The sequence below is a fragment of the Carcharodon carcharias genome, chromosome 5 (genome assembly GCF_017639515.1).
Source record: "Carcharodon carcharias isolate sCarCar2 chromosome 5, sCarCar2.pri, whole genome shotgun sequence".
Classification (NCBI taxonomy): Eukaryota; Metazoa; Chordata; class Chondrichthyes; order Lamniformes; family Lamnidae; genus Carcharodon; species Carcharodon carcharias.
Window position 1 is genome coordinate 30,729,464 of NC_054471.1, and position 144,179 is coordinate 30,873,642.

The 144,179-nt window shown below is 44.1% G+C and overlaps 1 protein-coding gene across 1 annotated transcript; it reads right to left on the minus strand.

Moving 5' to 3' along the window:
* Nucleotides 1–30,901: 30,901 nt before the first annotated feature.
* gnmt (glycine N-methyltransferase) lies at nt 30,902–109,952 on the minus strand. Its single transcript, XM_041187262.1, has 6 exons — nt 109,640–109,952; nt 58,275–58,402; nt 47,347–47,460; nt 46,597–46,739; nt 45,003–45,124; nt 30,902–33,266 (listed from the first exon to the last, which is right to left on the minus strand). The coding sequence occupies exons 1-6, from the start codon at nt 109,843–109,845 to the stop codon at nt 33,095–33,097; spliced, it is 885 nt and encodes a 294-aa protein (XP_041043196.1). The 5' UTR covers nt 109,846–109,952; the 3' UTR covers nt 30,902–33,094.
* Between the last annotated feature and the right edge of the window lie 34,227 nt (nt 109,953–144,179).

A 144,179-nucleotide genomic window follows, 5' to 3' on the forward strand; every position in this document is an offset into this window, starting at 1 on the left:
GACTAATTGGATTAAAGGCAGCTGTTCTGAAGGCTTTGATGCAAACATGGTAAACATGGGGGAAGTTTAGAATGTAAGGCATAAAAGGACATTTGCATTTTCAAATAAGCCAGACTGGATTGTTTTCAAAGGAGGGGTGAAATGTGTCACCTAGCCAGGTGAAGTTTAGAAACAATGTGTTTATTTTTCCCAAAGATTACTAGTAAAACTTAGTGCTATGAGATATTTTTATTATCATAAAGATAAAGTCCAAAGACATAGTGAAACAATGGGAATTTGCATTCAAAGGGGAAAATATGTATAGAGAAGCGAAGGCTGTGTGTAAGGGTAGGTAGGCATTTTAAGATCTAACAAGTATGAAAAGCCTTCGGCATCTATGCCTCAGGCTGCTGTTTTCAAAGAGTTGAAGTTAAAAAAATTCACTCTGAATTCAATAGGTTCAGGGTATTGTGTGTCACTTTGCCTGGGTCTTTCAAAATCTATGTGTCAAACTGTTACCTTAACAAAAGTATAACTGGGAGTTCATTTAAGTAGGGGATTTAGGAGTTATCATAGTAGTAATTTGTAGACCTACGTATGTATTTAAAATCATTTCCCTTATTAATAAATGTTTAATCTAGTTTTGTAAAAACCCTTATGACTTGGTGGTCTTATTACTACTGAATCCAAGGTACGCATCTTGAGATTTATACAAATTGCAAAACAACTATGGCAGTTGTTTCAAGTTTCCCTTTGGGGTTTGACCATCTCAGCATTTACCATCGGCTGTGCCATAACATAGCTGGGGGCTCTTTGCGAAATATATTTGAAATTCTTTGATTGGGTTGGAGTTGGTGACTCTTAAGGTTACAAGTACGAGAAGCACTTTGAATTCAAGAGTTGGTGTGAGTTTTTTTTTAAGTGGTGAGACTGCAATATGGCTTTGTCATTGCTCAGACTTGTCTGGGAGTTGAAGTTATAACTTTAGCTGGTTTATAAAAGGTAACTAAAGTTAAATTAATGGAACTGACAGATAAATTACAGTTGGGGTTACCTGCAGGGGCAAAGAAAGCAGATATAATTGAAGGTATAGCACAGCATTTAAAGTTGGAAGTGATACCTGAGACTAGTGAGTCACAGCTGGAGGTAATGAGACTTCAATAACAAATGAAGGAGCTTAAATTTGAACAAGCAAAGGAAATGCAAAAGTTTGAGTTAGAGGCAGCAGAAAAGGAAAGAGCAGAAAAAGAAAGGACATTTCAAAGGGAGCAAGCGGAAAGGCAGGAGAAAGAAAGGAAGCTGGAACTGCAATTCCAGGCACAAGAGAAGGATAAAGAAAGAGAGGAAAGGGAAAGATAGAAGGGAAGAGAAAGGGCATACCCAGCTTAAAAGGCTGGAAAAAAGAGACACCAATAGATAAGCAAGGGTTTATTTCCAGATCAGAACCTAATGGGGAGATGTTTAAATCTGTACAAGCTCTTCCAAAGTTTGACAAAAGAGGCGTGGAAGCATTCTTTATTTCATTTGAGAAGATAACAAAACAAATGAAATGGCCACAGCAAAACTGCACTTTGTTGTTACAAATCAGGTTGGTAGGAAGAGCGCAAGAGGTTTATGCTTCAAAAGAAATGTCGATGATAAAAGAGACTATCTTGAATGCATATGAATTGGTTCCTGGGGCATATAAGCAGAAATTTATGAATACAAGAAAACAGCCTGGGCAAACTTATAATGAGTTTGAACAAGTAAAACAAAGTAATTTTGACTGATGGATATGGGCATTAAAGATCGAGATATGCAGCTCTTAGAGAAGTAATCCTTTTGGAAGAAGTTAAAAATTCAATTCCTTTATTAGTGAGAACTCATGTGGAGGAACAGAGGGTTCAAACAGTAAGACAAGCAACAGAGCTAGCTAATGATTATGGGCAGAAATTTGCCCTTGTTGGGCAGGCTCAGCGGGGTGGTCAGGAAGCTGCTCAGCGTTGCCTGTGCGGGCGGGTTGGGGGAGGAGGGCAAGTCGGGTGAGGCCTTTTCACCTGCCCGCCAACCATAAGGTTGGACGGGCAGCGATAAATTTAAGTTAATGGCCTTAACAGGCTTTTTAACTGTCAGCAGGCCATGCTGCCAACTCCGGCGCCAACTGAACAACTGCGCGTTGACATCGGGATGCTCGCCTGATTTCAACGCATGCATTTTATGCTTGAGTAGGTCGGATGTGTGCCTGCTCAACGAGTTAAATCTTTGTCTGATAAGTTTGTTCACGGAGCTAAGCCTTGTTTTCATCATCCTTTTAAATCAGAAAAGGATAGAAAGTGGGAAGATGAAAGGAAGGTGGGTAGCCCAGGAAGAGAAGGAGTAAGTGGAAATTCGCAGGTAACTTTTTCTCAGAATAAAAAGGAAGGTGCTGAGGTTAGATGTGACATTGAAGTGTTTTCATTGTAACATGTGAACGTGTGAAAATTGAGGTGTTTTTATTGTAATAAAGTTGGACATACAAAATCTGTGCGCTGGAAATTGCAGGAAAAATCTGTTGGAATTATAGGGGTGCAGAAAAGTTCAGGAAATAAAAGTACTGTGGTTTCTGAGGTTCAAGCACAGGAAAAACCAATGGTGCATGTACAGATAAAACAGGAAGAATCAGTGATGGGTAAAGAAGTGGGAATATTTTCAAAATTTACCCAAGAGAATTCAGAGGAGCAGGTTGCAGAAATGTTTAAAGATGCTGTATGTGAAGGAAAAGTATTTCCACGTATACAGGGTGTAGTAAGTAAAGATATTAAAAATTTTAAGAGACACAGGGACCAGTCAATCCTTAATGTTGTTGGATAGTGACATTTGTTGTTCAGAGGCAGTATTGCAGGACCAGGTGGTAATAAGTGGGGTTCATGGAGGTGCTAAACTTATTCCATTGTGGAAGGTAAATTTAAAGAGTAAGTGGAAAACAGGTTAGATGATTGTTGGAGTAGTGGAAAAATTGCCCATTGCTTGGGTTCAATTTGTTCTGGGTAATGATATAGCTGGATCACAAATGTGGGTGATGCCTATGGTAGCTGAGCAGCCTGTAGAAGTGTTTTCAACAGAAGGGTTGCAGAGAGAGCATCCTGGATTGTTTCCAGATTGTGTGATTACGATGTCACAGGCTCATAGCTTGGAAGAAGAAGTACAGAGAATTCAAAGACAGGGAGAAGGTGTAGAAATCTAATTAGCTGACACTGCATTTGATAAGGTTGTTCAGTTAGAAAGACCTGGAAGGCAATTCAGTTGAAATGTTTAACTCAAGGAAGTTAGTGGAGATATAGAATAAATATTTGCAAATAAAACATTTATATCAGGCAGCTTACTCAGAAACAGGGGCAAAGTGTATTCCAGGACGTTTCTACCTTAAGGATAATGTTTTACTGAGAAAATGGAGGCCTATCATGCTTCAGCAAATGAAAGATGGAGGGAGGTGCATCAAATTGTAATACCATTTGGATATAGAAATGAGATTCTGAGGATGGCTCATGAAATTCCAATGGGGGGACAGTTAGGAATTAGAAAGAAACAGGTGATGATACAAAAACATTTTTTTGGGCCTGGATTGAATAGGGATATAGTCAAATTCTGCAGGACATGTCACATGTGTCAGGTGATAGAGAAACCACAAGCAGTGATTAAGCCGGCATCTTCAACTCCCATTCCAGTATTTGAAGAACTTTTTACTAGGGTCATGATTGATTGTGTAGGACCCCTCTCTGAGACTAAAAGTGGAAATCGGTACTTACAATAATGTGGCTACTAGGTTTCCTGAAGCAGTACCTTTGAGAAATATTGCAACAGAGAAATGCGGGGGAGTTAACAAATTTTTTTACAAGGTATGGTTTACCTAAGGGAATACAATCAGATCAATGTTCAAGTTTCATGTCACATCTGTTTAAGGAAGCAATGAACAGTTTGGGGATAAAACAGTTGAAGTCAGCAGTTTACCATCCTGAGTCACAAGGGGCTTTGGAAAGATGGCATCAAATTATAAAAACTATGATGAGAGCAGATAGTCATGATTATCTACAGGGCTTGGGTAGGGGAATTACATTCTTGTTGTTTGTTATTAGGGATGCTCCTAATGCATCGACTGGTTTCAATCCTTTTGAACTAGTTCATGGTCATGAGGTAAGGGGACGACTGAAATTAATTCACGAGAAATTGGTGGGGTAATATTCAGAAACTACTCTCCTGGATTATATGTCAAATTTCAGAGAGAGATTGGCCAGCACATGTGAGTTAACTAGGGAACATTTAAAGATATCACAGCAAGTGACAAAAGTGAAAGCAGACAGGTAAGTTACATCTCGGAATTTTGTTGTTGGGAAGAAAGTGCTAGTTCTGTTACCAGTACTAGGTGACTCTTTAAAGGCAAGGTTTAGTGGGCTTTACAGGATTGAAAGGAAACTGAGTGAAGTAAATTATTTGATAAATACTCCAGATAGAAGAAAGAAGCAGAGGGTGTGTCATGTAAATTAAGAAGTACTTTGACAAGGAAGAGGACCAAAAGGAGGTGTTAGTGGTGGTAGATAATGAAAAAGAAGTAGAAGTACAGGATTCTGAAATTGATTTTCCTCTAATCAAATTGGATAATTAGGGGGTATTTGAAAATTTAAAAGTAATATTGAGTTACCTTCTAGGCAAGTGTCAAAGTCATTTGGAAAAGTTATTGCCGTCACACAAAGATATTTGTGAAAATAAGCAGGGAAGGACAAATAACGTGCCTGTAGAAGCTTCATCTTTGCTAAGGCAACACCCTTATTGATTAAATCTAGCAAAGTTACCACAAGCACAGAAAAAAATCAAATTCATGCTTCAAAATAATATCATTGAGTCTAGATGCAGTAACTGGAGTTTGCCTGTTGTACTGATACCGAAACCAGATAGAACACAAAGACTACTTGTGGACTATCAAAAGGTGAATATGGTGACAAAAGCGGATCCATATCCTATACCGCAGCTGTAAGATTGTATTGAGAAAGTGGGACAATCAAAATTTATCACAAAGATTGACTTGCTAAAAGGATATTGGCTAGTATCGTTATCGGAGAAAGCAAAGGCTTTAGCTTTTGCAATGCCAGGTGGACTATATCAGTTTACAGTCATGCCATTTGGTATGAAAATGCAACATTTCAAACACTGACAAAGTGATTTCAGCACTGAGCAATTGTGCCACTTATATTGACGACTTGATAGTTTTCAATCAGACATGGGAGGAGCATTTACAAAATCTGGAAGAATTATTTACTCGATTATAAGAGGCTAATTTGGTGATGGGCTTGGCTTAAAGTGAATCCGTAAAAGCACAAGTTACATATCTAGGCCATACCATTGGACCTGGTAAGGTGGCCCCAAGAGATGTGAAAGTCAAGGCATTCATGGATTTCTCTGTGCCCACAACAAAAGGAGAAGCTTTGAAATTTTTGGGCTTGAGTGGGTTTTTTCAGAAACTTGTAGCAGATTTTAGCAGTGTGGTTCTCCACTGACTGAATTATTAAAAAAGAACCAGATGTTTCAATGGACACAAAAGTGTCAGAAGTAACTTGACGGTTTGAAAACTGTATTAACTACAACACCAATTTTGGCAGTACCCAATTACAAAAAGCAATTCAAGTTGGCCATTGACATAAGTGATATTGGCATTGGGTCTGTACTGTTATAAGAAGATTACACTGGAATTGAAAAACTGATAGGCTACTTTTCACGGAAGTTGAATGTCCAACAAAGATACTCAATGATTGAAAAGGAGACTTTGGGTTTCATGTTAGCATTGCAGCTTTTGAGATTTATGTTGCAAATAATTCGACAGGAACAATTGTTTATACAGACCACAATCATTTAAAGTTTCTGGACAAATTCCAGGAAAGAAATGCAAGGTTATTTGGATGGAGCTTATTACTACAACCATTTAACCTACAGCTTATACATGTAACGGGACAAGAAAATCTGATTGCAGACGCATTATCAAGAGTTTGAAGCTTAAAGGGAAAACTAGACATTTAAAACTCTGGACACTGGACTAGAATGATCCTGTTGATACCAAGGATTAGAGCAAGGATTAATGCATTTGGCAATGTAATTGTGTAAGTGTATAGATAAGTATAAGAGATAGTATAAGATGGGTTAATAAGAATGAAGACATCTTTTTAAATTATGATGATTTTTTTTTTAATAAGAAGGAAGGTGTCAGGCAAATATAATAATGATACTGGAATTTATTGTAAAATAGTGGTATCTGTGTCTACATATCTCTGTGTGTACGTGTGAGGCTTAATTGGATGAAAGGCAGCTGGTCTGAAGGCTTTGATGTAAGCATGGTAAACATGGGAGAAGTTTAGAATGTAAGGTGTAAAAGGACATTTGCATTTTTCAATAAACAAGACTAGATTATTTTCAAAGAAGGGGTGAAATGTGTCATCCAGCCAGGCAAAATTTAGAAACAGAGTGTTTATTTTTCCCAAAGACTACTAGTGCAAGTTGTGGCAGTTGTTTCAGAGCTCATAGAGGCTCATAGGCATTTACAGCACAGAAGGAGGCCATTCAGCCTATCGTGTCCATGCTGGTCAACAAAGACCTGACTACACTAATTCTATTTCAAGTTTCCCTTTGGGAGTTGAACAACTCAGCATTTACCATCGGCTGTGCCATAACACAAGCAACAGCCTGACATAGTCATACTCACAGAATCATACTTCACTGATAATGTTCCAGACACCATCATCACCATCCCTGGGTATGTCGTGGCCCATTGGCAGGACAGACCCAGCAGAGGTGGTGGCACAGTGGTATACAGTCAGGAGGGAGTTGCCTCAACAGTGATTCCAGACCACATGAAGTCTCTAGGCATCAGGTTGCACATGGGCAAGGAAACATCTTGCTGATTACATTGTACTGCCACCCCTCAGCTGATGTACTCAGTAGTCCTACATACGAACATATGAACTAGGAGCAGGAGTAGGCCACTCAGCCCTTCAAGCCCGCTCCACCATTCAATAAGATCATGGCTGATCTGATTGTAACCTCCTGCCTACCCCCAACAACCTTTCACCCCCTGGTTAATCAAGACTCTATCTAGCTCTGCCTTAAAAATGTTCAAAGACCCTGCTTCCACTGCCTTTTGAGGAAGGAAGCTCCAAAGACTCATGACTCTTTGAGAGAAAAAATTTCTCATCTGTCTACCACCACTTTCTCAAGGGCAACTGGGGATAGACAATAAATGCTGGCCCAGCCAGCGAGGCCCACATCCCTTGAACAAATAAATAAAAAATGAGCACCCCTTATTTTTAAACAGTGACCCCTAGTTCTAGATTCTCCCACAAGAGGAAACATCCTCTCCACATCCATCCTGGCAAGATACTTCAGGATCTTAAGAATTTCGATCAAGTCACTTCGTCACTTCTTGTGCATTTAAACTCCAGTGGATACAAGCCTCACCTGTCCAGCCTTTCCTCATAAGAAAACTGACCCGTTCTTGATGTTAGCCTAGAAAACCTTCTCTGAACAGCTTCTAACATATTTACACCTTTCCTTAAATAAGGAGACCAATATTGTACATGGTACAACAGGTGTGGTCTCACCAGTACCCTGTATAAATGAAGAATAAAATTCTTACTTTTGTATTCAATTATAACAATTATATATAAATTATAACATTCTATTAGCTTTCCTAATTATCTGCTGTATCTGCATACTAGCCTTTTGTGACTCATGCACTAGGATGCCCAGGTCCCTCTGCATCTCAGAGCTCTGCAAACTCTCACCATTTAGATAAAATGCTTCTTTTTTTATTCTTCCTGCTAAAATGGAAAAATTTCACACTTGCCCAAATTATACTCCATTTTCCAGGTCTATGTCCATTAACTTAACCTATCTCTGTCACTTTGTAGCCTCCTTACATCCTCTTCACAAATAACTTTCCTACCAATCTTTGTGTCACCAGAAAATTTAGCAACCATACCACCTGTCCCGTCGTCCAAGTCCTTTATATTATAAGTGAAAAGCTGAGGCCCCACTGACCCCTGTGGCACACCACTTGTCATATCCTGCCAACCAGAAAAAGGCCCATTTATGCCAACTCTCTGCTTCCTATCAGCTAGCCAATCTTCTATCCATGCCAATATGTTAACTCTATACCATGAGCTTTCATGTTTCGCAATAACCTTTGATATGGCACCTTATCAAATGCCTTCTGGAAATCTAAGTATAGTACATCCACCGGTTCCCCTTTATCTACAGCCAATGTGACTCCTGCAAAGAGCTATAATAAATTGCTTAAACATGAGCTCCCTTTCGCGAAACCATATTGGCTCTGCCTGATTGCCTTGATTTTTTCTAAGTGTCCTGCTATAATATCTTTAATAATCACTTCTTATGTCCCTATGATAGATATTAAACTAACTGGCTGTAGTTTCCTGCTCTCTCTCACCCTCCCTTTTTGAATAAAGGAGTTACATTTACTATTTTCCAATCTAATGGAACCTTCCCTGAATCTAGAGAGTTTTGAAAAATTAAAACCAGTGCATCAACTATCTCACTAGCCACTCCTTTCAGAACCCTAAGGTGAAGTCCATCAGGACTTGGGGATTTGTCAGCCCGCAGCCCCAACAATTTACTCATTACCACTTCCCTGGTGATTGTAATTTTCCTGAGTTCTTCCCTCCCTTCCATTTCCTGATTTATAGCTATTTCCAGGATGTTACTCACAGCCTCTATAGTGAAAACCAAAGCAAAACACCTGTACAATTCATCTACTGTCTCCCTACTTTCCATTATTAATTTCCCAGACTCACTCTCTTGGACCAATGCTCACTTTGTTAACTCTTTTCTTATTTAAATGGCTATAGAAACTCTTCATATTTCCAGCTAACTTTCTGTCGTACTGTATTTTTCCCACCTTAGTAAACTTTTTGTCATTCTTTTCTGTTCTTTATATTCTTTCCAATCATCTGACCTGCTGCCTGTCTTTTTGCAACTGTATGCTTTTTTTGAGTTTGAAACTGTCTTTAACTTTTTTAGTTAACCATGGATGGCGAGTCCTCCCCCTGAAAGTTTTCTTTCAAATTGGAATGTATGAACATCGCTTGGATGAAGCACTGAGGGTGGCAAGGGCACAGAATGTATTCCGGGTAGGGGACTTCAATGTGCATCACCGAGAGTAACTCGATAGCACAACTACAGGCCGAGCTGGCAGAGTCCTAAAGGACATAGCTGCCAGATTGGCCTGCAGCAGGTGGTGAGGGAACCAACAAGAGGGAAAAACATATTTGACATCATTCTAAACAACCTGCCTGCCGCAGATGCCCCTGTCCCTGACATTATCGGCATTATTGTACTCAACCGCAATCTGCAACCTCATGGCCCAGCAAATCCCCCACTCTATCATTACTACCAAGCCAGGGGATCAACCCTGGTTCAGTGAAGAGTGCAGGAGGACATGCCAGGAGCAGCACCAGGCATATCAAAAGAAAAATGAGGTGTCGACCTGGTGAAGCTACAACGTAGGACAACTTGCAACCAAACAGCATAAGCGGCATGTATCTCAGCTCAAAGTCTTGAGCAAGTGGCTGTGATTGCGGCATATCTGCACTTCGTTAGATTTCAAAGTGAAAAAGCAATGGGTCGTTTACAGCAAGAGAGCGCTTGAGAAAATCAGTGGGGCCATTTACAGAGAGAGAGCTTGAGAAAAGCAGTGAGGACATTTAAGGCAAGAGAGTGTGTGAGGAGCAGCGGGGCTTTTAACAGTGAGGGAGTGAGAGGAGTGAGAGACCATTAAAGAATGCGAGATGGCAAAGTGAGCGGAGAGTAGGATTGGTGAGCATTTCTAGTTCTTAAAGTAAAACTAAGGTCTTTAGATTGTGCTTAGGTCTCGAGTACTTTTCTTTCTTTTTCTTACAGATAGCTTGTTAAGTATAAAATCGATACTGGTGTGTATAAAAAATAATTACAATAAAAAGTAAAGAGCAGGGATACTAGAGTAATTAATTAATAATTTGAATAAAACATGATATTGGTGGCAGGACGCGTGATGTGTTGCTGCTGCAGCATGTGGGAGCTGCTGGACACCAATGTGATCCAGAATAAGCACATCTGCACCAAGTGTTTGCAGCTCGAGGAACTTCAGATCCGAGTTGAGGAGCTTGAGTCCAAGCTGCAGATATTATGCCGCATCAGGGAGAGGGAAAGTTACCTGGACACTTTGCTCCAGGAGGTGGTCAAACCCCACAGATTAGTAATTCAAATTTGGTCTGTGATCAGACACAGGAGGGTGTGACTGCAGGTAAAGCAGGTTTGGGGGCCCAGGGGGTAGTGTTCGAGGAGCCTCGGTCCTTGCAACTGTCCAACAGTTACGAGGTTCTTGCCAGCTGTGTGGGCAAGAGGGGGATCTGCAGGGGGGATGAGCGAACTGACCACGGCACCATGGTACAGTGAGCCATGCAAGTGGGGGGAGGATATAGGAATGTAGTAGTGGTAGACAACAGTATAATTAGGGGGATAGACACTGTTCTCTGCAGCCATGAGAGTGACTCCCGAAGGCTGTGTTGCCTGCCCAGTGCCAGGGTTAAGGACATCTCCTCAGGGCTGGAGAGGAACTTGGAATGGGAAGGGAGGGATCCAGTTGTTGTCGTCCATGTTGGCACCAATGAGGTTGATAGGATTAGAAAGGAGGTTCTGCTGAAAGAATTTGAACAGTTAGGAGCTAAATTAAAAAGCAGAACCTCCAAGGTAATAATCTCGGGATTACTGACTGAGCCACGGGCAAACTGGCATAGGGTAAATAATGTCAATGAGTTAAATGCGTGGTGTGGGAGGAATAGGTTTCAGTTCATGGGGCACTTACATCAGTACTAGGATAAGGGAGTTGTTCCAGTGGGATGGGCTTCACTTGAACCGTACTGGGATCAGTGTCCTGGTGAATCGAATAACTAGGGCTGTAGAGGAGGCTTTAAACTTAACAGTTTTGGACTCCTTACCTAAGGAAAGATATACTGGCATTGGAGGCAGTCCAGAGAAGGTTCACTAGGTTGATTCCGGGTTAGGAGGAATTTTCTTATGAGGAAAGGTTGAGTAGGTTGGGCCTGTACTCATTTGAGTTTAGAAGAAGGAGAGGCGACCTTATTGAAACATACAAGATTCTTAGGGGGTTGGACAGGGCAAATGCTGAGAGGTTGTTTCCCCTTGTGGGAGAGTCTAGGACCAGAGAACATACTCTGAGAGTAAGGGAACGCCCATTTAAAACAGAGAGGAGGAGGAATTTCTTCTCTCAGAGGGTAATTAATCTGTGGATTTCTTTACTACAAAGAGCTGTGGGAGCTGGGTCTTAAGTATATTTAAGGCAGAGATAGATGGATTTTTCATCAGTCAGGGAATCAAGGGTTAGGGGGAGAAAGTGTAGTTGAGGATTATCAGATCAGCCATGATCTCATTGAATGGTGGAACAGACTTTAGGGACTGAATGGCCTACTTCTACACCTACGTCTTATGGTCTTATGGTCAAGAGATGAACAGAGCTAAGAGATTCCATTAGCAATAGATCAGATCCAAGCTTTGCAGTCCTGCTACATTCAGTCGTGAATGATTGTGAGCAATCACTGGAGGAGGAGGCTCCACAAATATCCCTATCGTCAATGATAGGTGTTAGGAAATAGAGATAGTTTAAGTAAGTCATGTGTATTTGGGTGTGGTAAGAATAAGGTGTATCTAAAGTTTAAGGTTAATTTTTATTTCTGTATTTGTGGGTTGAGAAATGAAGTTGAGTTTTAGTTTCACTTTAAAAGATGCCTACATTTTAATGAAGGTTTTACAACTCTTAAAACAAATACGTGTTTAAAAAAACTGTCCTCTCGCCTAGCAATAGGACACCCCATAGAGACAGAAAAGTAGTTTCAGTTCGGTTCAAAGCAGTTGCCAGCAGAAGCAGTAAGAGGGACAGGTAGGGACAGTTTAAAACTGAAGCTCAGTTAAAACCAGGATTCCAGAGATGCAGGACAGGAGAGGAAACTGCAGGAGCTAAAGAAGCAAGCCCCCAAATCCAGGGGAGTGGAACGGGAAAGATTCCAAGAGGACAGTCTAGTCAAAGGATAAGGACAGGAACCTGGTAAAGGTCCTGTTAAAAGAAGTTAAGAGTGAGGAGCAGAGAGGAAGGCTCCAAGCTTCAAGCTTAAAGAGAGGCAAGCTGCAGGAAGCAGACTTGAAGCAAAAACGGCTTGTGAGAAGCCAGGAGGTTCAAGGAGGCAGCTGAACGTCTGTAACTCTTTACTATAGGCATGTGAAGCAGTGGCGTTCTGTTGGCACGACTGAGCATTTGAGACTGAGTGTGTGCTAGAATGGTTGAATGCACGTGGCAATCCAGGAAAGAGAAATATCGGGAGGGGAGTTCAAAACCCTGGAGGTGGACCCTTGTGGAAGGCATCTGAGAGAAAGCGTCATTTGGGAGAAGATTCCAGTGCGAGTTCTTACAGAGTGATGATTGGAAACCCTCGTGTGAAGGACAGAGTTCAGTGAGGCCAGTTGGTTCATGGTGTGACAAGCATCTAGGGGGAGTTGAGGAGAGATCCATAGCATCTGTTTGGGTGGCATCTATCACTAGGTTTCAAAGTGTGGTGTGCCTGACCACAGCTCACCTATTGATTTACATGGTCTGTGTACTTACTGTGAACGTGAGAGTATAAGATAGTTTTTGTAACTTGTGTTATCCTTACAAATCTGTATATATCTGTAAAGGTACAGTTGTGGGTGAAGGTGTATTGTAATATGGTTAATCTTTTCTTGTTTAATAAATGTTTTATTCTTTTGTTAACAACTCATCAGCTGTCTCCTGTGACTGTTCAGTAGGCACTTTCCACGTACCTAGACAAAAAATAAAAATTAGGAGGCATTAAGCTGGGTTCCACCCTGAGATCTGGCTTGTCCAGTGGTAACATCAGCTGGGATCATAACTTGGGGGAGCCCAGCACATCAGTGCAAAAGATAAGGCTGAAGCATTTGCTACAATCTGCAGCCAGAAGTGCCCAGTGGATGATCTATCTCGGCCTTCTCTGGATTCCTCAGCATCACAGATGCCAGTCTTTAGCCAATTTGATTCACTCCACATGATATCAAGAAAAGGCTGAAGGCACTGGAAACTGCAAAAGCTATGGGCCCTGGCAATATTCCAGCAATAGACTTGTGCTCCAGAGCTTGCCATGCCCCTAGCCAGGCTGTTCGAATACAGCTACAATACTGGCATCTACCGGCAATGTGAAAAATTGCCCAGGTATGTCTTGTACACAAAAAGCAGGACAAGTTCAACCCAGCCAATTATCGCTCCATCAGTCTACTCTCCATCATCAGTAAAGTCGTGGAAGTGATCATCAACATTGCTGTCAAGCAACACTTGCTTAGCATTAACTTGCTCACTGGTGCTCAGCTTGGGTTCCGCCAGGGCCACTCAGCTCCTGACCTCATTACAGTTTTGGTTCAATATGGACAAAAGAGCTGAACTCCCGAGGTGATGGGAGAGTGACTGCCCTTGACATCAAGGCAGCATTTGACCGAGTGTGGCATCAAGGACCCCTAGCAAAACTGGATGTGCCTTGATGATTGCACAATGTTCAGCACCATTCGTGACTCCTCAGATACTGAAGCAGTCCTTGTCCAAGTGCAGCAAGACTTGGACAATATCCAGGCTTGGGCTGTAAAGTGGCAAGTAACATTCACATCACATAACTGCCAGGAAATGACAATCTCCAACAAGACAAATATAACCATCACCCCTTGATGTTCAACGGCATTATCATCACTGAATCCCTCACCCGTCAACATCCTGAGGGCTACGATTGACCAGAAACTGAACTGGACTAGCCATGTAAATACTGTGACTGCAGGAGCAGGTCAAAGCCTAGGAATCCTGCAACAAGTAACTCACCTCTGATTTCCCAAAGCCTGTCCACCTTCTACAGGGAAAAAGTCAGGAATAATGTGAAATACTCTTCACTTGCCTGGATGGGTGCAGCTTCTGCAACACTCAAGAAACTTGACACTATCCAGGACAAAGCAGCCCGCTTGACTGGCACCCCATTTACAAGCATTCACTTCCTCCACTATCAATGCACAATAGCAGCAGTGTGTACCATCTACAAAATGCACTGCAGGAATTCACCAAGCCTCCTCAGGCAGCACCTTCCAAACTCACAACCACTACCATCTAGAAGAATAAGGTCAGCAGACACATGGGAACACCACCAACTGGAAGTTCCCCTCCAGGCTACTCACCATCCTGACTTGGAAATATATCACCGTTCCTTCACTGTCACTGGGTCAAAATCCTTGAATCCCTCCCTAACAGCACTGTGGGTGTACCCACACCACGTGGATTGCAGCAGCTTAAGAAGACAGCTCACCACCACCTTCTCAAGGTCAATTAGGGATGGGCAATAGATGCCGGCCCAGCCAGCAAGGCCCACATCCTGTAAGTAAGAAAAATTATTATATTTCTGGGTTGCCCAGCAGTTGCTATTTTGCCATCCAACTGGCAAGTCATAAAGGAGCCGGCTCTGTCCAGACAGGACATTTGGCCCATCTAACGTGACTCCGCTGGAAGATTTTGTACTCTTGCCTATAGAACCGGCTCAATTTCTGTCTGCCTACTTCATCTTGAGATATCAACACCACCTGAAAAGCGAATCTTACAACACCAGTCTCCAATCAGCTGAACTCAAAATGTCTACATGAAAGAATTTCTCATTGGATGCTGATTTTGGGACTCTGGAGCTCAGGTGAACCAATATTCAGTTTTCCTATGGTCCTTTATTGTAAACCTCCTTTTCTCCCTCCCTCCGTTTACTGTGTGAATATGGAGTGGGACGTTGTGGACACTCCTCATTCACGGATTTTGAATGTGTGAAATAAACTAACCTTGTGAGTTAATCCCAATTTGAGTTTGCAGTGGATTATTAGTAAAATTGGATCACACACAAATCAATGGGTTGGGAAAAAATACATCACTGCTTATTCTTTAAAACAAACTAATTTGAAACACCTTCTGTTTACAGACAAGTGGTAAGAGGAAAATCAATGCAGTTTGAACTGACCCCGACTCTCTGTAACAATGTGTAATGATAATCATTATGCTGATAGACATCCCAGACCGAAGTCGTTGAGGCCAAAACACTGTATGTTTTCAAGAAGAAGTTAGATATAGCTCTTGGGGCGAAAAGGGATCAAAGGGTATGGGAAGAAACAGGAGCAGTTGGATGATCAGCCATGTTCATAATGAATGGCATAGCAGGCTTGAAGGTCTGAATTGCCTACTCCTGCTCCTATTTTCTGTGTTTCTATGTTGCACTGCTGGATCCTCACTTGGTAGAGCACTGTCAACCTCACCATCAGCACAGGAACGGTCCAGATCGTGGCCAGCCAGCTTGATGGCTCTGTTTTCAAAGTTTGCAAGGTCCTTGAATTTAGATATTCCACCACTGGTCTGTGACCTCTCCCTCTCTCTTGTTGTGTGCCAGCTTGTCCTGCCATGGATAGAGATGGAGAGAGTGTAAGATAGGACACCTGCCAGGCCAGATGACATATATGCCTGACCTGTGTAGGTGGTGATTGGTCCCAGGGGCAGGATGAGGACAATGCCAGTGGGTGTGAGAGAGTGAATGGTGATGTCCCTTGAACCAGCAGTGAGTATGGGCCCTGTGATGGGTTTGTGAGTGTGTGAGTTGAGTGATGAAATGGTGGAATGGAAGAGATCATTCATCCTCATGCAGCGCTGGGTGTTTGTCCTCTTTTGCAGGGTGTTGGCACTGCCTCCCAAGCCGGGTTAGTGCGGTCACTGCCCATCCTGTGGCCACAGCGGAGGTGGAGGACATCCCGGCTTGTCTGCACGGCATCCAAAAGTCGCTTGAGAGATGCGTCACTGAAACTGGGGGCTGCAATCTTCTTCAGTTTCAGGGCCATGTCTTCCGTGCAGCAGTGGTGAGCAGGAAGCACTGAGATGTGTGCTTGCAGCTGGACTTTAAACATGGTGCTCGGCATGACATTGTGGCGGACTGATGGTGGGTGGGTGAAGGAGATCCTCCCTGCCATGGAACTGGTGTGTTTCCTGGGAGTGCATAAATAACGTGGCAGGGTTGGGACGATACGGTGTGAAAACCTGCCATTGTGGGTAGGGGGGTAAAAAGCTGTTTTACCTGCCTGCTACCACACTTAAAGCAAATTTGGGAAAGTTCCATCCTGTATGTGATAAATGGTTTGTGATTGTTAGAATGATGACTGCAGAAGGAGAACACCAAGTGAACAAGAAGTGTCAGATAGACACTGCTGTGTGATGCAACATCATGACCATCATAGACCTGTGTGAATGATGATCCAAAAATGGAGCCCTTGAAAGTACGTTTGTGGCTATGTGATGGCACGATACACATAGCAAGAGGACAAATTAGTCTGAGAGCCCAATGTAATGGCAAGGATGAAGCATAGACCAGAGCATAGACAGTAAGCAAAAGCCACTCATCTCAAAATTGAAAGGAAAGGAGAGCCCAGGAGCGGCTATTAAAGTCTCCAGAACATAAAATAGGACAGAGTGGTTTGGAAGGGGCTAGGAATCTAACTTCAAGCACATCAGATAAAGGGAGGACAATGAGAAGGGGGACAGGAAATACAGGACTGAAGATGTTGTATCTGAATGCACGCTGTATACGAAATAAGGTAAATGAGCTTGTGGCGCAGATTGAAATTGGCAGGTATGATGTGGTGGGCATCACGGAGACATGGCTGCAAGGGGATCAGGACTGGGAGCTAAATATCCAAGGATATACATCCTATCGAAAAAATAGGCAGATTGGCAGAGGAGGTGGGGTTGCTTTGTTAGTAAGAAATGAAATTAAATCGACAGCAAGAAACGATGAAGGATCAGATGATGTAGAATCTGTGTGGGTAGAGTTGAGGAACCGCAAAGGTAAAAAAACCATAATGGGAGTTATATACAGGACTCTGAACAGTCGTCAGGATGTGGGGCACAAGATACACCAGGAGATAGAAAAGGCGTGTAAGAAAGGCAAGGTTACAGTGATCATGGGGTATTTAAATATGCAGGTAGACTGGGAAAATCAGGTTTGTAGTGGATCCCAAGAAAAGGAATTTGTGGAATGTCTACGAGATGGCTTTTTGGAGAAGCTTGTGGTGGAGCCCACTAGGGAACAGGCAATTCTAGATTTAGTGATGTGTAATGAGGCAGATTTGATAAGGGAGCTTAAGGTGAAGGAACCCTTAGGAGGAAGTGACCATAATATGATAGAATTTACCCTGCAATTTGAGAGGAAAAAGCTGGAATCAGATGTAACAGTATTACAGTTGAATAAAGGCAACTACAGAGGCATGAGGAAGCAGCTGGCCAGAATTGACTGGGAGATGAGCCTAGCAGGAAAGACAGTGGAACAGCAATGGCAGGAGTTTCTGGGAGTAATTTGGGAGACACAGCAAAAATTCATCCCTAGGAAGAAGAAGCACACTAAAGGGAGGACGCGGCAACCATGGCTGACAAGAGAAGTCAGGGATAGCATAAAAGCTAAAGAGAAAGCATACAATGCAGCGAGGAGCAGTGGGAAACCAGGGGATTAGGAAGACTACAAAGACCAACAGAGGACAACTAAAAAAGAAATAAGGAGGGAGAAGATTAAATATGAAGGTAAATTAGCCAGTAATATAAAAGAAGATTTCAAGAGATTTTTTGGATATATTAAGTGTAAGAGAGAGGCAAAAATGGACATTGGGCTGGTGGAAAATGACACTGGAGAAGTAGTAGTGGGAAACAAAGAAATGGTGGAGGAACTGAATAGGTACTTAGCGTCAGTCTTCACGGTGGAAGACACGAGTAACATCCCCAAAGTTCAAGAGAGTCGGGGGTCAGAGGCAGAGGAAAATCGCTAATGTAACCCTCCTGTTTAAGAAGGGAGTGAGGCAAAAGATGGGAAATAACAGGCTGACTAGCCTGACCTTGGTCGTTGGTAAGATTTGAGTCCATTATTAAGGATGAGATTTCAGAATACTTGGAAGTGCATGGTAAAATAGGGCAAAGTCAGCATGGTTTCATCAACGGGAGGTCATGCCTGATAATTCTGTTAGAATTCTTTGAGGAGGTAACGAGTAGGTTAGACAAAGGAGAGCCAATGGATGTTATCTACTTGGACTTCCAGAAGGCCTTTGACAAGGTGTCACACAGGAGGCTGCTCAGTGAGATAAGAGCCCATGGTGTTAGAGGTAAGGTACTAGCATGGATAGAAGATTGGCTGTCTGGTAGGAGGCAGAGAGTGGGGAAAAGGGGGTCCTTCTCAGGATGGCGGCCGATGACTAGTGGATTTCCGTAGGGGTCAGTGTTGGGACCACAACTTTTTACTTTATACATTAATGATCTAGATGAAGGAACTGAGGGCCTTCTGGTTAAGTTTGCAGATGATACAAAGATAGGTGGAGGGACAGGTAGTATTGAGGAGGTGGGGAGTCTGCAGAAGGATTTGGACAGGTTAGGAGAATGTGCAAAGAAGTGTCAGATGGAATACAACATGGGGAAATGTGAGGTCATGCACTTTGGTAGGAAGAATAGAGGCATAGAATATTTTCTAAATGGGGAGAGAATTCAGAAATCTGGAGTGCAAAGGGACTTGGGAGTCCTAGTCCAGGATTCTCTTAAGGTTAATTTGCAGGTTGAGTCGGTAGTTAGGAAGGCAAATGCAATGTTGGCATTTATTTCAAGAGGACCAGAATATAAAAGCAGGCATGTGCTGCTGAGGCTTTATAAGGCTCTGGTCAGCCCACAATTAGAATATTGTGAGCAATTTTGGGCCCTGTATCGCAGGAAGGATGTTCTGGCCCTGCAGAGGGTCCAGAGGAGGTTCACGAGAATGAATCCAGGAATGAAAGGCTTAACATATGAGGAACATTTGAGGACTCTGGGTCTATACTCGATGGAGTTTAGAAGGATGAGGTGGGATCTGATTGAAACTTACATAATACTGAAAGGCCTGGATAGAGTGGATGTGGGGAAGATGTTTCCATTAGTAGGAGAGACTAGAACCCGAGGACACAGCCTCAGAGTAAAGGGAAGACCTTTTAGAACAGGGATGAGGAGAAACTTCTTTAACCAGAGAGTGGTGAATCTATGGAATTCATTGCCACAGAAGGCTGTGGAGGCCAGGTCATTGAGTGCATTTGAGACCGAGATAGATAGGTTCTTGATTGGTAAGGGGATCAAAGGTTACGGGGAGAAGGCGGGAGAATGGGGTTGAGAAATTTATCAGCCATGATTGAATGGTGGAGCAGACTCGTGGGCCGAATACCCTAATTTCTGCTCCTATGTCTTATGGTCTTATAGTCTCAGGTGGAGCAAGTCTAAAGCTTCGACTGGTAACCCTAACGTGCCAAAACAGATTTATTAACATGTCACAGCACGCTAATCCATTGACTGCTAAACAGATCCTAGAGGAGTACAAAGATGTGTTTACAGGGTTTAGATGTCCTGGTGAATATCATCTAGAAGTAGCTGAGTGTGTAAGACCAACACAGCATATGCTGAGAAGAGTTGCAGCTGCCCTGAAGTCCAGCATAAAAGACAAGATAGATCTAGAAAAGAACAGAGTAATCAAGAAAGTGACAATCCCTACAGACTGGATAAACAGCATGGTAGCAATGAAAAAACTGGGAAAGCTGCAGTATGCCTAGACCCAAAGGACCTAAATAAAACGCTGAAGAGATCTTACTAGCCCATGCCAACCATCAAAGGAATTTTACCACAACTTGCAAAGGCAAAGATCTTTACTACCCTCGATGTGAAGGATGGATACTGGTAAGTGAAGCTGGATGAAAGCAGCAGCTTTCTAACAACACTCTGGATGTTGTTCGGGAGGTACGGATGGTTGCACATGTCGTTTGGCATTTCCACAGCTCTGGAAGAGTATCAACTCAAACAGCATGATAGTCAGTGATCTTCTCGAGTGGAAGCCACAGTGGATGATCTGCTAGTGTATGGATATGGAGACACAATGGAAGGAGCCATAGCTGACCATGATCAGAATTTAAGGTGACTGCTAAAGAGAGCTTGCTAGATGGACCTAAAGCTGAACAAGAAAAAATTGCAATTGAGGATGCCTGAAGTCAAGTACATAGGTCATGGACTAACAGTGAGATGTCTTTGCCCAGATCCTGACAAGGTTAGGGTTGTAGCAGCTATGCAACAACCAACAGGTATGAATGCAGTGCAACAATTTGTTGGATTCATGAACTATTTAGTGAAATTTTTGCTTAATTTGTATTTGGAGTGTGAATAATGACACCAACTTACCGCCAAGGATGTGCAGTGGCATTGGGGAACAAGAAGCATCGTTCACTAAAATCAAACAACTAGTGATGACAACAGCAGTGCTGAAGTACTATGACATCAATGAGGAAGTCATGTTGCAGTGTGACGTCAGTGAGACCGGTCTTGGAGCAACCCTCATGCAGCAGGGACAACCAATTGCATTTGCACCCAGGGCATTAACATAAACTGAACAACACTATGTTCAGATCGAGAAAGAGTGCCTGCCTATTTTCTTTGCTTGTGAGCATTTTCATCAATACCTGCTTGGGAGAGACAAAGTGACAATAGAGTCCGATCACAAACCACCTCAAAGCATTTTCCTCAAACTGCTACTATCTGCTCCAAAGCATCTACAGAGAATTTTTCTTCACTTACAGAGATATCATTTGGATGTGACATACAAGCAAGGGAAACAGATGTACATTACTGACATGCTGTCAAAAGCAGCACTCCCTATGAAGAACGTTGAAGATGCTGAAACAGAATGTGAAATCTCCCAGATTCAATGTGAAGCAGCTGTTCGACATGTTCTGGAACTCATTAACCCTGCAGAGACATTAAATCTGACAGACAATCATCTTGCTCAAATTAAGCAAACTACCCAACAGGTTGCACCTCTCCAACTGCTGCAAGAAGTCGTGATGAAAGGATGGTCTGAGAGCATCAAGGACACACCTGTGTTCACAAGACCATATTGAGTATACAGAGATGAATTGACAGCCCAAGTTGGAATCTTCTACAAAGGAAATAGAGTCAACATCCCTAAGGAGATGAAAGAAGAGAAGCTGAAGCGCATCTATACAAAGCATCAAGGAGTTGAGTCGAGCCTTAGGAAGACAGGAGGAGTGCTCTACTGGTCAAACATGAGCAACGAAATTAAGGACCACATCAGCCAGTGCAGTGTTTGTAACAATTACCAAACTAAGCAAGCTGGAGAATTATTGATGATGCATGACATCCCAGACACTCCATGGATGAAGCTGGGAGTAGAACTCTTCATGCTAGCAGGAATTGATTATCTTAGACTACTGGGAGGTAGACCAGCTGACTTCAATGACTACCGGTGAGATTGTAGAATGCCTGAACACGCATTTCAACCAGGACAGCATTCCAGACATTGTGATGAGCAACAATGGCCCTCAGCTCATGGGTGAAGAATTCAGTCACTTCACAAAGGATTGGGAAATTCAACACTGCACATCATCTTCACACTATCCCCAGTCGAACGACTGCTCCATTTCAAAAAAGATGTTGTAATTATTATGAGGTTGCAATTCACTGGCAGGCCTCTGGTAGAGTTGATATCTCGAACTGCTTATTCCAAAAGAGAAAGAAGGAGAGAACCCTTAGATTGTTTCCTCAGATGAAGGCTTTCTTGACACTGACTGTGTCACCTGCAATCTCTCTCTAGTGGCTGGGTAGCCTTGCCTTGAAATACTTCACCCATTTTGTATTTCCAAGAGATTTTGGGTGGGTCTGTTATGACAGTCATTGTTTCAATATCCAGCATTTTGCATTTTTAATGACTCTTTCTTAGATAGTGATGAGTTTTGATGGGTGTCTAGATTATAGGAAATGTCTCTCTCTTCACACAACTTTGATTTGTTTGTTTCTCACTTCCACCTTGGAACGTGACCTTACATTTTTAAGCAGTCTACTCTGTCAGTTCAAACTGCAAAAGTTCCAGTCAGTTGAAAGTTGAAAATTATACTTTCAGAAATAAAGGAGCATAGCCTCACAACACTGCAGAGCTCGAGAAGAACAGGATGGAACCTATAAAATTGAAAAGGCGAAGGGAAAACTCAGAGTTAAAAGAGGCCAGGTTAGTGGCTCCTGACCCGAAGGTGGCTAGGACAGAGCTTAAAATGGGAAAGGTAAAGGTTAAAGAAAATCGGCCTAAACTGGGACTTGAAGAACATTGCTTTATTTTTGCTCAGCAATTGTTTCTATTCTTAATGCCTCATCTATTTTCTGAAACATGGTTTAAAGTTGTGCCAAGCCTTATCTTTCTGAAATTTGCTTCTCGGCATTTGAATGAAAAAAATTGGAAATATGCCCTCCAACCCCCCCAACCCCCCCGGCCTCCCCACAAAATCAAAAAATTGGACAAGCCTGCGCAAAATAAATGCACAAGGATGGATCATTCATTATTTTTGTATTATTAATGTACTGCTGGATAACGTTGTTGTGTGAAGGTTATTGCTGTTGCCCTTTATTGAATGATGTGGGTTAAATGGACTTAATGTTGTGCATCTTAAAATTTTGTCCTGTTAGGGGATGGCGGGTCCATGCTAGAGATGGGGGAATTCCTTTTAACTGAAGCGAGGTCTCACTCGGCAGTTTCTCTTGCTCCATCCAGTTGCATGTGATCTCCTTCCACCTCCTGAGTGGCTTCCAGATTCCAGGGTATAGTGACTGGGCCTATATAATTGCAAGGTTGTGGAGGCTGCAGCATGCCACCACAGACATGAGACCCTCTCTGGTGTGTGCTGCAGCTTCCCATGCTCTGAGCAATCGAGGCAGCGAAATTCTGCCTTAGCAGACCAATGGCCTGCTCCACAGTGTTACAGGTGGCCCCATGGCTCTCATTGAAGGCGTCTGGCACTGAATGTTGGGATGATTAATCATGTGTGGCGGGCTTATCCCTTATTTCCACCATCATGCTGTTGTCTGTCTTGGAGGCCCAAAGATAGCAGACATTTACCAAGGTGAATTTCCTGGCGTGTGACATGCCAACTCTATGTTAAGTGAAAGGTAGCCCTTGTGGTTACAGCATCACTTCAATCAACACAGGAGGCCTGCAAAGCTGTGTGCATGCATGGTTAATGTCACTAGCTCCTGCTGGAAGAAATCAGCTGCAAAGAAGGAGAGAGATCCTTCTCCTCCCTCCTCATTGAGCTTCCCTTCTCTTGGCCTGTCCTGCTCATGTGGAAGAGCAAATGGCACTACATCTACTGCCATCATATTATGGAATGCAATGTTATTTTCTGCCTTCCTGTGGTCAGCAGAAACCTTCAAACTCCTCCAGCAACTCAGCACTGTGCTTCCACCAACTTTTCTAAGCCAGAAGCACCTCAAGATGTAATATGTTGAGTGGCCCATTAGATAGCCCCAGAGTGGAGTCCATTTTGTTTACTAATGCTTGTTCTTTCAGGAGTGAGTAAGGAAGGCGTTCCCTATAGACTTCCCTGCATATTATTTTCAGTAACCATTAAAAAAATTAAACTAGTTATCAAATGAGCTAATAAACAAGTCAACAGCCCCTTAAAGGGACACTGTAACAAAAAGACAAAGCTTTGAAGAAAACTTTTCAAATTAAATTGATGTGTAATTCTCGAGCCTGATGATGCACTCCAGCCGCTGCAGTACCCACTGGTCGTGGAATTGGCCAATTTTATATTTGTGCACGGCATCAGCCCATCATGCTCTCAACCTCTTCAGAAACATGTAAGGGCACAAATGCACGCACCATTCGTCATCTTACACCATGCAGGCCATGAGGGAGGCAGCCAGCAGTGGACCTTGGAGGCATGTCTGCGTATTACTACTAGAAGTGGTGGTACATTATTGAATTTCATGCCTACATTTTATTTTTAAAATACTGATAGAAACACAAGTTGTGTGAGTTCTCCCTCCCAGCACCATTGCAGTTCCAAAGGCCATTGCCAGCCTCCATTTGGTGCCCTACCTCCTTCCCGATTGCTCCCCCCACCTCCGCTCTTTCGCGCTCAGTCCCCTCCCTGTTAATTGTTTTCCCCTTTTCCACCCGAGCATATCCAACCCCTCTCCCAGCCAGCCCCTTCCTCACAATCAAAACAGACGGCCATGAGTTGAATTCCTCCTCCAATAGTGTGTGGTCACAATGTGGAATTCTCTATCACTGCAATTTTAATGCAAATTTCATTATTCTATTAAAACAGTATTAGTTGCTAGGGAAAATAGCAGGAGTGTAGGATAAAACTAGGGATGTGATTTTCACCCAAAGCATCAGTACAGAGGAACAGGAGTAGGCCACTTAGCCTCACAAGCCTATTCGGTCATTCAAGATCATGGCTGATCTGCGAACTAACTCTATATACCCACATTTGCCTTTTATTCCGATGTTCTGATGAAGAGTCATACGGACTCGAAACGTTAACTGTGTTCCTCTCCGCAGTTGCTGTCAGACATGCTGAGTTTTTCCAGCTATTTTTGTTTCAGATTTCCAGCATCCGCAGTATTTTGCTTTTGCCTTTTATTCCTTTGGTTAACAAAGCTCTATCGATCTCAGATTTAAAATTAACAGTCGATCAAGCATCAATTGTTATATGCAAAGAGTGTTCCAAACTTCCATCACCCTTTCCTTCCTCAAATATCTGTCTCTAACATTGATTCTAAATCCCTTGCCTTAAGCCTCCCAAGCAACAGAAAGTTTCTCATTCGCTGTTCTCCTCAATACTTTCAAAGCGTCAATCAATTCACCACTTACCCTTATAAATTCCAGGGAATGCAGCCCTAGTTTGGGTAATCTCTCCTCATAATTTAATCTTTAGAGTCCAGATATCATTCTATGGTAAATCTATGCTGCACTCCCTTCAAGACCAATATATCCTTCCTAAGGTGTAATGCCCAGAACATCTCACAGTATACCAGCTGTGGTCCATCCAGGGATTTCTATAGATGAAGAATGATCTCTACCCCACTATATTCTAGTCCTCTAGCCATAAAGGCCAGGGTTCCATTAGCCTCTTTGATTATTTCTGCACCTGTATATGACTTTTTAATGACCTGTGTCTCGTAGCACAGTGCTACCATCCCTACCGCTGGGTTCAAATCCCAATTCAGGATTGGATGGCCATAGAAGGTGTACATAGCATGCCCAAGCAAATCCTTCCAACGTGCCTGATGGTAGGCAGTGAAAGCATGAAATGCCTGGTTAGTCATACTGCAGAAGGCCAAGGCAGTACTTTTCCCAACCTCATCAAGGACCAAACAAATGGATGGGCATGGTCACCAATTCTCTCTTAGGGCTTGGTACCCTGAAGGAGGAGGAACGACCTATGTGCCTGGACCCCCAAATCTTTTTGAAGCTACACTTCTATCATTTAGGAAGTACTCGTTTCTATCATTTTCAGGTACAAAGTGGATGACCTCATATTTGCTTATATTGAAATCCATTTGCAACAGTTTTGCCCAATCATTTAACCTATCAGTAGCTCATTGTAAGCTTACACTTTCATCTACATTGCTTGCAATGCTGCCTATTTGTGTCATTGACTAATTGCATATGTGGCTTATATCCCATCATCTAAGTCGTGAATAAATATAGGGAATTGTTGATATCCCAATACAGATTCTTGCAAGACACTACTAATCACATCCTGTCAATGAGAGTGCTAGTTCATTATCCGTGCTCTGTTTCCTGCTCCTCAGCCTATTTCCCAACAAGGTCAATAATTTGCCCCCAATTCCATGGACTTCAACATTAGCTAACAGTCCCTTATTGTGGACTTTATCAAATAAGGCGGGGGGGGGGGGGGGGCGGGGGGGGGGAGAGGGGGGGTTGCAGTTGGGGTAGTGATATTGTTGCTGTACTGGTAATCCACAGACCCAGGGTAATGCTCTGGGGAACGAAGCTTGAATCCCACCACAGCAGATGGTTGTAGTTTGAATTGAATAAAAATCTGGAATTAAAAGTCTAATGATGACTATGAAACCATTGTTAATTGTTGTAAAAACCCATCTGGTTCATGAATGAAGTCATTGCATCAGGCCAAACATGGGCAAGGAAGCTTCCTGCTGAATACCATTTACTGCCCTTCATCAGCTGATGAATCAGTGCTCCTTCATGTTGAACACTACTTGGTGAGGGTGGTAAGGGTGCAGAATGTATAGCATAAGACATGGGAGCAGAAATTAGGTTATTTGGCCCATTGAGTCTGTTCTGCCACTCAATCATGACTGATAAGGTTCTCATCCCCATTCTCCTGCCTTCTCCCCGTAACCTTTGATCCCCTTACCAAACAAGAACCTATCTATCTCGGTCTTAAGTACACTCAATGACCTGGCCTCCACAGCCTTCTGTGGTAATGAATTCCATAGATTCACCACTCTCTGGCTAAAGAAATTTCTACTCATCTCTATTCTAAAAGGTCTTCCCTTTACTCTGAGGCTGTGCCCTTGGGTCCTAGTCTCTCCTACTAATGGAAACATCTTCCCCACGTCCACTCTATCCAGGCTTTTCAGTATTCTGTAAGTTTCAATCAGATCCCCCCTCATCCTTCTGAACTCCATCCAGTATAGACCCAACGTCTTCAAACATTCCTCATATGTTAAGCCTTTCATTCTTAGGATCATTCTTGTGAACCTCCTCTAGACCCCCTCCAGGGCCAGAACATCCTTCCTGAGATATGGGGCCCAAAATTGCTCACAATATTCTAAATGCGGTCTGACCAGAGGTTTTTAAAGCCTCAGCAGCACATCCCTACATTTATATTCTAGTCCTCTTGAAATAAATGCCAACATTGTATTTGCCTTCCTAACTACCAATTCAACCTGCAAGTTAACCTTAAGAGAATCCTGGACTAGGACTCCCAAGTGCCTTTGCACTCCAGATTTCTGAATTCTCTCCCCATTTAGAAAATATTCTATGTCTCTATTCTCCCGACCAAAGTGCACGACCTCACACTTCCCCACGTGTATTCCATCTGCCACTTCTTTGCCCATTCTCCTAACCTGTCTAAATCCTTCTGCAGCCTCTGTAATGTACTCTGGTTGGGAGATGTCCGCCACCAGAGTGGCTCAGTGGGACCACTACTGACTGAGTTAGGCAACATACTTCACCTCATCCTCACCAACCTGTATACTATTGATCATCAGTAATGGTCGGAGTCATCAACAGTGCTATCAAGCGGCACTTGTTTAGCAATAACCTGCTTACTGACATGGGTTCTGCCAGAGCCACTCAGCTCCTGACCTCATTATAGGGGGAGGCGGTGGCAGTGGTATTGTCACTGGACTAGTATTCCAGAGACCTAGGGTAATTCTCTGGAGAACTGGGTTCAAATCCCAACATGGCAGATGGTGAAATTTGGATCCAATAAAAGTCTGATGATGACCACAAAACCATTGCCAATGGTTGTAAGAACCCAACCGGTTCACTAATGTCTTTTAGGGAAGGAAATCCGTCGTCCTTACCTGGTCTGGCCGACATGTGACTCCAGACCACAGCAATGTGGTTGACTCTTAAAAAGAATGCCCTCTGAACAAGGGATGGGCAATAAAATGCTGGCCAAGTGAGGGTGCCCACATCCCATGAACGAATAAAAAAAATAACAGCCTTGGTTCAAACATGCAATAAAGAGCTTAACTCCTGAGGTGAGGTGAGAGTGACTATCCTTGACATCAAGGCTGCATTTGACTGAGTATGGCGCCAAAGAGACTTAGCAAACCTGAGGTCAACGGGAATCAGAGGGAAACCTCTCCACTGGCTGGAGTCATACCTAGCACAAAGGAAGATAGTTGTGGTTATTGGAGGTCAGTCATCTCAGTTCCAGGACATCACTGATGGAGTTCCTCAGAGTAGTGTCCTTGGCCCAATCATCTTCAGCTGCTTCATCAATGACCTTCCTTCCATCATAAGTTCACTGTGACTACTGTCTCGAAGGACAAGGACAGCACATATATGGGAATACCACCACCTGGAAGTTCCCCTCCAAGTCACTCACCATCCTGACTTGGAAATATATCGCTGTTCCTCCACTGTCACTGGGTCAAAATCCTGGAATTCCCTTCCTAACAGCACTGTGGGTGTAATTACTCCACATGTACTGCAGCGCTTCAAGAAGGCAGCTCACCAAACCTTCTCAACGCCAACTAGGGAAGGGAAATAAATGCTGACCCAGCCAGCAAAGCCCACATCCCATGAATGAATAAAAACAAATTTCCATCTGCTTCATCAATGACCTTCCCTCCACCATAAGGTCAGAAGTGGGGATGTTCGCTGATGATTGCACAATGTTCAGTACCATTTGTGACTCCTCAGATACTGCAGCAGTCCATGCCCAAATGTAGCAAGGCCTGGATTGGGCTGACAAGTGGCAAGTAACATTCTTGCCACACAAGTGCCAGGTAATGACCATCTCCAACAAGAGAAAATCTAACTGTCGCCCTCTGACATTCAATGTCATTATGATCGCTGAATCCAAGTGGCTTGGAGGGGAACTCCAGGTGGTCATGTTCCAATATGGTTGCCGCCCTTCTCCTTCTAGATGATAATGGTCATGTGTTGTGCTGTCTAAGGAGCCTTGGTGAATTCCTGCAGTGCATCTTGTAGATGGTACACACTGCTGCTACTGTGTATTGATGATGGAGGGAGTGAATGTTTGTGGATGTGGTGCCAATCAAGTGGGCTGCTTTGTCCTGGATGGTGTCAAACTTCTTGAGTGTTGTTGGAGCTGCATTCATCCAGGCAAGTGAGGAGTATTCCATCACACTCCTGATTTGTGCCTTGTAGATGGTGGACAGGCTTTGGGGAGTCAGGAGGTGATATACTCACCACAGAATTCCTAGCCTCTGACCTGCTCATATAGCCACAGTATTGATATGGCTAGTCCAGTTCAGTTTCTGGCCAATGGTAACCCCAGGATGCCAATAGTGGGAAATTCAGCAATGGTAATGCCATTGAATGTCAAGTGGTGATGGTTAGAAACTCTCTTGTTGGAGATGGACATTGCCTGAAACCTGAGTGGCGCGAACATTACTTAGCACTTGTCAACCCAAGCTTGGATATTGTCCAGGTCTTTCTGCATTTGGACATTGACTGCGAATGGTGCTGAATATTATGCAATAAACAGCAAACATCCCCACTTTATGATGGAAGGAAAGTCATTGATGAGCAGCTGAAGATGGTTGGGTCTAGGACACTATCCTGAGGAACTCCTGAAATGCAAAATATGTAAACATGGTTGAAATCTTAGAATGTAAAATGAGGAGAATTTCCATTTTTAGATAAATCAGGGCAGTTTGAATCTCAAAGAGATGGTAGGATGTTTACACCGAGCAAGAGAAGCTAGGCCAAGCAGTGTGTTTATTTTTTTTTCCCAAAGGTTACTGACAATTTAAGCACCATGAAATGATTTATATTATGAGAAGGATAAAATTGCAAAGACATATAGGAACAATGGAATTTACATTAAAAGGGAGAAACATGTATAAAGGAGAATGAGGCTGTGTGTCAGGGAAGGCATTGTAAGATCTAACAGAAGTGTGAGAGGCCTCCAGTATTTGTGCATTAAGCTTACTGTCTACTGAAACCGAAACTTGGAAAAGCCATTTTGGATTCTACAGCCCAAGGTATTGTTTGGATCTGTTTAAAATCTTTTTTTTTTACTGTTGCATTAACGGGGGTGTAACTGGAAGCCAAATTAATTAGAGGTTTTAGGAGTTACTATAGGACTAATTTGTAGACCTATGTTTATGCTTGAAATCTTGATCAAAATATTTAATTTAGTTTTCTAAAACATCTCTGCAGTCTTGATGGGCTTATTACTTCTGAATTCAGGGCACGCATCCCAAAATAAATACAAATTACAAAACTGTTATGATAGCGTGATCAAGTTTCCCTCGTGGATTTGACCTGCATAGCACACATCGTCAGATATGTCATAACAAGGGCATACCTGGATAATTTTCCACATTGCCAGGTAGATGCCTATGTTGTAGCTGTACTGGAACAATTTGGCTAGGGGCATAAAAGTTCTGGAGCACAGGTCTTCGATTCTATTACCAGAATGCTGTCAGGGCCCATAGTCTTTGCAGTATCCATTGCCTTCAGCCATTTCTTGATATCATAAGGAGTGAATTGAATTGGCTGAAGATGGGCACCTGTGATGCTGGGGAACTCTGGAGGAGGCAGAGATGGATCACCCACTTGGCACTTCTGGCTGAAGATTGTTGCAAATGATCTTTTGCACTGATGTGCTGAGCTCCTCCATCATTGAGGATGGGGATATTTTTAGATCCTCCTCCTCCAGAGAGTTATTTAATTGTCCACCACCATATACAATTGGATATGGCTGGACTGCAGAGTTGGTAGTGCAATCATTTAGCTCTGCCTATCACTTGCTGCTTATGCTGTTTGGCATGCAAGTAGCCCTGTGTTGTAGCTTCACCGGTTGACACCTCATTTTTAAGTATGCCTGATTTTGCACTCCTCATTGAACCAGGGTTGATCCCCTGGCTTGATGGTAATGGTAGAGTGGGGGATATGCCGGGCCATGTGGTTACAGATTATGTTTGAGTACAATTCTGCTGCTGCTGATGGCCCACAGCACCTCATGGTTTCCCATTCTTGAGTTGCTAGATCTGTTTGAAGTCTATTTCAATTAGCATGGCGGTAGTGCCACACAACAATGGAGGGTATCCTCGATGTGAAGACAGGACTTTGCCTCCACAAGGACTGTAGTGGTCACTCCTACCAGTACTGTCATGGACAAGTGCATCTGCGGTAGGCGGGTTGGTGAGGATGAGGTCAAGTATGTTTTTCCCTCTACGTCAAGCTGTTGCCTGACTAGTCTATGAGACAGCTCTCCCAATTTTGGCACAAGTGTCACTGATGTTAGTAAGGAGGACTTTGCAGGGTCGACAGAGCTGAGTTTGCTGTTGTCATTTCCGGTGTCTAGGTCCTTGCCAGATGGTCCATCCGGTTTCATTCCTTGACTTGTTCCTTCCTTGACATTCCTTCATTGACTTGTTTACACAGTGGTATGCTGTTAGCTAAATCTGGCTGCACACTCTTTACTAAATCTAATATGGCATGCCACCTTCTTGGCTCAAAATGAGAACGAAGTTAGCAGTGCATCCCCTCAGTAGACTGTGCAGTTTTGGGTTCGAGTCTCATTACAACAGAGTCAGCAAGCTTTGTGCTCAATATGTGATAACAGGTAGCTCATAGACCTGGAACAACCAAAACCCAGAGGCTCCAGCCAAGCAAGAGGTCAGTGATGAAATGAAAGGATGAGGGAGAAAATAGCCCAGGCCCTGGATTTTATATTTCAGGCTCTACTGAGTATGGATGAGTGCCGGGGACTCAAGATTGGACAATAAAGGCTCTACCTTTAAATAACCAAACATGAACCACAGTTTGTATCAACCATAGTCAGAAACAGGAATCTCTGATGTACAGCAAGTATATTCATTTCTTCACAATGCATCAGGTTAGAGTTCATGCCTGAGAAGTTTCATGGTGCTTTTCAATAGCAACACTAATAATAATAATTGTTATAGGCTTAAAAAGTGCGTGTTGTCATTTGGGCCTGCAAGCCTCAGTGATTTTACATTCTCAAACATGACAGGTTTGATGCTAAACATTGCTGTCAACTGGTCGGCTCACTCCTATAGCATGGTGAACTATTTAGCCAAAATACAATAAATTGGAGGATGTCACACTGCAACTTTTCTGTACTGTAACCACACCATACCTTAACATTATTTTTGTCACAAAGGCAACAAGGGAGCTTCTTAATCCCAGGATACACTATGTAAGGCTGGTCCCTGGGGACATGAGCTGAATTATGAGACAGGATGGCTTCCTTGCTGGAAAAGGAAGCACTTAGAAATATTGAAGATAGTGACTAGTAAAGAAAACATATGTCTGGAAAACTAAAGCAGGGCACGACAAGTTGGGGGCATGGGGTCACTGGGTTAAAGAGGCAAAGGGAAAATTAGCATTGAAGTCACGAAATTAGTCACACAAAGAGTGATCAACATTTGGGAAAGGACTTACAAGTGGGGTAGTTGGGGATAAAAATAGTAGTAATTATTTAATAAGCAGTTGGATGCTGTGATGGGTGGTCTGTAGGATTGGTTTCTGGATGGATGTGCTAAGATGGGTCATTGGTCTTTTTTCATTGTAGCTCTCTTGCGATACAAGTTGGTAGTTTCTGGCACTGTGTTTTTCTTGTTCATACAATGGCCAATCAAACAGTCTGACAGCAACTTCAAAATCAGTTTGCACACTCATGCCCTTGAGGAACAAACACAATCTTGTGAAAGAGCTCACTTCATCTTTGCTGAGGTGGATTGTTGGACAAGCTGAGGTTTTCTGGTGGATATGGTGCAACTTCTGTGGCTCAACTCATCTTCCTTGACTCACAAGACAATTGAAGCAGCATCACAGAACCGCAGAAGTGTTCCCATCACGTGCTAAAGTAAACATTTAAATATTGGAAAATCTTGGGTTAAATTAGCAGTTCTCACTGGGCAACAATGGATGAATGTGTGTACATTTGCTTTCTTGCCTCACAGATTAAGACTCCTGGGCACAGCGCGAGGGGCTTGTGGTTCACACTGATCTGTTGCCTGCCTGGCATCACCACTTTCAGGAGATGGGAGTTGGTCGGTGGGGGGAGGGGAGGAGGGTGAGTGGAGTGCAGTCCTTCTTTCTGATTATGAATATCACTCCAACATTTGGCCGATATTGGCAGCTTTGGGTCTGGGTCTGGTACAGGGACAACAGCCAACACAGTCAGTTATGCTTTTACTAATTACAATATAATTATAGTGGTTATCCTTTCCATGATTTACACCAATTGCTAATTAAAAGACATGAACATACAACCTGCTACAATAATGTTTTATCCCCCCCCCCCCCCCCCAGTTCTGTTTTTGGTCTTACTCTTTCCCTCCATGCATTTTTTCTTTTTGTTGCTGTTGTTCTGTAACTGCACATTTTCTACCCCTGGGGTTTCCAGGGTCAAAGTCTCAATCTTGCTGGAGAGACGGTGCTCAAGCAGTCTTCTTCATGACATGGATAAAATAGCATGGAGCACAATCTTGGCCGAGCTTGTGGGGTTTAAAGTCACCGTACAAGTTGTGCTGACATTTTCCTTGGAAAGCATTCTTCAGTAGCTCGGTGAAAGCTTCCACGCGGTGAGGATAGTAGGACAGGCGGAAGGTGCTGAGGGAGAGACAAAGGGATAAAAGATTTCATTGGGTTGCATTGCGATGAATCAATCATTAAAAAAGAATGCCAGCCTTTGTTGCTTATTAATGTAAATGGTGAAAGACTATGTTACGGGGTCCAAACCCAAAACACATAGCCTTGGGGATTAACACAAGTGATTTAGAAGTGCAAACACAACCAGAAGGATACTGGGGTGCAGTGCTGCAGTGTCATCACTGAGGCTTGGCTACAAGCTGAGCATGGCCAGCAGATAAATATTCCAGATTATAAGGTCTTTCAAAAGTACATGTAGATAAGAGAAGGACGAGCACCAATATGGATAAAGGGCACTTTTTCAGCATTATAAAGAGAGCATATCAACATATGTGAGCAGGCAGTACGAAATGTGAAAGTTAGGATTGATGAATTAATGCAAATCTTTGTGGATTTTGTTTACAGCAGTGATAAAGTTGCAGCTGCAGGATACATTAGCACAGAAATCAGAGAACCTTACTGCAAAAGCAGAGTAGTAAGAAAGACTTGCATTTATCTAGTGGTTCTCATGACCAAAGGCTGTCCGAGAGCACTTTACAGTCAATGATGTACTTTTCAAGTAGTCACTGTTGTAATGCAGGAAATACAACAACCAATTTGCACACAACAAACTCTCCCAACAGTACTGTGAAAATGACCAGGTAATTTAGATTTTTTGGTGATGTTGAAATGAGAGAGAAATATTGGCCAGGACATGGAGGTACCTCCTCTGTTCTTTTACAAAATAATGCCTTAGAATCAACCCAAAAAGGCAACCAGGGCCTTGGTTTAACACCTGATCTGGAAGATGGCACCCCTGACAGTACAGCACTCCCTCAATACTGCATTAGAGAGTCAGTCTTGATTTTTGTGCTCAAATCTTGGAGTGGGGTTTCAACACACAGAGCACGATTTTCACCAAGTTGGGTGACTCAGGGGCCCTTGAGAGTGTCAGCTGGGGCGCGATTCCAGAATGCCCAGCCCATTCATAGGGTTTCCAATTTTCAGGTGTGCCTTTTAAGGGTGCAGGCTGGTTCGGGTTAAAAGCTGACACTCCTGGCCTGGCCAGCTCCATAGTGAGGATAGACGTGTCCCAGTCCTCTGCAATTTTCATGGAGGCGGGCCAGGTTTTCAGTGAGTGGAGGTGCACAGCACTTCTGATGTGTTTCGAACCATAGTCTGCATGAGAGGATCTTTAAAAAGGTAAGTTCAAAAGGTCCACATCATGCCCCCCATGCCCCCATGCCAAGGTAAGATCCCTTCTAATCCCTACAGTCCCTCATGCCTCCATGCCAAAGTATGCCTCCCACCCATCTCCTATGGCCCCTCATTCCCCAATTCGAAGCTGTGCCCTTCCACCCACCCGCTATGGCCCCGATAGCCAATTGCCAAGGCATGTACCCCATCCACCCCACACAGTTCATGCCCCCTGTGCCAAACTGCGGGACATCCGTGTCCATTGACCCAGTATACACTGTATAGAAACAATGACCCCTGTAGTGATAATAGAATGTGTGAACAAAAACTTTAAAATAAAAGTCATTTATTCATAGCTTTACACTATGTTAAAAAAAGTCATTTTACTATAGTGCAATAAAAGTGGCAGTCATCCAGGCCCTTTAAAGTTTCAATAGCTGAAACTGCAAGCACTTGAAACCTCTTAACCTTGTGTGAATAAACATTGTGAAACTAACAGCAGAAATCAGAGAGCCAAAGCTGTCGATCAAGCCATGTTTTAATCTGGGGCTCAGGTGTTTTAGTATTCTAATGGATGTCTGAGCTCACAACCAAGAATATATAACAAGGCTTGGCTGAGAGCCCAGGAATTAATTAGTCTGTTGAAATTGAAGTTTGACATTTTTATTGCCCTGTTGTGAACAGACTTTATTTTAACAGAGTGGAAAGCTAGGAGTGAAAGACTTTTTAAAAGCTTTTTGTTATACATCCTATTGTCACTATAGGGTGCATTGGTTCTATAAAGTATATAGTGAGTCACTAGACAAGGAAGTGCCAGTTTGACATAGGGGGCATGGGGAGGCCATGTGTGGTGGGTGGAGGAGCATAGCTTGGCATGGGGGAATGAGCGGCCATAGTGGGTGGGGGGCTTGAGGTAGCATGAATGGGGCATGGGGTGCAAGTGGAAGTGGGGGGATTTGAGGGGTGAGGGCTGGAGGGTCTTTCAGTTTTTACTTTAACTGGGAAGAAGTTCCACAGAACCAAGGTGGGCCTTTTATACACCCTAACCTGCTACCAACTAACTTAAATTTCAGGGGTAGTTCAAGTCCCAAAGGCTCCAAATTTCATGAGCGTATGGGACACATTCCTGGAACAATAATTTCATAAAGTAATAAGCCAAAAAGTCATATTAGATTTTGTGATATGCAATGAGCTTCAACTGGACAGTGATCTAATGGTAAGTTAACAATTAACCAACAGTGACCATAATATATTAGAATTTCATCTTAGATTTGAGAAGGATAAGGGCGAGTCATGAACAAACGATTTAAACTTAGGCAAGGCTGGCTTTGGAGGGATAGTGGGAAACTGGCCACAGTAGCCTGGGCAGAACTACTAACTGACAAAACTGTGACTAAATATTTCCAAGAAATATTTGGTGGGTTACAAGACCTGTGCATACCCACAAAGGGCAAGAGCTATATTTGTGTAATTAAGCAACCTTGGTCAACAAACAAAGTGGAACATTGTATGAAAGTATAAGGGCTTATGCAAAAGCACTGGGAGAGATACGACATACAGCAAAGCGAGATGAAAGTAATTAGAACCACAAGAAGGGAGCATAAGATCATGAGAAATGGGAGTGGGAGTAGGTCTTTGGGCCTGCTCTGCAATTCAGTATAATCAGCCAAATGCATCCAAAAGTCTAATGATCTCTATCTTGAATACATTCAACAACTGAGTAGCCACAGTTCAAAATTCCAAAGATTCACAACTATTTGAACGAAGAAATCTCTCCTCATTTCAGTGTTAAATGGCTGACCCCTCTTATTCTGAGACTGTAACCTCTAGTTCCAGACTCCACAATGAGGGGAAACACCTACACAACATTTATCCTATCAAACTCCTTATGAATTTTATATGTTTCAATGACTCTCCTCTTATTCTTCTAGATCCTAGGGAATATAGATTCAGTATAATCCAAATAATCTTCTCATAGAATAATCTTCTCACCCCAAGTATCATTTTCTTGATTACTAATCCCCTGTGTGAGCCCTTATTGAAAGTTTTATGAAAATCCAAATGCCGGGATGGGGGACAGAGTGGCTGCCAGGGGGGCAGGGGACGGACTGGCTGCCGGGGAGGGAAGGGGACGCAGTGGCTGCCGGGGGTTGGGGGGAGACATACATATGAACATACGAATTCGGAGCATGAACAGGCTACCCGGCCCCTTGAGCCTGCTTCGCCATTCAATACGATCATGGCTGATCTGATTTTAACTTCATATTCCTACCTACCCCGGATAACATTTCACTCCCTTACTTATGAGGAATCTGTCTCCCTCTGCCTTAAAGTTATTCAAGGGCTCTGCCTCAACCACCATTTCAGCAAGAGAATTCCAAAGTCTCACAACCCTCGGAGAAAAAAAAAATGTCCTCATCCATGTCCTAAATGGATGACCCCTTATTTGGAAGCTGACCCCATTCTAGATCCTCCTACAAGAGGAACTATTAGAATCATCGAGGTCTCCAGCACAGAAAAAGCCCCTTCGGCCCATTGAGTCTGCAATGGTCAAGCAATTACCTAACTATTCTAATCCCATTTTCCAGCACTAGGCCCATAGCCTTGTATGCCCTGGCATTGCAAGTGCACATCCAAATACTTCTTAAATGTTATGAGGGTTTCTGCCTCTACCACCCTTTCAGGCAGTGAGTTCCAGATTCCCACCATTCTCTGAGTGAAAAATTTCTCCCTCACATCCCCTCTAAACCTCCTGCCCCTTACCTTAAATCTATGCCCCCTGGTTATTGATCACTCCATCAAGGGGAAAAGTTCATTCCTGTCTACCCTATCAATGCCCCTCATAATTTTATACACCTCAATCACGTCGCCCCTCAATCTCCTCTGCTCCAGGGAAAATAACCCCAGTCGATCAAATCTCTGCTCATAACTAAAACTCTCCAGCCCAGGCAACATCCTGGTAAATCTCCTCTGCACTCCCGTGCAATCACATCCTTCCTATAATGCCAATAGCAGAATCGTACGCAATACTCTAGCTGTGGCCTAACCAGCGTTTTATACAGTTCCAGCATAACCTCCCTCCTCTTATATTCTATGCCTCAGCTAATAAAGGCAATTATCCCATGTGCGTTCTTAACCACCTTATCTATCTGTCCTGCTACCTTAAGGGACCAGAGGACATGCGCACCAAGGTCCCTCCTTGGTACTTCCCAGGGTCGTAACACTCATCGTGTATTCCCGTGCCTTGTTTGTCCTGCCAAAGTGCATCACTTCACACTTATCCGTATTGAATTCCATTTGCCACTGATCAGCCAATCTAACCAGCCCATCTATATCCTCCTCACTATTTACCACCTCACCAATTTTGGTGTCATCTGCAAACTTACTGATCAACCCTCCTACATTCAAGTCTAAATCATTTAAACATACCACAAACAGCAAGGGACCCAACACTGATCCCTTTGGAACCCCACTGGACACAGGCATCCGGTCACAAAAACACCTCTCGACCATCACCCTCTGCATCCTGCAGCTCAGCCAATTCTGGATCCAATTTGCCAAGTTGCCTTGGATCCCATGGGCTCTTACCTTCATTATCAGTCTCCCATTCGGGACCTTACCAACAGCCTTGCTGAAATCCAAGTAGACTTCGTCAAATGCATTGCCCTCATCTACACACCTGGTCACCTCTTCGAAAAATTCAATCAAATTGGTCAGACATGACCTCCCCTTAACAAAACCATGCTGACTGTCCTTGATTAATCTCTGCCTCTCCAAGTGTAATTAATTCTGTCCCTCAGAATTGCTTCCAGTAGTTTCCCCACCGCTGAGATTAGACTGACTGGCCTGAAGTTCCCTGGTTTATCCCTTCCTCCTTTCTTGAATAACAGTACCACATTGGCTGTCCTCCAGTCCGCTGGCAACTCTCCTATGGCCAGAGAGGTATTGAAAATTATTGCCAGCACCTCTGCTATCTCCTCCCTTGCCTCACTCAACAGTCTGGGATACATTTCATCTGAGCCTGGAGGTTTATCTACTTTTAAGCCTGCCAGACCACTTAGAACCTCCTCCCTTTCTATGCTAATTTCTTTAATTATATCACAGTCCTTCTGCCTGATTTCCAGACCCACGTTGTCCCTCTCACTTATGAATACCGACACAAAGTATTCATTTAGAACCTTACCTACATCTTCCGGCTCCACACACAAATTACTACTAAGGTCCTCAATGGGCCATACTCTTTCCCTAGTTATCCTCTTACTCTTAATGTACTTGTAAAATAACTTTGGATTTTCCTTTATTTTACCAGCCAATGTTTTTTCATGCCCCCTTTTTGCTTTCCTAATTTCGTTTTTAAGCTCCCCCCTACACATTCTATACTCATCTAGGGCTTCTGCTGTTTTGAGCTCTCGGTATCTGCCATAAGCCTCCCTTTTTCTCTTTATCCAATCCTGTATATCCCTCGGGTTCCCTGGGTTTGTTGGTCCCACCCTTTGTCTTTACTGGAATATGTTGGCCCTGTACTCTCCCTTTTTCCTTCTTGAATGAGTCTCACTGTTCTGACACAGATTTACCTAAAAGTAGATGCTCCCAGTCCACGCGAGCTAAATCATATCTAATCTTATTAAAATTGGCCTTCCCCCAACTTAGAACTCTGATTTCTGGCCCATCCTTGTCCTTTTCCATAACAACCTTGAATTTAACAGAGTTATGATCACTATCTGCAAAATGCTCCCCCGCTGATACCTCCACCACTTGCCCAGCTTCATTCCCTAAAATTAAGTCTCTTATAGGACCTTCCACACACTGGCTTAAAAAGCTCTCCTGGATGCATTTCAAGAATTCTGCTCCCTCTAAACATATCACACTATGACTAACCCAGTTAATGTTGGGGAAGTTGAAATCCCCCACTATTACTACCCTATTATTTTTACACTTGTCTGAAATTTGCCTGTATATCTGCTCTTCTATTTCTTTCTGATTGTTTAGGGGCCTATAGTACACTCCCAGCAATGTGTTTGCTCCTTTTTTGGTTTTCAGTTCTACCCATATGGCTTTATTTGAGGAGCCTTCTAAGATACCATCCCTCCTTACTGCTGTAATTAATTCCTTGATCAATATTGCGATACCCCCACCTCTTTTATCTCCTTCCCTGTCTCGCCTGAAGACCCTATATCCTGGAATATTCAGTTGCCAATCCTGCCCCTCTCTCAACCATGTCTCTGTGACAGCAATGACATCATACTTCCATGTGTTAATTTGCACCCTCAACTCATCTGCCTTATTTGTCAGACTCTTTGCATTACAATAAATACCATCAAACTCCCTTGTGCCTTAACTGGCCTATAATTTCTATGCCTTCCAGACTCACTTGCTCTCACTTCTAATTTTGGCTGTGCATCTCCCCCTGCTGAACCTCCTTTCAGGATCCCATCCCCTTGCCATGTTAGTTTAAACCCTCCCCAACAGCACTAGCAAACCTTCCTGCAAGGATGTAGGTTCCATTCCAGTTCAGGTGCAACTCAGGCGCCTTGTACAGACAGGTCTCACCAACCCCAGAAACTGTCCGAATGTCCCAGAAATCTAAAGCCCTCCTTCCTGCACCATCTCTCCAGCTACACACTTATCTGGACTAACCTATTTCTATACTCACTAGCACAAGGCACCGGAGATTACTACCTTTGAGGTTCTATTTTTTAATCTGCATTCTAGCTCCCTAAATTCTGCTTGCAGGACTTCATCCCTCTTTCTACTTATGTCGTTGGTACCAATATATACCATGATCTATGTCTGTTTGCCCTCCCCCTTTAGAATGCCCTGCAGCCGTTCAGTGACATCCTTGACCCTCGCACCAGGGAAGCAACCTATCATCCTGGAGTCACGTCTACAACCGCAGAAATGCCTGTCTGTTCCCCTTACTATCGAAGCTCCTACCACTATTGCCCTTCCCCTCTTATTCCTCTCCTCCTGTACAGCTGAGCTACTCACAGCGCCATGAGTGTGGCTGCACTCACCAGAGGAACCGTCACTCTCACCGTTTTCCAACACAGAAAAACAGTTCTCGAGTGAGATGCACCCTGGGGTTTCCTGATTAACTGCCGGACACCTTCCTTCTGACCAAAGGGCACCCATTCCCTCTCTGAATGCACTTGTGTAAGCTGTGGGGTGATCACATCTAAAAATGTGCTATCCATGAAACTCTCAGCCTCATGGGTGCACCTCAGTGCCTCCAGCTGCTGCTCAAGCTCCGAAACCCAGAGCTCAAGTAGCTGCAGCTGGCGGCACATCCTGCACATGTGGTCAGTCAGAGCGCAAGGAGTGTCTAGGGCCTCCCACATGTTGCAGGCGGTGCATAACATGGGACTGAGCTGCCCTGCCATGCCTCTAGTTGAAAAAAGAAACTATTACTTTAAGTTAAATACAGTAAAAAAAACATCTTTTCACATTCACCCTGTCAAGTCTCCTCAGGATCTTATGGGTAAAGTTTTTAGCTCAGCAGGTGGGCACACGCCCGACCCAACCAAGTGTCGCGCAATGACGTTGGGCATGCATCCCGATGTCATCGCGCAGTTGCGCAATATTTCAGTCGCTGAATTCAGCAGCGTGCCCGCTGACAATTAAAAGGCCTATTAAGGCCATTAAAAAGTTAATTAATAGAAACTTTTTGCTGCCCATCCAACCTTATGGTTGATGGGCAGGCAAAAAGGTCAAGCAGCCTTTGCACCTTTTTGGAAGTCTAATCCATGGGCGAGGTGAGGTTTCCAATAGCAAATAAAAATCAAATAAAAGCTTTATTTTTTCATCAATAGCATGTTTCATTATATTTTTATGTTTTTAACCGTATTTTTTCACATATCTTCATCTCCCTGAGGCAGCGCTCTGCCTCAGGGAGATAATGAAGTGCACATGAGCGAAGTTCGCTCTCGGCTCGCTCGCCCTCTCCACTGCCTCCCCCTCCTTGCACAGGCAGCGCTCGGCGCTGCTGCTCACGTTTCACTCTGGGCGGACCTTAATTGGCCCACCCGCGTGAAACTGCCTTCCGGGCCCGATCGTGGGCGGTGGTCGGCTTCCCAAGCCCGCACATCAAGGGCAAAGTTTTGCCCTACATGTTTGTGGCTGCTGGTGGAGGGAGCAGAAACTGGCTGCTGGTGGGGGTGAATGAGTGAGTGCGTGCATGAGCCTGTGCATGCTGTGTGAGAAATGTGTGAGAAAGAGGCAGTGCACGTGTGTGTGAGCGAGTCTGACTCAGTCCTAATCTCAGGGTTCGCACTCACCTTGTCTCCACACACCAACACACTCACGCCAACGAACACGGTGGGTATGGGTGTGGGTGTGGGTGAAGGTGAGTGAATGAGTATCCTGAGACTGAGAGCGGGCCGGAAAAACACAGTTTGACCCTCTCACACTCTAATGGTCGTCTTTATTCATTACTCATTAGTTTAAATGGTCATTTTATTGCTTTGACATTGCTTTCTTTTTGCTCAGCAAGTTGTTTCTTTTCTTCACACCTCAACATTTTATTGAAATTCAGGTTTAGTATTGCGCCAAAACTTATCTTTTCCAATTTTGCTCATCAGAGCCCCATGAGTGAGAAAAAAATCAAATTGTGGCCCCTTGCATGAAAAGGTTGGACAATACTGCCCCCGACCATTCAGCTCCCAGCTTTGGTCACTCTGCAGCCACATTTCCATAGCGGCAATGACATCGTACCTGTTTACTTCCATTTGTGCCGTCAATTCATCTAACTTGTTGCGAATGCTGCATGCATTCAGATGGAGCACCTTTAATTCTGTCTTTATTATTATATTTGCAACCTCTAGCCTTATCTGCTGGTGCATTCTTTAGTTTGTATGCTCTGTCCCTTCCTGCCACACCCAGTTTATCAATTCTCTTATTGCTACCTTGCTCTCTTGCCTTGTTCTCTCTCTTTAATTTATTCATTCTTCCCTCACTTGATACCTCACCCCAACTATTCAGTTTGAGGTCCTCTCTACTGCGCTGGTTATACAACTCACCACAGCACCGTGCCCAGCACGGTTCAGGTGAAGACTGTCCTAATGGTACAGCTCCCATTTCCCCCAATGGTGCCAGCGCCCCATGAATCAAAACCCATTTCTCCCACACCAGTCTTTGAGGCACACATTCAACTCTCTAATCTTATTTACGCTATTCCAATTTGTTCATGGCTCAGGTAATAATCCAGAAATTATTACCTTATACTTGAGGGCACAAGTGGTCACTATATGTTTTAATGATTTGGATGAGGAATAGAGAGTTGTGTAGATATAAGTTTTCACACTACACTGTTATGAATTAGTGCAGATGGAAGCAGTGAGTTGCAAAGGGATAAGGATAGATTAAGTGAGTGGACAAAATCCAGGCAAAATCCATTCTCGGGCTCAGAAGTGCCAGGCAATGACCATTTCCAACAACACAGAATCCAACCACCTCCACTTGACATTCAATAGCTTAATCACTGCCCACTCCCCGCCTCTCCCCACAATATTAACATCCTGTATGGAGTGGTCACCTACGACCAGAAACTTAACTGGACCGGTCAACTTATTATTATGGCTGTAAGAGCAGGTCAGCAGCTGTGATTCTTCAGCAAGTAACCCAACTCTTGACTCCCCAAAGCCTGTCCACCATCTACAAGGCACAAATCAGGAGTGTGATGGAATACTGCCCACTTGCCTGGATGAGTGCAACTCCTACAACAGTCAAGTAAGCAAAACCATTCACAACAAACAGACCACTTTATTGGCACTTCATCCACCACCTTAACCTCCCTTCATCACCAACACAGGTGGCAACCATCCGCAAGGTGTACTGCAGAAACTCACTAAGGCTCCATCACCAGCACCTTCCAGTCTTGCAACCTCTACCACCTAGAAGAACAAGGGCAGCAGGCACATGAGGACAAAGCTACCAGCAAGTTCCCTTCCAAGTCACAAACCATCCTGATTTGGAACTATCTTGCTATTCTTTCACTGTCATTGGGTCAAAATCCTGGAACCCCCCTCCCATAGGGACTGAAGCGGTTCAAGAAGGCAGCTCTCCACCATCTTCTCGAGGTAAATTGGGGATGGATAATAAATCCTGGCTTTGTTAGTTACTTCCACATCTCATGTATGGATTAAAAAGTTTTAGCAGACGGAGTTCAGATGGGAGCAGATGGGAAAGGGTGAAGTCATCCAGCTTGGACCTAAGAACGACAGATCAGAGAATTTTCTAAATATTGAGAAGCTTGGAGAAAGAGAGATTTATGGGTCTGAGAGCAGAAATCACTTTAGGCAGTGACAAAAAATAATTTAAAGGCGCTCAGAATGTTGGGCTTTATCTCAAGGGGGTTGTAATTTAAAGAGGTCAAAGGGAAGAAATGTTGCCTTGCTTAGTGACATCTACATCTCATGAATGAATAAAACAAAAAGAGTTATGCTACAACTGTGCACAGCTATAGTTAGACCCCATCTGGTTCAGCTCTGCACACATACTGGGGTTGAAATGGTCAAATTATGACAAGTGGTTGCATAGACTTGGTCTGTAACCGTTTGAATTCAGATGAGTAAGGGTTAATCTAACTGAAGTGTTTAAGATGATTAACTGTTTTGCAAGTGTCGAGAGAGGACAAGAACTGTTGGCAGAGTTCAAAACAAGGACAAATAACATTAAAATCAGAGTGTTCAGCAGTTATGTCAGAAAGTACTTATTTCCACAGAGGGTAATGGAAACCTCAAACACTCTCCCTCAAAGAGCTGTTGAGGGTTTGGGCAAAACTGGGATTGCTAGACTTCTGTTGGGCAATGGTATTAACGGTTGGGGAACCAAGATATGTAGATGGAGTTAAGATCTAGATCAGCCATGATCGAATTGAATGACAGAACAGGCTCCAATGTGAGACAGGGAATCCAAACTGAGCAAACATTGTTCAAAAATGGTCACAAGCATGCTACTCTTCCTCATTCAAACCCTGAGCTATGAACATCAATCCCGAACAAAGAACAATAAAGTTGCCTATGGGTGGGGAGGTGAAGGTGTTTGGAGGGAACTTCACAACCTGAAGAGCCCAGCTCTAGAAACGGAGGAAGGAGCAGGCTATCGAGCAGGGGCAATAGTCACACGAATGGAAGTACATACAAATCAGAAATGAACAGGTGGGTGGGTGTCTGGGTGAGTGGCATTTACCCATGGGTGGGCCTGAAAAAATGACAGAGAGCGGCAATAAGTATAATGGGAAATGGAAAATAGCCAATGACTCCAAAGGTGTTTGTTATGTACTTGGTAATTATATATGAATATGTTTTTGAGACATGTGTTTGACTCTGTTGTTTGTCCTTTAGTGAACACCTGCCAAGGCAGAACTTTTAATTATAGAAACATTTCACAGAAAAGAACTACTGTAAAACTGCTGATGCTGTTCCATTAAGCTTATTTAAAATTTTTCCTTTTTTTCAAAATTAAATTTTGATTTTTCCTCCTCATGTTTCTATTGTCTACTCCTGTCCTTGGGCACAAGCCTACCTCACATCTGGATGTCCATCGTTGTCCTGGTTTGGGAGCTGAACAGTGTAATCCAATGTCACCATGTGAGGTTTGTTGTTGACATACAGCACAGAGGTGTTTATGTCTTTGGTAAGATCACTCTGGAAGACACAAGCCGCTGAACGTTTGTTCTGCTCAACTGATTTAGCTACTTGTGACTGTTCTTTGAATATGTAATAAAAACAGGACTAATTCTCCACCAAACATCTTGAAGTACATCTTCTCACTTGTAACGCTTAACAGAATACAAAAGGGAATAGCAAACATATTGAGACCTTTCCCCACTTGCAGCTTGGTCTGAACTAAGCCCAGGTCAGTGAGGTGAGAATCTTCTAAATTGTCATTCTCTGTCATAGAATTCACAAGGTTCATGCTGGTGAAGTGGGCACTATTGTTGTAGAACAGAGGGAGCTTTACTTTGTGACTGACTTTTCTATATCTGACTTGGAAATGTGTGGCTTTAACAATGGACACTTCCAATGACAGTGACAATTAAACTAAAGTATGACAATGTGCTGTGACCTGATGAGATATCATAAAATCATATGGTACAGGAGTCCATTTGGCCCATTGTGCTTGTGCCATCTCTTTGAAATTAGTCCTAATCCCTGCTCTCACCTCATAGCCCTGAAGATATTCCTTGTTGAGTATATCCTCAATTGCTGTCTGAGCGTTATTTTTGAATCTGCTTCCATCACCCTTTTAGGAAACGCATTACAGATCAAAGCAACTTGAAGTGTAAAAAAGTGTCTCCTTATCATTCCTTTGGTTCTCTGGCCAACTATATTTCAGAGTCCTATTGAGCGAGATTGTGTATTGGAGGACTGGTGAAGTCCCAGTGCTTTACTCACTGTGAAAAAGGGTGACAGTGAACTCAGGCCTGTTCATCTATTGCCTGTGTTAAGGCATCATTAACTAAAGATAAAATTACTATCTAGGTGAAGAAAAAATAATTAATCACAGTCTAATGCAACACAGATTTCAGAAAGAAAAATGGCACATAGTGATGGTTCTTTGAGGAGATGACAGATATGGTGAATGGGGAAAATGTTGTGTACATCGATGTTCAGAAAGCTTTTGATAAGGTACTTACAGGAAAACCACTGCAGGAGATTAGTGGGTATGGTTTTCGGGGGAAGAGTAGTAAATTGGATCAAAGGTTGGTTAGAAGGGGGTCATAAAGAATTAGGAGTTAAGGAATATTTCTTCAAACTTGAGATGAAATGGCTATCCTACATGAAGGATGCTGATGCAATAGAAAGGATACAGCTCAGATTCACGAGGTTGCTGCCTGGGAAGTGGAGATAAAAACACAAAGAAAGGCTTGAAAATTGGGAATGCTTTTACTAATACTGAGGAGATTGAGGGGTGATCTGAGTGGGGTGTTTAAAATTAGGAAGGGATGGCTCAGTTAAATAGAAACAAGGTTTCCAGGGATTGGAGAGGATACAGAACAGGGGGTATGTAGTTATATTAAATATATTTAGCATTATTTGGACGTCCTTATATACAAAACACTTAAAGCAAATGCAGAGCACCCTCAGACGGCTCCAGTTCTATTGAGGTGAATTACCTTGTAGTAAATATTTTTGCCTCTCGGCGCTTGGCCAGTTTCCAAGATAGCATCATAGTTCCGGTGGTCAATGATTAAAATCCCGCCTGGTTTCACCATGCTGGCAATGTTCCTCAGTGCCAGCTTCTGGTCACTCTGGTCGCCTGAAGTGGGGCAAAACTCAAGACAATTCCAACTGGCCATTCATGGTTTACAAAGGGGATAATTTTAACCCCAGATGGGAAGTCAATGCATTAAAAATCTAAAACGAGAACCCAACCCACTCTGAAACCCATTCATTTCCGGTTTTATCGCAGGTGAGAACCAATCTGATCCCAAGAGGCAGGATGAAACCTTTCAAAGCAGCAGCAGTCTCCATTTTAACAGTGTTTCTATTTTCACTCACAGTCGCCAGAAATTCCCAGGCCTTGACAAGTAAAAGGAGTGGAGAAGGAGCAGGTCCTAAGTGCTTTTGCAGCACAGCTTGTGTGGCAGGAGGAGCATGTTTCCCCAGGCTTAACAAGCTGATCTCGAAACTGTACCTCCTCCCCTCCACGATCTCTCTTGACATCCCCCTGACCACTGACACATCCTCCCTGGTTCTACCTGACTCTCCATCGATCTCTCTGATCTCTCCCCAGAAGCCCCCTTGCAACCAGCCCCCAGCCCTCCAATTCCACAAGCTTTAAATTTCCTTGCTGGCCTCACATGAGGATCTTTGTCACCGTTTTCTTTGCTCACAAAAGAATAAGAGGTTGGATAAAACTTTACCTCTGAGGTCTGGTAAATGTGCAAACGAATTTCCTAAACAAAGGACAGCATCAAATCCATCACCCGGCTTCTGAATGTCACGAGGCAACGTCAACCAGTTAGCTTCTTCGATCACTACAAAGCAAAGTGAGGTCGTTTACGGCTACAATGACAGAATCAACGAATGATAGTTATTTGAGCTAAATCACACCAGCGCACACTTGAAAAGGGCGCTTTGTGTTAGGCTTGCCAATTCATTCAAGCATTTAAAGAGTCATGGAGTCATAAAGCCACAGAAAGAGACTATTCGGTCCATTAAGTCTGAGCCAGCTTTCTGTAAAGGAATCCAATCATTCCCATTCCCATGCTCTAACCCCTGAGAGTTTTTTTCCCTTGAGTATCCATCCAATTTCTTTTTGAAATCATTCATTGTCTGCACTTCTACTGCCCTTGTGGACAGCGAGTTTCCGGTCATTATCACACACTGCATAAATAAGTTCTTCCTCATGTTCCCCTCAACACCACATATCTCTTGCCCAAAACCTTAAATCTGGGTCACTATCAGCTAAAGGGAACAGCTTGTCTTTGTCTATCTCACTTAAGCCTGACATATTCTTGGACACTTCTTTCAAATCTCCCATCAATCTCTAAGATAAAAGCAAAATACTGCGGATGCTGGAAATGTGAAGCAAAAACAAAAAACGCTGGAGAAACTCAGCAGGTCTGACAGCATGTGTGAAGAGAAAGACAGAGTTAACGCTTCGAGTCCATATGACTCTTCTTCAGAGGCCCATTAAGCCTGTGCCAGCTCGCTCTGAAGGAATCCGGTCATTCCCATTCCCATGCTCTAACCCCACAGCCCTGAGAGTTTATTTCCCTCAAGTATCCATCCAATTTCCTTTTGAAATCATTCATTATCTGCACGTTTACCACCCTCGTGGACAGCGAGTCTGAAGAAGAGTCATGCGGACTCGAAACATTAACTCTGTCTGTCCCGCCACTGGTGCTGTCAGACCTGCTGAGTTTTCCCAGCATTTTTTTTTTGTTTTTGCTCCCCTCAATCTCTTTTGCTCCATCTTTTCCAACCTAATCAGTGAATGGGACCTGCTGAGTGTAAGAGCATGGGGAGCGGTGTTTTACATGATCTCAAATACATGGAGGGTAGAATGCAGAAGGCCAGCCAGGGGTGCGCTGGAATACTCTAATCCGGAGCAAACAAGGACAGGGCTTCAGCAACAGATGAGCTGAGGCCAGGCAAAGTCAGCTGATGCTACGGAGGTGGAAAAAAGTGGTCTTAGTGATGAAGTGGATACATAGTCAGGCTCTATTATCGGACTCAAATATGACACCAAGGTTACGATGCGTCTGGTTCAGCCTCAAACCTTTGCCACAGAGAGGATGGAGTCGGTAGCTAGGGAAAAGAGTTTGTAATGGGGACCGAAGACAATGGTTTCAGTCGTCCTGGTGATTAATTGGAGGGAGGTTCTGCTCATCCTGTACTGGATAGCAGATAAGCTGTCTGATAGTTTAGAAACAGTGGAAGAGTTGAGCAAGGTGGTGATGAGGTAGAGCTGTGTGTCGTCAGCGGACATGTCAAAGCTAACATTTTGTTTTTGGATGCTGTCAGCAAGGGCAGAATGTAGGTGAGAAATAGAGGGGGGAGCCAAGGATAGGTCCTTGGGGAGCACCAGAGGTAATGGTGGGGGAGCAGGAAGAGATGCTATTTAAGTGATACTCTGACTATGATTAGATGGATAAAATGGAACCAGGCAAGTGCAGTCCCACCCAACCAGATGATAGTGAAGGGGTGTTGGAGGAAAATTGTGTCGTCAACTGTATCCAAGGCTGCAGATAGGTCGAGCAGGATGAGGAGGGATAACTTATCTTTGTCACAGTCACAGAGGATATAATTTTGTACCATGACAGGAGCGAAAACTTGATTGGAGGGATTCAATCATTGAGTTCCAACAAAGATGGGCACGGATTTGGGGGGCATGAGGGCACTAAGGCTTCATCCTGTATATTTTTATAAACATACATAGATATCCTCATTGCTATTTCGTAAGTTTTAAAACTGAATAAGATCCTTAAAATGGCTGAACTTATTTCTATCCATGACCTCTGAATAAAACTCACACCTCCTTATCTCTGAGGGGCCACTAAAGACCACCTGTGCATCGCACAACCCAACTTCAAAGTGAGCTATACAAAGGCCATCTACATTTAATAACCCAGACTGACAGAAAGGCACTGATGGTCTGCTAAGTCAGAAGATCCCACAACATTTCTTTCAATTTGTAATGGCTGAGGCATTTAGTCATCTTCGAAACCCAGCCGTGTTCCAAACGATGAATACACATCATTTTTGGAGGACAGGTGGAGAGGTGAAGGCCATGTGGCATGGGCCTCTGGTTTGTTGAACAAGTTAATATTGCCTTGCTGAGTTGAACAGTTCAGTCTGCTCTTTATCATCTGACTAGCAATCTCACAGACAAGGAGCTCTGCGCAGGTGGAACACCTGGCCCCATCTACACTGCCTCTACTGAAAATTCTGTACCATCACCTACAAGACTGATTCATCTCTGCATGTTTACCTCATTTTGTGAAATCAGCACCACCAGAAAAGTGAATTACACAGCACTGGTTTTCAACCCACTGACCTCTGTGAAGGAACACCACATTGGACTATAGAACCCACACGAAACAATATTTATTTTCTCTGTGGTCTTTGTGCTGTAAATAATTCTTCTCCCTATCCTTCTTTTAATGTATGAGTGCAAGGGGGTGACGTTGCAAACCTCCTTCCTGCATTTGGAGTGTGTGCAAATAAACAAACCCTTTGAGTTCATCCTACCTCAAGTATGCTGCGGGATTATTAATAGAAAATTGGATCACATCAAAAGTGAGGGGTTGGGAAATACACCATCACTTATAAAGAGGGAAACAAATGAGAAACACCTTTTGGTTTATGGGCAGGTGGTGATAGGAGAATTTAGTGCCGCTTAAATTAATCCCCCGCCCATGTCCGTAACAGAGGCAACAACACATTCAAGATCTAAGTAAAGGAAATGCAGGTTGGAAATGAGATGGTCTATTGCAAGGTCAGTGGGGTCAACAGGTTTTTTTTTTGAGGGGCGATGATGGTAGATTTAAAGGAGGGAGCGACACTACCTTCGGTGAGAACCGTTAACAATATAAACTCATATGGGGACCAGAAAGAGAAGATGGGTGGCCAGCAGTGGCTAAACCATGCGCAACGTACAAGGAAAAACTGTTCCCAGTGCCTGGAGTGTCAATAACCATTAGGCACAGATTTAAGCTGATTGGCAAAAGAGCCCAAGGTGACAATGAGAAAAACCTTTTTTTAACCAACAACTGCTTGATGGAATAGTAGGAACAGATTCAATAGTTGTTTTCAAAAGGGAAAGGATAAATACTTGAAATAGAAAAAAATTCAGGAACATGGGGAAAGACTATGAGAGGGGGACTAACCGAATTGCCTTTCGAAAAGCTGGAGCAGACTGAGTGGGCTGAATGGCCTCCTTCTCTGCAGAATGATCCCAGCCACAAGGTTGAGTCTGTGCTGAGGTCACTAATTTCCGTGAGGACACCAGGGTTAAATGCTGAAATCAGCATTGTTAGTATCTGAAAGAATTCACATTCCTGACTGCTAGTTAGTGACTTCTGATATACATCTGCATGGATGTGCGTGGCCATCAGAGTCTGAAAAATCAAACTGGATTGCGATTATTCCTACTGGGGGAATAATAGATCAGAGAAAATTACAAACCAAGAGAGGCCATTTAGGATGAATACATGTTGGCTGCCAGCATCAATGGCTAAAGTCAGGGCATTTCCTCGATTCCTGTCTGTGATCACTCCCATGTATCCATCACTCTACATATAAACCATCTGAACCCCACGAAGGTAAAACAATGAGATTTCAGAGTGGGACTGGTTAATACAGCGAGAGTTCAGGATGGGTCCAGTTAAACCAGACAGAGTTCAGATCGAGACCAAATAAAACAGAGAGACTTCAGATCGGGACCGGTTAAAAGAGAGAGTTCAGATCAGGGCCAGTTAAAACAGAGAGTTCAGATCGGGACTGGTTAAAATAGAGAGAGTTCAGATCAGGACCAGTTAAAACAGCAAAGGTTCAGATCAGGACCGGTTAAAACAGAGAGTTCAGATCGGGACCGGTTAAAACAGAGAGAGTTCAGATCGGGTCTGGTTAAAACAGAGAGAGTTCAGATCGGGACCAGTTAAAACAGCGAAGGTTCAGATCAGGACCAGTTAAAACAGAGAGAGTTCAGATCGGGTCCGTTTAAAACAGAGAGAGTTCAGATCGGGACCAGTTAAAACAGCGAAGGTTCAGATCGGGTCCAGTTAAAACAGAGAGAGCTCAGATCGGATCTGGTTAAAACAGAGAGAGTTCAGATCAGGACTGGTTAAAACAGAGAGAGTTCAGATCGGGACCAGTTAAAACAGAGAGACCTCAGATCGGGACCGGTTAAAACAGCGAGAGTTCAGATCGGGACCGGTTAAAACAGAGAGAGTTCAGATCGGGACCAGTTAAAACAGAGAGACTTCAGATCGGGACCGGTTAAAACAGCGAGAGTTCAGACTGGGACCGGTTAAAACAGCGAGAGTTCAGATCGGGACCGGTTAAAACAGAGAGAGTTCAGATCGGGTCTGGTTAAAACAGCGAGAGTTCAGATCGGGACCAGTTAAAACAGCGAAGGTTCAGATCGGGACGGTTTAAAAGAGAGAGTTCAGATCAGGACCAAATAAAACAGCGAGAGTTCAGATCGGGTCCGGTTAAAACAGAGAGAGTTCAGATCAGGACCAAATAAAACTGAGAGAGTTCAGATCGGGACCAGTTAAAACAGCGAAGGTTCAGATTGGGACCAGTTAAAACAGAGAGTTCAGATCGGGACCAGTTAAAACAGCGAGAGTTCAGATCGGGACCAAATAAAACAGAGAGAGTTCAGATCAGGACCAGTTAAAACAGGGAGAGTTCAGATTGGGACCGTTGAAACCAGAGAGAGTTCAGAACAGGACCGGTTAAAACAGAGAGAGTTCAGATCGGGACCGGTTAAAACAGAGAGAGTTCAGATTGGGTCTGGTTAAAACAGAGAGAGTTCAGATCAGGCCCAAATAAAACAGAGAGAGTTCAGATCAAGACCAGTTAAAACAGCGAGAGTTCAGATCGGGACCAAATAAAACAGAGAGAGTTCAGATCGGGACCAGTTAAAACAGGGAGAGTTCAGATTGGGACCGTTTAAACCAGAGAGAGTTCAGAACAGGACCGGTTAAAACAGAGAGAGTTCAGATCGGGACCAAATAAAACAGGGAGACTTCAGATCGGGACCAGTTAAAACAGCGAGAGTTCAGATTGGGACCAAATAAAACAGAGAGAGTTCAGATTGGGACCAGTTAAAACAGAGAGAGTTCAGATCGGGTCCGGTTAAAACAGAAAGAGTGCAGATCGGGACCAGTTAAAACAGGGAGAGTTCAGATTGGGACTGTTTAAACCAGAGAGAATTCAGAACAGGACCGGTTAAAACTGCAAGAGTTCGGATCGGGACCGATTAAAACAGAGAGTTCAGATCAGGACCGGTTAAAACAGCAAGAGTTCAGATCGGGACCAGCTAAAACAGAGAGAGCTCAGATCGGGACCGGTTAAACCAGAGATAGTTCAGATTGGGACCAGTTAAAACAGAGAGAGTTCAGATCGGGACCAGTTAAAACAGAGAGAGTTTAGATCAGGACCGGTTAAAACAGAGAGAGTTCAGATCGGGACCGGTTAAAACTGTGAGAGTTCAAATCGGGACCGCTTAGAACAGAGAGAGTTCAGATCGGGACCAGTTGAAACAGTGAGAGTTCAGATTGGGACCGGTTAAAACAGCAAGGGCTCAGATCGACACCTGTTAAAGGTCTCAGCGTGACTTTGAACAGAGTGCTGAGAGTTGGGTGTGTGAGCGAGTTATGTGAAGAGGGGAAGGATGTGCTCCATTGCTTTTTCTAACTTTTTCACTTACTCTATTACAGGGGAAAAAGCTTGCTGCTTGGTGAGTATGTGTTAAGTGGTTAGTGTCTATTCTATTCCTAAGGCTTAAAATAGTACAGGAGATGGTGGTATGATTATTAAAATACATAGAAAGGGAAAATAAATTATTGAATTAAATAAGCAGTTAATTAAAACACATTAAGGATGGGAGGTTAGGCGATGTATCATGCCTGCAGCATGTGGGAGCTCCTGGATACCAGTGATATCCAGGACAAGCATACCTGCAGTAAGTGTTTGCGGCTCAAGACGCTTTGGCTCAGAGTCATTGAGCTGGAGGCCGAGCTGCAAGCACTGCAACACATCAGGGAGGGGGAAAGTTACCTGGACACTTTGAACTAGGAAGTGGTCACATACCTTAGAATAGAGGCTTCTGGTTGTGTTAGTGGTCAGGGCTGGGGGGGTGTGACTGCAAGTGAGGCAGGGAAGGGGACCCAATCGGCCTGAACCTCCCTCAGCTTGTTTGAATGAGACCGGGGGCTGCAGGATGAATGAGTTGACTGATCATGGTACCATACTAAAGGTAGCCATCCAAGTAGGGGGATAAAAAAGGAATGTAGTGCAGTAGGGGGACAGTATAGTCAGGGGAATTGACACTTTTTTTTATTCATTCACAGAATGTGGACTTCACTGGCTACACCAACATTTATTGCCCATCCCTAGTTCCCCTTGAGAAGGTGGTGGTGAGCTGCCTTCTCGACCTGCTACAGTCCATGTGGTGTAGGTACACCCATAGTGCTGTTAGAGAGGGAGTTGCAGGATTTTGATCCAGCAACTGTGAAGGAACAGCGATACATTTCCAAATCAGGATGGTGAGTGACTTGGAGGGGAGTTTCCAGGTGGTGGTGTTCCCATCTAACTGCTGTTCTTGTCCATCTAGATGGTAGCGGTGGTGGGTTTGGAAGGTGCTGCTGAAGGATCCTTAGTGTGTTTCTGCAGTGCATCTTGTAGATGGTACACACTACTGCCTCTGTGCGTTGGTGGTGGAGGGAGTAAATGTTTGTGGAAGTGGTGTCAACATGCGGGCTGCTTTGTCCTGGATGGTGTCTTCTTGAGTGTTGTTGGAGCTGTACTCATCCAGACAAGTGGGGAGTATTCCATCTCACTCCTGGCATGTATCTTGTAGATGGTGGACAGGCTTTGGGGAGTCAGGAGGTGAGTTACTCATTACATAATCCCTAGCCTCTGAACTGCTCTTGTAGCCACAGTATTTATATGACTTGTCCAATTCAGTTTCTAGTCAATGATAACCACCAGGGTGTTGCTAGTAGGGAATTCAGTGATGGTAATGCTATTGAATGTCAAGGGCAATGGTAAGAATCTCTCTTGCTGGAGATGGCTATTGCCTAGCACTTGCATAGTGTGAATATTGCTTGCCACTTGTCAGCCCAAGCCTGGATATTGTCCAGGTCTTGCTGCATTTGGACATGTACTGCTTCAGTATCTGAGGAGTCACGGATGGTGCTGAACATCGTACAATCATCAGCAAACATCCCTTCCTTTGACCTTATAATGGAAGGAGGGTCATTGATAAAGCAGCTGAAGATAGTTGGGCCAAGGTCTTACCCTGAGGAACTCCTGCAGTGTTATTCTGGCGCTGAGATAACTGACCTCCAACAGCCACAACCATCTTTCTTTGTGTTAGGTATGGCTCCAATCAGTGGGGAATTTCCCCCCATGATTCCCATTGACTCCAGTTTTGCTAGGGCTCCTTGATGCCACAATCTGTCAAATGAGGACTTGATGTCAAGGGCAGTCGCTCTCACCCCACCTTGGGAGTTCAGCTTTTTTGTGCATGTTTGAACCAAGGCTGTAATGAGGTCAGGAGCTGAGTGGCCCTGGTGGAACCCAAACTGAGCATCAGTGAACAGGTTATTGCTAAGCAAGTATTGCTTGATAGAACTATTGATGACCCCTTCCATTACTTTACTGATGATTGAGGGTAGACTGATGGGATGATAATTGGCTGGGTTTTCCACACTTTTCCACATAGTCAGGTAGATGTCAGTTTTGTAGCTGTACTGGAACAGCTTGCTAGGGACGTGGCAAATTCTGGAGCACAAGTCTTCAGTGCTATTGCTGGAATATTGTCAGGGCCCACAGCCTTTGCAGTATCCAGTGCCTTCAGCAGTTTCTTGATACGATGTGGAGTGGATTGAATTAGCTGAAGACTGGCATCTGTGATGCTCGGGGCCTCTGGAGGAGGCAGAGATGTATCATTCACTTAGCACTTCTGGCTGAAGATTGTAGCAAATGCTTCAGCCTTATATTTTGCATTGATGTGCTAGGCTCCCACATCATTGAGGATGGGGATATTTGTGGAACCTCCTCCCACAGTGAGTTGTTTAATTGTCCATCACCATTCACGAATGGATGTAGCAGGATTGCAGAGCTTAGATCTGTTGGTTGTGGGATTGCTTAGTTCTGTCTATCACTTGCTGCTTATGCTGTTTATCACGGATGTAGTCCTGTGTTATAGCTTCACCAGGGTGACACCTCATTTTTAGGTATGCCTGGTGCTGCTCCTGGCATGCCCTCCTGCACTCTTCATTGAACCAGAGTTGATCCTTGGCTTGGTGGTAATGGTGGAGTGGGGAATATGCCAGGCGATGAGATTACAGATTGTGTTCGAGTACAGTTCTGCTGCTGCTGATGGCCCACAATGCCTCATGGATGCCCAGTCTTAAGCTGCTAGATCTGTTCAAAATCTAACCCATTTAGCATGGTAGTAGTGCCACACAACACGATGGAGGGTATCCTCAATGTGAAGGCAGGACTCCGTCTCCACGACTGTGCGATGGTCACTCCTACCGATACTGCCATGGACAGATGCATCTGTGGCAGGCAGGTTGGCGAGGATGAGGTCAAGTATTTTTTTCCATCTTGTTGGTTCCCTCAACATCTGCCGCAGACCTAGTCCAGCAGCTATGTCATTTCGGGCTCGGCCAACTTGGTCAGTATTGGTGCTACCGAGCCACTCTTGGTGATGGACATTGAAGTCCCCCACCCAGAGTTCATTCTACGCCCTTCATGACTGGATGTGGCAGGACTGCAGAGCTTAGATCTGATCTGTTGGTTGTGAGATTGCTTAGCCCTGTCTATCACTTGCTGCTTATGCTGTTTGGCACGCAACTAGCCTGTGTTATAGCTTCACCAAGTTGGCACCTCAGTGCTTCAGAGACTCTCCATCATGTTGTGTGGCACTACCACTGTGCTAAAATGGGAAAGATTTTGAACAGAAAAAGCAATTCAAGGCTGGAAATCCATGAGGCGCTATGGACGTAGCAGCAGAACTATACTCGAACAGAGGCCTCATGGCCCAGCCTACAACCCTGGTTCAATGGAGGGTGCAGGAGGGTATGCGAGCAGCAGACCCAGGCATTCGTAAAAATGAGGTGTCAACTTGGTGAAGCTATAACACAGACTAGTTGCATGCCAAACAGCATAAGCAGCAAGTGATAGACAGGGCTAAGCAATCTCACAACGGATCAGATCTAAGCTCTGCAGTCCTGCCACATCCAGTCGTGAATGGTGGCAGACAACTAAACAGCTCACTGGAGGAGGAGGCTCCACAAATATCCTCATCCTCAATGAGGGAGGAGCCCAGCACATCAGTGGAAAAGGCCGAAGCATTTGCTACAATCTTCAGCCAGAAGTGCCAAGTGGGTGATCCATTTCTGCCTCCTCCAGAGGTCCCCAGCATCAAAGATGCCAGTCTTCAGCCAATTTGATTCACTCCACATGATATCAAGAAACGGCTGAAGGCATTGGATACTGCAAAGGCTATGGGCCCTGACAATATTCCGGCATTAGTACTCAAGACGTGTGCTCCAGAACTTACCGTGCGCCCTAGCCAAGCTGTTCCAGTATAGCTACAACACTGACATCTACCCAGCTATGTGGAAAATTGCCCGGGTATGTCCTGTACACAAAAAGCAGGACAAATCCAACCCAAGCAATTACCGCCCCATCAGTTTACTCTCGATCATCAGTAAAGTAATGGAAGAGATTATCAACTGTGCTATCAAGTGGCATTTGCTTAGCAATAACCTGCTCACTGATGCCAGTTTGGTTTTCGCTCAGCTCCTGACCTCATTACAGCCTTGGTTCAAACATGGACAAATGAGCTGAACTCCAGAAATAAGGTGAAAGCGACTGCCCTTGACATCAAGGCAGCATTTGACTGAGTGTGGCATCAAGGAACCCTAGCAAAATGGAGTCAATGGGAATCGGAGGAAAACTCTCCGCTGGTTGGAGTCATACCCAGCACAAAGCAAGGTGGTTGTGATTATTGGATGTCAGTCATCTCAGCTCCAGGACATCACTGCAGGGGTTCCTCAGGGTAGTCTCCTCGGCCCAACCATCTTCAGCTGCTTCATCAATGACCTTCCTTCCATCATAAGGTCAGAAGTGGGGATATTCGCTGATGATTGCTCAATGTTCAGCAGCATTCGCGAACCTTCAGATACTGATGCAGTCCATGTCCAAATGCAACAAGACCTGGACAATATCCAGGCTTGGGCTGACAAGTGGCAAGTAACATTCCCGCCACACGAGTGTCAGGCAATGACCATCTACAACGAGAGAGAATCCAACCATCGCCCCTTGGTGTTCAATGGCATTGCCATCACTGAATCCCCCACTATCAACATCCTGGAGGTTACCATTGACCAGAAACTGAACTGGGCTAGCCATTTAAATATTGTGGCTAAAAGAGCAGGTCAGAGGCTAGGAATCGTGTGATCAATAACTCACCTCCCGACTCCCCAAAGCCTGTCCACCATCTACAAGGCACAAGTCAGGAGTGTGATGGAATATTCCCCACTTGCCTGGATGAGTACAGCTCCAACAATACTGTTTTCTCTTGTGACCTGATATTTACCCCATTTATCAAATGCTTCTTCTTTCCGTCGGTTCCATCTTTCTTTCAACGCATATTTCAGCATTTTGTCACTGGCATCTGCACTCACCACGGTGAAGCCTTCTTCCACCAACATTATGGAATCCACTCTGTCGAGGAAAGCAGACAGTGCTATTAGAGCAGGGCTGGCCAGCTGCAACAAAAGAGCTTCGAACGGAACAACATCACCCCTGACAAGGACCGACACGGTATTTGCAGGGTGGCTGTGGATGAGAAAGGCCCTTTTGCACCCAAGCTCATTTATCCACACAGAAGAAGCCTGCAGTCACCTCATCACAGCAAATAGGAAGAATGTGCATTTATATAGCAGCATAAACAACCTCAGGATGCCCTGGAGTAGCTTACAAGCGTAGTCATGCGTTGTAACTTAGGGAAAGGTGGCATAAAGCAAGATTCTAAAATCAACAGTGAAATAATGATTACATTTCTCTTCATGAAATTAACTGGACATCATCAGCTAATTGCAATTTCGGGACTAGTAAATTGTATGTAAGAATGCAATGGCTTATATGAGGAGGTTAGATGTGAGGGCAGATAAGTGACAGGTGCATTACAATACAAAAATATATAAGAACATAAGAAATAGGAGCTGGAATAGGCCATTCGGCCCCTCAAGCCTGCCCTGCCATTCAATAAGATCATGGTTGATCTGCCCCAGGCCTCAACTCCTCTTTCGTGCCAGCTCCTCAAAGCCCTCAACTCCCCAATATTTCAAAAATCTATCTACCTCCTCTTTAAATACTTTCAGTGATCTAGCCTTCACAGCTCTCTGGGGTCGAGAATTCCAGACATTCACTACCCTCTGAAAGAAGAAATGCTTTTGCATCTCAGTTTTAAATGAATGTCCCCTTATTCTGTAACAACGTCCCCTAGTTCGAGATTCTCCCACTAGCGCATCTTCTCAACATCTACCCTGTTGAGCCCCCTCAGAATCTTGTACGTTTCAAGAAGATCCCTCAATCCCTCATTCTTCTAAACTCTAATGAATAAAGGCCTAACCTGTTTAGCCATTCTTGATAAGTCAGCCCCTTCATCCCAGGAATTAGCCTAGTGAACCTATTTTGAATTGCCTCCAATGCCACTATATCCTTTCTTAATTACGGGGATCTGCTCACAGTACTCCAGGTGCAGCCTCACCAACACCCTGTACAGTTGTAACAAGACTTCCCTATTTTGAAACTCCAACCCCTTAGCAATACAGGCCAAAATTCCATTTGCCTTCTTAATCACTTGCTGCACCTGCATACTAACTTTTTGTGTTTCATGCACAAGAACACCCAGGTCCCCAGTGCTGTACTTTTTTGGAGTCTCCATTTAAATAATAGTCTACCTTTTGGTTTTTCCTACCAAAGTGCATGACCTCACACTTTCCTATATTAAACTCGATCTGCCAAGTTTTTGCCCATTCACTCAACCAGCAGGATTTTCTGCACCTGCCCACCATATCCCTTTGCAGATTCCTTATGTCCTCATCACAACATGCCCTCTCATCTATTTTTGTATCATCAGCAAATTGGGGACATTACACTCTGCCCCCTTCTCCAAGTCATTAATATAGATAGTAAATAATTGAGGACTGATCCTTGTGGCACTCCACTAGTTACGTTTTTCCAACCTGAAAAAGACCTATTAATCCTGACTCTCTTGTCTTCTGTGTGTTAACTAATTTTCAATCCATCCTAATACATTACCCCCAATACCATGAGCTCCTATCTTGCGCAATAACCTTTTATGTGGCACCTTATCGAACGCCTTCTGGAAATCCAAATACACTGTATCTACCGGTTCCCCTTTATCAACTCAGCTTGTTATATCCTCAAAGAACTCTAGCAAATTTGTCAAACATGATTTCCCTTTCACAAAAACATGTTGACTCTGTTTGATTGGGTTAAGCTTTTCTAAATGTCCTGCTATTTCTTCCTTAACAATGGACTCTAGCATTTTCCCAACGATAGATGTTAGGCTGACTGACCTATAGTTTCCTGCTTTTCATCTCCCTCCCTTCTTGAACAGGGGCCTCAGATTAGCAGTTTTCCAATCCACTGGGGCCCTCCCAGAATCCAGTGAGTTCTGGAATATTTCGACTAATGCCTCCACTATCTCTGCAGCCACTTCCTTTAAAACCCTTGGAAGCAGGCCATCCGGTCCTGGTGACTTGTCTGCCTTTAGTCCCATTAGTTTGTCAAATACTTTGTCACTCATGGTAGAGACTGTTATAAGATCTTTCCTCCCATTAGCTCCTTGCTTATCTGATATCTTTGGAATGTTTATAGTGTCATCCAATGTGAAGACCGATGCAAAATATTGGTTTAAATTATGTGCCATTTCCCTGTTCCTTGTTCTCCAGTTGCATCCTCCACGGGTCCCATGCTCACTTTAGCTACTCTCTTTTTTATATACCTATAGCTCTTGCTGATTGTTTTTATATTTCTTACCAATTTACTTTCATAATCAATATTTTCCCTCTTTATTAGCTTTTTAGTCATCCGTTGCTGGTTCCTAAAAAATTCCCAATCTTCTGGCCTATCACTAGTTTTTGCCACTTTGTATGCCTTAGTTTTTGATTGGATATTCTCCTTGACCACCTTTGTTAACCATGAATGGTTCATCCTTCTCATTGAGTCCTTCTTTTTGACTGGGATAATTTTTTGCTGAGCGTAATGAAATTTCTGCTTATATGTCTGCCTCTGCTCATCCACTGACCTTCCCTTTAGTCTATTTTCCCACCCTGCTTTCGACAACTCTTTCTTCATACCTCTGTAATTGCCCTTATTTAATTTGAGGACACTGGTTTGAGACCCGAGTTGCTTGCCGTCAAACTGAATTGGAAATTCTACAATGTTGTGATGGCTACCCCCTACAGGATCCTTAACTACAAGATCTCTTATTAATCCTACCTCATTACACACATGACTAGATCTAAAATAGCCTGTTCCTGGGTAGGTTCTGCAACGTATTGCTCAAAGAAACAATCCCTGATGCATCTACAAATTCATCTTCCATGTTACCTCTGCCAATCTGATATGTCCATTTTATAGGCAGATTAAAATCACCCATGACAATTATAGTGCCCTTCTTATACTTTGTCCTACAGCGAGGCAACTCTTCAGGAGCCTATAGATGACTCCTACCCGTGACTTCTTTCCCTTGCTATTCCTTATTTCTGCCCAAACTGATTCCACATCACGATCTATGGCATTTATACCACTACTCATCACCGGACCTTCCTTTATTAACAAAACTACCCCACTCTCTATTCCTTTTTGCCTATTTTTCCAGAACATCAAATACCCTTGAATATTGAGTTCCCAGTCTTATTCACCCAGCAACCACATCTCTACAATAGCTATCAAGTCATATCCATTTATTTCTATTTGTGCCGTTAACTCATCTATCTTGTTACAAATGCGGTGTGCATTCAGATAAAGAGCCTTAAGCTCTGACTTGTTATCATTATTATCCTTTCTGGTTCTAATTTCTGCTGCACCCTTCTGTTTATATTTTCTGTCCCTTCCTGTCACACTTTGATTATTGGTCGTCTTTTCACTACCCAGGGCCTCTGCTCTCTCATTTCTTTTTGATTTTTTAATCTTCCCTTCAATTGAACCCTCGCCACCAACACCCCCCCCACCCCGCCCCACCCCACCGCCCCCAACCCCACTAATTAGTTTAAAATCCTATCTACAACCCTGGTTATACAATTCGCCAGGACACTGGTCCCAGCATGGTTCAAATGAAGCCCGTCCCAACGGAAGAGCTCTCTCCTTCCCAGCGGAACAGCTCTCTCCTTCCCCAGTACTGGTGCTAGTGCCCCATGAATCAGAACCCATTTTTCCCACACCAATCTTTCAGCCATGCATTTACCTCTCTAATCTTAATTACCCTACAACAATTTGCACATAGCTTAGATAGTAATCCGGAGATTATTACCTTTGTGGTTCTGCTTTTTAATTTAGCCCCGAGCCGCTCATAGTCCCTCAGCAGAACCTCCTTCCTAGTGCTACCTATGTCGTTGGTACCCACATGGACCACGACAACTGGATCCTTCCCCTCCCATTCCAAGGTCCTCTCCAGCCCAGTAGAGATGTCCTTAACCTTGGCAGGTAGGCAACACAGCCTTCGGGACTCTGTCCTTGCTGCAGAGATCAGTATCTATTCCTCTAACTATGCTATCCCCTATTACTACTTCATTTCTCTTTTCTCCCCCAACTTGAATAGCACTCTGTACCATGGTGCTGTGGTCAGTTCGCTCATCCTCCTTGCAGTCTGTGCCCTCGTCCACACTGGGAGCAAGAACCTCATACCTATTGGACAAGGGCAGCAGCTGAGGCTCCTCCAAAGCTAAAATCTGAATCCCCATACCTGCCTCACTCACAGTCACATCCTCCTGTTCCTAACCATGAAGCAAATTTGATGTAATTAAGCTAAGGGGTGTGACTGTCTCCTGAAACAGTGTCCAGGTAACTCTCCCCCTCCCTGATGTGTTGCAGTGTCTGCAGCCCGGACTCCAGCTCATCAACTCTGAGCCAAAGTACCTCGAGCAGCCAATGCTTGCTGCAGATGTGGTCACCATGGATCACACCGGCGTCCACCAGCTCCCACATATAACAGCTGCAACACATCGCCTGCCCAGCCATCTCTATTCTATTTACAAAGAACAAAGAGAACGAAGAAAAGTACAGCATAGGAACAGGCCACTCAGCCCTCCAAGCCTGAGCCGATCATATTGCCTGTCGAACTAAAACGTTTTGCACTGCCATGGTCTGTATCCCTCTATTCCCATCCTATTCATGTATTTGTCAAGCTGCCTCTTAAACATCAATATCGTACCTGCTTCCACCACCACCTCTGGCAGCGAATTCCAGACACTCACCACCCTCTGTGTACAAAACGTGCCCCACACATCTCCTCTAATTTTTTCTCCTCTCACCTTAAATCTATGTCCCCTAGTAATTGACTCTTCCACCGTGGGAAAAAGCTTCTGGCTATCTAATCTGTCCATGCCACTCATAATTTTGTAAACTTCTATCAGGTCGCCCCTCAATCTCCATCGCTCTAGTAAGAACAATCCAAGTTTCTCCAGCCTCTCCTCATAGCTAATAACCTCTAGACCAGGCAGCATCCTGGTAAACCTCCTCTGCACCCTCTCCAATGCCTCCCTATCCTTCTTCTAATGTGGCGACCAGAATTGCACGTAATATTCCAATTGTGGCAGAACGAATGTTCTATACAGCTGCAGCATGACTTCCCAGCTTTTATACTCAATACCCCTGCCAATGAAGGCAAGCATGCCATATGCCTTCCTGACTACCTTATCCACCTGCGTTGCCACTTTCAGTGACCTGTGGACCTGTACACCCAGATCCCTCTGCCCATTGATGGACTTAAGGGTTCTGCCATTTACGGTATAATTCCTGCCTGTATTAGACCTTACAAAATTCATTACCTCGCATTTGTCCGGATTAAACTCCATCTGCCATTTCTCCACCCAAATCTCCAACCGATCTATATCCCGTTGTATCCTTTGACAATCCTCTTCACTATCTGCAACTCCTCCAACCTTAGTGTCATCTGCAAACTTACTAATTAGCCCAGTTACATTTTCCTCCAAATCATTTATGTATACTACAAACAGCAAAGGTACCAGCACTGATCCCTGCGAAACTCCACTAGTCACAGCTCTCCATTCAGAAAAGCACCCTTCCACTGCTACCCTCTGTCTTCTATGACCAAGCCAATTCTGTATCCATCTTGCCAGCTCACCTCTGATCCCATGCGACTTTACCTTATGTACCAGTCTGCCATGAGGGACCTTGTCAAAGGCCTTACTGAAATCCATGTAGATAACATCCACTACCCTTCCATCGTTGATCATCTTTGTCACTTCCTCGAAAAACTCGATCAAGTTAGTGAGACACGACCTCCCCTTCACAAAACCATGTTGCCTCTCACTAATACGCCCATTTGCTTCCAAATGGTAGTAAATCCTGTCATGAAGAATCTTCTCCAATAATTTCCCTACAACTGATCTGCTACTCTTCTTAAACAGTGGAACAACATTGGCCATTCTCCAGTCCTCTGGGACCTCACCCGTAGCCAGTGAGGATACAAAGATTTCTGTCAAGGCCCCAGCAATCTCCTCCCTTGCCTCCCTCAGTACTCTGGGGTAGATCCCATCTGGCCCGGGGGACTTATCTGCCTTAATATTCTTCAAGACGCCTAACACCTCTTTTTTGATCTCAACATGATCCAGGCTATCTACACATTCTTCTCTAGACAAATCAACCATTAAGTCCTTCTCTTTGGTGAATACTGATGAGAAGTACTTAATTTATTAATTTGGATGTTAAATATTTTAAAAGTTTGCAGTACATTTAGTATGAAAACCCATTGAAAGCTCTCCACAAATGGTTCCATCTGCAACAGTTCCTCATAGCTGATCAATGTCCCTCGCACTCTTCCCCTACAGCTGATCAATGTCCCTCTCACTCTTCCCCTACAGCTGATGAAGGCTTCACACTCTCTGTTCACCTGGTTGCATCTCTGCATTAGTTGGGCAGCATTTGCTGATTGTATTAGCACACCTAGATTGCTTTTCAACCTCATTCTTAGCTCATTCAATGCCTTCACGGAATTTACATGTCATGATTGTTTTCTTGCAGCACTTTAAATCCTTGTCTGCATTACAGTTCATTGTCTATTGTTCAGGCCACTTGCAAATCTTGGCCAACTCATTTTGCAATTTCTGAGCTGCCTGCTCTAATGTCAGTACTAATTTCATATTATTTGCAAATTTGGCCACTTCGCATTGAGCATCCAGGTTACTGATGTAAATTAGAAACATGCTGAGTCCTGAGGTAGCCAACCCATTACCTAGTCGCCCACGCTGACATAACTCCTCCAATGAGTACACCTTGTTTTGTACCTTCAGTTTCTTATCCATACTCAGGGTTTAAAATCACTGAGCCATATCATCATAAAGCACAGGAAGCCACCTTTGTGCCTCCATTCGCTTTCTGAAAGAGCTATTTAATTAATCCCATTCCTCTATTCCTTCTCTAAGCCTTGTATGTTTTTTTCCCTTTTCAAGTACATATCCAATTTCCTTTTGAAAGTTACTGTGGAATCTGCTTCCACCACCCTTTCTGGCAGCACACTCCAGACAATATGGAGAGATGATGGTGGTGTCATAGTAATGTCACTAGACGAGTAATCTGGCAGAATAGGTTAATGCTCTGGGGGCAAGGGTTCAAATCCCAGCTGGTGAAATTTAAACTCAATGAATAAAGCTGGTCTCAATCACAACATATTGTTGTAAAGACCCATCTGGTTAGTAATTTGCTTTAGGGAACGAAATCCTTAACTGCTCTGGCCCACGTGACTCCAGACCCACAGCAGTCATGTGGTTCACTCTTAACTTCCCTCTAAAATGGCCTAGCATATGGTCCAAGGGCAATTAGGGATGGGTGACAAATGATGGCCTTGCCAGCAATAACCACATCCTAGAAAGGGGAAAAAAAAAAGTTGCTGCTGAAAAAATATTTCTTCTCATCTCGCCTCTTTTGACAAATAGCTTAAATCTGAGTCCACTGATTAATTTTCAAATCTTCCCTTAACTTTCTCTGTGGTCAGGAAGAAAGATTCGCAGCTTCTCTCAGGCATCTGGATTCTAGGTAACCTCCTCTGTAGTCTCTCCAGGATCTTGACAACCTTTCTAAAGTGTGAACAGCACACCAGCACAGGCCTCACTCCTGATTCCTAATGGATTAACTACAACTTGCTTAAGATAAAAGCAAAAGCAAAAGCAAAACTATAACTTACTTGCTTGGCTGTTGAAACTTATTGGTATTGAAGGGTTTTAAGGAGGGGCAAGAGGGATTGATCTTTTTAGAGGTTTCCTGGAGGCAGTGAATACAGGGAAATTCTTTTGGAGGAAGTTCCAATAAGTGGGGGTGGGTGGAGGGGAGGGGCCGGTAGGTGTGCTCCTTGAGAGATGGCCTGCCAATGGAGTGGAGTGAGAGAGAAAGTGCCACAGTGATCTGAGATCAAGCTGACGGGGTGGGAGAGGCAGCTAGAGAAGATCCCCTGGGTTAAGTTACAGTGAGACCTGTGGCGTGGAACATTAGCACCCTAAGACATGGACAGAACAGGAACCAGAAAATGTAGGAGGAGGAATCTTCTCTCCACTTGCATTTACCTGAAGCAAAACCTGTGAATAACTTCAAAAGGATGCTTGCCAAGTCAGCAGCAAAATTATACCAGTTTCAGTTATGTTGAAGTTGGTGATAAGTGATGGAATGCGATGCATCTAGTGCCGGCAATATATATATATTACTCCCAAGCACAGATATCCTGCTGTATCAAATTACTTTAGGGACATAAATAATAAGTTGTTTATCTCCCTGGCTGAAATCAATCTTGAATTCTGTTGCGTTTGGTGGGTGGGGAGGAATGGCAAGTATCTGTTTAATTTAAAGTACAAGATCATTAGCAAGGCTTTTCTGCACTTCCAGCAATTCTGCAGTCATGCAGTGTGACTCCACAGCACCAGGATCTAACTTCAGGCGAGGTGATTCCTGAATATCTGAAGAGCGGATGGAACAATCGATCGCGACACCTGGAAGTTCCGCTCCAAGTCACTCACCATCCTGACTTGGAAATATATCGCCGTTCCTTCACTGTCACTGGGTCAAAGTCCTGGAACTCCCTCCCTAACAGCACTGTGGGTGTATCTACACCACATGGACTGCAGCGGTTAAGAAAGCAGCTCACCACCACCTTCTCAAGGGCAATTAGGGATGTGCAATAAATGCTGGCCCAGCCATCCCGTGAATGAATGAAAAAAAACTTGCTGATCGTGCACATTTATAAAATCTTGTTTACCTGCATTCTTGTCCATTTATTCTCTAGGTGGTTGAGTTGCTGATAAGACTGACATCACTTGCCCATCCAGAGCACAACTGAGTGGCTGTCTAGGCTGCTTTAGAGAGCAGTTTTAAGTCAGCCCCGTTGCTGTGGGACTGGAGTCACATGTCGGCCAGACTGGGTAAGGACGGGACGAGTTTCAATTGGGATTTTATGACAATTCAACAGCTTTATGGTCACTTTTATTGATACCAGCATTTTGTTCAGTTTTTTCTTTAAACTGATTTCAAGTTCTCAAATTGCCTTTGCACGATTTGAACTCTCCAGAGCTCTCTCGTTCTCCAGATTCTCATTCTTGCTTTCAAATATCTCTCTGCCACACCCTTCCCTATCTCTGTGAGCTGCTCCAGCCCCACAACCCACTCAGATGCCTGCACTCTAATTCTGGCCTCAAGAATGTCTCTGTTTTTAATCACTCTTAATGTGGCTCAGTGTCATATTTTGATTAAATACCTCTGTGAAGCACCTTGGGATGATTCGTGACATCAAGTCATTGTTGTCATTAATCCAGGCCTCTAGGATATTAGTCACAGTAACATAACTTACATACAAACATATGTACGTACAAACATATGAATTAAGAGGAGTAGGCCACTCGAGCCCGCTCAGCCATTCAACAAGATCTGAATGCATCCTCAATCCCACCTTCCTGCCTACCCTGACAACCTTTCAGCCCCTTGGGCAGAATTTTGCACTCGTCAGGCAGGCTCGGCGAGGGCAAATGGGGGCGGTTGTGAATGCGACCACTGCCCGTAATCGGGGCCCGACCAGGATTTCACACCAGAGCGCCAATTAAGGTCGGGAAGGACCAAGCAGGGGGCCTGGGGCCTGTCAGCTGCCAGATCCAGTGGCCTGTTTAAAAATGGCCCCAGCAGCCCCAGAAAGGCTGCCCGGGAAGGTCATCTGTCTGCCTCTGCAAGGCTGGATTCGAGGACGTCAACAAATGCCAGGCGGGAGGGCAGGTTAGGTGGGCAGTCAGACCCCCGTTTTTCCGACGAGTGCCTCGCTGCCTTCTTGGAGGAGGTGGCTGCCAGATGGGGCGCCCTTGTCCCCAGAGATGGGAGGAGGAGGCCACCGCACCTCACAAAGAGGGGCCTGGGGTGAGGTGGCAGCCCGGGTAAGTGGCCATGAGGTGGTGTAGCGCACCTGTGTTCAGTGCCAGAAGCACATCAATGGCCTGCTGTGCTCAAGAAGGGTGAGTGCCACGTTGGCATGGGTCAGTGTGTTCAATCGTTTTGGGCTGGCTGGCCCCCTTGGAGCTCAGGAGTGTTAGAGTCTGAGTGCCGGGGCCCGCCAAGTGGGTGAGCCCTGGCTGCTTGGGCTGAGTGCCTTGTGGCTCGAGGGCCATGACTCGGATGTGCCCTGCCAGCAGTTCCTCAGCTAGGGTTGGCCAGGCTACAATGGCGCTGTAGGTAGAGAGTGGGCTAATCAATGCTCGTCTGTCCTTTCAGGAGAAGGCATCCCATAACAATATTGAGCGGTCGTGCACTGGTGGAGGACTCCCATACCTCCTCATCCTCTCCTGGTATGAGCAGGAGGCCTTGGAGCTCGAGAAGGATCATGCACCTCAGTCAAGCAGCTGGGTTAAGCTGGGTGGCAGGCAAAGGTAAGAGTGCAGTGCACTGAGGTAAGAATTTCAGCTTGTGCAACCATATTAGTGTAGTCTCTTCATTGATGTGAGCCTCGAACCTGGGGATCCCATTGATAATCGAAAGGCGATTGCACCACGATGCATTTCTCCGTTGTCTCACCAGGTTGCTTGGCATGCACAGTGACAATGCAATGACTTTAACTAATGACGTGTCCTTCTTCTCCCATTTAGGTTCGCAGCAGATGTTTACAATCAGAGAACTACTGGGGACCAGATAATGCTCAGTCGATGGCTGATGATGGGCATCTGGAGTCCTCCATTGGGCAGCAGATGCTGGATGTCCAGCGGGGTATGTGGGAGGATCTGCGAAGATCCAAGAAGATATGTGTGCCATGTTCTTCATTGTGGAGGAGTCCCAACAGAGCGTGAGCACTGCGTTGACCCTCACGGCTGAGCACACAGCCTCTTTCATTGAGAGAGTGGCAACTCTCATCGAAAGGCTGCTCCAGGGACAGAATGAGGGTTTCCTGGGGTTGTGCTCGGACATGCAAGACCTCACACAGGCACTGACCTCAGCTGGTCAGGGCCCGTGTGTGAGATGGATTGGGCACCCAGTGTCCCAGCTAGGTGTCCGTCCATCAATGGTCAGCAGGGAGGTCCACAGCGACCTCACATTGGCGCACGAGCTGCTTGTCATTTTTATGGGCTCCTCTCACGGTGCTCTGTGTGACGGCAGCAGCTCCTCCGCCCCTCTGCCAATGCCTGTTGCATCTGATGAGGCTGCGATGACTGGGGAGATGCCAGCTGTGGGACTGGCCGCTCCCTCCCAGGTGGGGTCAGCACAGGCTCCACTGGCCAGAGGATGACTGCCAAGATCATGAAGGCCAACAGGACAGCAGGGTCAGCAGGATGTCTCCAATGCCGCCGCCAGCGAGGGGGAAGCAGTTAGATGTAGCACTTGTAAACGTAAGTTTAAAGCACCTTACGCACAAGAGGGATTGGTTAGGGGTGATCTTTTGTTCCCTCATTTTGTTTTTCTTTTTTTAATGGTGTGACTATCAACACCGTTTTTTTTCCGTTCAAGACTATGTGAGTTGGAATATAAAATTACATTTGCTTTTGTGTTATTGGCCTGAGTAAGCTCCATTTATTTTGTAGGTGCATGGTAGGCTAGTATATAATGCTGGACGTGGGTGCCTCAAAACATTATTGCACAGGCACTGAGTGTGTCTTGGGGGCCAAGGAAAGGGTCACTTGTGTGATCCAGGATGGAGGCAGCAGCCCTGGCATGAGGTGGTAGTTCTTATTTGGCAATCTAGCTGAAGGAGCATTGGATCAAGGTGCCCTTGGTGTCCCTGCCTCCCTGGAGGTTACCGAGGTCTGCCTCCACATCCTCAGCATTCTCCTCACCGTGCTCCTCTTCTGTCTCACTACTGGATTCATGCTCTGTGGCCTGTGGAGCTGCCTCAAGACCCTCTTCCTCCAGTGGGTCCCCCCTTGCCAGTGGCAGATTGGGGAGAGTGCAGCATGCAACCACTATCAGTACTCTGGGGGTATTGCAGTTCGCCCCTGAATAGTCCAGCCATCAGAAGCGCATCCTGAGAAGGCCTATGGTCCTCTCTATCACTGCCCTTGTGGAGGCATGACTCTTGTTGTACCACTGCTTTGCTTCTGTTCTTGGGTGGCGGAGAGGCATCAGGAGCCACCTCTTCCACGGATAGCCCTTGTCACTCAGCAGCCATCCATCCAGTGCACCCGGCTCACCCACTGGTGCCTTTATGGCCACATGTGTGCAGTCGATGGGGCCCTGGACATGGCGGAATCCAACAATCACTGCAAAGCCTCTGGCTTGCTCAGCCTGGCTGACCTCGTCCATACGGAAATGAAGGAAAGTCAATACCCACCTGAATAGAGCTCCTGTCACCAGCTTGATGCAACTATGGATAGCTGACTGGGGCACTCCACACAGATCCCCCACTGAGCCCTGGAAAGAGCCAGAGGCAGAGAAGTTGAGGGGCACTGTGACTTTCAGAGCCTCTGGCATGGGGTGTCCACCCACACAGTCAGAGCTGATCTCAAGGCTGATCATCTGGCAAATGGAGGTCACTGTCTCCCTTGAGAGATGGAGCCTCCTTCGACGTTGCACCTCAAGTATATTGAGGTGGCTGCATCGCCACCTGTAAACCCTGGCAGCAGGATAGTAGTGTCTTCTGCAACCCCTTCCACCTTGGGCTTTCTGCTGGCCCTGCACCCCTTGCGCCTGCGCCTCTCCTCCCACAGGTCCCTCCCCTGGAAGCTGCATTAGGATATGTGGCCTCATCTCCCTTCTGCCCCCCTCTTCCTCCTCAGAGGAGCTGCCTCCAGCGGAGGCCACAATCTCCATTACCAGGGTAAGGGAAGGCTGCCCAATACCTGGAGGGGTCCACACAGACCAAGTCCTGAGGGGGCCTGGAAGACACCAATGAGTCCAGAAATGCAGCCTGGAAATGTTGAGAATGAAGCCCCGATCACAGATGAAGCTGACAAGTACCAATAAGCCACCAGCAGCAAGTTATTTCCAAAACCCCTCACTACTCACATTGACAATGCTGCTGACCCTTCTTATCCTGCCCGTGGATGAGGTTTTGCCAAATTGGGGGCTGCCCCTCTGCCCGTTTTGAACGTGCGGTGAGCAAAAAAATTACATGGGCAACGTAGAATTGTCAATTGAGTTGTCAAGGGCCTTAACTGGAATCTTAATTAATGGCGGGCGCGGCTCTGGCTCCCATGCATGCCCGGCAAGCGAAATATCGCGCAAGTGCGCAATGATGTCGGGACCCTCACCCGACGTCATCGTGCGTCATTTTACGCTTAAGCGGGTCGCTCAGGTAAAAATTCTGCACCTTGCTAATCAAGAATCTATCTAGCTCTGCCTTAAAAACATTCAAAGGCTCTGTTTCCACCAACTTTCGAGGAAGAGAGTTCCAGACTTACAACCCTCAGAGAAAAAAATTCTCCTCTTCTCTGTCTTAAATGAGCAACCCCTTATTTTTAAACAGTGACCCCTGGTTTTAGATTCTCCAAGAGGAAACATACTCTACACATCCACCCTGTCACCTCAGGATCTTAAAGGTTTCAATTAAGTTGCCTCTTAATCTTATAATTTTTTTTTTATTCATTCGTGGGATGTGGGCTTCGTTGGCTGGGCCAACATTTATTGCCCATCCCTAGTTGCTCTTGAGAAGGTGGTGGTGAGCTGCCTTCTTGAAACCACTGCAGTCCATGTGGTGTAGGTACACCGACAGTGCTGTTACGGAGGGAGTTCCAGGATTTTGACCCAGCAACAGTGAAGGGATGGTCATATATTTCCAAGTCAAGATGGTGAGTGACTTGGAGGGGAACTCTCAGGTGATAGTGTTCCCATCTATCTGCTGCTCTTGTCCTTCTAGATGGTGGTGGTCATGGGTTTGGAAGCTGCTGTCTAAGGAGCCTTGGTGAATTCCTGCAGTGCATCTTGTAGATGGTACACACTGCTGCTACTGTGTGTCAGTGCTGGAGGGAGTGAATGTTTGTGGATGGTGTGCCAATTAACCTGGCTGCTTTCCCCTGGATACAAGTCTGACCGGTCCAGCCTTTCCTCATAAGACGACCCACATACTCCTGGTGTTAGTCCAGTAGTCTACTTCAGCACAGTAGCCATAGCCTGCACTGTATTTGCACCATGCCAGGCAAACTGTTTCGTGATTTCACCAGCGTGTGCCCCCACCGCTCACCGGGCATTGGGTCACTTGATATGATGTCTGACACAAAGGCAGTTGCCTCTGGGCCGTGACCTTTTATAGTGCCTTTGGAGCTGACCTCGAATCTCACTCTGCTTTCTGCAAGCGTTCATTTTAACACTTGACAGACATGTTTACACACAGCTCAGCAGCTGGGCTGGGTTCCAGTAATTCCCTGAATAGCACTGTTTGCCCAGACAGATTTGTAGCAACAAAACTAGACAAGCCTCAAGACATACCCAGATATAAAGAATCTCATCCTGTTTGAGGCCATTGTCAATCCCACAAACCAAGCAACATAATTAAAACTGATATCCCTTTAAATTCCCAAACTGGGCAAAATTACTCACAATTGTACGTTACCATGTTCATAAGAAAAAAAAGTCTTGCATTTTATGTAACACGTTTCATGACCTCACATGCTCCAAAGTGCTTTACAGCCTTTGAAGTGCAGTCACTGCTGTAATGTAGGAAAGAAATCAGTGTATTCAACTGGACATCAGGATTGAGAGATTAGAAGTGAAGCAAATGCGAGGAAACGCCTTGTGTGCATTAACACAATGTTACAGAGACTTGGCCGTGGTATGCAGGGGCTGCATGAATTTTAAATAAGTGGTGTTGGGAGGTGTGATACACTAGCATAGAAAAGCCCACATCGGGAAAGTGAAAACTGAGATCTTCAAAGAAGGACCAGGGCTCAGTCTAGCAGCTCATCTGAAAGATGCGGCAACTCGGAAGGTGCAGCTCTGGACTGTCAGCCCAGATTGTGTGTTCAAGTCTCTGTCATGGCACTTCAACCCGCAAGCTTGTTATGCAATTTAAGCCTGCTTCCATTGACGGTGCTGACAGAGAAATTCCTTGGGCAGAATTTTGCCTCAGCGGGCAGGGGGACGGGGCCCAACATCAGGGGGGCGAGGCCCGCGGAACTCCCAAAATCATCCCGGCGCATTTAAATTTTCAGGAAGACAGGCCACAGCAAAATCAGCAGTGGGCTTGCCAACCTGTCAATGGCCAATTGAGGCCATTGACAGGATTGATTATACAATTAAAGGACCTGCCCGTCCAACCTTAAGGTTGGCGGGTAGGCCAGGAGCCCCAGTGGGCAATAGAAAAAATATGAAATCTCATCCACCGGGGGGGGGGATTCATGTAGGGTTTTAAGAAGTTTAATAAACTTATTATGTAAATTATGAACATGTCCCATCTCATTGTCACATGAGGGGGCCATGTTAGGGAATTTTTTTTTCTCTATTTTTAATATTTTTCAAAGTGTAAGCAATCGCCCTGTGGCAGCACTTAGCCTCAGGGAGATGTCCGCATGCACGAAAGAGCGCACTCTCGCTTTTGGGGACTCCTCCCCTGCCCACACAGGAAGCGCATAGCGTTTCCCGCCGGACGTCACGCTGGGTGGGCCTTAATTGGCCCGTCCACGTAAAATGGCGGTGGGGCCCGCTTCTCCGGTGGGGATCGACTCCCCGCCCGCCGGAGATTGGGTCGGGCCCGCCCACCCGACAGGCAGAAAATTCTGCCCCATGAGTTCACTAAAAACACCACAAAGCAAATTCTTCCCTGATTATTTACAATGTCGCAAAATGCAGACAGGGAGATTGGAAGAGAAATGTTATCAGAGTTGTGGCTATATAGGGAAGGCTTTGAAAGATTGGCATAGAAGGAAGGGCGTGGTTAAAGATTCACTGTGGGGAGCTCCACTCTAAACCATACTGTAATACTTGTACATACTTGTACCTGGGCAAGGCAGTAACTAATGCTGAAAATTTTGAAGATTTAGCACTGACATCCCTCACCATGATGAGTATTGAAGTAAATATTTATAAAAAAAACAAACATTTTGAACCTCAATAATAAATATAGCCAATGCCCAAGTAGTACTGCCCTTTGAAGTACCATTCATCAAGTGGTGGGGGGGACGAAGAACGGCAGAAGTACATTTATCCTCAATCTATCTTCCATTTCATTAGAACTTGCTACAAGATGATTATAAGGCACCAGAGCATCAAATGCTTTGCTTCATTCACAGCTCTAGAAGGTTGCATGGACACCAACTGAGTCTTTGGCTATCCCCAGCCGAACCTGCCTGACAACTCACAAACCGCACATACAGCTCCATTCTCCTCCCTGAAATGTGCCATTACTAAGTGCAACCGAGTCTTAGAACATTAAACTAATTACAGGCAAATCAAGGGAGGGAGGTCTAATCATTTAATTGTCAGTTGACACCTGCTCGATTAGCAAATTCTACAATGTGGATTAGGTGACCCAAGGGCCAGGTAACTTAGAGTGAATTGGGCAATTTATGTAATTAGGCAGAACAGTGCAGATAAGATTTAAGCAATAATATTGAATGTGGGCAGGCTCAGGGTTCATTTGGGAGGTTAAGAGTTCACTGTTGGCTGCTTCACTGTAAACCAAACAGCCTTGGTTTAAATATGGACAAAAGAGCTGAGGTGAGGTGCGAGTGACTGCCCTTGACATCAAGACAGCATTTGACTGAGTGTGTCTTCCGGAGCCCTAGCAAAACTGGAGTCAACGGGAATCATGGGGAAAACTAGCACAACGGAAGATGGATGGGGTTGTTGGAGGTCAATAATCTTTGTTCGTCAGGGTGGTGTCCTGGGCCCAACCATCTTCAGCTGCTCCATCAGTGATCTTCCTTCCATCATAAAGTCAGAAGTGGGGGATATTCGCTGATGATTGCACAATATTCAGCACCATTCATGACTCCTCAGAGAGTGAAACAGTCCATGTCCAAATGCAGCCATACCTGGACAAGATCCAGGTTTAGTGGCATATGAACAAGGAGTAGTAGACCATTCAGCCCCTCAAGCCTGCTTTGCCATTTAATAAGATCATGGCTGATCTGACAGTAACCTGAAATCTGCATCCCACCTACAGCCAATAACCTATCACCCTCTTGATTACTAAGAATCTATTCACCTCTGCCTTAAAAATATTTAAAGAATCTGTCTCCACCACCTTTTCATGAAGAGAATTCCAGGGAGTCATGACCTTCTAAGTGAAAAACATTTCATTTCAACTCTGTTTTAAATTATTTTTAAACAGTGACCCTTAGTTCCAGATTCTCCCACAAGGGGGAACACCCTCTCCATATCCACCCTCTTAAGACCCATCAGGTCTTATGTTTCAATCAAGTTGCCTCTTAATCTTCTAAACTCCAGCGGATACAAGCCTAGTCTGTCCGACTTTTCCTCATAAGACAACCTGCCCATCCCAGGTATTAGTCTAGTACCATTCTTGTAACAAGTGGCAAGTAACATTCACACCACAACAGTGCCAGGCAATGACCATCTTCAACAAGAGAGGGTCTAACCATCTCCCCTTAACTTTCAATGACATTACCATCATTGAATTCTCCACTATCAACGTCCTGGGGGGTTACCATTGACCAGAAACTAAAATGGACTAGCCACATAAATACTGTGGCTACAAGAGTAGGTCAGAGGCTAGGAATCCTGCAGTGGGTAACTCACCTCCTGACTCCCCAAAATCTGTCCACCATCTACAAGGCATAGGGCCGGAGTATGATGGAAGACTCTCCACTTGCCTGGATGAGTGCAGCTCCAACAACACTCAAGAAGCTCAACACCATCCAGGACAAAGCTGCCTGCTTGATTGGCACACCATCCACAAACATTCACTCCCTCCACCACTGAAGCACAGTAGCAGCAGTGTGTACCATCTACAAGATGCACTGCAGGAATTCTCCAAGGCTCCTTAGGCAGCACCTTTCAAACCCACAACCACTACCATCTAGAAGGACAAGGACAGCAGACACATGGAAGCACCACCACCTGGAAGTTCCCTTCCAAGCCACTCACCATCCTGACTTGGAAATATATCGCCGTTTCTTCACTGTAGCTGGGTCAAAATCCTGGAACCCCCTCCCTAACAGCACTGTGCACTGCAGCAGTTCAAGAAGACAGCTCACCACCACCTACTCAAGGACAATTAGGGATGGAGTTTTCAAGGGCATTTTAGAAATCCTTTGCCCCTCAAAGTCCATTTCCATGGCAACATGAACCACATTAACCTTGTATCCAGGTAGAAATGCTGATTAAATAAAAACATTTTCTGTTTTTATCCCAGATTTCCAGCATCCGCAGAATTTTGCTTTTATTTTCGAGACGCATATTACCTATCCTAGAGAGCCCAACTTTCTTTCATGTTGGAACTCAATGGACAGTTTAAAGCACAACTATTTACAACCTGACATTCTGAACACTCTTCCAGGATTTTACAGAATCACAGTCTATCCACTGCTAGCACAAAGGCTGCTGCCATTGTCTCTAAGTGTAAACCTTCATCCCAGTAAAACAATGTAGGCCTTTTAATTTTAACAACCCATCACCACCAGCACCAACCCCTCCCCAGGGCACCCCACCCCCACCATCCTGTTGTCAGGCAGATTTCAGCACAGGTCACATGACCCCCTTCATTTTTACCCTAAATTTAAAGACACAGTTCCAATACATAATAATCTTATAAACCTTGTAATTGTAACACCTCCACCCTAAGAAATGAAAAGTGATAACCTTATAACACTCTATACATTTTAACTACTAATGTACTGCATACAGTAAAAGTAACTCTCTCTTCACGCTGTCCCAATTCCCCTTAAATTGGCCATCTTGGTAGCATTACGATATTAAACCTATATTAACCCAAATTCATGTAGCGTTAGGGTTTAAAGTCCTCTTCGTGGCAATTCTTAAATTTCTTCCTCTCATATGATTGAGAACTGGTTTCAAGCTTCATCTTCAAAGATGCACTGTAGCAAATCTCCTTTCTCATGGCAATTAAAGTTTACATTGTTTCCATGTTCTCGGTTGAAGGATGGCACAATTGATTCAGTCTAGGAAACTTTGTCAAGACTGTTACTTGCAGACATTCCTTGTGATTCTCGAATTCTATTAGGTGTAAGTGGTACACAGAGACAAAAATCCTCTATCACAACTCCTCGTATTATGTAATTTTAATATGTCCTTTTGTTTTTCATTAGATTCTTTAGAAACAGTCAATGAACCACAAGTTCCAACATTTGATCTCTATCTTCTTTCATTGCTACAAGTCTTTTAATGTCCAAATCATCAAAAAATGTCCCAGCTAGCAACCATCCAAGTGGTCTTTTTCCTGTTTAAACACAGGGTTATTGGTCTGCTTCACTGCTTTAGGATTTCATTGAGGTTATGCTGATGTTCCAATTAAAATTCCTCATTTGCATTCTTTTATATGTGTTCTATTCTTCATTGTCCCACTTAACATGAGCTTTGTCCAATTCCATAGAGCAAGAGCCATAGCTTCTTCATTTTGAGGCTGTATTTTATGCTCCAACACTTTAACCTAGCTTCATAATTCCACAATAGCAGCATCTGTTTGAGCTAAGTCATTTTGGTTTAAGGCACTGTCTCTCTTTATTTATCTAAAGGCCTGGTATTCTGCTGCTGCATTCTGCTTTGACACCTGTGACTTAGGATCTTCAGGCAAGTTTAACTGAGACAGGTCCAATTGGTTTGCAGGTCTTTTTTTGTCTGTCCATGGTCTCGAGGCTTTTTCACTCCTAGAAGTCTGAGCTTTTCATTCTTTGGACATATCTTCAGTCAAAGCAGTACTTTATACAGCAGCATTGCAAATAGCCCCTGATTTCTTTGGTATATTGTCAGTTTCAATGGACTTATTTACCAGACCTGAAGATGAGAGCACGTTATCTCCTGCCAGGTCATTTTCTAGTATAAAATCAACCAAAGTAATCAGCAATTTTGTCATGACTCCAACAATAACAGACCCATTGATAAAAGCACTGTTCAAATTCACTCTACACAAGGAAAGAGGTAAACAATTTAGATCGATGCCCTGTATCAATATGCTTTTAGTTAGCAAGTTCTTTGGAGAAAAATTAGTGTCTTTGCAAACATCAAACTTTGAGCCAACCCTGTATCACCAAGAACAATAATCTTTTTGGTCCCTTTATCAGACAAAAATGGAGTTACTTCACAGTCAAATATAAAACTCCCATAATCTTTAATATTATAATTTGTACCCACTGCAAATACATTAGATGGAATCAGTTTGTCACAAGCTTCACTCTCTGGTACAGTATTTTCTGGAGAAACACTAGACACACACAAAAGCTGCTGCCTTGGTTTTCAACTTCCAGCAATTAGCTTTCATGTGCCTCATGTTATGGCCAATGTAACATGTTGGTCTCCTTGAATCATATTTATATCCCACACAAAAACAAAAATACCTGGAAAAACTCAGCAGGTCTGGCAGCATCTGCGGAGAGGAACACAGTTAATGTTTTGAGTCCAAATGACCCTTCAACAGAACTAAGTAAAAATAGAAAAGAGGTGAAATATAAGTTGGGTTAAAGTGGGAGGGGGTGGGACAAGAAGAGCTGGATAGAGGGCCAGTGATAGGTGGAGATAACCAAAAGATGTCACGGCAAAAGGACAAAGAGGTGTTGAAGGTGGTGATATTATCTGAGGAATGTGCTAATTAAGGGTAGAAAGTAGGACAAGCAAGGTACAGATAGTCCTAGTGGGGGTGGGGTGGGGTGAAGGAATCGAAAAAGGCTAAAAGTTAGAGATAAAACAATAGATGGAAATACATTTTTAAATAATGGAAATAGGTGGGAAAAGAAAAATCTATATAAATTATTGGAAAAAAGGGGGGGATCGGAAAGGGGGTGGGGATGGAAGAGAGAGGTCATGATCTAAAATTGTTGAACTCAATTTTCAGTCCGGAAGGCTGTAAAGTGCTAGTCGGAAGATGAGGTGCTGTTCCTCCAGTTTGCGTTGAGCTTCACTGGAACAATGCAGCAAGCCAAGGATGGACATGTGGGCACGAGAGCAGGGTGGAGCGTTGAAATGGCAAGCGACAGGGAGGTCTGGGTAATGCTTGCGGACAGACCGAAGCTGTTCTGCAAAACAGTCACGAGCATTACCCAGACCTCCCTGTCACTTGCCATTTTAACACTCCACCCTGCTCTCATGCCCACATGTCCGTCCTTGGCTTGCTGCATTGTTCCAGTGAAGCTCAACGCAAACTGGAGGAACAGCACCTCATCTTCCAACTAGGCACTTTACAGTCTTACAGACTGAATATTGAGTTCAACAATTTTATATCATGAGCTCTCTCCTCCATTCCCATCCCCTTTCCGATTCCCCCCCCCCCCCCACACACTTTTTTTTCCAATAATTTATTTAGATTGTTCTTTTCCCACCTATTCCATTATTTTTAAATGTATTTCCATCCATTGTTTTATCTCTACCTTTTAGCCTATTTCGATTCCTTCACCCCACCCCACCCCCACTAGGGCTATCTGTATCTTGCTTGTCCTGCTTTCTACCCTTAATTAGCACATTCCTCAGATAATATCACCACCTTCAACACCTCTTTGTCCTTTTTGTCTGTGACATCTTTTGGTTATCTCCACCTATCACTGGCCCTCTATCCAGCTCTACCTCCTCCCCCCACCACCCCCTTAAACCAGCTTATATTTTACCTCTTTTCTATTTTTACTTAGTTCTGTTGAAGAGTCATATGGACTCGAAACGTTAACTGTGCTCCTCTCTACAGATGCTGCCAGACCTGTTGAGTTTTTCCAGGTATTTTTGTTTTTGTTTTGGATTTCCAGCATCCGCAGTTTTTTGCTTTTATATCCCACACTGTCTCTTTCACTTCTCTGAGAAGCATTTGTATTTTCATTTGTGCAACCCCCCTCTCATGGTAATTAGTGTTATTTTCATTATCAACTCGTTTATCGCTCCAACCTTTCTGTGGATTTGCAATCAAAGGTTTGCTGCCCCCGTGCATTTGTGGGATAGTTCATAACTACCAGTCAAAATGACAGCTTCTCTTATTTTAGAAACTTTACAGTCCTCTAGGTGGAACTTGAATTCTAAAGCAACACAGTTTTTAAAATTCTCAAATTTTCAAATTCTCAAACGCCCTTGCAAACTGGTGGTTTCCGCACTCATTAGGTTAGGTCTCTGGATTATTAACCTAGCAACATACCCACTACACTCGCATATACCTTAAACTACAGGTTTTAGAAAAGCCTAATTTCAACATGATTCCTTTACTGCTGGATAAATCCTAAACCAGAACATCATGATCAGCAGCTGCATGATGTTGAAGGATTTAAGTGCTATTGGTTGCTTTTGGGAATCTGTGCTTCCAGTATTGCTCTTCACCCACCAGGAACACATAGCAGAAATTCTGGAGGTCAGGATCTGCTGACTATCTTTCCTGAATCCCGATGTGCACCTCTGGCAGGCAAAGCTGCCTAAAGGGAGTATGGTTGTGTAAATTCAACACTTATATGTTGTCCCGGCCCCTCCAAAGGCTCCAGGCCTACATACCTAGATAGGACAAAATGCCCAGATGCCTGTTTGTGCATTGACTCAGAGAAGGGTGTCCCTATGAGATGTACTGGCCAAGGCATTTTGAGGTGTAGTTTTTGTTTTAATTTGTTTATGGAATTTGAGCATCACTGGCAAGGCCAATGACACATCCATAAGACATGCAACAGATCATAAACTGTTTAAATCAAACTTTACTTCCTGCTTATTTAAAAATGGACGTTGCTGGGCCAAACAGCATGGCTTCTACAGGTCACATGATTTGCAAGCTGGTGCAGTTCTGGAAACTTCCAACAATAATTACAGGACAAAGCTCAACCCTCATCCTTGTGGAATCTCACACTTACCATTCTATGGACCCATTACAATCAATAAAACAAGGGAGCAGCAGATGATCTGTCTCCCCAGCCTGAACTTGTAAGAAAGAAAGAGAGCCATTGAAACTCATTATACCTGTGAGGCGTGAATAGTCAGCATATATCCCCTAAGGTGAACAATGGATTTTGGCCAGAGGCATAGAAACTGAGGTGTTAACATGAAATAGGCCTAAGCTCCTTTGGCTTCTGGAAAATTTTAATGTTACGTTCCTGGACCCCCAGGGCAGCCTGCTGTTAACATCCAGCTTATCAACACAAAGCAGGACTTCAGACTGACAACAAAGCCTGCCCCAAGTTTAAACCTCCTCAAAGCCTGGTTCTCTGGAAGATTCCTGTCATCACCTGTAGAGCAGACCAAGTCTCTGTATTCAAATCTCATCTTGCTGCATCACCACCAACTTTGAAGTCTGGACTCTGACATTCATGTGAATTAACATTCCTATCATTGTCTTTTACTTTGTTTTAAGTTATCTCTAGTTGCAAAACTATTTTCTTTTCTATCCCCAATCTTGTGTGTTTGTGTGTAAGAATGTAGTTGCACGACCATCCCCCAGGTTTGAACATATGAATAAACAATACTTCTGATTTAAACTGAGAATTTGCTGCAAGTCAGTTTAAAATAGAATTCACAGAAGGTTTGGGGAAATGTGCCACAGTCTATTTCAAAAAGTAAGACACCTCTGCCTTAAAAATATTCAAAGACTCTGCTTCCACTGCCTTTTGAGGAAGAGAGTTCCAAAGACTCATGACGCCTCTTAGAGAAAACATCTCTTCTCATATCTGTCATAAATGGGCAACCCTTTATTTTTAAACACTGACCCCTAGTTCTAGATTCTCCCTCAAGAGGAAACATCCTCTCTACATCAACCTTGTCAAGACCCCTCAGGATCTTATATGTTTCAATCAAGTTGCCTTTTACTCTTCTCTACTCCAGCGGCTTATACAAGCAGCCTAGCTTGTATAATCTTTCCTCAAAAGACAACCCTCCCATTCCAGATATTAGTCTAGTAAACCTTCTCTGAACTGTTTCCAATGCATTTACATCCTTCCTTAAATTATGAGACCAATGCTGTATACAGTACTCCAGATGTGATCTCACCAATGCCTGTATAACTGAAGCATAACCTCCCTATTTTTGTATTCAATTTCCCTCACAATAAATGATCACATTCTTTTAGTTTTCCTTATTACTTACTGTATCTGCATGCTAGCCTTTTGCAATTCATGCACAAGGACACCCAGGTTTCTCCGCATCTCAGGGTTTTGCAATCTCTCACCATTTACTTTTATTTTTGTTGCCAAAATGGAAAATTTCACATTTTCCCACATTATACTCCATTTGCCTGGTCTTTGCCCACTCACTTAACCTATCTTTTTTTATTTGTTCATGGGACTTGGGTGTCGCTGACTAGGCCATCATTTATTGCCCTTTCCTAATTGCCCTTGAGAAGGTGGTGCTGAGCTGCCTTCTTGAACCGCTGCAGTCCATGTGGTGTCGGTACATCCACAGTGCTGTTAGGGAGCAAGTTACAAGGTTTTGACCCGGCGACAATTACAGAACTGCAATATATTTCCAAGTGAGGATGGTGAGTAGCTTGCAAGGAAAGTTGTAGGTGGGTGGTGGTCATGGGTTTAGAAGGTGCTGTCTAAGGAGCCTTGGTGAGTTCCTGCAGTGCATCATGTAGATGGTACATACTGCTGCTACTGTGCATCGGTGGTGGAGAGAGTGAATATTTGTGGATGGGGTGCCAGTTAAGCAGGCTGCTTTGTCCCAGATGGTGTGAAGCTTCTTGACTGTTGTTGGAGCTGCATTCATTCGGACAAGTGGAGTGTATTCCATTACACTCCTTACTTGTACCTTGTGGCTTTGGGGAGTCCAGGGTTGAGTTATTCAACACAGGATTCCGAACCTCTGGACTGCTTTTGTAGCCACAGTATTTATATGGCCATTCCAGTTCAGTTTTTGGTCAACAGTAACCACCAGGGTGTTGATAGTGGGGAATTCAGAGATGGTAATGGCATTGAGTGTCAAGGGGCAATGGTTAGATTCTCTTTTGTTGGAGAAGGTCATTACCTGGCACTTGTATGGCACGAATGTTACTTGCCACTTGTCAGCTCAAGCCAGGCTATTGTCCTGGTCTTGCTGCTTTTGGACATGGACTGCTTCAGTATCTGAGGAGTGGCAAATGGAGCTGAACATTGTGCAATTATCAGTGAACATCCCCAATTCTGGCCTTATGATAAAAGGAAGGTCATTGTGAAGCAGCTGAAGAAGGTTGGGCCTAAGACACTACCCTGAGGATATATATCTGTTTGCAACCTCCTTGTGTCCTCTTCACACCTTGCTATCCAACCTATCATTGTGTCATCAGCAAATTTAGCAACCATAACTTCGGTCCCTTCATCCAAGTCATTTATATAAATTGTAAAAATTGAGGCCTCATCACTGGTCCCTGTGGCATACCATTCATTACATCATGCAAACCAGAAAATGACCCATTTATGCCTACTCTCTGTTTCCTGTTAGCTAGCCAACCTTATATCCATGCTAATATGTTACCCCTGCACCATGGACTTTTATTTTTTTGCAATAATCTTTATGTGGCACCTTATCAAATGCCTTCTGGAAATCTAAGTACAGTATATCCACCAGGTCCCCTTTATCCACAGCATGTTACTTCTTCAACGAACTCCAATAAATATTGTTTGGTAGTACAGAACTTAAGTAATGCTGAAAAAAGAGACCTTTTTTATCGAAACTTTTTATCTTGCATTCATCAGGGCAATTCGCAAGAAAATACCAATTTCAGGGGGAAACACCATGTATGAGAAGAGATCATGTATGATCGGTTATCAAGTGGACTCTGATTGGTAGAGGCATTGAAATCTAGAATGCACAAGTTGACGGTGAGTGACAGTTAACTACCAAGCATTGTTTGAAATTTAAACTAGGCAGCTTTATTCTGATTGGTCAAGACATTTTCCTGGGGAATGAACCAGCGAATGGCTGTCATTTACTTTATTTTGCTGAGAGAGGTGCAATGTGTGTATATGTTCTTTCTGTCTGCAAAGAACAGGACCCTGTCCATTCATATATGTAGTTTACAGAACATGCAAATCCACCAAACTGCAAGCCCAGTTGACAATCTTAAACTGACTGTCAAGATAATTCTTAGCACACTGAGGATTATTTAGCAAATGTTGCACAATCGCGGAATTACATCTAATGTTGGACACTGTGTTTTGAGTTTTGCAAGCATGGGCTGGTTGAGTACGGTCCGCACCTCCCCCATGTGAACAGTGGAAGGGACATGCTGTTTGATATGATCCGCCTGTGTTTGGGGTGTATGACCTACATACCTCGCTTCACACTGACACTGAAATCCATACACCACGTTACTCATTCATGTGATAGGCAGAATGTCTTTTAGGCATAATGGCAGTATTCTGTTAGTAGTGAATACCACTCATGTTGCTACTGCATAATAGCAGTGTGAAACAATTAGCTTCATCTGTTGCTCAAATTTTTGAGATACCTTGCCCTTCCAGGGTAATCTGAGGCAGAGAGGGCACTTTTCAGGGCCGAATGTAATAGCCTTGGGCCCTTTCCTGAATCTGTGTGATATACAGTATGAAATGATCTGATCAGGGTAACCATTATCCCGAAGGATGCCCCCTATTTCAGCATCATGCCTGCATAGTGAGCAAATAGCTCAGACCCTATTTACGAGGTTGCCTATAAGGCCAGTCTTATAACGAATGGAACTGCAAGAGAGTCTTGAATATACTTAACGACTCAAACTCCACAGTCCTCTACAGTAGAGAATTCCACAGATTCACTAGCCTCTGAGAAAATATATTCCTCCTCATCTCTGTCTTAAATGGTCGACCCCTTACTCTGAGATTATGCCCTCTGGTCCTAGGGTCTCCCACAAGGGGAAACAACCTCTCAGCATCTACTCTGTTAAGCCCCTTAAGAATCTTATATGTTTCAATAAGGTCACCTCTCATTCTTCTAAATTCCAATGAGTACAGGCCCAACCTACTCGATCTCTCCTCATAAGAAAATCTCTCAATACCCAGAATCAACACGGTGAACCTTCTCTGGACTGCCTCCAATGCCAGTATATCGTTCCTTAGATACAGGACCACAACTGTTCACAGTATTCTAGGTGTGGTCGAAGTAGGGCCTTGTATAGTTTTAGCAAGATTTCCTTATTTTTATACTCCATTCCCTTTGAAATAAAGGCCAACATTCCATTTGCCTTCCTTATTACCTGCTGAAACTGTATGTTAGCTTTTTGGGATTCATGCACGAGGACCCCCAAATCCCTCTGTGCTGAAGCTTTCTGCAGTCTTTCTTCATTTAAATAATATTCAGCTCCTCTCTTCTTCCTGCAAAGTGCATAACATCACATTTTCCCACATTATATTCCATCTGCTACTCTTTTGTCCATTCACTTAACCTGTCTATATCCCTCTGTAGACTCTTAGTGTCATCTTCACCACTTTCCCTCCCAGCTATTTTTTGTCATACGCAAACATGGCGATAGTACATTCACTTCCATCTTCCAAGTCATGGATGAATATTGTAAATAATTGTGGCCCCAGCACTGATCCCTGCAGCGCTCCACTGGTTACAGATTGCCATCCTGAAAATGCCCCCCTTATCCCAACTCTCTGTCTTTTATCAGTTAGTCAATCCTCTATCCATGCTAATATGCTACCCCCAACACTAAGGGCTCTTACCTTATTAAGTAGCCTTATGTGCGGTACCTTATTGAATATTTTTTGGAAATCCAAATCATTCTCTAAGGGGTCTATGTTCACTTTGGCCTCTCTCTTCCTTAGTTAACTTTTCATTTTAAAAGATCTATAGAAAGTCTTACTGTCTTTATGTTTCTAGCTCGTTTACACCCGTACTCTAATTTTTCCTTCCTTATCAATCTTTTGTTATTCTTTGCTATTTTTTAATATTCTGTCCAATCTTCTAATCTGTCCCCCATCTTTGTGCAATTACATGCTTTTTCATTAAGTTTGATACTACCTTTAATCTTTTTAGTTGACCACGGATAGTGCATCCTCTCATGGAATTTTTATTTCTCATTGGAGAAAGCTATTACATTCTTCATGTTTACTGGTACATTATGACCCATCAAAAGAATTGGTATTAACAGGTGTCACCAACAGGATTCCTAATTTTTTTGATCCACTTTGCTCAAGGGATACTGGGGCAAATTGTAGTGCCCTCGCCTCTGTCCCAACTGGTATCAACTATTTATTATTTACCAGTAAGGCATTTTGGGGGCTGTCCTTCATTGGATTCCAAAATATCCCCTTAATTGTCTGCTACTGCATTACTATTGACCTATCCCTTAAACTAATTTACCAGTTCACTTTAGCTAGCTTTGCTTTCATGCTCTCATAAGTTGCCCTTATTTCATTTTAAAATATTAGTCTTAGATCCACTCTTCCCTCCCTCAAACTAAATGTAAAATTCAACCATATTATGATCACTGCTACCTAGGGGCACCTTCACCATAAGGTCATGAATTAATCCTATCTTGTTGCACAATACCAGGTTTTTTTTTTATTTGCTCATGGGATGTATGCATCGCTGGCTAGGCCAGCATTACTGCTCATCCCTAACAGCCCTTGTTTAAGAGTCAACCACATTGCTGTGGGTCTGGAGTGACGTGTAGGCCAGACCAGGTAAGGACGGCAGATTTCCTTTCCTAAAGGGCGTTAGGTTTTTGTGACAATCGACAATGGTTTCATTCTTATCATTACACTTCTTTTTAAGTCCAGATTTTTGAATTCAAATTCAACCATCTGCCATGGTGGGACTCAAACCCGGGTACCCAGAGCATTATACCACCAACCCCCCCTTATGTATAGTTACGTATAGCCTGCTCTCTGGTTGGCACTAGAGCATGCTGTTCTAAGAAGCTATCCTGAAAACATTCTATGAATCCCTCATCTAGGCTATCTTTGCCCATCAGATTTTTCCAAACTAAATGTAGATTAAAACTCCCCCATGATTATCGCCGTACCTTTCTGACATTCTCCCATTATTTCTTCCTTAATACCCCATCTTACTGGATGGTTACTATTAGGGGACCTGTACACCATTACTACAAGTAATTTTGTGCCTTTACCACTTCTCTTTTCTATCCAAACTACTTCAACATCCTGGTTTCCTGAACTTAGATCACCCCTCTTTGTTGTGCTAATCCCATCATTAATTAACAGAGCCCACCCCCCCACCTTCTCTTAGCTTCCTGCCCTTCCTAAATGTCATGTACCCTTCAATATCCAGGTCCCAATCTACATCCCCCTGCAGCCAAGTCTCTGTAATGGTTATCAGATTGTACTTATTTATTTCTATCTGTGGGCTATCAGTTCATTTGTTTTGTTTCAAATGCTTTGTGCATTCAGATACAGAGCCTTTAGTTTTGTCCTTTTATTATTTTTGTAACCTCTAGCCTTATCTGCTCTACTGTTTGTATTCTGTGCTCCTTCCTATCAGGGTCTGTTTATCTATTCCCCATATTAATACCTTTTTCTCTTGCCTTTTCTCTATGTTTTGATCTATAACATCTTAATAAATTTGAGCACTTGCCCCCACTATTTAGTTTCAAATCCTCTCTACTTCCCTAGTTATGTGGCTCGCTAAAACACCAGTCCCAGCACGGTTCAGGTGTAAGCAGTCCCAACAGTACAACCCCAAATTTCCCTAGTACTGGTGCCAGTGCCCTTCAAACCCGAACCCACTTCTCCCACACCAATCTTTGAGTCAAGCATTCACTTCTCATTTTATTTGCGCTATGCCAATTTGTACATGTTAGGGAATAGAGATAGTTTAAATAAGTTACATTGGTATTTGTGGGTGCTAGGAATGAGTTTTAGCTTTAAAGTTTAAGTTTGATCTGTACTTCTCTATTTGTGTGTTAAGAAAAGGTCAAGCTGAATTTTAGTTTCACTTTAAAAGGTGCCTGCATTTCAAATGAGTTTTACGACTGCTGGGGAAGTTAAGCAAACACAGAGTAGGGAAATCCTACTCGCAACAGGGGTCCAGAGAGGCAGATCCCTCCCACAGGCATACGCACAGAAGAAACTAGAAACAGTAGTTTGATTTGGAAGCTGTTTCAGTTCAGCTGGTTTTGAAGACAGCTGCCAAGCAGAAGCAGCCTAGAAGGGGAAGAGAGTCAGTTCCAAGCTAAATTTGGTTGAAAGTAGCTGCCAGGAGAGATGGGAGCAAAAGGGACAGATAGTACCTGGATGACAGACTAAAGGAAAAGACCCAGAAGCCAGGGGAGTGGAACAGGAGAAAATGCCCAGCAGATCTTCTAGTCAAAGAAGGACAGGAATATGGAAAAGGTCCTGTTAAGTGAAGTTAAAAGTGAGGGGAAAAGAAAGGCTCCAAGCTTCAAGTTTAAAGCTTCAAACTGCAGGAAGCAGAGTCAAAACAATATAAAGGCTTGTGAGGAGCCAGAAGGTCCAAAGAGATGGCTGAAGGTCTGTAACTCTTTGCTATGGACATGTGAAGCAGTAGTTTACTGTTGATGGCTGAGTCGGTAAGAGAAAGTGCCTGGAAGGCAGCTTGAATGCATGTGATGACCCAGGGAAGGGGAACATCTGAAGAAGAGTTCAAAATCCTGGAGGTGGAACATTGCAGAAAGCATCCAAGAGAAAGCATTGGGGGAAGATTCCAAGGTGAGTTCTTGGAAAGTGGAGATTGGAAACCCTCATGTGAAAGACAGAGTTTGGTGAGACTGGTTGGCTCATGGTGTGACAAGCATCTGGAGGGAATTGAGGAAAGATCCATAGCATCTGGGGTGGCATCTAACACTTGGTTTCAGAGTGCAGTGTGTCTGACCACAGGTTGCCAATTGGCTTACATGGACTGCACTTACTGTGAACATTAGAATATCAAATAGCTTTTGTAACTTGTGTTATCCTTACAAATCTGTATATAACTGTAAAGGTATAGTTGTGGGTGAAGGAGTGTTGTAATATAGTTTATCTTTTCTTTTGTAATAAATGTATTATGCTTTTGTTAAAAGTTCATTAGTTGACTCCGGTGACTGTTCAGTAGCCCCTCTCCAAGTTTCTAAACAAACAAGGACAGTTTAGGGGGGGACATGAGGAAAATATTTTTTATCCAGAGGGTGGTGACAGTCAGGAATGCATTGCCTGGGGGTTGATGGAGGCGGTTTGCCTCACGTTCGTTAAAAAGTACCTGGATGAGCACTTGGCACATCATAACATTCAAGGCCAAGGGCCAAGTGCTGGTAAATGGGATTAGGTAGGTAGGTCAGGTGTTTCTCATATGTCGGTGCAGACTCGATGGGTGAAGGGCCTCTTCTGCACTGTGTGATTCTGAGATTCTGTGAAAAGTTAGGATCTATCAAGCTGGTTTCCATCCTGGGATCAGGTTTGTCTAATGGTAACCTCAACTGGGGATCATAACACATGGCTCAAATAATAATCCAGAGATTATAACTTTTGAGGTTCTGCTTTTCAATTTAGTGCCTAGCTCCTCATACTCTCTATGCAGAACCTCTTTCCTATTTCTACCTATCATGTTGATGCCTACATGGATGACAACTGGATCTTCCCCCTTCCACAGCAAGCTCCTCTCCAGCCCTGAGCAGATGTCCTGAACCCTGGCACTGGGCAGACAACACAGCCGTTCAGACTCTCGCTCTTTGCTGCAGAGAGCAGTGTCAATCCCCCTCATTATACTGTCCCCCATTATCACTACATTCCTTTTTTGCTCTCCCCACTTGAATGGCTTCTTGTATCATGGCATCATAGTCAATTAGCTCATCCACACTGTAGCTCCCACACTCATCCAAACAAGCTGTGAGAACCTCAAACCTAATGGAAAACTGGAAAGGCTGAGTTCTCATGCACTTCTTCCCTCTAGCTCCCCTTCCCAGCCTCACTCACAGTTATACACTCCTGTCCCTGAACACTGACCAAATAAGAAGACTCAATCCTAAGTGGTGTGATCACCTAATAGTACAAAGCATCCAGGTAACTTCCTCTCTCCCTAATGTCATGCAATGTCTGCAGCTCGGCCTCCAGCTCAATGACGCTGAGCCTAAGTTCCTCAAGCCGTGCTTGAGCACGTCTGCAGTAAGATGCCCTGAATCACACTGGAATCCACAAGCTCTCACATGCTGCAGCCATGACACGCCATCTCTCCTGCTATCCTTAATGTGCTTTAATTAATTACTTAATTATATTATTCAATTACCTATTCAGCTTTTTAATATATTTCATTAAACTTACCACCAGCTCCTATACTATTTTAAACCTTAGGAATAGAATAGACCTTAACCACTCACCAGATACTCACCAAAACAGCTACCTACTTCCTCTGTAGTAGAGCAAGAACCAATTCCTACAAGGTGAAAAAGCAAAAGGATAGCAACATCTCTTTTCCCTCCTCACCTAACACCCACTCACCAAACTCCCAGGTATACACTCAGTTCCAAACTGCACTAATTTGCCACCACCATCATTCCACCACCGATGCACAGTGGCAGCAGTGTGTGCCGTTTACAGGGTACACTGCAGCAACTCACCAAGGATCAGTAGATCATTCCAAAGCCACAATCTTTAATAACTAGAAGGACAAGGATAGCAGTCGTATGGGAACACCACCACCTGCAACTTCCCCTCAAAGCCACATACCATCATGACTTGGAACTGTGGGTTGGATATACAGGGGTGAGGGAGAGGGGGTCGGGGGGGTCATATTGCTACCTGGTGATGGTAGAAAAGTCGGTCGCGAACACTTGGGAAAGAAAGTCCTGCCCTCGAGAGTTGCCAGCCAATCTGAGCAGTTCCAGCAGTGCCAGAAGCAAGCAGGACCACAAGGGAGTCCCCGAGGAGACGTGTCATGGATGCTGGACTAAAGTAAGTCAGGGCTTTTTGGGTGGGGAGGGATTGAGCACCTTGGGAGGAGGCATTTCTGGAGGCCAGGTGAAGTACAAAGCAGGGGTAATATCTTTGGGTGTGCCCTTGATGTGCACAGGGCACCCCCCCCCCAAGTGAGGTACCCCCGCTTTATTCCTGCCTTTTCCCCTCAGATGGTATTATGGCAGACGGAGGCAAAATTAGACCCTTGATTGGGCAGCTAAGGGCCTAGGACCAGTTAAGGACCTCAATAAGCCTCAGGGCAGGCAGGCTGGCTGATGCCTTACCTGCACACCATATTGTGGGGGAACAGCTAGGGGCTGGGTGGGGAAGGTGATGGGCTAGCCACCCATCCTATTTTATACACTCTATCCCCACTCAAAAGGCTGTAAAATCGACATATCTCCCCCACATATTGTTTGTTGTTCCTTCATTGTCGCTGGGTCAAAATCCTGGGACTCTCTCCCTTAATTTGTTGTTGACTCTAAAATGCCCTCTGAACAAGGGCAATTAGGGATGGGCAATAAATGCTGGCTTAGCCAGCGATGCCCACATCCCATGAACCAATAAAAAAATAACAGCACTGTGGGTGTTCCCACAACACTTTGAATGCTGAGGTCCAAGGCAGCGGCTCACCATCACCATCTCAAGGGTAATTAGGGATGGGCAACAAATGCTGGTCCAGCCAGTGATGCCCACATACTGTGTAAGAATTTTTTTTTTAAATGCACCCATTGTCTCAAATTGGTCTGGCAACCCAGCGGTGAGATGATAATGCTGTGGCTCTGGGTAAGACCCTCAGTAAAATCAGCTAACGAATCAAACCAGTTGCAACCTACAACAATCCCACTGTTTCGGCAGAGACTGAGTTGGTAAAGTTCCATCCCATAAATCAAATTCCGCTCTTTTGAAATCAGCTTCTCGGGTTTTTTTTTACCGTCCTTTTGGAGGTTGCATCTTATGATTCTGTACATCCTTCTGTCAAAATGGAAAAGCCCAGGACTTGCCTGTGGTATACAAAGGGGCAGCTGCTAGTCACCGTAATCACACAGATCATTGCTACTGAATGAAACAAATTCCATTTAGACCAGGGGATTTGGGGGATTGCATTCCACAATGCTACTCTTTTTGCCTTTTGAACGGACTTCGAGCCGTCAATTCACGTCCTAACCCGATATTCATCTGGGTCTCTGTCGGAGCTGTTAACTGATGGCAGTGGCTGAATTAGTTGGCTGCACAGGGGAATCATAAGATGAGCTTTAGTGAACCCAAGTTTGTTTCGTGAACAAACCAAAAGCTTCTAATTCGACAGACACCAAAAACAAAGTCACATGGCTTTTTTTGCAGCAACACTGAACTTATGCCTTTGTGTGTACAGAGAGTCAATGAGGTACTAAGTCATATTATAGTTGTGCAGACACTGGAAAGGATGGAATGCACTTGTTGCTGACCTGCGGAATGGAGGGAAAAAGAGATACAGAAAGGGAGAGAGTGAAAAGGGGGAAAGGGCCAGAGATTACAGCTTTTATTCCATGGCAGAAAGCCCCATTGACTCCCGGAAGATGATTAGATTATTTGTATGTCAAATGCAATGGAGAATTAGGATAACAAACTACTGTGGGACTTCACAAGGTGAGTTCACAGAGAAAACAGTGGAAAAAAAGCATGTGTCAGAAATCTGCAATTAAAACATCAAGTTTGTTTGCACAGCAGTCTGCCAACATCTGAAAAGAGAAAAGACAACAAGAGCAGCAACACAAGTCTATATTTATTTAACGCACTTTATGCAATAAAACATCCCAAGGCACTTCACAGGAGCATTGTATGCAAAATTTGACACCAAGCCACACGGCTTACCTTAGGGCAGATGGCTGAAAATTTCATCAAAGTTAGGTTTTAAGGAGCATCTTTGAAAGGACTATCACAGTGTCTTTACAGTGCAGAAGGAGGCCATTCAGCCCATCGAGTCTGCACTGGCTCTCTGAAACAGCATTCCGCCTAGTCCCACTCCCCTGCCTTATTCCCATAACCTTGCACATTATTTCTTTTCAGGTAGCAAGCCAATTCCTTTTTTAATACCTCGATCGAACCTGCCTCCACCAGCCTTTTAGGAAGTTTGGTCCAGACTCCAACCACCCTCTGGGTGAAAAAAAATTTCCTCACATCACATTTATTCCTTTTGCCAATCATTTTGAATCTGTGCCCTCTAGGTCTTGATGCTCTCTTGAACGGGAACAGTTTCTCATGTTTACCCTGTTCATACCCCTCAGGATCTTGACTACATCTATCAAGTCTCCTCTCAGCCTTCTTTTCTCCAAGGAAGAATCGCAACCTCTGCAATCTACCCTAATAGCTACAGTTCTTTATCCCTGGAATCATTCTTGTGAATCTCTCTCCAATGCCGTCACATCCTCCCTCAAGTATGGCACACAGAACTGGACGCAGTACTCCAGATGAGGCCTAACTAGTGTCTTATACAAGTTCAACATGACCTCCTTCTGTCGAAGGGTCATGAGGACTCGAAACGTCAACTCTTTTCTTCTCCGCCGATGCTGCCAGACCTGCTGAGTTTTTCCAGGTAATTCTGTTTTTGTTTTTTTTTTATGCCTCCTTACTCTTGTACTCAATACCCCTATTAATAAAGCCTAAAATACTAGTGCTTTATTAACTGCTCTCTCCACATGCCCTGCCATCTTCAATGACCCATGTACAGATACAGTGAGGGCCTTATGTTCCTATACCTCCTTTACAGCCTCCCCCTTTATTTTATACTGCCTCACCATATTCTTCCTGCCGAATGGATCACCTCATACTTCTCTGCATTGAGCTTCATCAGCCACTTATCTGCCCAATCACACCAACATGCCTATGTCCTTTTGAAGTTCAAAACCATCCTCATCAAGGGAATATACCTTGACAGCATTTCCAATCTTTGTAGCACCTGCAAATTTTGAAATCATGCCCTACATATCACAGTCTAGGTCATTAATATACATTAGAAAGAGCAAGGGTCCAACACTGACCCCTGAGGAACTCCACTACAAACCTTCTTCCAGTCTGAAAAATAACCATTTGTCACTACTCCCTGTTTCCTTTCACTCAGCCAATTTCTGATCCAAGTGGCCATTTTCCATTCTATTCTATCACCTAGAATTTTGCTCACAAGTCTGTTGTGTTTCACTGTATCAAATACCTTTTGAAAATCCATATACACCACATCAACAAGGTTTCCCTTATCAACCTTCTCTGTTACCTGCTCAAGTTAATTAAACATGATTTTCCCTTAATGAATCCATGCTGGCTTTCCTTAATTATCCTGCACTTGTCTAAGTAATTATTCATTTTATCCCGAACTATAGTTTCCAGAGGTTTCCCTGCCACTGAGGTCAAACTGATGGGTCTGTAGTTGCCAGCTTTATCAATGTGCCCCTTTTTGAACAAGGGTGTAACATTTGCAACTCTCCAGTCCTCTGGCAGCACTCCGCCCCCCACCGTGTCTAAGGAAGACTGGAAGATTATCACTAGGACCTCTGCAATTTCCACTCTCACTTCCCTTAGGTAAATTGGAGTTGAGGCCAAAATGAGATCAGCCATGATCGTATTGAATGGTGGGGCAGGCTCGAGGGGCTAATATGCCTACTCCTGCTCCTAGTTCTTATGTACCCTTGGATGCATCTCATCCGGTACACCTTACCTATTTTAATTACAGATAGCCCTTCTAAAACCTCCTCCTTCTCAATTTTAAACCCTTCCAGTGTACCAGTTACCTCCTCTCTTGTCTCGGCCTGTGTAGCATCTTCCTTTGTAAAGACTGATATAAAGTACTGGTTCAATACCTGCACCATTTCTCCATCCACCACATGCAAGTCCCCATTTTTGTCCCTAATCGACCCTGATCTTATTTCAACCACCGTTTTATTATTTACACGCTTATTGAAGACCTTGGGATTCCCTTTTATGTTCGCTGCCAGCTCCTTTTCATGCTCTCTCCTTGCTTTTCTCATTTGTTTCTTCACTTCCCCTCTGGTCCTTCTATATTCAGCCTGATTCCCCATTTTATTTTCCATCTGACATCTGTCGTACGCGCACTTCTTCATTTTCATCTTCACCTCAATCTCTCTCATCATCCAGGGTGCTCTGGATTTATATGTCCTACCTTTCCCCTTCAACGGAATATGCTTTGACATTGCCTGCAATACTTATTCTTTGAAGATGGCCCATTGTTAAGTCACCGTTCTTTCTGAGAACATTTAATTCCAACTCACTTGGCTCAGATGCTTTCTCATTCCATCGAAATTGGCTTTCCCCCAATTAATTATCCCTGCTCTGGATCGTGCCCTGTCCTTTCTCATGACCAACCTAAACTTTATGATACAATGATCACTGTCTCCTTGAGGCTCTCTCACTGATATTTGATCCACCTGGGCCAGCTCATTCCCTACAGCCGGGTCCAAAAATGCATATCCTCTTGTTGGGCTAGAAACATAGTGCTGCAGAAAATTATCTTGAACACATTCAAGAAACTGTCACCCCTCTTGTCCCTTTGTACTATTCTTATCCCTGTCCATTTCTGGATAATTGAAGTCCTCCATTATAATAACTCTATAATTTTTGCGCGTCTCTGTATTTTCTTTGCAAATTTGTTTCTCCATATCCCTTCCACTATATGATTGATATACCACATCAACCAATGTTATTGCACCATTTTCATTCCTTACCTCTAGCTACAGAGATTCCGTCCTTGATCCCTCTGTAACATCCTCTTTTTCCAGTGCTGTAATGCCATCTTTAATCAATATAGCCACTCCCCACCCCACGCCCCTTTTCTTCCTTTCCTGCCTCTCTTGAACATCTTGTAGCCAAGGATATTTAAATCCCAGTCCTGCCCTTCTTTGAGGTCTGTTATAGCAATAATAACATAACTCCATTTGTCAACCTGTGCTTGCAGTTCACTAATCTTATTAACCACACTCCGTGCATTCACAAATATGCACACTAATCCTGATTTAGGCTTTTTTACTTTCCCCTTTACTCTGACCCCATCTAATGACTTACTGTTGCCTACTCTAATTCTATTAAACTCTCCAAGTATTTCATCTACCACGATACAACTCTCTGATATATCCTCATTATTAGTTAATACTTCACTGCTTCCCACTGCCAGTATTTCTCCTCTCCACTCTGAATTCCCCTCAGGTTCCCATCCCCCTGCCAATCTAGTTTAAACCCTCCCCAACAATACTAGCAAACCTCCCCATGAGGACATTAGTCACAGTCCTGTTAAGGTGTAACCTGTCCTTCTTGTACAGGTTCCAACTGCCCCAGAACCAATCCCAATGTCTCAGAAATCTAAAACCCTTCCTCCTACTCCATTTCTTCAGCCACATGTTGAACTGTTCAATCTTCTTATTCTTAAACTCATTAGCACATGGCACTGGGAGCAATCCTGAGATTACTGCTCTTGACTTCCTGTTTTTTAATTCCCTTCCTAACTCCCTAAAATCTGCTTTCAGGAACTCATCGCCTAGGGAGCTCAGGGAGAAAATTCCACAGCTTAGGGTCCTAATTCTCACTTGAAGGCACGGTCACTATTCACAGTGTGATTAAATTCGGGGATACTCAAGAGACAGAGGTGCACAGATATCTCAGGGGTCGTGGGCCTGGAGGAGATGACGGAGGTAGGGAGATGTGAGGCGACGGATGGATTTGAAAACAAGGATGAGGGTTTTAAAATCAAGGCACTGCTTGACCAGAAGCCAATGTGATTCAAAGCCTCAGTTCCAATGAAGGATCTTGATCTAAACCATTATCCTGTCCTTGATACACAGATGCTGATGGAGGGCCTGCCATGAATTTACAGTGTGTCATGTTTTTTAGGCTTATTATCAGTGGCCATAATCCTCAGATAGGCAATCTGCAGGAACAGAGGAATCCTGAATTTTTTGAAATAGGCATGTAAAAGAAGGTTTCCAGCTGAAGAAAATGAAAATGGCAGCTAAAATACCATAGAAGCAGAGAATCATACAGCACAGAAGGTTACTGGACCTGTATCGGCTCTTTGAAAAAGCTTTCCAATTAGTTCCACTCCTCAGTTATTTTTCCAATATGTCTGCAGTTCCCTTGATTCTGGCCCAGTTCAACATCTATCCCTCTCGTTCCCATCAATGAGCCAGTCTGGCTAACATATAGCAAGAAATCAGAGGGAAAACTAGAATGGAGATCAGTGTACTCAAAGTTGGCCTTCCTAATTTTCTGGTGTTAATATCAGAAGCAGGCTCTGTGCTGCGTTCAAGGCCTCATAAAACTGGCCTTAAGAGGACAATGTGCTGCATTACTTTAGGGGCAAAAATAATTACGTTGTTAATGTAGATTATTTTATTGACTCTTAACTCTGCATATAGAAGAAGAATTTTTTTAAAGCATCGTTCACTACCTCAGGACATCCCAGGGCACCTTACAGCCAATAAAGTCCTTTCAAAGTGTTGTCACTTTTCTAATGCAGCAAACACAGCAGCAATTTGTGCACATCAAGCTCCAACAAACAGCAATGAGGTAAGTGACCCAACAATATCAGTTTAAGTCTCTGGAGTGGAACCTAAACATATAACCCTCTGATTCAGAAGTGAGAGGGTTACCAAGTGAACCACAGAATATGAACATAAATTCCTTCCCCCGAGGACCTGGCATATGTCATGACCATGAATCACAGCCCCGAATTATTTACGGACACATTGAACTTATAAGCAAGACGTGTCTTTTTTTCAAGGACCTACAAGCAAAAGCTGGCTGAGATTGTAAAGTAACTCTTTGCTGGAAAATTCCTATGTGGATTACACGTGACCAACTAGTCCAGAAAGATCGGAATGCTGCACCTATAAAGGTGTCCATGCATCCTTCAGACAGAGACACTTCAAAGGAAGAGATGCAATGCAAAAAATCTGATTATAATTGCAGCAGAAACCATCTCCCGTTGAGTTATATCCCAGACTGTGGACATAATTTGAGTTGAAAGAAAGCAGTTTCTGGATGAACGGCATATTTGTTTTTCCCTTCCAGGAATACACAAGACAAGGGGTTAAAAGCCAACTGCAAACTTGGTCTGTGTGTGCTAGTTTTAGTGTTCCAAGCTTGGTGCGATTGTATGCTGTGAAGGTCACAGCTGAAGAATATCAATGAGGCATCCCTGCAGTTGCAGGTAAAAAAAGTCTCTCTCACTGATTGCTGGAAGCAAGTCACAAGTCAGGAAAGCCACAGTTGAAAAGGAAACAGGATAACTCTTTTCGGCTAACCTGCAGAACCAAGAATCTCCAAAACAACTGCTCAACTGCCCAAAGTCAGCTCTACCAGAATCATTCAACTTAACGGCCGCAACGTTTCATTATCTACTCCTCACAGACCAGCTAAAGACTAATTTGTATATCTTTTTAATTGCTATTTTTGGGCTCACTTCTCATTTCTAATCTGTGTGTATGTGTGTTGTGTTTTTATTATTCTTTTCCTCGCGTTTTAGTAACTAATAAACTCATTCTTTCTTTGACTTAAGAAAGCCTGGTTAAACTGGCTCCTTTTAAAAAATAAATACATTTGGACTGGGAAAAGGGAAGGGATCCTTTTTAAATTAATCTTGTTGCGACAAACCAAGGGAGTTAAATACAGAAGGGGAGCCAGTTCATCCCTCCTCACCCTTGAGCATAACAATTTGGGGTACCTTGTCCAGGATCATAACAAATTGGGGACCTCACGCGAGACCCAGTCATAATAGCTCTCCATGATCGCACATCTGAGACTGTAAAGTCTACCATCTGTTTTGTCTCAGGTTCAGGGTCTAGATGGTGTTTCTTTAAGGTTTGCCTGGTACCCTCAGAATGCTGCCATAGACATATTTGTAAAAAACATTCTTGTTTACTTACAGATTTTTATACACATCTCAGTACTCTACACCAGGTTGTTCTGCTTCCCGCCAGATCCCAATCTCTTAGTCATGTGACATTGCATCACAGTTACATCAATAGTTACATTAGGTGCTCTTGATGTTAACCCTTTACTTTACATCTCCCCCAAAGTCTTTATCATAACTATAATCATCCTTCTACATCTTCCCCAAAGTACTTATCCTAACTATATACATCCTTCTACATATCCACCAAAGTACTTATACCAACTATAATCATCCTTCTACATCTCCTGCAAAGCTTTTATCCCAACTATATACATTATTCTATGTCTCTCCCAAAGTATTTATCCCAACTATAATCATCCTTCTACATCTCCCCCAAAGTCTTTATCCTAATTATGTAGATCCTTCTACTTCTCCCACAAAGTCTCAGACCTCACAGGGTTAGTCTCGGTGATGCCTTGACCAGTCTGCCTGATCTGGTCCTGATTTCACTTTGAGGTTGAGGATGAACTGCACTCTCTCTTTATTTGAAAGGAGTGTCTCCCACCTGGGTGGATGTCGAGTTTCTACTTGTTTCTGGTTCCTTTTCTCCATCCAGCCCTAAATGGTATGTCCATGGTTCCAACTGGTTTCCTTCCCAATGATATCAAGGCTCTTTGGTTCCTTCTGATATTTCCCTGGTCTGTCTCAAATCTAAAATATCTCAGTTGTGGGGCCCTTTCTATTACAACGCCTTCTTTCTGTTGATCTCATATCCACACACTCTTTCCAGGCTGTAGCACTTACAAGTCTCATGCCCTATGCCTGGAGTTGAAATTAGGAAGCTTTTTTGTTTCTCCTCACGCTTCCTAACTTTTTCATGATCATCTGAGGTAATGTTAGTTTGCAGTGTTAGTCATATTATGTTAGTTAGTTATAGTTGTGCTGACGGCCGTCTTCCCATCAATAGTTCTGATGGTGAGAACCTGTATTTTAGCAGGAGGTTCTGTAGTTAAGAAGGACTAAGTTATTATCATTGTTCTCTTTCATCAATTCCTTGATTATTTCAAGCTCCTCTTTTTGCATCTTCACCTGACTGAGGATATCTGGGTGAACTAGTCACATGCATGAAAACATATTCTTGTGCAGAGCTGTAGCAAACTAAGGTCCGTTGTCTGACAGCACAATGCCCAGGATACAATGTGGCACGAAAATTCTTCTTAATGATGTAATGGCTACCTCCACCGTGATGCTGTGCAGTCTACTCACTTCAGAGTAGGAATCAATGACGACGATGAAAACTTTGTCTTTGAACTCAAATGAATCCATTCCCTTGAAGAAAAAGCGGTGGGTACCAGTGGTTCGCTCTGCTGCTGGCTATTCACTGCACACATTCGGCAATTCATGATTAGCCCTTCAATAGAGTGAATGATGCCTGGCCACCAGACTGATTGGTGGGCTCTTGCCCTGCACTTCGCTATTCCCAAGTGACCTTGATGGATTTTCTGAAGAATGCTGAGTCCAGGTGTTTTTTCTATTCAGAGTATTGGCGAAGTACTGGGTTGTTAGGAGTATACTTGGGCCATCTGTCCTGCCATAGTCTTTCATTTTGATGTACTCATCATCCAGCTGTTGTGCTTGCTTAATCTCTTGTAATCTCTTCTCAGTGGCTGGTAAGTGTTTGGTAATGATTGAAGCATATGTTTCCACTTCCTCAATAAAATGTTAGTCTTCCATTTTGATTCCTTACTGTTCATTGTCCATTTTGGGGCTTAAAACAACACTGCAGCCAAGGCTGTAGTTGATGTGCCTCTGCTACAATTGCTAACAACTCTGGACTGTAGTGAGCTAGAATTTCTGGTGAACTTAGATTTTTGATCTTGACAGAAGCATTTAGCTGATCCACATTCCATCACCGCTTTTAACCTTGTCTCAACAGCTGTCAGAAAGGCTCACTGATTTCCAGCAAGTTCAGTTGGAAATTGCTAGCAGATTGACCATCCCAAGGAATCCTTGTAATTCTGTGAAGTTTTTAGGCCCTCTGAAATGGCCTAGCAAGCCACTCAGTTGTATCAAACCACTAAAAAGTCTCAAAGGAACGAAGCCGGATGGACCACCCGGCATCGACCTAGGCACCGGAAACAACAACGGCAATCACAGCCCTGTCAACCCTGCAAAGTCCTCCTTACGAACATCTGGGCTAGTGCCAAAATTGGGAGAGTTGTCTCATTGACTAGTCAAGCAACAACTTGACAAAGTCAGGAATAGAATCATATCTTAGAGATAATGTCCCTGACACCACCTTCACCATCCCTGGGTATGTCCTATCCCACCGGCAGGACAGACCCAGCAGAGGTAGCAGCACAGTGGTATACAGTGGGAAGGGAGATGCCCTGGGAGTCTTCAACATTGACTCCAGATCCCATGAAGTCTCATGGCATCAAGTCAAACATGGGGAAGGAAACCTCCTGCTGATTACCACATGCCACCTACCCACAGCTGATGAATCAGTGCTCCACCATGTTGAACACTACTTGCCGGAAGCACTGAGGCGGCAAGAGCACAGAATGTACCCTGGGTGGGGTCTTCAATGTCCATCAACGAGAGTAGCTTGGCGCCACCACGACTGACTAAGCTGGTTGAGTCCTAAAGGACATAGCTGCTAGACTGGGTCTGTAGTAGGTGGTGAGGGAATCAACACTTAACCTCATCCTCACCATGCTGCCTGCTGCAGATGTACCTGTCCATGACAGTATCGGTAGGAGTGACCACCCTACGGTACTTGTGATGATGATGAAGTCCCGTCTTCACATTGAGAATGTCCTCTATTGTGTTGTGTGGCACTACCACCGTGCTAAACAGGATAGATTTTGAACAGATGTAGCGACTCAAGACTGGGCAGCCTTGAGGTGTTGTAGGCCATCAGCAGCAGCAGAATTGTACTCCAATACAATCTGTAATCTCATGGCCTGGCATATCACCCGCTCTACCATTACAAACAAGCAAGGGGATTAACCCTGCTTCAATGAAGAGTGCAGGTGGACATGTGAGGAGCAGCACCAGACAGACCTAAAAATGAGGTGTCAACTTGGTGAAGCTATAGCACAGGACTACTTGTGCCAAACAGCATAGGCAGCAAGGGATAGACAGAGCTAAGCAATTCCACAACCAATGGATTAGATCCAAGCTCTCCAATCCTGCCACATCCAGTCACGATTGGTGGTGGACAGCTAAACAACTCGCTGGAGGAGGAGAATCCACAAATATCCCCATCCTCAATGATGGAGGAGCTCAGCACATCAGTGCAAAAGGTAAGGCTGAAGCATTTCCTACAATCTTCAGCTAGAAACGCCAAGTGGATGATCCATCTCAGCCTCCTCAAGGGGTCCCCAGTATCACAGATGCCAGTCTTCAGTCAATTCCATTAAATCCACATGATATCAAGAAACGGCTGAAGGCACTGGACACTGCAAAGACTATGGCCCTAAAATATCTGGCAATAGTACTGGAGACTTGTGTTCCAGAACTTACCGTGCCCCTAGCCAAGCTGTTCCAGTACAGCTATAACACTGGCATCTACCCAGCTATGTGCAAAATTGCCCAGGTATGTCCTGTACACAAAAAGCAGGACAAATCCAACCTGGCCAATTACCGCCCCATCAGTCTACTCTCAATCATCAGTAAAGTGATGAAAAGTATTATCAATAGTGCTATTAAGCGGCTCTTTCTGCTGCTACCACGTTTTGGATGGTGTGCATAAAGAGTTGACAGAAACCACCAGCTGCCACCATGTTTCGTGTCGTGTTCAGGGTCTAGATGGGGTTTCCTGTTATCCTAAGAATGCTACCACAGACTGTTATTCGTAAAAAAAATATTTATTTACAGATCTATAGATCCATCTCAGTACTCCACATGAGGTTATACTTCTGCTACCCACCAGATCTCATTCTCTTAGTCATGTGACATTGCATCACAGTTACATTTGTAGTTTTATCAGTATCAGGTGCTCCTGATGTTAACCCGTTAATCTACACCACCCACCAACTGCAGTGTATCTAAAATCTAACTTTCCAAATATATCAGTGGGGCTAACACAGTCATATGGAGTTAGGCATAGATCAGTCATGGCCTCATTAAATGGTAAAGCAGGCTGAAGGGGCTAAATACCCTACTCCTGTTCCAATGTTCCTACAATCAAACTACAGTACTAATAGATATAACCACAACAGCAATAACTTTTATTTATATAGCACCTTTAACACAATAACCTCCCAAGGCACTTCACAGGAGCATTACAAAACAAAATATGACACTGGAAACAGAGTTATTTGGTCAAAAAGGTAGGTTGGAGGGAATGCCTTAAAGGAGGAAAATGAGATCATGAGATGGAGAGATGTTGGTTAAGCATTCCGAAACATAAAGCCTAGGTAACTGAAGGCATAGCCAGCAATGGGGGAGAGATTAAAACCAGGGAAGCTCAAGAGGCCAGAATTAGAGGAGTGCAGATATCTCGGAAGGTCAAACTATGAGGGATCAGGGTCCATATTAATTCTTAGGGCTGGAGGTTGGATAATCCTGTTTTAAGGGGTGGAGGTAAGTTATACCCTAATAATCTGTTTGACACAACAACAAAGTCCACAAGGTGATACGACTCAAGCCAAGAAAAGGTAAGGTTTAGATTTAACTACATGGAGTGTGGAGAATTATGTGGAATGTCAAAGGAGACAATGGAGCTTGGTAGTGTCAGCAAATTCAAGATGGGGTTTGATTGAGGGATAAACTGGGAGGGTGGCATCAGAAAGAGAAAAAGCAACTTGTATGCATTTTTCAAACTTTGGCTCCAACAGACAGACCCCAATGGTCGCATATGGTCAGCTAGGCAACTGGAGGAACAAGCTCAAGTGAGGGGATAAAAGCAAAAAAGATAAAAGCAAAAAAACTGCGGATGCTGGAAATCGAAAACAAAAACAAAAATACCTGGAAAAGCTCAGCAGGTCTGGCAGCATCTGTGGAGAGTAGCACAGTTAATGTTTCGAGTCCGCATGACTCTTCAACAGAACCAAGGAAAAATAGAAAATGGGTGAAATATAAGCTGGTTTAAGTGGGGGGAGGGGTTTGGGACAAGAGAGCTGGATAGAGGGCCAGTGATAGGTGGAGATAGCCAAAAGATGTCACAGACAAAAGGACAAAGAGGTGTTGAAGGTGGTGATATTATCTAAAGGAATGTGCTAATTAAGGGTAGAAAGCAGGACAAGCAAGGTACAGATAGCCCTAGTGGGAGTGGGGTGAAGGAGTTGAAAAAGGCTAAAAGGTAGAGGTAAAACAATGGATGGAAATGCATTTAAAAATAATGGAAATAGGTGGGAAAAGAAAAATCTATATAAATTATTGGAAAAAATGGAGGGGGAAAAATCAGAAAGGGGATGGGGATGGAGGAGAGAGTTCATGATATAAAATTGTTGAACTCAATATTCTGTCTGAAAGGCTGTAAAGTACCAAGTCGGAAGATGAGGTGCTGTTCCTCCAGTTTGCATTGAGCTTCACTGGAACAATGCAGCAAGCCAAGGACGGACATGTGGGCATGAGAGCAGGGTGGAGTGTTGAAGCAGCTTTGCAGGACACCTTTATTCTGTCCGTAAGCATTACCCAGACCTCCCTGTCGCTTGCCATTTCAACACTCCACCCTACTCATCTCCGGACTAGGCACTTTACAGCCTTTTGGACTGAATATTGAGTTCAACAATTTTAGATCATGAACTCTCTCCTCCATCCCCACCCCCTTTCCGATTTTCCCCCTCCTTTCCGATTTTCCCCCTCTTTGTTTTTTCCAATAATTTATATAGATTTTTCTTTTCTCACCTATTTCCATTATGTTTAAATGTATTTACCATCCATTGTTTTATCTCTACCTTTTAGCCTTTTTCAACGCCTTCACCCCACCCCACCCCCACTAGGGCTATCTGTATCTTGCTTGTCCTGCTTTCTACCCTTAATTAGCACATTCCTTTAGATAATATCACCACCTTCTAAATCTCTTTGTCCTTTTGTCTGTGACATCTTTTGGTTATCTCCACCTATCACTGGCCCTCTATCCAGTTCTCTTGTCTCAACCCCAACCCACCGCCCCCACCCCCCTCTTAAACCAGCTTATATTTCACCCCTTTTCTATTTTTCCTTAGTTCTGTTGAAGAGTCATGCAGACTCGAAACGTTAACTGTGCTCCCTTCCTCAAGATGAGGGGAGTAGTCTTGGTTTGCCCCAATATAGACTCTTGTATGAGGCCCAATGTCAGCCTGCAGTTTTCAGCTGAATGTTGTTAATCATCTTTCTCAAGCAGCTTGGCTACAAAAAAGAACTAACTGCATGGAGAGATCACAGGGTTGAAATCATATCCTACCCCTCTACTGTGTTGAAGTCATTATACAACCTCGCCTCTCCCCATCAATCCAACCTCCTCCAGTCCTACTACACCCCTATCCAAACTTTCGATTCCTTGGATTCTGACCTCCCATGCATTCCTCCTCTTGGCCTTCCATTGGTCGCCGTGCCTTCATTTGTCTGGTCTGAAGGTCAGGAATTCTCTCTCTAAACTCTCCCCCTTTTCATCGCCTCATTTAAGACCCTTCTTGAAACTCACCTTTTTGACCAAGCTACTGGTCACCCTCTTAGGTGTCCCCTTCTTTGGCTCCATGTCCATTTGTGTCTTATTACTTGTCTCTGAAAGACCTTGGAACATTTCTCTATGATAAAGCTGCTATTTAACGGCAAGTTATTATCCTTCAGTGGAATCATGCACCACGAGATCTGTGATTATAAATGTTTTAACATTTCCACTAGCCTGTAACATGGCATGATTTGTTATTAAGGCAGAATGATGTTTTAGGGCAGTGCTTGGCACAGTCAGAAACTCGACTATGGGGCAGCTACTTTACAGATAGGATTCTGTGGAAGAAATTGCCAAGACAGGCAGTAGAAGCTGATAGTGATGTCAATTTCAAGAGGAGATTAATAAATAGATAGCAGGGAAACAGACTGAGAAGCATAAGTGGGAAGAAGAGTGTTATTTTTTAGTTAGCTTAATACTTGCAACTGGGAAATCAGGGAAAGAGATTGTGCAGAACTGAAGTGCCAATGCCAGAGGGAGATGGTCTCTTACATGCGTATTCACCCCAAAGTTCATAGAATTGCCTAACTCTCTCTCATTTGGAACCAAAATCTGGGAATTATTAGATGAAAAAATGACCGTTTAGTTGGCCTTCTACCATTATGGCAATTGCATCCAATGTAATATTGTATCCAATTCTGGTTACCATACTTTAGAGAATATGTGAAAGCCTTGGTAAGGGTGCAGTGGAACTTTAACAGAAATATACCAGAGATAAGGGACTTCAGTCATCCAGACAGACTAGGGAAGCTGGAATTGTTCTCCTTCAAGCAGAGAAGGTTAAGGAGGTAGTCAGGAGAGGTGTTCAAAATTTTGAGGGGTTTTCATAGAGTAAATGGGGCGAAACTTTTTCTGCAGATTGATGATATTTGACAAAATAAGCAAGGCTGAAATAAGAATTATTTTCTTTTTTACAGTGAGATTGTTAAAACATGGAACTCACTGCCTGAAAGAATGATGGAAGAAGATTCAATAGCAGCTTTAAAAAGGGAATTGGGTAAAGACCTGATGGAAATATTGCAGGACCATGGGGAAAAAAGAGGTGGAATGGGACTGGATTGGATAGCTTTTTCAAAGAGCTGGCACAGATCTGAAGGGCCGAATGACTTCCTTCTGGGCTGAATGATCTTAAGCCAGGATTTGCAGTAGCAGGCCATCTAATAGCACTTGCCTTTAGACTTGCACAAGTACCCTACAGCTCAAGGACATTTTTCCCATAAAATCACTGAAAGTGAGAGCTGATATGTCACAATGAGGGAAATGAGATATCTGGACCAAAGTGAACAGAGCAACAAACAGAGTAACTGTTTAACCACTTAAGGTTGTGAATTAAACTCAGAAAGGATTGTGAAGGAGGGTGCATTAGAGGGTGAATTCAATGTCAAGTCAGGAAAAGAGAAATAAGGAGAGAGAAATATTTGATTAAGGGAGAAAAAAAAAGAGACAGAGGGAATGTACAAAATAAAATTACATTTTAAAATGTTGGCATCTTATAAATCTCCATGAAAAATTCGAAACCTGAAAGAAGGGGCCTCCACACTGGTAACAGGTAATTTTGGGTGCCAGTGTGGTTAACTGGTAATGAGGAACATTTTTCAGGTTCTAGGCTCTTTTTTGAGCAATATTTTTTCAGGTTGCTAAAAGGCTATTTATTCATGTAATTGCACAATTTAACTTGATGCGGTGGGGTTAGTGGGCAATTAAAGGGCAAAAATAGCAAGTGCCAAAAAAAAAAGGCTAAGGATGAGGTGCCATTTTTGCAAAGGTAACAGGGCAGCAGCACAACACAGGGAGCAACCTTTGGATATTCATGTTCAAGCACCTCGCCTGCAGCCACTGTATCATTTACCCAGAAATAATGGCCCGGTCATTATTTTGACAGCAAATTCTTGCCCAATCATCTACGAAAACAATACCCTTTAACAATTCCCACCTCTTTAAATGCACTTCAATACAATGTTCTGCTCCTGCTGCCTGAGTGCACTTTGCACTCACCCAGGTCTGCACCCGGAGCAGTGACCAGTTAAGCTCTTGGACAGGTCCCTGAGACCTGAGTGCTACACAACACACTTCTGGTGAGAATAAGTACAGTTCTTAACTTTAAATGAGGACACAGCATGATGTGTCATCCTAAATCTCTGAAATTGATCTTGCTTTCATCTGTTAACTTCCTTGTTTCATCAGCACTTCAAAGCTTGAATAACTTGCCTCTTTTGGAAGAGGCACACTGGACACGGAAAGATAACTCTCTACAGATGCTGCCAGCTTGCTGAGTTTTTCTAGCACTTTGTTTTTATCTCACACTTGCAGCATCTGCAGTACTTTGCATTTATTAACTTGCTGCCAGTGTCAGTTGGGGGTGACCAGCTACCACAAAGAGTACTGCAGAATTACTACTCTCTCATTCATTCAGTGATAACACTGTTCTGAGGGTCACTTGGCGATCGTATGGGTACGCTTTGGCCCATCATGTCTGCGCCAGTCCTTTAAAAGAGCTAATTAGACCCCCAAACCCCCACTCCTAACTACCCTGTCTCCGTGCCCAAATGAACTGCAGGCTGAATTCTGAGAAAATCTTGCATTGTACCGGGACAAACTTTTAAAGGCAACTTTACCGCAGATCAATTGAGTGCAGGTCCCAACAATCAAAAACCAACCACGGCAGCTGCCCCACAAGTAAGGCTGCCAGCGTTTGTTTAAGGAAGGGGACACGTTGCACATATATCTATAATTGTGTGTGAACACAGAACGGCTCCTTTAAGGTACATTTTAATTTTCAATAATCAATTATCTATAAGTAGACCTTTGTTTCTTCCATACAGGCTGGTTTGCATCCCACACGAGCGACTGGGTAGCCACCACACAGTCAGGTTGCTAAATGGATGACCTTAGATAAAAGCAAAGAACTGCGGATGCTGGAAATCCGAAACAAAAACAAAAACAAAAATACCTGGAAAAACTCAGCAGGTCTGGCAGCATCGATGCAGAGGAGCACAGTTGACATTTTGAGTCCGCATGACTCTTCAAGACAACTAATTAAAAATAGAGAAGGGGTGAAATATAAGCTGGTTTAAGGGGGGGGGGGTGTTGGGACAAGAAGAGCTGGATAGAGGGCCAGTGATAGGTGGAGATAACTAAAAGATGTCACAGACAAAAGGACAAAGAGGTGTTGAAGATGGTGATATTATCTAAAGGAACGTGCTAATTAAGGGTAGAAAGCAGGACACGCAAGGTACAGATAGCCTTAGTGGGGGTGGGGTGAAGGAGTCGAAAAAGTCTAAAAGGTAGAGATAAAACAATGGATGGAAATACATTTAAAAATAATGGAAATCGGTGGGAAAAGAAAAAATCTATATAAATTATTGGAAAAAACAAAGAGGGGAAAATCGGAAAGTGGGTGGGGATGGAGGAGAGAGTTCATGATCTAAAGTTGTTGAACTCAATATTCAGTCCGTAAGGCTGTAGATGGCTGATTCCAGATGGCAACCAGGGTATTTATGTCTGGTTTAAGCACACTATTAAAAACATTAGCCTCACCTCAAGGGGAGGTGCAAATCAGTGCAAAGGTGTGAAACTTTCCCAGGCAAGTAGTCTTATGATTTGGATATCGTGGGGTTCGTGTCAAAGGTGCAGAATTCGCTCTAACGGTATCTGTGATCTGACATTTGGTGCAATGTTTGCATCATACACACTGTTCTTTAACAGGAAGGAGAGCAAAGGTAAGGCACAGTATTTATATATATATATATCGATTCAATGGAAAGAAAGTTGGCAGATGGTGGGTTTTATCCAACTCCCCCTACCCGGTGCCACACGCCACATCCAGGATCCGCTGACACTTGTGCTGGCGCAGCAGCTGCACCACGGAGCTCCTGTACTCCTCTGTCCTGCTCCTAGTGTCACCGATGTAGAGCTGCCAGACCTTTGCTGCTTTGCCGTCCGCGTACTGGTCAGGCAAGCCGACAGCCGCGACCCCGAGCGAACGGGTCCGGTACACGTTGTCCACCATCCCTGAGGTCGGGGGGTGAGGGAGAGGCTGAGAACTGGGACGCAGAGCGAGTCGTTACCGACCGGCCGCTTCCCACAAAACTTTCAGCCGTGACCAAAACTTTAGTGGAACGCCAACAAAACGCTCTCGGCCAATCAGCGGCCCCGCTTCCAGACACACACCCCCCTCGGTCACGCCCCCTTCCCACCCCTCCCCCTGGTGACCCCTCCCCTTTACGTCACAATGGGTAACTTCTCCCATTCAGGGACAAAGGGAAGATCCCTCCTGCTCTTTGAGCTGATTGGTTCCTCCCACTTTGACCCTGATTGGTTTACACTCACTGTCACCACCCCCCTCCCACCCCTCACAGGTGCATTTGCCCCCTTCTCCTTTGGGGGAAAGGGCAAGGTTAAGGAACAAGTGGAAAATAAGGTAACTTAGGTAAGGTTAAGGGAAGAAAAGAAACCTTACATTTATATAGCAAAATTCACAAACACAGGACACAGGAACACAGCAGCCAATTTGCACACAGCAAGCTCCCATAAACAGCAATGTGATAATGACCAGGTATGTGTTTTTTATACATTCGTGGGATGTGGGCTTTGCTGGCTGGGCCAACAATTATTGCCCATCCCTAGTTGCCATTCAGAAGGTGGTGGTGAGCTGCCTTCTTGATCCGCCGCAGTCCATGTGGTGTAGGTACACCCACAGTGTTGTTAGGAAGGGCGTGCCAGGATTTTGATCCAGCAACAATGAAGGAATGGTGATAGATTTCCAAGTCAAGATGGTGAGTGACTTGGAGGGGAAATTCCAGGTGATGGTTTTCCCATGTATCTGCTACCCTTGTCCTTCTAGATGATAGTGGTCATGGGTTTGGAAGGTGCTGTCTAAGGAACTTCGGTGAATTCCTGCAGTGCATCTTGTAGATGGTACACACTGCTGCCAATATGCGTCAGTGGTAGAAAGAGTGAATTTTTGTGGATGTGGTGCCAGTCAAGCGGGCTGCTTTGTCTTGGATGGTGTCAAACTTCTTGAGTGCTGTGGGAGCTTCACTCATCCAGGCAAGTGGGGTGTATTCTATCACACTCCTGACTTGTGCCTTGTAGATGGTGGACAGACTTTAGGGAGTCAGGAGGTGAGTTACTTGCTGCAGAATTCCCAGCCTCCGACCTGCTTTTGTGGCCACAGTATTTATATGGTGAGTCCAGTTCAGGTTCTGATCAATGGTAACCCCGGGATGTTGATAGTGGGAGTTTCAGCGATGGTAATGCCATTGAATGTAAAGGCAATGGTTAGATTCTCTCTTGTTGGAGATGGTCATTGTCTGGTGCTTGTGTGGCATGAATGTTATTTGCTGCTTGTCAACCCAAGCCTGGATATTGTCCAGGTCCTGCTGCATTTGGACAGGGACTGCTTCAGTATGATAAATTGCGAATGGTGCTGAACATTGTACAACCATCAGTGAACATCCCACCTTCTGACCTTATGCTGGAAGGAAGGCCATTGATGAAGTAGCTGAAGATGGTTGGGCTTAGGACACTACCCTGAAGAACTCCTGCAGTGATGTCCTGGAACTGAGATGACGGACCTCCAACAACCACAACCATGTTCCTTTGTGCTAGGCATGACTTCAACAAGCAGAGAGTTTTCTCCGTGATTCTCATTGACTCTAGTTTCACTAAGGCCCCTTGATGCCACGTTCGGTCAAATGCTGCTTTGATGTCAAGGGCAGTCACTCTCACCTGTGGAGTTCAACTATTTTGTCCATGTTTGAACCAAGGTTTCAATGAGGTCAAAAGCTGAGTGACCCTGGCAGAACCTAAACTGGGCATCAATGAGCAGGTTATTATTAAGCAAGTGCCACCTGATAGCACTGTTGATGACCCCTTCCAGCACTTGACTAATGATGAAGAGGTAATTGACCAGGTTGGATTTGTCCTGCTTTTTGTGTACAGAACATACCTGGGCAATTTTCCACATTGCTGGGTAGATGCCAGTGTTGTAGCTCCACTGGAACAGCTTGGCTAGGGGCGCAGCAAGCTCTGGAGCACAAATCTTCAGTACTATTGCCAGGGGCCATCATCTTTACAGTATCCAGCGCCTTCAGCCGTTTCTTGACATTACGTGGAATGAACCAAACTGGAATCTGTGATGATGGGGACCTCTGGAGTAGGCCGAGATAGATCATCTACTTGGCACTTCCGCCTGAAGACCGTAGCAAATGCTTCCAGTTTTTTCTTTTGCATTGCTTTGCAGCTCTCCCCCATCACTCTTTGTGAGGTTGGCTGATGGGTAAATATTTCCCAGAACACAAAAGTTAACTTCATTGCTTTTCTTTGAAATACCACCTTTTGCATATAATTGAAAGCCCTGCCTGCAGCATCTCACCTGAGAGACAGAATCTCTGACAATGTGCAAATTCTTCTGTTCTACCTTAAAGTGCCAGCCTTCATTTTTATGTTCAACTTTGAACTCTGTTTTGCTGCTGGTGGGATTTGAACCTGGTTTGGGTTTTGAACCTACAACTTTTTGACTAGAAGCAAGTGTACTATCAACTTGAGCCATGGCTGACACAACAAGAAAGGGCTTAAATAATAAGAACTTATATAAAGTCAAATTTAATAGCATAATTGACAGGCTGATTAGGAAAAGACTATTTTCCTTGGTTGGGGAACAAGTGGAGAGTTGTGAATTAAAAATTGCTGCTGAGTATTAGTGATTAAAGTTTCTGTATACAGAACATTCCTGGGATGTGGAACACTTTGCCATGAGAAGTGAATGAAGCAGAAGCCATAGGAAGGTTCAATTTTACAGTACAGGAAGGCTACTCTTTCTATTGGCAATCCAGAACTAATCCCATCACATCACTCATTACTCAAAAGACAAAGTGGAGGAGGATCCTCTGACTGTGTCCACGTTGCAACATGCAATGTATGGATGCACATTGATTGTTCACCAACAATGTAAGCACAACGGCTAAATGGATAAGTGTGGCTGGTTACTAAAAATGACCCCTATAGTCTCTTTGCAAAATATAACGATACCAATGACCTTGAGACAGCAGCTTCAGCTTCATTTGAGTGAAGCAAATAGCCGGTTAAGGGATAGTGCAGTTAGCTGTTGAAGGGCCAACAGATACAAATTTGTGTACAGCAGGCTGCATGCCTGAGATGCAGAAATTGGCAGGCCTCCTTTTCAAGGGCAAAGTTACAACATTATAGGCAGGATTTTACCGTCGGTGAGCAGGGACGGGGCATTGCGCCTCCCTGCGGACGTCGTGCTGGGCAGGCCTTAATTGGCCTGCCCACGTAAAATGACACCGTGCCTCCATTCAGAGGCACCGATCAGAAGCATGCCTCTATGCACCCACCCATCAACCTACCCCCAACGGGGGGAAAATTCTGCCTTATGTTTGCTGAATAATCACCTAGCTCTATACTGAAGACCATACAAGAGATGGGTGAATGAGTACTGCAGCCTGCCAGTGAGTAGTGAGCAGAATTTGTTGCAGCTGAAACAGAAGTCAAAGCAACACAAGCTATAGAGAAAGCAGTTGGAGCCTCCCTCACAGTTTGTCACTCAGACATATCATAGGGCCTAATGTGGAAATTGTCTCCAGCATTTCTGTTCATAGACAAGTTTTTTTTTTCTCTCAAAGGGTCATTACTTTGTGGAATTCTCTTCCTCAGAAAGCAGTTGAGGCTGGGTTAGTGATTTATTCAAGGCAGAGTTAGACATATTTTTGATAGACAAGGGAGTCAAAGGTTATGTGGGCAAGACAGGAAAGTGCAGTTGAGACCACAACCAAATCAGCCTTGATGTTATTGAATGATGGAGCAGGATCAAAGGGCTGAATGGCCTACTCCTGCTTCTATGTTCAATGTTTCCAGTTGAATGGCAGCAACATCGGTGCCAGTTCCAGTTATCATTTTGACTTCCACAAGTGGCTACAATTATTCTCATACAGTAGCGAGCCCCGCCCAAACATGCCGAGAGGATGATCGGAAGAGGATGATATACTTTGCTGAAAGGTAATATGAGGAGAAAGCAGAGAAGAGAATGGCATCACAAAACTGCAGCTGGCTCCTGCCCTCCTATTTCCCCAATTCCAATTCTCTCCCCAGAAACTCCAAAGCTTCCTCCTGACCGTCCTGCCATATGCTGCCAGCTTCTCCAAGTTGTTAATGTCTTGCTGTGTCCTTTTGTTAACTTATTCTTTCATGGGATTGCTGACAACATCAGCATTTGCTACCCAAGCCTAATTCAGCCCTTTGATCCAGCTCCATCATTCAATAACATCAAAGCTAATCTGGTTGTGGTCTCAACTACACTTTCCTGTCTGCCCCCCCCATAGCCTTTGACTCCCTTGTCTATCAAAGATTTGTCTAACTCTGCCTTGAATAAATCACTAACCCAGCCTCAACTTCTTTCTGAGGAAGAGAGTTTCACAAACTGATGACCCTTTGAGAAAAAAAAAACTTGTCTATGAAGAGAAATTGGAGACAATTTCCTCATGAGGCCCAATGATATGTCTGAGTGAGAAACTGTGAAAGAGGCTCCAACTGCTTTCTCTATAGCTTGTGTTGCTTTGACTACTGTGTCTTGCTAGGCTATTTCAGAGGGCAGTTAATAGTCAACCACATTGCTGTTGGTCTGTAGTCATATTCAGGCCAGACCAGGTAAGGATGGATAGCAGATATCCTTTCCTGAAGGACATTAGTGAACCAGATGGGTTTTTACAACAATCGACAATTATTTCATAGTCACAATTATTGTGATGAGCTTTCAATTCCCGATTTTATTAATTGAATTTAAATTCCACCAGCTGCCACGGTGGGATTTGAACCCACATCTCTGCCGCATTATCCTGAGCCTCTGGATTACTAGCCCAGTGACATTCCCACTATGCCACCATCTCCTGGAAAGAAGGTAAAAGACCTTCAGCGCCAGGTGCAGCTGATAGTGCTAAGCGGTCAATACAAGCAATCACTGGACTAACTCTTGATTTGGATTTCGCAGCAAGAAGAAACGATCACATGGAGGGCACTGCGGCCTCTCCTTAAACCTCTCTGCCTCTCCACTTATTTCCTCCTTTCAGACACTCCTTAGAGCCTAACTTTTTGATCAAGGTTTTAATGATCTGTCCTGTTGAAGCCCTCTGCCTATCACTTTCAAACAGTGCCTCACTCCTTTAGGAGCACGTCATCAACTCTTGTGAATTGGACAGAGTTCTGTGCTTCACAGGAGACTGATCAACAGAACCAAACTGTCTGGTTTACAGTAATAAAGTCATTTGGCAATGCACTGGCGCCATAAGCTCTTGCTGGAGTTTAAAGTGATTTAGTTTGAAGTAGCGCTTCAAATCTTACCTTTTCCTTCATCAACCTGGATGAGGAGATTTTTTTTTACGCAGCAAGTTATTGTGATCCAGAATGCAGCGCCTGATGGGGCGGTGGAAGCAGATTCAGTTGCAACATTCAAAGGCATGTGTACGTAAAAAGAAAAAAAAAATTCATGACTTTGGGGAAAGAGCAGGGGACTGAGACTAATTGAAAATGAAAGGAATTGGAGGCAACTAATTCACATGGATATGGAATTGGTTGCAAAGTAGGACTAATAGCGTTCCCTAGAGATCTGTACAGCAGCCTCAGCTTTTCACTATACTTATCAATGACCTAGATGAAGGAGTAGAGAGAACTGTATGTCAAAGTTTGCTGTTAACAGTAAGTGAGGTGGGACAGAAAGTAACACAGAGGGAGTACAAAGTTGCAAAGGTTACTCATAGGTGAAATGACTGAAAAGCTGGAGCTAGTAGAGCTTGAGGTTATTGGTGGTGGCATAATCATAATGTCACTTGACTAGCACTCGAGAGACCCAGGGTAATGCTCAGAGGTTCAAAGCCCACCGCAACAGCTAGTGAAATTTACGTTCAATTAATAAAAATTGGGGAATTAAAAGCTGGTCTTAGTAATAGTGAACATGAAACCATTGCTGATTGATATAAAAATCGATCTGGTTCACTAATGCCCTTTAGGGAAGGAAATTTGCTGTCCTTACCTGACCCATGTGTGACTGCAGACCCACAGCAATGTGGTTGACTCTTAAATGCCCCCTGAGATGGCCTAGAAAGTCACTCAGTTGTATCAAACTTCTACAAAGTCTAAATGGAACGAAACCGGACGGACCACCGAGCATCAACCTTGGCACCGGAAATGACAACACTTGCTGAATAATCCTCAATTGTGCTAAGAATTACACTGACAACCAATTTAAGATTGTCAGACAGGCTCACAGTATGGTGTATTTGTATGTACTGGAAGCTACACATATTAATACACAGGGCGCTGTTCATTGCAGACAGAAAGAACATGTACACGCATTGCTTTTGATAAAGTCCCTGAAGGCAGACCAGTCAAGAAAGAAAGAGCCCATGGGATCCAAGGCAAAGTGGCACATTAGATCCAAAATTGACTGAGGGGGAGGAAGCAGAGACCATAAGACATAAGACACAGGAGCAGAATTTAGGCCATTTGGCCCATCTAGTCTGCTCTGCCATTCAATCATGGCTGATAAGTTTCTCAACCCCATTCTCACGCCTTCTCCCTGTAACCTTTGATCCCCTTACCAATCAAGAACCTATCTATCTCGGTCTTAAATACACTCAATGACCTGCCCTCCACAGCCTTCTGTGGCAATGAATTCCATAGATTCACCACTCTGGCTAAAGAAGTTTCTCTTCATCTCTGTTCTAAAAGGTCTTCCCTTTACTCTGAGGCCGTGCCCTAGGGTCCTAGTCTCTCCTACTAATGGAAACATCTTCCCCACGTCCACTCTATCCAGACCTTTCAGTATTCTGTAAGTTTCAATCAGATCCCACCTCATCCTTCTAAACTCAATCAAGTATAGACCCAGAGTCCAAAACGTTCCTCATATGTTAAGCCTTTCATTCCTGGGATCATTCTCGTGAACCTCCTCTGGATCCTCTCCAGGGCCAGAACATCCTTCCTGAGATACGGGGCCCAAAATTGCTCACAATATTCTAAATATGGTCTAACCAGGGCCTTATAAAGCCTGAGCATCACATCCCTGCTTTTATATTCTAGTCCTCTCAAAGTAAATGCCAACATTGTATTTGCCTTCCTAACTACTGACTCAACCTGCAAGTTAACCTTAAGAGAATCCTGGACTAGGACACCCAAGTCCCTTTGCACTCCAGACTTCTGAATTCTCTTCCCATTTAGAAAATAGTCTATGCCTCTATTCTTCCTATTAAAGTGAATGACCTCACACTTCCCCACATTGTATTCCATCTGTCACTTCTTTGCCCATTCTCCTAACCTGTCTAAATCCTTGTGCAGCCTCCCCACCTCCTCAATACTACCTGTCCCTCCACCTATCTTTGTATCATCTGCAAACTTAGCCAGGATGCCCCCAGTTCCTTCATCTAGATCATTAATGTATAAAGTGAAAAGTTGTGGTCCCAACACTGACCCCTGTGGAAATCCACTAGTCATCAGCCGCCATCCTGAGAAGGACCCCCTTATCTCCACTCTCTGCCTCCTGCCAGACAGCCATTCTTCTATCCATGCTAGTAACTTGCCTCTAACACCATGGGCTCTTATCTTACTGAGCAGCATCCTGTGTGGCACCTTGTCAAAGGCCTTCTGGAAGTCCAAGTAGATAACACCCATTGGCTCTCCTTTGTCTAACCTGCTCGTTACCTCCTCAAACAGTTCTAACAGATTTGTCAGGCATGACTTCCCCTTTGATGAAACCATGCTGACTTTGCCCCATATTACCATGCACTTCCAAGTATTCTGAAATCTCATCCTTAATAATGGATTCTAAAATCTTACCAATGACCGAGGTCAGGCCAATCGGCCTGTAATTTCCCATCTTTTGCCTCACTCCCTTCTTAAACAGGAGGGTTACATTAGCGATTTTCCAGTTCTCTGGGACCCTCCCTGACTCCAGTGATTCCTGAAAGATCACCTCTAATGCCTCCACTATCTCTTCAGCTATCTCCTTCAGAACTCTGGGGTGTGATCCATCTGGTCCAGGTGATTGATCCATCTTCAGACCTTTCAGTTTTCCTAGCACCTTCTCCTTGGTAATGGCCACCATACTCATCTCTGACCCCCGACTCTCTTGAACTTTGAGGATGTTACTCATGTCTTCCACCGTGAAAACTGACGCAAAGTACCTATTCAGTTCCTCCGCCATTTCTTTGGTCCCCAAATGACTACTTCTCCAGCGTCATTTTCCAGCGGCCCAAGGTCCACTTTTGCCTCTCTCTTACCCTTTATATATCTAAAAAAAACTCTTGCAATCTTCTTTTATATTACTGGCTAGTTTACCCTCATATTTAATCTTCTCCCTCCTTATTTCTTTTTTAGTTGTCCTCTGATGTTCTTTGTAGGCTTCTCAATCCCCTGGTTTCCCACTGCTCTTCGCCGCATTGTACGCTTTCTCTTTAGCTTTTATGCTGTCCCTGACTTCCCTTGTAAGCCATGGTTGCCTCGTCCTCCCTTTAGTATGCTTCTTCTTCCTAGGGATGAATTTTTGCTGTGTCTCCCAAATTACTCCCAGAAACTCCTGCCATTGCTGTTCCACTGTCTTTCCTGCTAGGCTCATCGCCCAGTCAATTCTGACCAGCTCCTCCCTCATGCCTCTGTAGTTGCCTTTATTCAACTGTAATACCGTTACATCTGATTCCAGCTTTTTCCTCTCAAATTGCAGGGTAAATTATATCGTATAATTGTCACTTCCTCCTAAGGGTTCCTTCACCTTAAGCTCCCTTATCAAACCTGCCTCATTACACATCACTAAATCTAGAATTGTCTGTTCCCTAGTGGGCTCCACCACAAGCTGCTCCAAAAAGCCATCTCGTAGACATTCCACAAATTCCTTTTCTTGGGATCCACTACCAACCTGATTTTCCCAGTCTACCTGCATATTGAAATCCCCCATGACCACTGTAACCTTGTCTTTCTTACCCACCTTTTCTATCTCCTGGTGTATCTTATGCCCCACATCCTGACTACTGTTCGGAGTCCTGTACATAACTCCCATTATGGTTTTTTGTACCTTTGCGGTTCCTCAACTCTACCCGCATAGGTTCTACATCATCTGACCCTACGTTGTTTCTTGCTAACGATTTAATTTCATTTCTTACTAACAAAGCAACCCCACCCCCTCTGTCAACCTGCCTATCTTTTCAATAGGATGTATATCCTTGGATATTAACTCCCAGTCCTGATCCCCTTGCAGCCATGTCTCCGTGATGCCCACATCATACCTGCCAATTTCAATCTGCGCCACAAGCTCATTTACCTTATTTTGTATACTGCGTGCATTCAGATACAACAGCTTCAGTCCTCTATTTCCCGTCCCCTTTCTCATTGTCGTCCCTTTATCTGATGTGCTTGAAGTTAGATTCCGGGCCCTTTCCAAACATTGTCCTATTTTGTGTTCTGGAGACTTTAATAGCCTCTCCTGGGCTCTTCTTCCTTTTCCATTTTTTCATAATTTTCCATGAAGTTGAATCCACCCCCCCACACTCGCTAACCTGCTGCTTTGTTTCCCATTGGTCATACTTCTTGGACTTTTACCCTTCCCCTCCCCCCCCCATTTTCTAGTTTAAAGTCCTGATAACAACCCTATTTACCCTTTTCGCTAGAACATTGGTCCCAGATCAGTTCAGGTGGAGATCGTCCCAACGGTACTGATCCCTCCTGTTCCAATATTGATGCCATTGCCCCACGAAATGGAACCCCTCTTTCCCGCACCACTCCTTTAGCCATGCGTTTACTCCCATTATTCTCGCGTCCCTCTGCCAATTGCACATGGCTCGGGTAGTAATCCGGAGATTATAACTCTAGAGGACCTGTTCTTTAATTTAGTTCCTAGTTTCTAATAATCCCCAAACATGTCCTCTTCCCTAGTCTTACCTATATTATTTATCCCAATGTGGCCCACAACAACTGGATCCTCCCCCTCCCTCTCCAATATCCTTTCAAGCCGGTCAGAGATGTCCCTCACCCTGGCACTGGGCAGGCAACATACCATACGGGACTCTCAATCCTGCTTACAAAGGATGCTATCAATTCCCCTAATTATAGAAGGCCCTACAACTACCACTTGTCTTTTTGCTCCCCCCTCTTGAATGGCCTTCTGTGCCACGGTGCCGTGGTCAGCTGGCTCATCCTCCCTACAGCCCAGTACCTCATCCATACAGGGATCAAGTACCTCGTACCTGTTGCACAAGGTCAAGAGCTGAGGCTCCTCTGTTACTGAACACAAGATCCCTCTACCTGCCTCACTTGCAGTCACACCCTACTAACCTTGACCACTGATCAAATTTGAGGTACTTAATCTACCAGGTGTGACTGCCTCCTGTAACAAAGCATCCAGGTAACTTTCCCCCTCCTGGATGTGCCACAACGTCTGGAGCTCAGAGTCCAGCTCATCAATTCTGAGCCAGAGTTCCTCCAGCAACCAACACTTGCTGCAGATGTGCTCACTGCGGCTCGCAATGGAATCTGTCAGCTCCCATATCATACAGCTACAAAACATCACCTGCCCAGCCATCTCAACTTAGTTAATTAATTTATTAATTAGCTTTGCAGTGTTTTTTTTTCAAATTTGGTGCAGATTTCCTACCAGGTCACAGATTTCCCGTGATGTCACTTTTTCAGTTTTGGCTTCAGTTACTCTGTGCCCCGAGGTCACCGCTCCGGTGCTCCTCCCTCTGATTCTGCTCCCTGGAGACAAGGCCATGAATCCCGAGGTAACTAGATTTATACTCACCGCTCCAGTGCAGCTCCTTCTAAGTCTGCTCCCTGGAGACAAGGCCGCGAATCCCCGAGGTAAGTTAGGTTTATACTCACTGCTCCAGTGCTCCTCCCTCCAAGTAAGCTCCCAGGATTTACTCACCAATCAGCTGCTTTTTCTTTAAAATCCACTTTCAGAAGAGTATCCCTCACAGGTCTGGTGCGCTCTTGAAGGCACTGCCTCTTCCTCCCTCTCTTTTATTTTAGGTTTGAGGAGGAGGGAGGGATGGAAACACTACAGCAATGTAATGTTTGGGGCTATTCCGTTCTTTGACAGTGGGTCCTCCTCAGTTCCCTCCTGAGTCACTGTGTCTGCGGTGACTTCTCCCAGAATGCTTCAGTCACTTCTCATCAGCGCCCTCTGTTGGATGAGGGTGAGGGTAAAGTGATGGTTCTGTGACTGGAAGTCTGTTTCTGGTGGGGCTCCGCAGGGCTCGATGTTGGGGCCCTGGCAGTAATTTTTAAATCCTCTCTCACCACAAGACTGCTAACGTTGTCCCATTATTAAAAAAGGGAGGAAGGGATAGACCAATAAATTACAGACCAGTCAGTCTAACCTCAGTGGTGGGGAAGTTACTAGAAAGAATCCTGAGGGACAGGATATATCTGCACTTGGAGAGACAGGGATTAATCAGGGATAGTCAGCATGGATTTGTTAAGGAAAGGTCATGTATGACAAACTCGATCAAATTTTTTGAGGAAGTAACCAGGAGTGTTGATAAGGTTAATGCATTTGATGTGGTCGACAAAAGCGAGGCTTTTGATAAGGTCCCTCATGGAAGACTGGCTAAGAAAGTAAGAGCCCATGGGATTCAAGGCAAAGTGGCACGTTAGATCCAAAATTGGCTGAGAGACAGAAAGTAAAGGATGATGGGAGAGGGATGTTTCTGTGCCTGGAAGTCTGTTTCCAGTGGGGTTCCGCAGGGCTCTGTGCTGGGGCCCTTGCTGTTTGTGGTGTATATGAATGATTTGGACTTAAATGTAGGGAGTATGATCAAGAAGTTTGTATATGACATGAAAATTGGTAGGGTGGTAAATGTTGAGGAGGCTAGCCATAAACTGCAGGAGGATATCAATGGACTAATCAGATGGGCAGAGCAATGGCAAATGGAATTCACCCTGGAAAAGTGTGAGGTAATGCACTTGGGGAGGGGGTAACATGGCAAGGGATTACACTAAGAATGGTAGGACCCTGGAAAGTACTGGAGATCAGAGATCCCTGAAGGTAGCAGAGCAGGTGGATAAGGTGGTTAAGAAGTATATCGGATACTTGCCTTCATTAGCTGAGGCATAGAATACAAGAGCAGGGAGGTTATGCCGGAACTGTATAAAATACAGATCAGGCCACAACTGGAGTACTGAGTGCAGTTCTGGTCACCACATTATAGGAAGGGTGTGATCGCACTGGAGAGGGTGCAGAGGAGATTTACCAGGATGCTACCTGGGCTGGAGGGTCTGAGCTATGAGGAAAGATTGGATAGGCTGGGGTTGTTTTCCTTGGGGCAGCAACGATTCAGAGAGGATCTAATAGAGGTGTGTAAGATTATGAGGGACATAGATAGGGTGGATAGGAAGGTACTTTTTCCATTAGTAGAGATGTCAATAAACAAGGGGCATAGATTTAAGGTAAGAGGTAGAAGAATAGGAGCAGAGTTGAGGAGGAATGTTTTCACCCAGAGGGTGGCGGGAGTCTGGAGCTCACTGCCTGAAAGGCTGGTTGAGGCAGGGACTCTCGTAACATTTAAGAAGTATTTAGATATTCACTTGCATTGCCATAGCCTCCAGGGCTATGGGCCAAGTGCTGGAAAATGTGATTAGTGTCGTCCGATCTTTGTTGACCGGTGTGGACATGATGGGCCAGATGGCCTCCTTCTGTGCTGTAAACATCTGAGTCTATGAGTATATTGCACCTGTTTCAGATAAACAAAATAAGTTATAGTCATTTGTTTGTTCATTCCTTAGGGCAACGACCTGACCAATCAGAGTTAAACCGCCTGGTTAACATTTCAAACAATGGCTTGTAAGTTAACTGTCAGCCACAATCAACTATGCATTCTCCATGGCAATGCCTCTACCTATCAGTGTCCACTTGCCAGCCAATCAGCACTCTCGTCTAATACAGTATATGTTATTTCCCCTGACCTTGTGAATCGCCTTGTGTATTTTCTTGTGAATTGTCCTGATGTGTGCAAGATGAAAAGCTTTGATAAAAAAAGTCTCTTTTTCCAGTAATAGAGGAATGTGTTAATAGCAGAATGCCATTCAATACGATCATGGCTGATCTCAATTTGGCCTCAACTCCAATTTCCCTGAGGGAAGTGAGAGTGGAAATTGCAGAGGCACTAGTGATCATCTTCCAGTCTTCCTTAGACATGGTGGAGGCGGCAGGGGCGGTGTGGGGGGGTTGCCAGAGGACTGAAGAGTTGCAAATGTTATACCCTTATTCAAAAAGGGGCGCAATGATAAAGCTGGCAACTACAGACCCATCAGTTTGACCTCAATGGCAGGGAAATCTCTGGAAACTATAGTTCGGGATAAAATGAATAATTACTTAGACAAGTGCAGGATAATTAAGGAAAGCCAGCATGGATTCATTAAGGGAAAATCATGTTTAATTAACCTAAGCAGGTAACAGAGAAGGTTGATAAGGGAAACCTTGTTGATGTGGTGTATATGGATTTTCAAAAGGTATTTGATACAGTGAAACACAACAGACTTGTGAGCAAAATTCTAGGTGATAGAATAGAATGGAAAATGGGCACTTGGATCAGAAATTGGCTGAGTGAAAGGAAACAGGGAGTAGGGATAAATGGTTGTTTTTCAGGTTGGAAGAAGGTTTGTAGTGGAGTTCCTCAGGGGTCAGTGTTGGACCCTTGCTCTTTCTGATGTATATTAATAACCTAGACTGTGGTGTGTAGGGCATGATTTCAAAATTTGCAGGTGCTACAAAGATTGGAAATGCTGTCAAGGTATATTCCCTTGATGAGGATAGTTTTGAACTTCAAAAGGACATAGGCATGTTGGTGTGATTGGGCAGATAAGTGGCTGATGAAGCTCAACGCAGAGAAGTATGAGGTGATCCATTCGACAGGAAGAATATGGTGAGACAGTATAAAATAAAGGGGCATGCTGTAAAGGAGGTGCAGGAACATAAGGCCCTCAATGTATCTGTACATGGGTCATTAAAGATGGCAGGGCATGTGGAGAGAGCAGTTAATAAAGCATTAGTATTTTAGGCTTTATTAATAGGGGCATTGAGTACAAGCGTAAGGAGGTCATGTTGAACTTGTATAAGACACTAGTTAGGCCTCATCTGGAGTACTGCATCCAGTTTTGGGTGCCATACTTGAGGGAGGATGTGAAGGCATTGGAGAGAGTACAAAGGAGATTCACAAGCATGATTCCAGGGATAAAGAACTGTAGCTATTAGGGTAGATTGCAGAGGTTGCGACTCTTCCTTGGAGAAAAGAAGGCTGAGAGGAGACTTGATAGATGTGGTCAAGATCCTGAGGGGTATGAACAGGGTAAACATGAGAAACTGTTCCCATTCAAGGGAGCATCAAGACCTAGAGGGCACAGATTCAAAATGATTGGCAAAAGGAATAACTGTGATTTGCGGAAATTTTTTTTCACCCAGAGGGTGGTTGGAGTCTGGACCAAACTTCCTAAAAGGCTGGTGGAGACAGGTTCGATTGAGGTATTAAAAAAGGAATTGGCTTGCTACCTGAAAAGAAATAATGTGCAAGGTTATGGGAATAAGGCAGGGGAGTGGGACTAGGCGGAATGCTGTTTCAGAGAGCCAGTGCAGACTCGATGGGCTGAATGGCCTCCTTCTGCACTGTAAAGACACTGTGAACAAGGGTTAGCGCTGTATGAAAGAAAAACATAAGAAGTTACAAATGGCCTTTTGGAGGTTGGGGGTTGAGATAAAAAATTTAAATTTCAAAATGGAGGACAAAGTTCATGGTCTGAAAATGTTGAACTCAATGTCAAGTCCGGAAGGCTGTAGAGTGCCTAATCGGAAGATGAGGTGAAGTTCCTCCAGTTTGCATTGGAAATATTGCAGCAGGCCAAGGACGGACATGTGGGCCTGAGAGCAAGACAGTGTATCGAAATGGCAAGCGACAGGAAGGTCAGGGTCATTCTTCCAGACTGAGGGAAAGTGTTCCTCAAAGCGGTCACTCAGTCTGCGTTTAGTCTCTCCAATGTAGAAGAGACCACATTGGGAGCAGCGACTGCAGTAGTCTAAATTGAATGAGGTGCAAATGAATCACTGCTTCCCCTGAAAGGAGTGTTTGGGACCTTGGACAGTGAGGAGGGCAGAGGTAAAGGAGGCAGGTGTTACACCTTCTGCGATTGCATGGGAAGGTGCCATGGGAAGGGGATGAGGTATTGGGGATGATGGAGGAGTGGATCAGGGCATCACTGAGGGACAGTCCCTAGGTGGCATAAATGATCCCAAATCCTGAAAATAGTTCACTGATGATTATTTTAAAACTTAGTTTTGTGCAGTTTTATTCCTGACAAAAATCTGTTTTGGTTTTCACCTGCAGAGTTTATACTGCTGACATGGTAGATTAAATCTTTATATATAATATATATTAACCTTCAAGTGAAAGTTCTGTGCAAACGATGAAAAATATGTGGTAAGTTTTGCAATGAAAACAGATGCGATTATGTGCCCTTGAACTTTAAAGGGATCAGATCAGCCAATGGGTCAAAGTCAATATTTTTGCGTGGAAAATATTTACAGTATTAATCATTTGACCAATTCTGTCCTATAGCAACACTTGACTCTCGTTTCAAAAAACATTCCCCATGCCCCATTGTCGACCTCCTACACCATCCATTCCTGAGCTTCCGTGCGAGTTCACCAATTTCCATCTGTGTTACATCACCCAAATCTACCACAATTGGCACCACTGCCAATCTGCTGCTGAACCTCTCATTTATGCCACAAGGCTTGACTATTCTGATGCACTCCTGGCCAGCCTTCCATTTTCTAGCCCCCCCCCCCCACCCCCCCCCCACCCCCCCCCGCCCCCCCCATAAACTTGAGGCCAAATTCTAACATGCAACAATTTTCCTTCATCCATCACCCCTATGCTCGCTGACCTACTTTGGCTCCTGGTTAAGCAACAGGTCGATTTTAAAATTCTCATCCTTGCTTTCAAATCCGTCCATGGTCCTGCCCCCTTCCTGCCTCAGTAATCTCTTCCAGTCCCACAACCTACCAAGACATCCATGCTCTTTGAATTCTGGCCTCTTCGGCATCCCCGGTTTTAATTGCTGCCAAGGCCCTAAGCCCTGGAATTCTGTCCCTAAGCCTGCCTTTCTCGCCCATTTTCCTCCTTAAGGTTCCCCCGTACCATCCATCTCTTTCACCTGCCTGAATATCTCCTTATGTAACTCAATGTTAATTTCAGTTTGATAACTTTCCTTTGAAGGGCTTTGGGGAATGTTAAAGGTGCTATATAAATACAGGTTGCTGTTGCTGCTGTTGCTGCTGTTGTTGTAAGGTTCAAATTAATGGCTAGTTAGTTTGCTTCATGGACCCATGCTTATTGGGCACTTAGGGCAGAATGTAATGGCAGGAATGCGGCTGCTGGCACTAAGACCGGATGTGGGCGCCATTTCCTCTCACATGTTGGCAGCTGCAACGCATGCAAATACGATGTAAGTTGTAAATGGTGGGCACGTGCAACAGATGGCTCCACCTCTGATGAAGATCTACAGCACCCACAGAATTTACCACCATTTGCCTCGCCCTCATCCTCCATCTGCACAGTTACACTCACCCAGGTTTCCATGGGTTCTTGTGTAGAGTTGGGGGCGCATGCTGGTGATCACTTCACAGACAACCCATCAGATGAAGATGTCATCCAAAGTCCCTGACAATGGTCATGCTGAGCCCCAGGCTGATGAAGAGCCTCTCATCTTGGCCTTAGTGAGCCTGCTGGAGATGCAGAGACAGGCAGGGGAAAATCTGGCGGAGGTGTCAGAGACTGTGCAGAACTTTGCACGGATGATGGAAGAGTCCATCCAAGCCTTGAGTTCTGCCATGGGTCCGGCATGTGAGCGCAATGCTTCCTCCGTGGAAAGGTTGGCAACAGCCATGAAGAGCCAGGTCTATCACATGACCCATATGTGCGAAGACCTGCACTCTGTCACCCTGGCCATGGACTCATTACAACAATGGTAGGCGGTGGCCTGGTGGTATTGTCACTGGACTGGCAATCCAGAGACCCAGGGTAATGCTGTGGGGACCTGGGTTCAAATCCCACCACAGCAGATGGTGGAATTTGAATTCAATAAATATCTGGAATTAAAAGTCTAATGCTAACCATGAAACCATTGTCGATTGTCATAAAAACCCACCTGGTTCACTAAGAAAATCTGCTGTGCTTACCTGGTCCGGCCAACATGTGACTCCAGACCCACAGCAATGTGGCTGACTCTTAAAAATACCCTCTGACCAAGGACAATTAGGATGGACAATAAGTGCTGCTCTAGCCACAATCCTATGAATAAATGAAAAAAAGAGGGGAACAAGGTGCCTGGACCTCACTCCAGGTGCTCTTTCTCCTCAGGGACATAGGGAGATCTGTTGTGTACTGTCAGGGAGGAGGACCGTGAGCCAGACACCCCAAGGGTGTGCTCTCAGGGTGAGTGGTTGCTTCTCACCCGCTCTGCCAGTGACCCTAGAGCCTTCAGTAAGCGAGGCCGAGGAGGGTGCTCCTGCACCCATGCAGAAACCCCCAGTAGGCAGAGACCCTCAGGACCTTGGACCACCAAAGGATGTCTGCCAAGTCTATTGCATGCAACACGGTATCACTTTCACCAGCCTGCCTCCTCATCAGCTGCTGGTGTCGGGGTCTTAGGAAGGTGAAGTAGGTGTAAGCAAAAAATTAAGACATTATGAGGGCACAGAGGTATCATGACTGTTGATTTATGTACAGTATAAATATATATATTGTTCACTTCATTATTGTATGCATCAGGTACATTTTTGGCACGCCCACATTCAGAAGGCATACTGCACTGTCATGCTTCTTGCTTGAATTGTTGCTGAATGACGGGTGATTTGCGACATCTCACTTGTGTAGGCGACAATGTGGCAGTGAGTTAAAGGGCGGTCTTTATTGGATGGTAAAAACAAAAAACTGCGGATGCTGGAAATCCAAAACAAAAACAGAAATACCTGGAAAAACTCAGCAGGTCTGGCAGCATCGGCGGAGAAGAACAAAGTTGACGTTTCGAGTCCTCATGACCCTTCAACAGAAATATAAGCTGGTTTAAGGTGGGGGGGGGGTGCTGGGGTGGGGGGAGGTTGTAGGGACAAGCAAGCAGTGATAGGAGCAGATAACCAAAAGATGTCACAGACAAAAGAACAAAGAGGTGTTGAAGGTGGTGATATTATCTAAAAGAATGTGCTAATTAAGAATGGATAGCAGGACACGCAAGGTACAGATAGCTCCAGTGGGGGTGGGGTGAAATAAGACTAAAAGGGCATAAAAGGTATAGATTTAAAAATAATGGAAATAGGTGGGAAAAGTAAAATCTATATAAATTATTGGAACTGAAAATTGTTGATGTGACGTAAGGTGTCAGAGGAATCACGGATGTAGGTGGGAATGGACTGGACAAGGGGAGAGAGAAGGGAGTCAAGATAATGAGAAATGAGTTCCGTGGGGCAGGAACAGGCTGACATGATCTGTCTGCCGGGACTGTCCTGTTTGTGGACTTTGGGTAGGAGGTAGAAGTGGGCCGTCCGAGGTTGGGCGACTATCAGGTTGGAAGCTGTGGGAGGAAGAACCCCAGAGGAGGTGAGGTCAGTGACAGTCCTGGAAAGAATGGCTTGATGTTCAGTGGTGGGGTCATGGTCCAGGGAGAAGTAGGAGGATGTATCTGCGAGTTGACGCTCAGCCTCCGCGAGGTAGAGGTCAGTGCGCCAGACAACAACAGCACCACCCTTGTCAGCGGGTTTGATGACAATGTCAGGGTTGGACCTGAGAGAATGGAGTGCACTAAGTTCAGAGAGAGACAGGTTAGAATGGGTCCAGTCCCTTTCCACCCACATCCGTGATTCCTCTGACACCTTACGTCACATCAACAATTTCCAGTTCCCTGGCCCCAACCACCTCCTCTTCACCATGGACATCCAATCCCTCTACACCTCCATCCCCCACCAGGATGGTCTGAGGGCTCTCAGTTTCTTCCTCGAACAGAGGCCCGAACAATCCCCATCCACCACTACTCTCCTCCGTCTGGCTGAACTTGTTCTCACGCTGAACAATTTCTCCTTTAAATCCTCTCACTTCCTCCAAATAAAAGGTGTGGCTACGGGTACCCGCATGGGCCCCAGCTATGCCTGAATCTTTATGGGGTATGTGGAACATTCCTTGTTCCAGTCCTACTCCTGCCCCCTCCCACAACTCTTTCTCCAGTACATCGATGATTACTTCGGTGCTGCTTCATGATCTCATCAGGACCTGGAAAAATGTATTAATTTTGCTTCCAATCTCCACCCCTCCATCATTTTCACATGGTCTATCTGTGACACTTCCCTTCCCTTCCTTGACCTCTCTGTCTCAATTTCTGGTGATGGACTGTCCACCAATATCCATTAAAAGCCTACCGACTCCCACAGCTACCTCGACTACAGCTCCTCACACCCCGGTTCCTGTAAGGACTCCATCCCATTCTTTCAGTTCCTTCACCTCCGTCCCTGATGAGGCTACTTTCAAAAACAGTTCCTCTGACATGTCCTCCTTGTTCCTTAACTGAGGTTTTCCACCCATGGTAGTTGACAGGGCCCTCAACCGTGTCCGGCCCATCTCCCGCACATCCGCCCTCATGCCTCCTCCTCCCTCCTAGAAACATGATAGGGTCCCCCTTGTCCTCACTTATCACCCTACCAGCCTCCGCATTCAAAGGATCATCCTCCGCCATTTCTGCCAACTCCAGCATGATGCCACCACCAAACACATCTTCCCTTCACCTCCACCCCACCCCGCACCCCCCCCCCACCCCCGGCGGCATTCTGTAGGGATCGTTCCCTCCGGGACACCCTAGTCCATCAACCCCTACTCCTCAAAACCCACCTACACCACCTCCCCATGCATACGCAAACTATGCAACACCTGCCCCTTCACTTCCTCTCTCCTCACCGTCCAAGGGCCCAAACACTCCTTTCAAGTGAAGCAGCATTTCACCTACATTTCCCCCAACTTAGTCCACTGCATTCGTTGCTCCCAATGCGGTTTCCTCTACATTGGAGAGACCAAACGCAGACTGGGTGACTGCTTTGCAGAACACCTTCTATCTGTCCGCAGGCATGACCCAGACCTCCCTGTCGCTTGCCATTTTAACACTCCACCCTGCTCTCTTGACCACATGTCTGTCCTTGGCCTGCTGCATTGTTCCAGTGAAGCCCAACGCAAACTGGAGGAACAGCACCTCATCTTCCAGCTAGGCACTTTACAGCCTTCCGGAATGAATATTGAGTTCAACAACTTTAGATCTTGAACTCCCTCCTCCATCCCTACCCCCTTTCCGTTTCTTCCCCTTCCCTTTTGTTTTTTTTCCAATAATTTATATAGATTTTTCTTTTCCCACCTATTTCCATTATTTTTAAATCTATACCTTTTATGCCCTTTTGGTCTTATTTCACCCCACCCCCACTGGAGCTATCTGTACCTTGCGTGTCCTGCTATCCATTCTTAATTAGCACATTCTTTTAGATAATATCACCACCTTCAACACCTCTTTGTTCTTTTGTCTGTGACATCTTTTGGTTATCTGCTCCTATCACTGCTTGCTTGTCCCTACAACCTCCCCCCACCCCAGCACCCCCCTCCCCCCCACCTTAAACCCACTTATATTTCACCTCTCTCCTATTTTTGCTTAGTTCTGTTAAAGGGTCATAAGGGCTCGAAATGTCAACTTTGTTCTTCTCCGCCGATGCTGCCAGACCTGCTGAGTTTTTCCAGGTATTTCTGTTTTTGTTTTTTATTGGATGGTATTGTGTTGCTTTAATGTACCCTCAAGGCAATGTTACATGGCTGAACTTATGCCACCTGCTGGGTGTCCCATAAATGACGTGCCAAAAAAATTGGCTGAGGTTACTTCCGGGTGTGAGAAGTGATGTGCGGCATGTGCGCTCCTGGCCCTGTCAGCCTTGGTTATGGGGCAGAAAGATGGCTTATAATAGCTTCAGTGACTTAGTGCCAGTGCAATCATCTTGTGTGGTAAAGGTCTGCTGCCCTTGCCTGCTAGAAGGTAGAGGAATTGGGCAGTGAGGTGGGTCCGGATACAAGTTGCAGAGGCTGGCTGGACTGGCACATATTCAGAGCAGGCAAAGGTTTGCAGGTGATGCACTGATGGTTTTGTAGGTACCCCATTCCTGAGCAAAACAATTGAAGATGAGGTTGTCTCTGGCAGGTCTCTCCAGGGCCCTGGCATCTTGCAAAATTATTGCAATATTTCTGTCCTCTTCCTCATATTCCTCTCCATCATCATCAACGTCAACTGAGGAGGTGAGCAACTGATCCATGCCCTCATATGGCAATTCTTCTCCCCTTTGCAATGCAAAGTTGTTCAATGCAAAGTAGACCACAAGAATTCTGGATATCCTGTGTGGGATGGATTGCAATGTTCCGCTAGAGCGGGCAAGGCATTGGAATTGCATTTTCACCAATCCTGTGGTCTGTTCTACGATTGCACTGGTTGATCTGAGTGCTGCATTGCAATACTCCCCCGCAGGGTTGTGGGGATGGCACACTGGTGTCACGAGCCACATCCCCACACCATAGCCCGTGACACCCAAGATCCACTTGGGGAAGGGCCTCAAAGAGCGGTACCAGCATGAGAGCTCCCTGGGAAATGAGGACAGGCCTGCACCATTTTTTCTCAGTGGTCGCAGACTAGTTGAACATTAATGGAGTAAAACCTCTTTTGATTTACAAATGCAACTGGCTGTTCCCAGGGAGCTCTAATGGTCCCATGAACGCAGCCTTTATTTGTGTGAATTGCATGATGGCCTTGATGGATGTGCAAGATGGCTCTTGCAACCTGGTAAGTATCATCAGTTGTCAACCGAATGAATTTGTTGGCCCTTCCGAACAGGGCATTGGTCAACTCTCATATGCATCTATGTGTTGCAGCCTGGAAGATGCCATACGTGTCCCCTGTGGAGCCGTGAATGGCATAGAAATTTAAGGCCACAGTTGACTTGAGGGCAGCTGGTATGGGGTTCCCTCTCAATCCACAGGAACACAAGGCTTGAAGGAACATACACAGGTTAGCGACCGTCTCCTTGGAAGGCCTTAGCTGTCACTGGCATTGCGCCTCAGACATCTAGAGATAGTTGATGCACATTCTGAACATGCAATGATGTGTCAATTCTCTTCAGTCAAGAAAACGCTCCTGGTTGCCTTCCTCCTGACCTCTTGCCCCCTCAGCTGATTGTCTTGTAGCCCATGTTGTTGTGTGATCATGACCCTCTCCTGGTGAACCCTCTCCTCTGTCATGTTATTATAATGATACCAATCGCTCATAAGGGATTTGGTAAACACATTTTGGGTTCATTTATTAAGACTAGGCACATGAGAACAGTTTTACATGGATATAAAGCTTTAGACATCAGAGCTATGTATGTATGTGTACCCTGCTCAAAGCAAAACTAAAACTAAGACTGGATCACATGACACATTTCTCTTCCAGTGATGTCATGCTGATATCTCATAAAGGCATGATACAACATCCACCATGACCTGAGGTTGCAAAAATATTGGCTGTATGAGACCCATTGCAAATCCACAAAGTGATCTGTGTGAAGAAGGCAGGCAATGATATGAATACACTCTGTTTACATGGCCTTCATTCTTAAAGCAACTGGACTTGATGAATGGGAATGCTTGAACCTCCCATGGGCCACACACAGAACTCCTCCCATCTCGCAATGGCCTCCTTCCATAAGAACCTGATTTCCTGTGACTTACAACTTTCTCGGTAGGCATGCTGATGGACATGCACAGTGTGACCCTGCATCTGGAGTCTATCCACCTCCATCATCCCTCTGTCACTCATGCACTTTCCTTCCATCTCCCCTGAAACTCACAACATGACCCTGCTCCTTCTGCCATCCATTCTGGAGCCTCTAATCATTACCCTTGACCCACAACTAATGACCTTCAACTTTCTATCTCGCACCCCTTGACCTAATCCCCCCTCACCACTGACCCTCCTGCCATCTTCCTTGAGTCTCCCCCCATCATTCTTGACAGAAGGACTTAATTTGGTGAAGTTCCCATTTGTTGAGTATTCATGTGTGCAAATGCTTGGTAAATGGGTTCCCACTTCTGGGCTACAAGATGGTCACTCCGCTGCTGACACATCACCCTGAATTTCTCACACTCAATCCAATGTCGGAAAACTGAGATTTCAGCTCCTACCCAATTAAGTCCCCCCACCTGCCTTGTTTCCCACTCTGGGAGTGGAGACAGCTGGACCTCCAGGGGACACCTCTACGCCAGCAGCAGATAAACAGAGGGTGAGGCTCGGGGCCTTCACTCATCTTGCGGGAGCAGACACAGCTAGAACTGCGAGGGATAACTCTACAGGGCAGCGGGCTGAGTTTGAAAAAGATCCAGGAGTGACATCACAGGATAAATGGAAGTTCATTGGTTTGTGAGAAGCTGCTGTTTGGGAGTGTGTTTAAATACCTTTAAATTGGAGAAATGAATCATTAATAAAGAAGTAGCTGCTTGGATTTCAATAAGGAATGCTAGAAATAGGGAAGTAAAGTTAAATAAAGTCACAGTGAAATAAAGTAATAAAGTAAACCAAAGTAAGATAAAGTTAACATAAGTGTAATAAGGTTGTTACTAGTAATTTATTCTATTCGTTCTACTTACTCTAAGTGTAATAAATAGTTTTTAGAGTTACGGGATGGGAGGTCAGCTCGGCCAAGAGGAGTGTTCATCCTACAGTATGTATGATGTCATGGACTCACCATGACAAACACATCTGTTGGAAGTGTCACCAGCTGCACAAGCTTGAGCTCCAGGTTTCGGAACTTGAGCGGCGGCTGGAGTCACCGCTGTGCATCCGTGAGGCAGTGGACTACGTGGATAGCACCGTTTAGGGAGGTGGTCACACTGCAGGTCAGAAGCGTACAGCCAGAGAGGGAATGGGTGACTGCCAGGCAGTCTAAGAGAACCAGACAGGTAATGCAGGAGTCCCCTGAGTCGATCCTGCTTGCATGTCGGTTTCCCATTTTGGATGCTGATGAGGGTAATGGTTCCTCAGGGGAGTGCTGCCAGGGCCAAGCCTGCGGCATCATGGGTGGCTCAGCTGTACATGGGTGGGAGGAAGAAGAATGGAAGGGCAATAGTGATAAGGGATTCCACAGTCAGGGATCAGTCATGTGTTTCTGCAGCATTAAATGCGACTCCAGGATGCTGAGTTGCCTCCGTGGTGCCAGGGTCAAGAATCTCATGGAGCAGCTGCAGGACATCCTTCGGGGGAAGGGGGATCAGCCAGAAGCCGTGGTCCACATTGGTACCAACGGCATAGGTAGGGAGAGGGATGAGGTCCTGAAAGCAGATTTCAGGGACTTAGGAAGGAAATTAACAAGCTGAGGCAACTTCGCTGGCTTGGGGACATTCGCAGAATCGAGGACGGACACATACCTAAGGATTTTCTGTTGGAAAGGTAGCCAGAGCCAGGTTACCAGTAGGACAACCAAAGTTGCGGAGACTTGATAAATTAAAAAAGTATGCATTTAAATGTGGCACATTTTTACAGCCTGAGATTGTACTAAAGTACTTCACAGCAAATGAAATACTTAATTGAAGTATAATTTCTGCTGTAATCATAGAATCGTGCAACAGAGAAGGGGGGCATTTGGTTTGTCATGAAGACACTAATAGCATGCCAGAAATACTAAATAATCATGGGGCATAAGGAGGGGGTGCGAAATAAATACGATAACTATCACTAGGGAAAAAGTACTAGGGAAACTACTGGGGCTAAAGGCCTATATGTCACCTGGACCTGATGGGTTGTATCCTGGGATATTAAAGGAAATAGCTGCAGAGATAGTAGATGCACTGGTAGTAATCTTCCAAGAACCTTTAGATTCTGGATAAGTCTCAGAGGATTAGAAAACTGCCAACACTCTTGTTCAAAAAGGGAGGGAGACAAAAAACAGGTAAGTATAGGCCAGTTAGCTTAACATCTGTCATTGGGAAAATGTTAGAGTCAATTATAAAGGATGTAATAGCAGAACATTTAGAAATGCACAATCCAATCAAGCAGAGTCAGCATGGCTTCACGAAGGGGAAATCATGCTTGACAAATTTATTAGAATTCTTTGAGGAGGTAACAAGCAGGATAGATAAAGGGGAACCAGTAGATGTAATATATTTGGACTTCCAAAAGGCTTTCGATAAGGTCCCACAAATAGGGCTGAATTTTCCCCTCATCGGTGGGAAAGTTGATGGGCAGGCGTGTTTCCGATCGGCGCCCCCGATCAGAGGCACAGCGCCATTTTACGATGTCACATGAGGTGGGACATGTCCATAATTTCCCGAAAAACTCTATTAAACTTTTTTAAAAGCTACATGAAACTTCATTCCCCCCCCCCCCCACCCCCCACCATGGATCAGGATTTATGCTTTTTCCAGTTCACGCCAGAGCTCCTGGCCTGCCTGCCAACATTAAGGTTAGACGGGCAGGTCCTTTAATTACATAATTGACTCTGTCAATGGCCTCAATTAGCCATTGACAGGTCGGCGGGTGCACAGCTGATTCTGCTGAGCCCCGCCTTCCTGAAAATTTAAATGGAGCACGGTGACATCAGGAGTTCCACCCGATGTCACCGCGCATCATTTTACGCATCAGCAAGCGGGCCCCCCCCACCCCCCCCCACCCCCCCCACTCGCCAACACGTAAAATCCTGCCCATAAATCTAATTAATAAGATAAGAGCAAATGGTGTTGGGGGTAGTATATTAGCATGGATAGAGAGCTGGCTAACTAAAAGAAGACAGAGAGTTGGGATACGGGGGAGGTGGGGGGGGGGTGGTGATTTTCAGGATGGCAACCTGTAACTAGTGAAGTGCCACAGGAATTAGTGCAGGAATGACTTGGATGAAGGAAATTGATGTACTATCACCAAGTTTGCGAATGATACAAAAATAGGTGGGAAGGAAAGTGGTGAGGATGACACAAAGAGTCTATAGAGGGATATAGACAGGCTAAGTGAGTGGACAAAACATGGCAGATGGAATATAATGTGAGAAAATGTGACGTTATGTACTTTGGCAGGGAGAATAGAGGAGCTGAATATTACTTAAATAGAGAAAGACTGAAGAAAACTGCAGCACAGAGAGATTTGGGAGTCCTCGTGCATGAATCCCAAAAAGCTAACACACAAGTTCAGTAGGTAATAGGTAAGACAAATGGAATGTTGGCCTTTATTTCAAAGGGAATGGAGTATAAAAATAGGGAAGTCTTGCTAAAACTATACAAGGCACTTGTTAGACCACACTGAGAATACTGTGAACAGTTTTCGTCTGCTTATCTAAGGAAACTTATACTGGCACTGGAAGCAGTCCAGGGAAAGTTCACTAGGTTGATTCAGGGTAAGGAGGGATTTTCTTATGAAGAGAGGTTGAGTAGGTTGGGCCTGTACTTATTGGAGTTTAGAAGAATTGGAGGCGACCTTATTGAAACATATAAGATTCTTAGGGAGGTTGACAGGGTAGATGCTGAGAGGTTGTTTCCCCTTGTGGAAGAGTCTAAGTAGTCTCAGAGTAAGGGGAGCGCCCACTGAAACACAGATGGGGAGGAATTTCTTCTCTCAGAGGGTAGTGAATCTGTGGAATTCTTTACTGCAGGGAGCTGTAGAGGCTGGGTCATTAAGTATATTCAAGCTAAGATAGAAAGATTTTTAATCAGTAAGGGAATCAAGGGTTATGGGGAAAAGGCAGTAAAGTGGAGTTGAGGATAATCAGATCAGTCATGATCTAATTGAATGGCACAGCAGACTCGATGGGCCAAATGGCCTACTTCTGCTCCTACGTCTTATGTTCTTTATGTTTGTAAGAGCTCTTTGAAAGAGCTAGGCAAATAGTCACACTGCCCTGTTCTATTCCTGCACTTTTTAAAAATTTGAACCTGCTTCCACCATCCTTGCAGATTTTAAAAACTCTTCAAGTTAAAAAAACCTCATGTAGGAAATACAGCAGGTAACTCAAGCAAAAACTGCAATTTGATAATGACCTGTGTGTTATGCTTAAAGGTGCTATGTCCTTTTATACCATTTATTTTGACTAAGCAAAACAAACCGAGAGTTCTCCACATATTTCAGTGACCTTTTTGTTGTGAAAATACATAAAGCTTCCAAAACACTCATTTTTTATATCTGAACAATGAGCTTTGCATGCAATGGCTGTTTCATCAGATACACTTTTCAGTTCATGGCTAACTGTGCCTCTTCTGTGCTCCTCAATGACACATCAAAAATGCATTTCTGAGTAAAAGAGTGGAAAAGCAGTTAAATAAATAATAGGGTAAAAAAACAATCACTTCATCCCGGGGTCACTTCAAAGTCAAACTGTTAACCAGTTTGGCCCTATACTCTGGGTATTGGCAATGTAACTGGTCCTGTATTGTCAAATAAAGTATAATTATTTTGTGACCCTTATAGATACTGAGAGTATCCATAAATAAAAACAGAACAGAGTTGGCATTTGAGGTCAAGAGCTGAAACGTTAACTCTCTGTTTCCCTCTCTACAGATGCTGTCTGGCATGCTGAGTGTTTCCAGCATTTTCTGCCTCTGTTTTAGCTTTCCAGCATCCACAAAGTTTATATAGGAATGCTTTCTTTTAAAAAATGCTAAATTCAAATTCACAAACTGCCTTGGTGGGTTTTGAATTCGCATGTTGTGTAGGCAAGGCCTCTTGAGTTTCAGTCCAGTAACATCATGACAATAAAGGAAGTAACCAGCCAATATACGACACCAGCTCCAGATTTGGAAGAAGTCCAATTTCTCAGCCTGTGGCTGTAAAAGTAACTATTTCTTTTGCTATTAGGTCTGTGCTGGGCATCAGGTGGAGATTGTCAACTTTTGCTCAAGACACCACCAGCTGTATGGGAAGGTGGCTAATGGACTGTTCTAGAAGGCTAGGGAGGTTCATTTATCCAAGGATGCCAACAGTTGGTCACACACAACAATAGATCTTATATAATATTCCTTCACACCAGCCAAGTCTGTTGAAGGGTCATGAGGACTCGAAACGTCAACTTTTTTCTTCTCCACCGATGCTGCCAGACCTGCTGAGTTTTTCCAGGTAATTCTGTTTTTGTTTTGGATTTCCAGCATCTGCAGTTTTTTGTTTTTAAGACCTTAAACATTCCTTCCAGACCAAACAATGACCTATTTGTCCTTCTTTCAATTGTGTTTACTGTATTCGCTGTTCAAAGGCAGTCTTGTGGCGCATCATGAAGCTATTAATGTATATAATATTTTAGAAAATATTTTTTCTTTTAAAATAGAGGTTTAGTCTGCAGGTATGTCTTAATTGGATTGAAGCCAACTAGCCTAGGTGGTTTGATGTACTTGTTTGAGATGTAAACAGAGAGATAGCATGAATTGGCATTTTTTGAATAAAGCATTCAAGAAGTGGGGTAAAAACATGCCATCTTTCTGGCAGCTACCAAGCAATATTTTATATTACTAATAAATTTGGTACAATGAATGGGGTTTCATTGTTAAAAGGTACAGTTTAAAGAGACTGGTGAGACAATGAGAATTTGAAATTAATCAGTGGTGGTAGGTATAACTTCAGTAGTTTTCGGGTGTGCAGAGCAGAGGCAATGTAAGATCAAAAGGCAGCTGCAAGCACAGTGAAAAGAGCCTCATTTTGAATTCATAAGGTGAAAATGCTTTGCCTGGTGTTTAAGTCTATGGGTTGCTGTTGCCTTAATAGAGATTAGTTAGGGAATTTGTTAAAAGTTATGATAGTAGTAATTTGTAGCCATGTGTATATATATATATATATATATAAACCAGTGTAAATTAATAAAATGTTTCAATTAATGTAATGTAAAACCTCGAGAACTGGTGGTCTGATTCCTGAATTCAGAGTCACATCTCAATCGTAACACTTAAAATTATACGTTATGACAGTTGTTTAAAGTTGCCCTCTGGGAATTTTAAGTAACTCTGCTTTACCAACTGCATCAGTCAGAACATTGCACAGTGGGTAGTGTCCCTGCCTCCGAAGGCCGGTGTGGATCAGATTGATGCCAGCAGCATGGGATTTGATCCCTGTTCCTGTTGGGATGGATTTGGAACCTGTCTCCTTGCCCTACCTGTAGTGGAGATTGTGGTGCTATAGGTTGGACCTGCCTCTGAGCAGAGGACTGAAGAAGAAAATTCACTGCTCAGAATATGGTCTCCTCTGCATCAGGAAGATAAAAGGCAGATTGCTTTGCAGAACCCCTCCATCCCCAGCTTTCAGTCTCACCTGTCATTTGAATTCTCCACCTTGCTACAACTCTGATCTTCCTGCCCTGGGACAGCTGCAGCAACCCAATGAAGCTCAACACAAGCTTGAGGAACACTACCTCATCTTTTGACACACTTCTAAACTCAACATTGAGTTCAACAATTTTAGGTCATAATCTCTCCCCTATTTCATTCCTTCTCTTTCTTGGTTTGGCATTTTTGTTTCTCTCTTATTTCCTTTGCTTTGTCTTCACATGGACGTTATTCAGGATCCTGCCATTCATGCCTCTTCTAGACACAAGTTTTGTTTCTTTACTTGTCCCATTGCCACTCCCTTTGACCCCAAAACATGAAACTTTTTTATCATGTAATCTTTCCTGGCTGCCACCCTAACACAGACCTTCACTTTTGTTCTTCTTCCCACACACCCTCTCCTCCGTCCCCCACAATTTTCACTCACTAAAAACCCACTACATTTCTAATTTGTTCTAATTCTGATGACTGGCCACAGAACATAAGAACATAAGAAATAGGAACAGGAGGAGACCATTTGGCACCTTGAGTTTGCTCCATCATTCAAAAATCATGGCTGATCTTCTTGTGTTTTGATTTCCATGTTCCCACCTAACTCCGATAACCTTTGATTCCCTTGCCTAACAAGAATCTACTGAAGATAAAAGCATCAAAGAATCTATCTACCTCTGCCTTAAAAATATTCAGTGGCCCGCCTCCACCACCTTCTGAGGCAGAGAGTTCCAAAGTTACACAACCCTCTGAGAGAAAAAAATTCTCCTCACATCTGTCCTAAAAGGACAACCCCTAATTTTAAAACAGTTACCCCTAGTTCTTGACTCACACACAAGAGGAAACATGCTTTCAACACCTACCTGTCAAGGCTGTTCAGGATCTTGTATACTTCATCAAGTCACCCCTCGCTCTTCTAAACTCCATTGGAAACAAGCCCAGCCTGTCCAGCCTTTCCTCATAAGACAACACACTCATTCCCAGTATCAATCTAATAAACCTCCTTTGGACCGCCTCCAACACATTAACATCCTTCCTTAAATAAGGAGACCAAAACTGCACACAGTATTTCAGGTGCGATCTCACCAATGCCTTACATCCTTACTTTTATGTTCAATCCCTCTCCGAGTAAAGGGTAGCATTCCATTAGTCTCCTTAATTACTTGTTGTACCTGCATATTAACTTTTTGTGACTCATGTACTAGAACACCCAGATCCCTCTGTGCCTCAGAATTATGCAGCCATTCTCCATTTAAGTAATACTCTGCTTTTGTGTCCTTCCTGTCAAAGTGAACAACTTCACATTTTCCCATATTAAACTCCATTTGCCAGATGTTTTCCCACTCACTCAACTATTTATATCCATCTAAAACCTCCTCATGCCCTCTTCACAACATACTTTCCTACCTATCTTTGTGTCATCTTCAAATTTAACTACCATGTCTTCACTCCCCTCATCTAAGTCATTGATATAAATCGTAAACAGTTGAGGCCCCAGTACAGACGCCTGTGGGACTCCACTCGTCACATCCTGCCAATCAGAAAAAGACCCATTTATGCATACTGTCTGCTTTCTGCCAGCCAGCTGATCTTCTATCCATGCTAATGTGTTACCCCCTACACCATGCGCTTTTCTTTTCCGTATTAATCTTTAATGTGGCACCCTATCAAATGTCTTCTGGAAATCCAAGTACAGTATGTCTACAGACTTCCCTTTATCCACTGTGCATGTTTCTCCTTCAAAGAACTCCAAAAAAATTGGTTAAATATGATCTTCCTTTCACAAAACCATGTTGACTCTGCCCAATTGCCTTGAGCTCTTCTAAGTGCCCAGCTATAACCTCCTTAATGATCGATTCTAATAACTTCCCCACGACAGTTAAGCTAACTGGTCTATAGTTTCCTGTTTTCTGCCTCTCTCCCTTCTTGAACAGAGTGGTTATATTTGCCACTTTCCAAACTGATGAAACCTTTCCAGAATCTAGTGAGTTTTGACAAATTAACACCAGCTCATCCACTATCACTAGCCACCTCTTCTAAGACCCTAGAATGTAGTCCATTGGGACGCAGAGACTTGCCAGGCTGCAGTTCCATCAATTTGCTCAGTACCATTTCCCTAGTGATTTCAATTTCACCAAGTTCCTTTCTCCTGTTCACCTGATTTGCGGCTATTACTGGAATGTTTATTGTATCCTTTATAGTAAATACAGAAACAAAACATTTGTTCTTTTCTTCCGCCATTTCCTTATTATCTACTATTAACTCCCCATTGTCACTCTCTAGAGGACCAACATTCACTTTACTTACTCTTTTCCTTTTTAAGTACCTGTAGAAATTCTTGCTATCTATTTTTTCATTTCTAGCTGGTTTCCTTTCATACTCTAATTTATTTCTCCTGATTAACCTTTTAGCCATTATCTGCCATTCTTCATATTCTGTCCAATCACCTGTCCTGCCACTCATCTTTGCAGAGTTGACTGCTTTTTCCTTAAGTGTGATGCTTTCCTTAACTTCTTTAGTTAACACGGATGGTGGGTCCTCCCCTTAGAATGTTTCTTTACAGTAGGAATATACTTATTCTGAATACCCTGAAATATCCCCTTAAATGTTTGACACTGCTTCTACTATTGATCTATCTTCTAGCCTAGTTTCCCAGTTCACTTCAGCTAGCTCAGCTTTCATCCCCACATAGTTGCCCTTATTTAAGTTTAAGATTTAAGTCTTAGACCCACACTTCTCCCTTTCAAACTGGACGTAAAATTTAATCATATTGTGGCCACTGCTACCTAGGGGTGCCTTTACTCTGAGGTCATTAATTAATCCTCTCATGTTCCACAATACCAAGTCTAATATAACCTGCTCTTTGGTTGGTTCCAGAACATGCTGCTCTAAGAAACTATCTCAAAAGCATTCTAAGAACTCCTCAACCAGGCTACCACAGCCAATATGATTTTTCAAATTTATGTATAGATTAAATGCACCCACGATTGTCGCCATCCCTTTATCACAAGCACAGCTTCACCTGCTCCACCCCCACCCACCCCCCACCCCCTTAAGCAGCATAAATTTCATTACATTTTTATTTCTCTTTAGCTCTGAAGAAGAGTCATAAGGACTCAAAACATTAACTCCACTTTTTTTCTCTCCACAGATGCTGTTAGACCTGCTGAGTTTTTCCAGCATTTTCTGTTTTTGTTTCAGATTTCCAACATCCGCAGTATTTTGCTTTTAAGTTATGCTGAACCTGTAATAAGATTAGATCAGGTCACAACTGGTTATGTCTGGTTCTGGTCACCACACTTTAGGATGAATGTGAGGACCCTTGAGCGGATGCAGAGGAAATTTACCAGAATGGTTCAAGGGATGAGGAATTTTAGCTACAAGGTTGGGTTGGAGAAGCTGATGTTGTTTTCCTTGGAATAAAGGAGATTGAGGGAAGATTTGATAGATGTGCACAATATTATGACAGACTTAGGTAAAGTAGACATAGCTGTTCCCATTAGTTGATGGTAAAAGGACCAATGGACACTGGTTTAAGGCTTTGGGCAAGAATTGCAGACAAGGTATGAGGAAGAACACTTATACACAGTGGGTGGTAATGACCTAGAGCTCACTGCCTATGAGGCTGATGGAAGTGGAGACAATGAACAATTTCAAAAGGAAATTGGATGGGAACTTGAGGGAAATAAGCATGCAGTACTATGGGGATGGAGAGGGGATGAGATGGATAGGATTGCTCTACAGTGAGCCAGTATGGACTCGATGAGCTGAATTTCCTCCTTCCAAGCCGTAATGGTTCAATGATTTTATGACCTGCAATAATATTTCCATTCGCCCGACAGTCAAGGATTCCAGGCCAACACATCACTGCTTCATCCTGCAACCTGCTTGCCTGCCTAATTTAATGTGAGGAAAATAACTGATTGCTTTCAGGCAGGGGAAGCAATCATATCTTATCCTGAAGATGATTGCTTTTGATATCTCTAGAATACCTGAGGTGCTAACAGAACACTAATTCAACAACACAGACTAATCTCCCCACTTGACAGCATCCCCCAAAGTCGTGATCTACATCACATAGGACAAGGGCAGCAGGTGGATGGGAACACCAACAGCTCTAAGTTTCCCTCCAAGTCATAGACCAATCCTTCATCTTCACTGGATCACAATCGTGGAACTCACGACCTAACAACACTGTGGGAGCATAGTTCAAGAAGATGGCTCTTCACCACCTTCTCAAGTCAAACAGGGATAAGCATTAAATAGCTGCCTTGTCAGCAATGCCCATGTCTTGAGGATTAATTTTTATAAAGACTCGAATATAGAGCAAGCTTTTCTGGACTTATGAAGCTGCAATCTGCTATCTTGATTGGCCTGGTCGACTCTGAGTGAAATGAATGCAGAAAACACTCGAAATTTGGAAACTAAACAATGTGCTGCTTATTGAACAACTCAGTTTACAGAACAGAACATTTTCGTATCAGAGAATATCAGATCTATAATCAAAGTGGAGCAACTGCAACAGCCTATGGATCATACAAAAATTCTATGCCATTTAAGTAAAATACCTTTTGTCATGAATGTGTAGTTGTGATATTACAGATTCTGTAAATCAGCTAATCTTTTAATTTTTTTTATTCATTCATTGGGTGTGGGTGTTAGTGGCCAGGTCAGCATTTATTGCACATCCCTAATTGAGAAGGTGGTAGTGAGCTGCCTTTTTGTACCGCTGCAGTCCATGTGGTGTAGGAAAACCCACAGTGCTGAACACAATGGACACAAGAAGCCTTAAAGATGGCTTCCACGTGTCAACTGACCTTTTCAGCTGCAATGTCTTCCAGCTTCCAGAAAGCTACAAGTGGATTTCAGATAACATAGAAACATAGAAAATAGGAGCAGGAGTAGGCCATTTAGCCCTTTGAGTCTGCTTCGCCATTCATTATGATCATGGCTGATCATCCAACTCAATAGCCTGCTC

Excerpts from the sequence above, each read along its gene's own strand:
- gnmt (XM_041187262.1), bottom strand. The coding sequence starts at position 109,845 with ATGGTGGACAACGTGTACCGGACCCGTTCGCTCGGGGTCGCGGCTGTC. Across the intron at positions 58,403-109,639 it reads GATGTGGCGTGTGGCACCGG|AGTGGATTCCATAATGTTGG; the intron begins GTAGGGGGAGTT and ends TTTCCTCGACAG. Across the intron at positions 46,740-47,346 it reads ACATTTACCAGACCTCAGAG|GCGACCAGAGTGACCAGAAG; the intron begins GTAAAGTTTTAT and ends GCCCCACTTCAG.